Below are 103,379 nucleotides of genomic sequence, written 5' to 3'. Positions count from 1 at the left end.
CGACCAGTGGTCTGCGAGCTCCATTCAGGTGGTCCGCAGATAGTTCCCTCTAAGGTGCACGCCTGAGTGGCCACACATGAGAGAATAAAGGGCCGCGGATCTAATTAGTAGAGCTGTGCAGGCGTGGCTCTACTAATTAGGTGCCTGGACTCTGGAGAAGACACACATGTAAGGTGAGGTGGTGGCCTTGGGGGGAATAGAGGGTAGGTGGGAGGGAGCAGTGGGGTGAGAAGAGGGGGTGGGGGGAATTTGGGATGTGTGGGGTTGCAGTGACCAGAGAAAGAGGTGACTTTCCCCAACTCCAGGGCTGCGGCTGCTGTGGGGGAGACGGCCCTCCTTCCCAGCCCCAGCTCTGTGGCGGGGGAGAGACCCCCACTCCTTCCCAGCCCCAGCTTGGGGGGCTGCCGCAGCAGGGGAGAGCACATCCATCGCATTAGAAAGGTCAGACTGCTGATATTAAAATATGAGTAGTGTGCTTTTATTTGTAGAAGAAAAAAAGTTTATTATTAAGTTGTTTTTTTTTTTTTACATAGCGCTTCTGTTCAAAGTGCTTTACAATGGTTAGCTCCCGGTGCAAACAACATTTGGAAAGACCATTAAGTGAGCCGCCAAGCCCCTCAGCGATTTTCTAGTGGTCCATGGGGAAAAAAAGTTTGAGAACCACTGATCTACACTGCAGAGGCTCGTGTCCACAGTGTAGACGTGCCCCTGGCCAGTGAAGGAAGGGGGCCAGGAAAACACAGCAGCTGAAATCCAGGCTGCACTGAAGCGGAGGGGATTTTTTGCCATTGACCTGACCCCCGCCCTGCGGGCCAAGGATTTCACCAGGCATGTAGACGTGTGCTTGGGTGCAGGGAGAGGGGTTCACTTCCCTCTGGCTTGGGGGGAGTGTGAGAGGAAAAAGGAAAACCCCTTCCCCCTTAGTTGGACGGTTTTGTGGGGGAGGGGGTCCTGGCCTCTTAGCGGGTGGGGGGGGGCAGTTTCCCCTCAGTTGCGGACAGCCGGGGGGGGGGGGCGCCTTTCCCCGTTAGCTGGACCGGGGTGGGGGGAGGGGTTCCTTCCCGGTCAGCAGGGCGGTTGCCGCGGGGGAGGTTCCTTTCGCCTTACCGAGGACGGTTGCCGCGCAGGCGGCGCGCGACGCCGCTCTAGTCTGCAGGCCGGGGTGAGCGGCCGCAGGCTGCCCGGGGCCGCTCCTGCCGCACATGGAGGCCATAGAGGAGCTGGCGCTGGCGCCCTGCGCCTCCTCCCAGTACTTGCGGCCCTTCCGGCTCCGCTACCGGCAGGTGAGTCCCGGCTCCCGCGGCACGGCGGGCGGAAGCCCCGGCTATAGCCGGGCCTACGAGCGCGCCGGTGCGGTGCGCTGCCCTGCCAGGAAATGCGGCCTGGCCCGGGGCTGTATGGTGCCCTCCCGCTTCCCTGCAGCCTCCTGCGGACCTGCCCCCGTGGCCTGCCAGCCCCCTTGCTCCTAGTCCTCACCAACGCCCCCTTCGCGCTCGGCCCCTCCCAAATCTTTCCCTGCCCCTAGGGTCCCACTCCGCTCAGGCTCCCTTGCGCCCCCCTTCCTCGCCCCTGCCAGTCCTGCGGACGTCGGGCTTTGTCTCTGTGGGTTCCTTGTTCTCCCAGCTGCCTCAAATCAGGAGGAGGGGGGAAGATTGGAAAGAACCGACATCTGAATGAGGGCGACAGAACACCAGAAGAGGTGACTTTAGTTGTTCTACATCATTTCCCATAGCTGAACAAGGCACGAGTGTCCCATCATAATTTCTTCTCAGGGGGCAGGTTTGTCATGGTTAGGATTGCTTGTGGTCTTTATGTGGCAGCAGTAATATTGTCCTGAAGAGTGCAGTAGTAGTCTTATAATGCTTGTCAATTATGATCTTTTCTATGAATCCAGTCATATATACAGTACCTTTCATCCCCAAGCACTTTACATTTGCTGTGTAAACAGGAACCACTTGATCCACCTGCCACTGAAATACAGTCACCTCGGGGGTAGAATGCGGCTGTTGTTTAACAGCACACAGCAAACTACATAATAGTTTAGGACTGGAAGTGAAGGCAGATACCATAGTCGGGGATCGGTCCTGCTTTGAGCAGGGGGTTGGACTAGATGACCTCTTGAGGTCCCTTCCAACCCTGATATTCTAAGATTCATATATGATTGAAGTTGGTACTTTCATTGTAAACTGGAAATAGGCCAAAACACACCTGCCCTTGCAAAAAGTACCATTGGGTTTTGTAAAGGACTGCAAGTGGTCATGTATGCGGTGGTCAGACTCGGAACCTCGGTTTTATTTCTCATCTGAAAGACTGAATTATAGTGCCCCCTATTGCCAGTGCGTGGGCATTGGTTTGGTACTGATTAGGGCTGAAACACTACTGTCTGCAGCAACTTAATTTTCTTTGCAGGTCTCACTAAATACTAACCCATTTGGACCTTGCTTCTTGAGTAATGTCATGTCAAATCATAGTCAGTTAGTTGCAGTAATTGGAGCAAAGTTGAATGATTGTCTAGATCATCAAAAATGATGAAACTGCCATGTACAGCCAACTTTACAGCACCCATGTGGGAAGCAATGGAAGTAGTAATAGGAAATCCTTTTCCTTATAATGTCAATACAAACATGAATCTCCTTTCAGATGATCCTTGAGAATTAGAGCCCTCAGCAATACAAAGAGTACACATGATAAAATGAGATTAGTGTCTGCTAATGTAACATATTTGTGTTTTTTCCCTTCAGAATCTGTTCTGTAAATAGGTTTCTAACTGTATGAAGAGCAGTTGTTTCTCTAATTAAATGTACTGTAGTGGTCGCTCCAGTCTCAGTATTGGCCTAGTGAGGTCCATTTGTTCATTGCAATTCCATGGCTGTAGCAAATACAGGAAAACCCTGTGCGTGCAGAAATTAGCAATGCCAAGCTACTTCTCTTCATTCTGCTTCACCCTTTTTTTTGGGTTTGTTTTAGGCCTGGCCTACGCTACGGAGTTACGTCAACTGTAAGGCAGCTTATGTCGACCTAACTCTGTAAATGTCTACATTATTGTGTTGCTTCTACTGATGTAAGTTGCCCACTAGACTCACCTAATAAGTCCTAATAAGAGACATAGAATTTAGATTGATGTAGTTAGGGTGATGCAGTGTCTGTGTTATTTACATCACCTGTTGGTTGTCAGCCCCGTGTGGGCCCCAGAGCAGGCAGGACTCCAGCTGTCAGTGCCCCACAATGCCCCACACAGTTAAGTCAGTGGAAGTGGCCTGGTGAGGACATACACTACCAGGAGAGGGGGCATAGTGTGGACATGAACCACCGCAGTAATTACTGTGGTGGCTGTACGTCGACATAACTTAAGTCGACTTAATTTTGTAGTGAAGACTTGCCCTTAGACACATTCATTAAGGAAGGAAGAGGAGGTGTGTGTGGAGGAGATATATTCAACTCCTAGTCTTAAAGTGTTGGAAAAGGAAAAGCAGGAGGCGATCAAATAGACAGGGACAGAGTAGGAGGGAACATTTTGAAGTTGGGAACTTCTGCATATCCCAAATAGTGTCTTCCTGCACAAATAGAAAATATAAAGAATTCTTGTAAATAAAGTTTCTGATAATGGATTACCTTTAAATATTGATGAACTCTAGGTACCTCCAAGACATCACTAGTGATCTTTAATTCTTAAAATTCTTTAAATCTTTAAAGATTACAGTATTTGGCTGGAGATTCAATTGTAAATTCCTGAATCTTTCTGATCCTATCTTCACAACCAAAACCATCAAGTCAGACAACAGTGGTTAAACTTAATTGAGGTCTAGATGACTTGCATTACAATTTAGCCTGTAGGTATGGCCTTGTCCAGGCAGGCTGGACCACATTTAGTTTTAAACCAGTAGGGCCATAGCCATGCTCAAAAGCCATTGTTGAACTTGCTTGTTTTCATAGTGTAACCAAGGCCAAAAATATCTGATGCAGAAAGTTGCCCTGATGTATTTCAGAAATTGAGGTTTCCCTTGGGGACTATATTCCCTTCAGTATAGTACATTTATTCACTATATATTTCTTATGATTTGATTTCTTTGAAGCGAGAGAGATGTGGTCTAGTGTGCTAAGCAGAGAACCAGAATCTCTTGACTTCTAATCCTAGTTCATACACTGACTACCTGACACGGGCTTTGTTTTAGAAGCTTGTTCTGACAAGACAGCTCTCATCACTGCTTCCTACCATTTAATTTTTAGTGTATGATCTGTCAAGGAACTTTTGGAAGTGTACAGGCTAGACTAATATAAACTGCAATTTTACATTTTCTAGTATATGTGGGCAAGCCTGTGCTAGAGTGGAATGGTGAACAAGCATCTATTTGAATGATGGCAGGACATTCAAACTTATTGCCATGGGATGTCATGATGGCCAAAAGTATAACTGTGTTCAAAAAAGAACTAGATAAGTTCAAAACTTCATGGAGGATAGGTCCGTCAGTGGCTGTTAGCCAAGGTGGTCTGGGATGTAACCACATGCTCAGGATGACCCTAAATCTCTTACTACCAGAAGCTGGGAATGGAAGACATGTGAATCACTCCATAATTGCCCTGTTCTGTACACTCCACCTGAAGTTCTGGTGCGTGCCACTGTCAGAGACAGGAGATTGGGAAAGATGGACTGTGGTCTGACGCAGTATGGTAGCTCTTATGTTCTTATGACAAACCGGAAAAATTGTTCTATGGTGCCAGTTAGAATCTAATGAAGTTTTATCAAATAAGGGGACCGATTGTAACAAGAAACTTTATTTTTATATGAGCTTTACTGTTTTCAGAGCTTCAGATGGTTTAGTGTTTGGCTTTGTCATTTTGTTCTATATTGATTAACTAAGGTTTCCAGTCATTCATTCCTGAGTTAAACATATAATACATAAAAAATGAAATGGAAGTGGGAAAAATCTTTTTAATGTGTGGCCTTTTCTTTTACTTTTAAGGGAATAAAAACATTTAAAGTTATTAACATTATAAAAGTTTGGGTTTTTTTTAGAGAATGTTGTGGATCTGAATCTGTTGTGTACTGTGTAGTGAGCAGAAAATGCCCCATGTAAAAAGGGAGTTGGGTGTAATTTAACAGTGGATTTTGAACAAGGATTCCTGATTTCTAAGAGATCTGACTCTGATTTCCTCTGTGGCCTTGAGCAAGCCCCTTAGTCTCTGTGTTTCCACACTTTAAAATGCGATTTAAAATTTACCTATCTCACTGGACATGAGGATTAAGATCCAATTCTGCAAGGAACTCCATGCAGGGAAAGCAAGATTGGGGCCTCATTAATGGCCTGAGAACTTTGGAGATAAAAAAGCACTAAGTTGTTATTAATAATAATTATTATTTATTATACTGTACCAACTAATTCCACATTTAGAACTAATTTTTATATAGTAGCATGAGTGTTCCCAGCTGCCTAAAACATTTGCTGAAGCTTCATTCTGCTTTTTGGTAAACATAGAACATTCTTTTCTAGTTTGACAGTTAAAATGTTGCTGTGAAAATAATAAACAGAATTTTAGATAACCTGTTCAAACAAGTAACACTGGTCTGTTGAATCTTCAAAGACTCCAGTATTAAGAAGTGTTCATTTGTCAAAGCAATCATGTTATGGATGATGGTGTTATTTCTTTTGCAGATTTTTTCTGAATTCGTTCAACCTTTCTAGTACTCATAATATTAAATGCAAAAATAATAAGACAGCATTTTGGCTGAAATGACATCATATAGCATATTGTATGCATAAACATAAGGAACCTTGAAGTGACAGTTTTCACAAGCAGCATGAGCATACACTGTATTTTAGATGAACGGTGGTCTTGAAGTTAAGGCACGGGATTGGGACTAGAAGTGAGGGGACCTGGATCTATTCATGGCACTGCCACAGACTTCTGATGTAATGCTATTCAAATTTCAAAATTATTTTAGCGTGAGATGTGGTTGGGAGTTGCTGAAGGGAAAACATGAAGAAAATTTGGAAAGTCAGAGTAGTAGTAGAAGGGAAACATAAAGGTATTTTTGTGTGTGCTGTAATGAAGGTTTATTTTCATTCAACATACTTTGGCCACCAAGCTTGCACCTGTTCCTAGTGTGAAATAGCTTAGGGACAGTTAGAAGGTAATGGCTGGTAATGTAGAGATTGGTGAGTAGTGGTTAGCAGTGACAGAAATTTCCAGCTTTTTACGTTAAGCATAGTCTTTATCTTAATTTTAACAAATTCTTAACAGTAAATATCATCTTAAATTGGGGATCTTGCTCCTAATGGTTTCATGTATGCAACTGAATGAAACAAATTAACTGAACTCCATCGATTGTGTCTGTTTAATTGTATAATCCCAAGAGAATGGCAGGCATTTTACAGAACAGTAAGAAGATACAACCTCTACATGTAAGAGATTGCAATCTGCATACAATGGAGTACAATCATTTTTCATGTTACTTAATTACAAACAGGCAGCAGAAATCTTAAATTATAAAGATAAAAATATTAAAAATAAGTGTACTTGTGTGAGTGTAGTGAGATAACTTAATGTGAGAGTTGAGAGATTGTTGGGAACGATAGGCTGGGAAGGCAGTGAGAAACTGAGGTAGCATTGTTTGTTGTGGACATATGGGTGTGGAGTTATGAGGGCAACAGCTGATCAGAGAGCAGGAATTCACTTTGCATTCATTGAAGTCAGTAGCAAAGGTGCCAGTAATTACAATAATGCAGGTTCAAGCCTGCGATATACATTCTCTGTATACAATTTTTACAAGTATGTCTACATTTTAGAAATAAATTAAGTAAACAATGGTGTTTTGATTTAATGTCCAAAGGTCATTAGTAGCCAGAGCACAGAAACTGGCATATTGGTTATTGAGAAACAGCCATGCACTTATGTAAATCAGACTCCAAAGTTTAGAATAACTGTGAAATAACTCAAAAAGAAAAGGAGTACTTGTGGCAACTTAGAGACTAACCAATTTATTAGAGCATAAGCTTTCGTGAGCTACAGCTCACTTCCTCAGAAATAACTGCAGTTGAGTGCTAGTAAATGTATTTCACCAGTATGCTATGGTTAGCTTGGGTTATTCCACTTCACAATAATGATTGCTAAGGGCTTCTTTAAATGGGGACATGCAGAAAAATTAATCCAAATGAACTAAAGGTGTGAATTCAAAGTGGGTTTGTTAAACTGCATTAAACTCCTGTGTGTACACTCTCATTCAAAACTAAAATGATGTTAATTGGGTTTATCTTAATTCACTTCCAAATTAAGGCTGGGTCTAATCTTAAAAATTAGATCGACCTAGCTATGTCGCTCAGGGCAGTGAACAATGTTGTGCCGTTAGCACCATAGTTTCGTAGACCTAAACCCAGGTGTAGGCACAGCTAAATCAACAGAATAATTATTTTGTCAACCTAGCTATCATGTCTCCGAGAGCTGGACTGACAATAGAGAAAGGAAAAACTCCTTCTGTCAACGTAGGAAGCATCTAAAGTATGGGCATAGCTACACTGGAAACTTTCAAAGCGCTGCTGCGGGAGCGCTCGCACGGTTGCGCTTTGAAGTGCAAGTGTGGTTGCACATGAGCACTGGGAGAGAGTCCCAGCGCTCCTGGTAATCCACCTCCACGAGGGGATTAGCTCAGAGTGCTGGGAGCCTGTCCACACTAGCACTTTAAAGCACTCAAACTTGCTGCACTTGGAGGTGATTTTTCAGACCCCTGAGCCAGCAAGTTAGTGCTATAAAATGTAAGTGTAGGCAAGCCCTATGCCACACTACAAGCATTTACACACATCTACACTATAGCAGGACACCTGCAGTGCTGTAGCTGTTCCACTGTAGTGGCTGTACTGTAGATATACCGTAAATTAAACCAAATTAAGGCCACTTGAATGCTGAAAGAGAGTGCGCACATGGGTTTAATGAGGTTTAACTAATCCACTTTAAATTTACACCTTTAATTTGAATTAATTTTCCTGAGTGTCCCCATGTACACAGGCCCCAGGGTGGAAATAATCAGGTCCAGAGAAAATGAGCCACTTTACCACATCTAATGTAGATTTTTATTACAATTGCTGTGTTTAAAAAAAAAAAAAAAAACTGGTGTTTTGTATACTCCTAGTAGTATTCTCGTCACATATTTTGTACAATCTTTAATTTGTGTTTTTGTTTAAATTATTATTCTTTTTTATTTTATTTTTTTTATAAATTGAGCTAGCTCGGAGAAATGTACCTGTATATGTCTGTAATTTTTCAATTGAGATTAAAAATACATGTCTGGTTAGAGATAAGTAAAAATGGCTACCTGTTTCCCAATATAAAAAATTCTGTTATCTGAAGCAGTGTAACATGTAGAAGTATACATACAGTGTACGTTTTAATACAGATGATGAGCAGTAGTGTACAAATGTTTACAGTGGATTTGGATGTTATGAAGTTATAAAAATCTTCTCTAAGTGGGAATATTTTGTAGAATGTAAAGACAGAAAACAGATTTTAATGCTTTATATTAAATGAGTATCGCACATTGTGATTATACCTTGAAAACACAGCTTAAAGAATAAGAAATTACATATAAATGGCTAGTGATATTGAATATGCATTTTTTACATTTTGCAACTCGTATGTTTTGTAATTATTTGCTTTGAAAACACTATGTAGAAAATGATGACTTAGCATAAACAGGGACATTATATTTTTTTTATTCCACAGAATATGTAAAACAACTGTCTGACTTAAATTTGTGTGTGAATTAGTCTTTCTACATAATTTATAGCTAAATAAAGCAGCATTCCCTGATCTCCAAGAACTTAGATTTCAACATATTGTCCCTTAAACATAGACCAAGGTCTTGTTAATATAGTAATACTAAAGTTTAAACAAACTAAAGCTTACTTTTCATTAGTGGTCAACTAGTGTCACACGAAAGCCATGATCGCTGATCAAAACAACGTTAATTATCTGTTTCACATTGTGCATGCTGTGTCAAAATCCTTTAAATGTTGCATATGAAGCTGAGAGGGAACCTTAAGGCCTGTGACAGAGCAGCTGGTCTGGACATGGGCTGATGCCCCAGTTGACAGGTTGTTGGATTAGAAAGAATATCAAAGGCAATGAGTAAGATTAGGGATAAGTGAACATCTGACAGCAGTTTGCAGCAGGGGAGAACAGATGATAAACAATGGGAGCTGGGTACTTGGGTGGGGGGACCGAGAGGTGAGAAGGCCATGGGAAAAGTGTGGCAGCAATCGTTAAAGCTCCAGGTTGCTGAGCCTCATGAATAGAACAGGAAATAGGATTTGCTAGGACAGATGTGCTGAGTGGTGATGAATACATTATAGGGAAATGAGGGCAAAACTCCTAAAGGTGAGGGCTGTTCTTTCTCCAAAAATGTTAAATATAAATGTGGGAAAGATTCACCCGTCCGTAAAAAACAAAACATTCCAGTTTGTTTGAAAAATAATGCAGAAAAGGAGGGAATACAGCTGTTGATTTTGACTTTATTAAATGTTTGTTCTTCAGTGATACTTTTAACAAACTACAGCACACCTACTGGTAAACCAATAATATCACAGGTACTTATTTTGACAGCCTAAAATGAAGAAGAGATGGAAGTAGTGGCTTTTTTTAGATGATTCTTTGATGCTTTTTAATTTGTTTGCAGTACATGGTATCTACAGAACATAGTGGTGGGTTATGTTGCAGATATCTACAATTATTTCTCAGAATAACTGTGTGGCACTTCCTGGGCTTTTTGTGCCACAAAACTATGATTCTTGTTGCTACTTCTGGCTGGATCCATTTCCTCTGTTCATGATATAGCCAGTTTGGCAAAGCCAAAGGACTGGCAAATATGTTCTTTGTGTAGCTCCTAAAAAACCTGGATGCTGACTCGTGTACTTCTGCCACTTTCATTTGAGGCCTAAAAAAGTTATTGAAACTTGAAACTGAAGTAATATATTAGTTTATCAAGAAGAAGAAATGTGTGGAAATGTATGTGAGCCTTTGGTACCCAAGAGGGTATCAGTACAGCTTGTTTCCAGACTTCTAGGCAGTTGTCCCACTAAATAAAATATTTCCCCAGATTGTAGAAGGCACCACAGGCTCATTAAGCCAGGGTAGAAACTGAGAAGATGTGAGAGTGCAAGCCAACTCACCGACTGGGGAAACAACTGTGCAGTCCAGGACCCTTTCCTCATGAGCTTATGCTCAAATAAATTTGTTAGTCTCTAAGGTGCCACAAGTACTCCTTTTCTTCATGGGGAAATAATTTACTTTGTGGAATGACCCATCCACTCCCAGTCTCTATTCAAGCCTAAGTTAATTGTATCCAGTTTGCAAATTAATTCCAATTCAGCAATCTCTCATTGGAGTCTGTTTCTGAAGTTTTTTTTGTTGAAGAATTGCAACTTTTAGGTCTCAGAGTAACAGCCGTGTTAGTCTGTATTCGCAAAAAGAAAAGGCGTACTTGTGGCACCTTAGAGACTAACCAATTTATTTGAGCATGAGCTTTCGTGAGCTAAGGTGCCACAAGTACTTGCATCCGATGAAGTGAGCTGTAGCTCACGAAAGCTCATGCTCAAATAAATTGGTTAGTCTCTAAGGTGCCACAAGTACTCCTTAACTTTTAGGTCTGTAATCGAGTGAGCAAAGAGATTGAAGTGTTCTCCGACTGGTTTTTGAACGTTATAATTCTTGACGTCTGATTTGTGTCCATTTATTCTTTTACGTAGAGACTGTCCAGTTTGACCAATGTACATGGCAGAGGGGCATTGCTGGCACATGATGGCATATATCACATTGGTAGATGTGCAGGTGAACGAGCCTCTGATAGTGTGGCTGATGTGATTAGGCCCTATGATGGTGTCCCCTGAATAGATATGTGGACACAGTTGGCAAGGGGCTTTGTTGGAAGGGTAGGTTCCTGGGTTAGTGGTTCTGTTGTGTGGTGTGTGGTTGCTGGTGAGTATTTGCTTCAGGTTGGGTGGCTGTCTGTAAGCAAGGACTGGCCTGTCTCCCAAGATTTGTGAGAGCGATGGGTCGTCCTTCAGGATAGGTTGTAGATCCTTGATGATGCGTTGGAGAGGTTTTAGTTGGGGGCTGAAGGTGATGGCTAGTGGCGTTCTGTTATTTTCTTTGTTGGGGCTGTCCTGTACTAGGTGACTTCTGGGTACTCTTCTGGCTCTGTCCATCTGTTTCTTCACTTCAGCAGGTGGGTATTGTAGTTGTAAGAATGCTCGATAGAGATCTTGTAGGTGTTTGTCTCTGTCTGAGGAGTTGGAGCAAATGCGGTTGTATCATAGAGCTTGTCTGTAGACAATGGATCACGTGGTGTGGTCTGGGTGAAAGCTGGAGGCATGTAGGTAGGAATAGCGGTCAGTAGGTTTCCGGTATAGGGTGGTGTTTATGTGACCATCGTTTATTAGCACCATAGTATCCAGGAAGTGGATCTCTTGTGTGGACTGGTCCAGGCTGAGGTTGATGGTGGGATAAGATTCAATTAGCGTAATGACCGAGCCATTCCCAGTCTCTGTTCAAACCTAAGTTAATGGTATGACAGATAAAGTATGCTTTAGTATCGTTTAGTTTCAGTGCTCAACATAACCCTATTGCTACATTTGGACCAAATCGCAATCTGAAAAACTCCCAGTTTGCCTTAGGGTTCAATGTTTGTTTCTGCTGCTTAGAGATCATTTGACAGTATTGCTTCTTTGGAATACATCTATGTATTTAAAATATTATGTTGCATTTATAGAGAGCCTTTTGTCCTGAAGGTTCCCAAAATACTTAAGCAAGTCACTCAAGTTCAAGTTGTCATTTATATTTCTCTGTTAGGTAGCAGATGTGTTGTTTCGTACCCATATCTTCAATATAGGTGTAAGTTAGGAGAAGCTACTTCTTGAATCTTTCTACATTTTCAGCTTTCTCAAATGGGAAGATGAGGAGTCAGTCTCTGTTACAGAAAACAGATGAAGTTTTAGCTTTTTTTAAATTAAAAGGTAAAAGTAATAAGAAAATATGAAAACATGGATCTAGTTGCATCTGTTAACTGTGTGCTGGTTTTGTTGATAGTGGGGGAGGGCAGGAGGATGAAAGGTCTTAAGGATCTTTGTGAGAAGTGCCTGTGAGAAAGTCTTAGGGGGAAATCTAAAGATTGTTACTAAGCCTTGGCTTCCATTAGCCCCCTGCTGCTGTTCTTCATCAAGTTATTTTAATGGCTTTCAAAGCAAGTGAGTGGAAAATGGTTTCTCTGGAACTTTAAGGAGACTGAACTGCAAACTGTCATTGCTTTACAAGTAAAACACATCAAAGGTTGATGGAAGAATTGCTTGTTAAACACATTAAAGATTCTAATTAAAAAATGGAGATACAAAAGAGACATCACAGTCATCATAATTACTCAAAGGTGAAAGCTTAATGGCTTGTCATCTGCTGAGGATCCTGTGTTAAAAGTACCTCTTTCATATTTTTTGTATTCCTTTATATATTTTGGAGTTCTTTACATTTGCATGAATGAAGGACATGTATTAAAAAAAACCCGCTTAAAATGCAAAGTAAAATCTCAAATTAATATGCTTTGCATATATTCAAGGATGCCTTTGAAGATATCTGAACCTTCAAATTCTGACATCTGTGAATCTTTTAAATATCTAGCTGTTGTTTCTCTGACTCTATGTAATACAGTATATAAAAATATTTCGTATGTGTACTCTGTGAGAGATACATATGGATATTGTATATGTCAAACACAGTAAATAACCTTGTAAGTATTTTCTGTAGAACCTGCTTCTGTCCATTTTCAACCCCCTCCCCTTTAAAAAAAAATATTCTGGATGTCAGTGTTTTAGCGCTATATAGTTGATACCTTCTGAATAGAAAAAAGGGATCAGTGCATATAGAAAATAACACTTCTACTGAGAGTTTAAAAGTCTGAGCCTTCTACTTCAAAGCAAGATGCATACTGTAGTGTATAAGGCTGCTCAAGATCAATGTATACATTTAATAAACAAACATAATTTAATACAGAGGTACCTTTCTACAATATGAAACAGTGATTTGTTAAATACTTTATTAGTAAGCACAAAAAGCACCTATTCCATTATGCTATTCACTAGTCCTTTTCCATACTGCAATTGCAAAAGTCTCCTGTAAAGTTTCAGTCTAAATTCACAAGTTTTTGTAGAGTTTTAGCAAGTGAAGTGATTTTTCATTTATACACACATTCTTAATTAAGAAAACAATTCTTGTCAGTAACATAAGTGGCCATAGCAGTGAGTGGATTTTTGCACATGCTGTGGTTAAAGAAAAATAGAAATGGTATAGAAAGTCCTAATATGTTAATAGTAAAAAGTCTCTAAGGACATCAGTGTCAGACAATCTCATATTTAGAGGAGGAAATAGAAAGGTACCTTGTTCAAAATTAGATTGAGAGTTTGGTAACATTTTATCATAAGTATCTTAATAATATCTACATTACAAATTATATCACTTTATGCTTAATTCTAATACTGGATAATCATTAAGCATCACTTCTCTCCCACCCTTCCCCCATAAAGATGTGTAAATGTATTCTGAAAATCTGTGTGAAACTAATTATGGAATCCACAAATCTTCTCTGGTTGTAACTTGAACCTTTAAAACTTACTTATCCCTGGCAGGTATTTTATCATTAGGTAATGAGTACAATTAACTTGAGAAGTAATAAATAGGATGTTTTATTGAGCTTCATATTGTTTAAAAACACTACGTAGTATAACAGATATGTAATACACTAAAGTCCAAAACCTGAGGTTCTACTGTATATTTTTATATATAAAAGTCAGTGGGACCATGATTTTACTTAATCCCTTTCTGAGGGAAACTCCAAAACAGTTTAGCTAATGAATTACTTTTTCAGAAAGCAAACATAGAATTATTGCCATTGGGATCATCAGTGTCCTTAGGGGGTGACCAGAAACTACACTTAGTAACAAAGTAAGCTTTAATTCAACACTTGGAGAAAATAAAATAAATAGTATAACTTCTTAAACTGTGTTACTAACAGTGTTATTCTCAATAATTATTTTATTAGAAGTCTGTAAGATATACAGATACTTCTGCTATTAAAGGTACTTTTAGCTGATTGCAAACAAATTGAAAATCACCTTTATAAAATAAAATTGGAATGAAACTGCTGACTATAGTTCAGTTCTTTCTGATTTTTAGTATAGATCTGTGTGATTGTTTGATGGCTGCTTAAAAGCATATTGAGCTTGAAGCGACAACATTGAGCAGCAGTGTGTGTAGAAGTCTTGTTTTCCGGCAGGTCTGTCATAGTTGTTTTTTATGTATGCAGCTGCACTTAGGACTCTTTTTGCTTTTGGCATTATCACAATCATGGTATTCGTAAAATATTGTGATTAATTTAATAAGTGGACTATTGTAGACCGCTTTCAATGAAAAGAGCCTTTCAGCACTACCTTAGGAAACTCTTGATAATTCCACCAATCAAAGTTTTTCAGTTCTTCGCATGTGTATGATTTTTTTTTTTAATGGAGCATTTGCTAGAGTGTTTTGTCTGCAAGGCATATGTTTGTTTTAAAGACTTAATACACCTTGAAGCTTGATCAATAACTTGTCCGAGTTGGAGTGCTTAGATGAGTCAATGGCAGGTCCATGAGAATCTTGACATTCTCTCAAGTTGGAGCAGCAGAAAACCTATCATCATAGTTGTCAAGGTTCCTTCCCCACTCTGAACTCTAGGGTACAGATGTGGGAACCTGCATGAAAGACCCTCTAAGCTTATTCTTACCAGCTTAGGTTAAAAGCTGCCACCACCAAAGTGTTACACAAAGAACAGGGGAAGTGCCCACTTGGAGACGTCTCCCCCCTCAAAATATCCCCACCAAGCACTACACCCCCTTTCCTGGGGAAGGCTTGATAAAAATCCTCACCATTTTGCATAAGTGAACACAGACCCAAACCCTTGGATCTTAATAACAATGAAAAAGCAATCAGGTTCTTAAAAGAAGAATTTTAATTAAAGAAAAAGTAAAAGAATCACCTCTGTAAAATCAGGATGGTAAATACCTTACAGGGTAATCAGATTCAAAACATAGAGAATCCCTCTAGGCTAAACCTTAATTTACAAAAAGACACAAAAACAGGTGCATATACATTCCATTCAGTACAATTTATTTTATCAGCCATTTAAACAAAACAGAATCTAACCCATATCTAACTAGATTGTTTACTAACTCTTTACAGGAGTTCTGACCTGCATTCCTGGTCTGGTCCCGGCAAAAGCATCACACAGACAGAACCTTTGTTTTCCCCCCCTCCAGCTTTGAAAGTATCTTGTCTCCTCATTGGTCATTTTGGTCAGGTGCCAGTGAGGTTATCTTAGCTTCTTAACCCTTTACAGGTGAAGGGGCTTTTCCTCTGGCCAGGAGGAATTTAAAGATGGTTAGCCTTCCCTTTATATTTATGACAATAGTCCAAAAGAATGATCAGAATAACTGCTTACTGGATATTTATCACTGATCTTACTTACTGTTTAAAGAGTTTCTAGTGTACCAATATGCACAGCATTAATATTATAAAAGTGCTATTAATTGTCCAATGTAAACATTGTTAAATGAGAGAAAATTTAAAGATAGTCTTATCAGACCCAGCAGTTTAGGACTGGCAACAGCCTAATCAGGGAAAATGTTTCATCAGAAGAAAGGAAAAACTAGAACATTTTGTTTTTAATTTCCCTCTTTTTCACTTTATCATTGTTTAATAAAACTAGTGACCATTTTGCCAATGTGATATCTTCCCCTCTATTCTATATAGGCTCTTGTACAGCCCAGATCTCTATACTAGGTGAGTGCCTTCCAGTACTGAATTGAAGGATGTGATGAACATCTGTCTGGTGTGGTTTGTTTTCTCCCTCATCATCTCCAAGGGGAGAACTGTGTATACAGTGTGGATTTTGTTATTTTTTTTTCAAATGTACATGGTGCTATATGTGTGTTAGAGTAGGCAGGTCGAAGAAGTATGCCTTGCAGGTAGAGCTAAAAGTTAGTGATAGCCCTTAGTTCCTGGGTGAGTTTGTCCCTGTTGGTCTCCGAAGAAATCTCTTGTCCCCTTCATGGGTGAGCTTTACCCTTACAGTAAAAAGGTCCATTGTGCCTGAGAAGCAGAGATGTTGACCATGGTCTTCATTGTGGAACCATAGGCTCTTTTGTTATGCTGGGCTTAGGCCATTGAATGCCTGGAAGATAAGGACTGACACCTTGACTTTCTAGTCCCTTGGAAGCAAGTGGAGAGAGCAACGGACAGGTTTGATGAGTGTGCAGGAGCCTGTGTTGTTGAGGAGATATACAGAATGCTGCAATGTTAGCTGGAGGTTCCTAGGCCTTCACTATAAAAGGACCTGGGGTAGAATTGATTGGCTGGACTTCTCTTGAGATTCTAAAGCAGAGCAGGACGACTTCTCTACCTTCCTTGCATCATGGAGATACCTAGGTGCAGCAACTGGCTTTGTTCCCAACTTCACTGGAACTCACTAAGGGCCTACAGGAGTTTGTGTATTGCTTGATAACCTTTGCTAATCTTGTTAATACTTGTTCTTTGTTGACCAAAACCATATCTGTATTTGATGCAAGGCATATTTCATTGAGCTGCACTCCTGCATTGACTTGATTTGTGAATCTAAAAACATTTTCTCTTACAGGGCTTAAATAATAATTAGCAAACAGACACTTTATTAAATAAATTTACATATCACATGCTGATGGTTTAGCAAGTGGATTTACAAAACTGTGTGGCCTAAGAGAAATCCATACATCACAGATACTGCTTTCTAATCCAGTTTCTAATAATCCATGACTAAACAGACAGGTACCATGCTTTTCCCAGTCGAACATTCTGCTGCAGGTGATTTAGTGAAGTGATTAAATCAAGACAGAGCTTATTGGCTGCAGTAAAAAAGTAATATTGCTGTTGAAACTAGTATCCTCACTCACCTGTCTCATGACTCTTGAATGCAGGTCTATCATATTTTCAAACAGGTTACAGAACAGGGGATGGAAGGGGTTGTTTCTTTCCCTGCTGGTTACTCTTCAGCTGAGGAAGGTATAATGGGGTTTACAAACTCCATACTGAGCATAGGCAGAAGGGAAAGGAGCGTCTTTCCCCACTTACAGGCAATCAGGCTGACCACCCCCCAGCCCAGCTGCCAGAATGTCCAATCATGCAGGCATGCACCCCCACCTGGGACCAATAAGGAAAACAAGCCCAGCTATAAAGGAAGGACAGAGAGGAATGGGGATTCTATACAGCCTGGGATAGGAGAGGTGCAACAGCCCCACACTAGGCTGCCTCCAAGAAACTGATAGGGTGACAAAGGAAAACTGCAAACCCGGGGTTTTTAGGGGCTGATTGACTCATTTTAGGTTAAGTTGATGGACTGGGCTAATGGGAGATGAACAGAGGGAGACCAGTTAGGAGAAAGCTAGGACTTCTGGAGAGACTGCTCAAAAGAGCTGTTGACAAAGTGGTACCAGAAGTCGGGTTGACTTTAATGGTCCCTGCAGAAAGAAAAGCTAAAAAAAATCCAAGCAACCAACACAAAATCTCTTAACTTTTTGCTGATATATACCCGAGTGCTAGGAGGTGAATCAGCCCCTGCAATAGTTGACTGACTCACAAGCACAGCAACAACCGAGGCAACAACAACTGTTTGAACAGATGGCATTGCCCCAGCAACAGTTGTTGCAATGGATGGCAGACCTGATACCAGATACTCTTCAGGGTCCCGCCACGGGGAATGTGTCCCCTGCACTTCAGCGAACTACTCTGACCCTGATGCTCTCTTAGACGACGACAGATAATGACCTGGAGTCATTCTTGGTAACTTTTGAAAGGGTGACCATGGCCTGTCAATGGCCCCCAGTGCAGTGGGGACTCCAGCTCCTTCCATTCCTTGTTGGGGAAGCCCAAGCATCATACCGGGGACTTGAAGACACAGCAGGTCAGGACTTTGAACAGGTGAAGGCTGCCATATTGTATCAGCTAGGTCTAGATGAAGAAATCTGTCAGCGTTTCTGCTATAAGCTATACCCCCCAAAAGCTTAGCTACAGACAACTGCCCAAAGACTAAAGGACTTCTGCCAGCATTGGTTAAAGCCAGAGTTTCGAACGGGACCCCAGAAAGCAGAACACGCAGTTAGTACAGATTCTTCCACTGGTGGGCTACGACTGTGTTTGCAGACACAGACCAGTAGTCCTAGTGGACACAACCTGATTTATGGGGGACTACATGACTGCTCATAGAATCGTAGAATATCAGGGTTGGAAGGGACCTCAGGAGGTCATCTAGTCCAACCCCCTGCTCAAAAGCAGGACCAATCCCCAATTAAATCATCCCAGCCAGGGCTTTGTCAAGCCTGACGTTAAAAACTTCAAAGGAAGGAGATTCTACCACCTCCCAAGGTAACGCATTCCAGTGTTTCACCACCCTCCTAGTGAAAAAGTTTTTCCTAATATCCAACCTAAACCTCCCCCACTGCAACTTGAGACCATTACTCCTTGTCCTGTCCTCTTCTACCACTGAGAATAGTCTAGAACCATCCTCTCTGGAACCACCTCTCAGGTAGTTGAAAGCAGCTATCAAATCCCCCCTCATTCTTCTCTTCCTTAGACTAAACAATCCCAGTTCCCTCAGCCTCTCCTCATAAGTCATGTGTTCCAGACCCCTAATCATTTTTGTTGCCCTTCGCTGGACTCTTTCCAATTTATCCACATCCTTCTTGTAGTGTGGGGCCCAAAACTGGACACAGTACTCCAGATGAGGCCTCACCAATGTCTAATAGAGGGGGACGATCACATCCCTCGATCTGCTCGCTATGCCCCTACTTATACATCCCAAAATGCCATTGGCCTTCTTGGCAACAAGGGCACACTGCTGACTCATATCCAGCTTCTCATCCACTGTCACCCCTAGGTCCTTTTCCGCAGAACTGCTGCCTAGCCATTCGGTCCCTAGTCTGTAGCTGTGCATTGGGTTCTTCCATCCTAAGTGCAGCACCCTGCACTTATCCTTATTGAACCTCATCAGATTTCTTTTGGCCCAATCCTCCAATTTGTCTAGGTCCTTCTTCTGTATCCTATCCCTCCCCTCCAGTGTATCTACCACTCCTCCCAGTTTAGTATCATCCGCAAATTTGCTGAGAGTGCAATCCACACGATCCTCCAGATCATTTATGAAGATATTGAACAAAACCAGCCCCAGGACCGACCCCTGGGGCACTCCACTTGACACCGGCTGCCAACTAGACATGGAGCCATTGATCACTACCCGTTGAGCCCGACAATCTAGCCAGCTTTCTACCCACCTTATAGTGCATTCATCCAGCCCGTACTTTAACTTGCTGACAAGAATACTGTGGGAGACCGTGTCAAAAGCTTTGCTAAAGTCAAGAAACAATACATCCACTGCTTTCCCTTCATCCACAGAACCAGTAATCTCATCATAAAAGGCGATTAGATTAGTCAGGCATGACCTTCCCTTGGTCATATATCCAACCTTCCACTTCTTGTGAGCTTCTTTTTCATGTTTAAGATCCACTAGGATTTCACCGTTAGGCCAAGCTGGTCGCCTGCCATATTTACTATTCTTTCGACTCATCGGGATGGTTTGTCCCTGTAACCTCAACAGGGATTCCTTGAAATGCAGCCAGCTCTCCTGGACTCCTTTCCCCTTCATGTTAGTCCCCCAGGGGATCCTACCCATCCGTTCCCTGAGGGAGTCGAAGTCTGCTTTCCTGAAGTCCAGGGTCCGTATCCTGCTGCTTACCTTTCTTCCCTGTGTCAGGATCCTGAACTCAACCAACTCATGGTCACTGCCTCCCAGATTCCCATCCACTTTTGCTTCCCACACTAATTCTTCCCGGTTTGTGAGCAGCAGGTCAAGAACAGCTCCCCCCCAGTTGGCTCGTCTAGCACTTGCACCAGGAAATTGTCCCCTACGCTTTCCAAAAACTTCCTGGATTGTCTGTGCACTGCTGTATTGCTCTCCCAGCAGATATCAGGAAAATTAAAGTCACCCATGAGAAGCAGGGCGTGCGATCTAGTAGCTTCTGTGAATTGCCGGAAGAAAGCCTCATCCCCCTGGTCCGGTGGTCTATAGCAGACTCCCACCACTACATCACTCTTGTTGCTCACACTTCTAAACCTAATCCAGAGACACTCAGGTTTTTCTGCAGTTTCGTACCGGAGCTCTGAGCAGTCATACTGCTCCCTTACATACAGTGCTACTCCCCCACCTTTTCTGCCCTGCCTGTCCTTCCTGAACAGTTTATAACCATCCATGACAGTACTCCAGTCATGTGAGTTATCCCACCAAGTCTCTGTTATTCCAATTACGTCATAATTCCTTGACATCACCAGGACCTCCAGTTCTCCCTGTTTGTTTCCAAGGCTTTATGCATTCGTATATAAGCGCTTGAGATAACCTGTTGATCGCCCCTCATTCTCAGTATGAGGCAGGAGCCCTCCCCTCACAGACATTGCTGCCTGTGCTTCCTCCCGGTATCCCGCTTTCCCACTTACCTCAGGGCTTTGGTCTCCTTCCCCTGGTGAACCTAGTTTAAAGCCCTCCTCACTAGGTTAGCCAGCCTGCTCGCAAAGATGCTCTTCCCTCTCTTCGTAAGATGGAGCCTGTCTCTGCCCAGCACTTCTCCTTCATGGAACACCACCCCATGGTCAAAGAATCCAAAGCCTTCTCTCCGACACCATCTGCGTAGCCATTCGTTGACTTCTACTGCTCAAGCCATCCAGAGGCCCTCTGCCTCAGAAATACCTGCTCCATGCATAAGGGAGAAGGAAATAAAATTCCAAAGGTGGGGGGGTCCCATTTTGGGTAAACCCCAAGAAAACACAGACCCCTAACAGGTCGTTGGGCCTTATGGGTGACAGACGTGCCTCTCAGGGTCTGTGAGTAAGATTCCCCTGAGACAGCAAGCCTACAACTTTAAACAATCCATGTACAGCATGCCCCACACCAATGTAGGAACCTGATCGTGTATTACTCCTATCAATGGTAGAGACAGGTTTTGCAACTGTCCCTCCATGGAATGTAATTTCGGGCAGGTGTGGACAAAGAGAATAGGGCCCAGCAAAAACCCTGGGACAGTGAATGGCCCAGAAACATTGGCCCTCATAGACACAGGGTGTGACCAGATGTTTCTCAGGGAGCAGATAGGGGGAACAGTAGGGAAGCTGGCAAAGGAGGAAGTTGCCCCTAAATGCATCCATGGAGATATTCTGTGGTATCCCAGCATGATAGTAAAATTGACTACTGACAGGAGCCAAGGTCATATGAAGGTATATGTGTTTCCAGATTACCCCTACCCAGTGATATTAGCCTGAGACTGGCTGTATTTTCCAGAACTCTTACAGAAGTTTGCCTTAACACAGGAGCCTGAAGAAGGTGCTCCAAAAGAAACATTAGAGCTCCTGTTCCCTTTTAAGGACCCTAATGTATTTAAATACTGGCCTAGAAGGAAAAAGTTACCTAGAGAGAAGTGGATAGACAGGAAAGAGCAGAGAGAAGTGAGAGGCTACCCCCTCCATACACATAATGGAGACAACAGACTCTGTAGTCAATCCAGGAGATGCAGAAGATGCATCTCTGTGTGGACCCAAAGAGGCTAACGGGCTTCTAGGATTTCTGCATGGAACAAAGAAACCATGAGACTTGAGCAAGTGGCAGTGACAGACCCCGTGAAGGCATTTTGTCTTTAAGTGGGACTTGTTGTATCACGTAGACCAGGACAAGCCAATGCAGGAGAAACAGACCAATTACTAGTGCCCTAGGTATACAGTTGTGAGCTTCTACACCTAGCACACGTAATCCCATGTGTGGGACACCTTGGGAAGGATAAGATACAGTCTAGGACCCTGTCCCGATACTTTCGGCCAGGGGTCCTTAAAGAAGTTGAGAATTTCTGTGCATTGTGCCTTGAATGCCAATTAGAAGCCCCCAAAGGAGTTCCATGGGCTCCACTAGTACCTCTTCCCTTGGTGGAGACCCCCTTTGAACGAATAGGCATCAACCTTATAGGCCTCCTAGAGAAGTACCTCCAGACACCAGCATACACATGTTATTGTGGACTACACCAGCTGATATGCAGAAGCCATATCACTCCTGTCAATGAATGCCAAGACTATCACTAATGAGCAGCAGAGGGCCTTTATATGGGAAGGGATTCCCAAAGAGCCCCTGATAGATCAGAGAACAAATTTCATGTCCTGGCTGATGAGAGAGGTCTGTGGTCTACTGATAGTTAAAGTATTATGTACATCCGAGGATCATCTGCAGACACGGCTTATTGGAAAAATTTAATCAGATGCTAAAGAGAAGTCTTAGGAAATGTATTACTCTGGACTCTTTGACAGTGGGATCAATTACTCATGGCCCTATTCTTTGCCATTAGGGAACTACCCCAAGCTTCTACAGGATTTTCACCATTTGAACTGCTATATAGGTGATAGCCAAGAGGCATACTAAACCTGGTTCAGTAGATATGGGAAAACTAGGGTCCAAGAGCTGAAAACCTTGTACAATATGTCTTAAAGTTATGTGTGAGACTGGCGACTATGGGGGCTTACACTAAAGAAAACCTCAAAGAAGTACAGGAATGACAGTAACATTATAACAAAGGGGTACAAGTATGCACCTTCCAGCCAGGTGACAGAGTTCTACTGCTTTTTCCAAGCTCTGAATCAAAGCTGATGGCCCAGGCCCTTATGAGGTGGTAAAGAAGGTAGGACCATGCACTATTTAATCAGACAACTAAGGGGCACGCCCTCCCCAAATTTGCCGGGTAAGTTTGCGAAAGCCAGGGAAGGTCTCTTCATCATGCCATGTCCTGAGAAACCAGAACTGGAACCCCAAATTAACAACTGCCTGTAAGAAAGCTCAGTGCCCCTTGAGAGAACTTAAACCAGAAGCAAAAGGAACAGGCACTCCAACTGGTGGCCACTTTTACAAAGGTATTCTCAGCCCATCCTGGGGAGAGGTCCTTTTTTCACCATCACAGTAATAGGGAACCAAGTGAAATAATATGGGAAGAGCTCTGACCAATCCCCAACAAATTGATAAGGGTTGTTGAGAGCACTCAAGGCCATGTTAGAACTCGGGGACAATAGAGGAATCCCAAAGTGACTTGATGAGTACTGTTGTGCTGGTTCCAAAGCCAGATGACTCACTGCATTTCTGTATAGACTTCAGAAAGGTTAACGCTGCTTGCCCTTCAGGTTACACAAAATGGCGGCTATTTTTCAACATTTGAATGACCAGTTACTCTAACAGCATAATCAATATGCAGCGGCATACTGGAAGAACATAGTAATTTATAGAAAGGATTCCCATCTGGATAAAATAGCTGCCATTCTCCAGTCACTGAGAGAAGCCAGGTTAACAACTAACCCAGCCAGTGTGTGATAGGAAAACAGGAAGCCCGTTACATGGTCAGTGGAGGGAAAATCCACCTGTTGGTGGATAAGATTCATACCTTACAGGCACATAAAACTGTCAAAAGGCAAGTTCGGGCCATCCTAGGTCTAGCTAGCTACTATCATTGGTTCATATCACATTTTCCCATCATAGTAGCCGCAATAACCAACATAGCTAAGGGCACCACCTCAAAATAGGTCTTATGGATACCCAGATGCAAACTTCAAGAAGGAATTTGTATTGCAAATGGATGCATTGGATGTATGGCTAGGGGTGGTCCTTTCCCAAGAGGTAGGTGGAGAAGAACGCCCAATAGTGGACATCAGCCAGAAACTCTTTCCTCACGAGTTTGGTGATACTTGGTGATAGAGAAGGAATGCTTGGCCACCAAGTGGGCAATAGAAAGCTTATGGCACTGGGTCCTGGGGAATGAATCCACATTAGTTACAGATCATGCTCCCTTGTGCAGGCTGAATTTACTGGAAGAGACAAACCCGAGGATCGTGAGATGGTGCCTGTTGTGGTATCCGGAAGGCATATGATTGCAACAGCTGGCAGGAAGTTTGCATTGCAGTGCTGATTTTTCTGTCAAGAGAAGTAGCCTTTGCCAGTCAAGGCGGGGCCTCAGCCTTGAGGGGTGGATATGTAATGGGGTTTACAAGCCTCATACTGAGCAGAAGGGAAATGAGTGCCTGTAAGTAGGGAATCAGGCTGACCACCCCACAGCACAGGTGCCAGAATGGCCAATCATGGAGGCATGCATCCCCACCTGGGACCAATAAGGAACACAAGCCCAGCTATAAAGGAAGGAGAACAGTGAGAGATGGGGGTGCAAAATAGCTTGGGATAGCAGAGGCGCAACAGCTCCACACCAGGCTGCCTCCAAGAAACTGACAGGGTGACAAAGGAAAACTGCAAGCCCTGGGTTTTCAGGGGCTGATTGACTCATTTTAGGTTAAGTTGATGGACTGGGCTAATGGGAGATGAATAGATTCATAGATATTTAGGTCAGAAGGGACCATTATGATCATCTAGTCTGACGACCTGCACTACACAGGCCACAGAATTTCACCCACCACTCCTGCAAAAAACCTCTCACCTATATCTGTGCTATTGAAGTTCTCAAATCGTAGTTTAAAGACTTCAAGGAGCAGAGAATCTTCCAGCAAGTGACCCATGCCCCATGCTACAGAGGATGGCGAAAAACCTCCAGGGCCTCTTCCAACCTACCCTGGAGGAAAATTCCTTCCTGACCCTAAATATGGTGATCAGCTAAACCCTGAGCATATGGGCAAGATTCACCAGCCAGATACTACAGAAAATTCTTTCCTGGGTAACTCGGATCCCACCCCATCTAATATCCCATCATAGGCCATTGGGCCTATGTACCATGAATATTTAATTACCAAAACCATGTTATCCCATCATACCATCTCCTCCATAAACTTATCGAGTTTAATCTTAAAGCCAGATAGATCTTTTGCCCCCACTGCTTCCATTGGAAGGCTATTCCAAAACTTCACTCGTCTGATGGTTAGAAACCTTCGTCTAATTTCTAGTTTAAATTTCCTGATGACCAGTTTATATCCATTTGTTCTTGTGTCCACATTGGTACTGAGCTTAAATAATTCCTCTCCCTCTCCGGTATTTATCCCTCTGATATATTTATAGAGAACAATCATATCTCCCCTCAACCTTCTTTTGGTTAGGCTAAACAAGCCAAGCTCCTTGAGTCTCCTTTCATAAGACAAGTTTTCCATTTCTGGGATCATCCTAGTAGTCCTTCTCTGTACCTGTTCCAGTTTGAATTCATCCTTCTTAAACTTGGGAGACCAGAACTGCACACAGTATTCCAGGTGAGGTCTCACCAGGGCCTTGTATAACGGTACTAAAACCTCCTTATCCCTACTGGAAATACCTCTCCTGATGCATCCCAAGACCGCATTAGCTTTTTTCATAGCCATATCACATTGGTGGCTTATAGTCATCCTATGATCAACCAATACTCCAAGGTCCTTCTCCTCAGTTACTTCTAATTGATGCATCCCTAGCTTATAACTAAAATTCTTCTTCTTAATCCTAAATGCATGACCTTACACTTCTCACTATTAAATTTCATCCTATTACTATTACTCCAGTTTACAAGGTCATCCAGATCCTCCTGTAGGGTCTCCTGTCCTTCTCTAAATTGGCAATACCTCCCAGCTTTGTATCATTCGCAAACTTTATTAGCACACTCCCACTTTTTGTACCAAGGTCAGTAATAAAAAGATTAAATAAGATTGGTCCCAAAACCGATTCTTGAGGAACTCCACTAGTAACCTCCCTCCAGCCTGACAGTTCACCTTTCAGTAGGACCCGTTGTAGTCTCCCTTTTAACCAGTTCCTTATCCACCTTATTCACCTTTCAATTTGCCTATTGATCCCCATCTTATCCAATTTAACTAATAACTCCCCATGTGGCACGGTATGAAATGCCTTACTAAAATCTAGGTAAATTAGGTCCACTGCGTTACCTTTGTCTAAAAAATCTGTTACTTTCTCAAAGAAGGAGATCAGGTTGGTTTGGCACGATCTATCTTTTGTAAAACCATGTTGTATTTTGTCCCATTTACCATTGACTTCAATGTCCTTAACTGCCTTCTCCTTCAAAATTTTTTCCAAGACCTTGCATACTACAGATGTCAAACTAACAGGCCTATAGTTACCCGGATCACTAATTTTTCCCTTTTTTAAAAATAGGAACTATGTTAGCAATTCTCCAATCATACGGTACAACCCCTAAGTTTACAGATTCATTAAAAATTCTTGCTAATGGGCTTGCAATTTCATGTGCCCATTCCTTTAATATTCTTGGATGAAGATTATCTGGGCCCCCCGATTTAGTCCCATTAAGCTGTTTCTACCTCAAATAGGTAATGTCTACCTCCATATCCTCATTCCCATTTGTCATGCTACCATTATTCCTAAGATCCTCATTAGTCTTATTAAAGACTGAGGCAAAGTATTTGTTTAGATATTGGGCCATGCCTAGATTATCCTTGACCTCCACTCCATCCTCGGTGTTTAGCGTTCCCACTTCTTCTTTCTTTGTTTTCTTCTTATTTCTATGACTGTAGAACCTTTTACTATTGGTTTTAATAGAGGGAGACCAAAAAGAAAAGAAATACTTGTGGCACATTAGAGACTAACAAATTTATTTGAGCATAAGCTTTCGTGAGCTACAGCTTCCTTCATCGGATGCATTCAGTGGAAAATACAGTGGGGAGATGTATATACATAGAGAACTTGAAACAATGGGTGTTACCATACACACTGTAACGAGAGTGATCACTTAAGACTAGCTATTACCAGCAGGAGAGGGGGGAGGGAGGGTGGAACCTTTTGTAGTGATAATCAAAGTGGGTCATTTCCAGCAGTTGACAAGAATGTCTGAGGAACAGTCGTGGGCGGAATAAACAAGGAGAAATAGTTTTACTTTGTGTAATGACCCATCCACTCCCAGTCTCTTTTCAAGCCTAAGTTAATTGTATCCAGTTTGCAAATTAATTCCAATTCAGCAATCTCTCATTGGAGTTTGTTTCTGAAGTTTTTTTTGTTGAAGAATCGCAACCTTTAGGTCTGTAATCGAGTGAGCAAAGAGATTGAAGTGTTCTCCGACTGGTTTTTGAACGTTATAATTCTTGACATCTGATTTGTGTCCATTTATTCTTTTACGTAGAGACTGTCCAGTTTGACCAATGTACATGGCAGAGGGGCATTGCTGGCACATGATGGCATATATCACATTGGTAGATGTGCAGGTGAACGAGCCTCTGATAGTAGGGCCTAATCACATCAGCCACATTATGGTGTCCCCTGAATAGATATGTGGACACAGTTGGCAAGGGGCTTTGTTGGAAGGGTAGGTTCCTGGGTTAGTGGTTCTGTTGTGTGGTGTGTGGTTGCTGGTGAGTATTTGCTTCAGGTTGGGTGGCTGTCTGTAAGCAAGGACTGGCCTGTCTCCCAAGATTTGTGAGAGTGATGGGTCGTCCTTCAGGATAGGTTGTAGATCCTTGATGATGCATTGGAGAGGTTTTAGTTGGGGGCTGAAGGTGATGGCTAGTGGCGTTCTGTTATTTTCTTTGTTGGGGCTGTCCTGTACTAGGTGACTTCTGGGTACTCTTCTGGCTCTGTCCATCTGTTTCTTCACTTCAGCAGGTGGGTATTGTAGTTGTAAGAATGCTTGATAGAGATCTTGTAGGTGTTTGTCTCTGTCTGAGGAGTTGGAGCAAATGCGGTTGTATCGTAAAGCTTGTCTGTAGACAATGGATCGCGTGGTGTAGTCTGGGTGAAAGCTGGAGGCATGTAGGTAGGAATAGCGGTCAGTAGGTTTCCGGTATAGAATGGTGTTTATGTGACCATCGTTTATTAGCACCGTAGTGTCCAGGAAGTGGATCTCTTGTGAGGACTGGTCCAGGCTGAGGTTGATGGTAGGATGAAAATTATTGAAATCGTGGTGGAATTCCTCAAGGGTTTCTTTTCCATGGGTCCAGATGATGAAGATGTCATCAATGTAGCGCAAGTAGAGTAGGGGAATTAGGGGACGAGAGCAGGGGAAGCGTTGTTCTAAGTCAGCCATAAAAATGTTGGTATACTGTGGGGCCATGCGGGTACCCATAGCAGTGCTGCTGATTTGAAGGTATACATTGTCCCCAAATGTGAAATAGTTATGGGTGAGGACAAAGTCACAAAGTTCAGCCACCAGGTTTGCCGTGACATTATCGGGGATACTGTTCCTGACAGCTTGTAGTCCATCTTTGTGTGGAATGTTGGTGTAGAGGGCTTCTACATCCATAGTGGCCAGGATGGTGTTTTCAGGAAGCTCACCGATGGATTGTAGTTTCCTCAGGAAGTCAGTGGTGTCTTGAAGATAGCTGGGAGAGCTGGTAGCATAGGGCCGAAAGAGGGAGTCTACATAGCCGGACAATCCTGCTGTCAGGGTGCCAATGCCTGAGATGATGGGGCGTCCAGGATTTCCAGGTTTATGGATTTTGGGTAGCAGATAGAATGCCCCAGGTCGGGGTTCCAGGGGTGTGTCTGTGCGGATTTGTTTTTGTGCTTTTTCAGGAAGTTTCTTGAGCAAATGGTGTAGTTTCTTTTGGTAACCCTCAGTGGGATCAGAGGGTAATGGCTTGTAGAAAGTGGGTGTTGGAGAGCTGCCTAGCAGCTTCTTGTTCATATTCTGACCTATTCATGATGACGACAGCACCTCCTTTGTCAGCCTTTTTGATTATGATGTCAGAGTTGTTTCTGAGGCTGTGAATGGCACTGTGTTCTGCACAGCTGAGGTTATGGGGCAAGTGATGCTGCTTTTCCACAATTTCAGACCGTGCACGTCGGCAGAAGCACTCTATGTAGAAGTCCCGTCTGTTGTATCGACCTTCAGGAGGGGTCCACCCAGAATCCTTCTTTTTGTAGTCTTGGTAGGAAGGTCTCTGTGGGTTAGTATGTTGTTCAGAGGTATGTTGGAAATATTCCTTGAGTTGGAGACGTTGAAAATAGGATTCTAGGTCACCACAGAACTGTATCGTGTTCATGGGGGTGTAGGGGCAGAAGGAGAGGCACCGAGATAGGACAGATTCTTCTGCTGGGCAAAGAGTATAGTTGGATAGATTAACAATATTGCTGGGTGGGTTAAGGGAACCTCTGTTGTGGCCCCTTGTGGCATGTAGTAGTTTAGATAGTTTAGTGTCCTTTTTCTTTTGTAAAGAATCAAAGTGTGTGTTGTAAATGGCTTGTCTAGTTTTTGTAAAGTCCAGCCACGAGGAAGTTTGTGTGGAAGGTTGGTTTTTTGTGAGAGTATCCAGTTTTGAGAGCTGATTCTTAATCTTTCCCTGTTTGCTGTAGAGGATGTTGATCAGGTGGTTGCACAGTTTCTTTGAGAGTGTGTGGTACAAGCTGTCAGCATAGTCTGTATGGTATGTAGATTGTAATGGATTTTGTACCTTCAGTCCTTTTGGTATGATGTCCATCTGTTTGCATTTGGAAAGGAAGATGATGTCTGTCTGTCTATCTGTATGAGTTTTTTCATGAAGTTGATAGATTTCCACTCCATACGGCTAAATTCAGTGCCTTGCATAATGACAGGTTTCAGAGTAGCAGCCGTGTTAGTCTGTATTCGCAAAAAGAAAAGGAGTGCTTGTGGCTAACAAATTTATTTGAGCATAAGCTTTCATGAGCTACAGCTCACTTCATGAGATGCATTCAGTGGAAAATACAGTGGGGAGATTTATATACATAGAGAACATGAAACAATGGGTGTTACCATACGCACTGTAACTAGAGTGATCACTTAAGGTGAGCTACCAGCAGGAGAGCGGGGCGGAAAAAACCTTTTGTAGTGATGTGGCTCCAGTCTCTTCGGGGGCGTGGGTTTGGATCCCACCACTGCCACCAGTTGTCACGGAGTCCCTGGATACTCTGGAACTGCTCCCTACAAAGCCAGTCAGGACTGTGGTGAGGTCTCCTCTCTGGGAGCAGCTTCCACCTTCCTGGGTCTGATTTCAGAGCATTCAGCATCCTCTGCTCCTCCGTGAGCTTCCCACACCGAGTCCGCCCAGGTGGGGTCCTGGGGAAGCCAGAGGGTCCTGCCCCTCAACTCCACAGTCAGACAGGACTCTCAGCCAGCCAGTAAAACAGAGGTTTATTAGTTGGAAGGAACATGGTCTAACACAGAGCTTGTAGGTACAGAGAACAGGACCCCTCAGCCAGGTCCATTTTGGGGGACAGTGAGCCAGACAACCACATCTGCACTTCACTCCACGTCCCCAGCCAGCCCCAACTGACTCCCCCTCCAACCCCTCCTCCTCTGGGCTTTGTCCCTTTCTCGGGCCAGGAGGGCACCTGATTCCTTTGTTCTCCAACCCTTTAGCTCTCACCTTGCAGGGGGGAAGGGCCAGGCCATCAGTGGCCAGGAAACAGGGTGTTGGCCATTCTCTGCGTCCAGACCCCTGCACACACCTGCCCTGTAAGGCTGTGCAATGATCATACACTCTTATCCCACCACCTAGATACTTAAGAACTGCGTAGGGGAAACTGAGGCACCTCCACAATATTCAGAGAAAACATTAAGAACAGTCCCACTTCGTCACATCATAGGACTTCTGGAGAGACTGCTGAAAAGAGCAGTTCACAGAGAATTCAAAATGGGCAATATTTAAGAGACCGTGGCATTCATTAGCAAAATGACTATAAGAGGAATAAGAAATATTAGCAAATGGTGGTTGTTGTTGACATTTTCCTAAAGCGTTAGTGACAGCTTAAGCCATGGTTTTATTGTGTTCTCAGTGCTGTTTTCCTACTTCCATCCTCGTGTGATGCAGCCACTGCAGATCTGTAAAACTTGTATGGCACACTAAGTGGGTCTAATGATGATGAAAGGATAGTTTCTTCCCTTCTCTTGAATGAGGGTCTTGACACTGGGCAGCAAAGACTGGAATGAAAGGAGAGATTTCATTTGTGTGGTAGTAGACTTGGGACTGATCATTTTAGGGTTCATTCTCTCACTCTGCAAACTATTCTCATGTCTGCTGGTTGCCAGGTTGTTCTTAGCTACCCGCACTCAAATGCAGTGAGAACCGCCCGCAAAGCCCCCAGAAATCAATGGAAAGACTCACTGAATTAAAGCAGCTCTGGATCAGACTGAGACAAGGTCTTATCCTTCAACAACCACAGTTTCTTCTCTACCTTATACCCCTGAAGCCCCAGGAGAGTAAATGGAATAAAGTTGCCAGGGTGTAACTTGTGCAGAGCAAGAGTTTGACTGTGTGCATCATTCTGAAAAGATTACCCCTTCAGGCTTCTGTTTCAATGCGGTCTCTTTGATTTTGTTTACTTCTGTGTGGATAGTTGCTATTGTCTCTCAATCTACACTTCATCTATGGCAGGCCTAGATGTACTATGTCAGGTGTAAAATGATTTCCTCTGTCTGTCATTGGGTATCACTATTCTGAGATTCTCCAAGGACACCCTTTGTCTCTTTAGTTCTGCATCCAAAATGAGCATGCTGCCAGTGGAAACAGAAGAGACTGATAAAGGAGTTCCTGTTACAAAGAACATAAAATGAGCCTCAGAAATCCAGGAGATTTTCTTCTTTGCATGTAAAATCTTCAAAAGTCACCTACCCCTGAAAGAAAGTGAATGGGATTTAGGAGATTTTGGAAAATTGTACCCTACATCTTTATTTTTACTGTGCTCACTGGATGTGGAATATACACAGTAAGCTTCTAAAATTTCTGACTATTACAGATGACAATTTCCTAACTGAAAAAGTGGTTGTATCCAATATAGGAGAAATCCATGTAAGACCTCATCTTGACAGATAAAAAGGAACTGATCACAGAAATAAAAATTAATAGTAACCTTGGTAAAGTGATCAGGATTTGATCACGTTCATAATGTATAAACAATAAAATCCAGAGCAATAATGTATATACTTGGTACTCTAAAAGGGCCAGCTTCACAAAGCTGAAAACAATTGTTAAGTTAGCTGGGAGAAAAAATTTAATCAGAAAATATGAATGATGATTGGGAATTGTTTATGAACACTTAATTAGATGCCTAAAACAGCCAGAGTCCCACAAATTGAGGAAGAAGGCTGTATTGATTTAAAAAAAACTGCTTTAGAGGGGAAGTGAAGTTAGCTATAAAAAATAATAGCTATTACAATTGGAAGAAAGGGAAAGTTGGTAGTACTGAATATAAATCAGAAGCTAAGAATTGTAGAAAATTGATAACGAAGCAAAGGTTGACACGGAGAAGTCTGTGGCCAGCAGAGTTAAGGAAAAGAAGGAGTTTATATTAGGAATAAAAAGAATACTCTCAATTATATTTGTCCATTACTAGATGGAAGTGACAGAATTATCAATAATAATGCAGAAAAGGCAGAGGTGTTCAATAAAAATTTCTGCTATTTGGAAAAAAAATGATGTAGTAGTATCATGATACTATGGAATGGAAAGAGTGTTATCTTAGGAGACTGTTAAACAGCAGCAATTAATGTTAGACATTTCAGAATCAGTAAGTCCAAATAATTTGCATGCAAGAGTTTAAAAAGAGGTGGCTGAGGAGCTCACAGGACCATTCACATTGATTTTCAATAAGTCTTGGAACACTGGCGAAGTTCCAGAAGACTAAAAGAAAGCTAATCTGCCAATATTTTAAAGGATAAGTGGATGACCTTGGTAATTATAGGCCTATCAGTCTGACATTGATCCTGCACAAGATAATAGACTCAATAAATATTAAGGGAGGATAATATAATTAGTGCGAATCAATATAGACTGAACATCCACACAGAACACCGTAAGGACTTAACTGGAGATCGATCTGAATAGCTCTCAGTCTGTAAGATGGTTGCATCCCTTTGGGTTTTGCCTTGATTTTAGTCACTTGGATTTTTTGCCTGCTGTGATTTTGCATACACCCTCTGCTAGCTTGCTTACAAAATTGGAAGGTGATTGTTCAGCAGTTGTACTTGACAGCAGCCTTAGTTGGGATTCCTGGCTTTAGTCAATAATAAGGATGGTAAATGTCATGGGAACTTAAAGAATAAGTTAGAAGGGGTGAGTTCCTGTCTTTTGTATGCTGGTAAGTTCAACTTGTTGCACATATTTTTTGTTAGGGCTAAAAAATGTTCTACAGACAAACATTACTGACATATAAATCATATTTGAGCAATTGGCACATGAAGAGCAATAACGTAGACGAAGAACAAACTTTGGAGCATGTTAGACTTCTTACAAAAGGGTTGCAAAAAAAAGTAAGAAAATCAAGGGGGGGGGAAATTGCCAGAGAGGTGATTTTTTTGTGCTCTTGTTCTCTCTATATCAATTCATTTTCATCAAGACACCAGGAAAAATTCAAATACTCATAGTTTGTGTTCTGTGTCTTGGTTTTTGTGTTTGCCATTTCCATGAGATTTCTATAAAATAAAAAGATTTAAAGCTCCTGTTAAGGTTGAATCAGAAGTTTTCAGTTTAATTAGGGAGTTGTGACCATTGCCTGCATAATATAGTTGCAAGGACTCAAGAGGAAAACAAAGTATTGCGCAAGGTTAAATGGGAAGACACAAGTAGTTAATGAAGCCCAACAGAGATCCTTCAGAAATGGAAAGCCAAATGAAAGGAATATAAATTATTGTAGGTAAAATATGAGCTGAAAATAGATCCTGTCAAACTAACCTGATATCTTTTTTTAATGAGATTACAAGTTTGGTTGATAAAGGTAATAATGTTGATGCAATATAGTGTTGAAGTAATATACTTAGATTCCTGAAAGGTGTTTGACCTGGTACCACACAACATTTTGATTAAAAATACCCCTAGAACAAAATAAAATTAACATGGTACACGTTACATGGATTAAAAACAACCTAATTACAGGTCTCAAAATATAATTTTAAATGGGAAATCATTGATAGGTTGTGTTTCTAGTGGGGTCCTGGAGGGATCGGTTCTTTGCCCTATGCTTTTTAACTTTTTTATCAATGGCCTAAAAGAAAACAAAATAATCACTGATAAAGTTTGGAGATGACACAAAACTTGGAGTGGTAAATAATGACGAGAATAGGTTACTAATCCAGAGTAATCTGGATTGTTTGGTAAACTGGACACAAGCAAACAATATGTGTTTTAATATGACTAAATGTATACATCCAGGAACAAAGTACTTAGACCATAATTACAGAATGGGGCACTTTATCCTGGGAAGCAGTGACTGAAAAAAAAAAAATTGGGGGTCATGATGGATAATCAGCTGAACATGAGCTCCCAGTGGAATGCTGTGGCCAAAAGAGCTAATGGGATCCTTGGATGCATAAACGGGAATCTTGAGTAGGAGTAGAGATGTTATTTTACCTCTGTATTTGGCACTGGAATGACCACTTCTGGAATACTGTGTCTAGTTCTGGTGTCCATAATTCAAGAAGCATATTGATAAACTGGAGCAGGTTTAGAGACGATCCACAAGAATGATGAAGGGTTTAGAAAACATGCCTTATAGTGAGACTCAAAAGAGCTCAATCTGTTTAGCTTAATGAAGAGAAAGTTAAGAGGTGACTTGATTACACTGTGTAAGTACCTACATTGTGAACAAATATTTGATAATGGGTTTGTCAGTCTAGCAGAGAAAGCTATAACAATCCAATGACTAATTCAGACTGGAAATGAGGTGTAAATTTTTACCAGTAAGAGTAGTTAAACATTGGAACAATTTGCCAAGTATTCTCCATCACCAACAATTTTCAAAATTAAGCTTGGATGTTTTTTCTAAAACATATGGTCTAGGAATTATTTTAGGAAAGTTCTGTAGCCTATGTTATATAGGAGTTCAAACTAGATGATCGCTGTGGTCCCTTCTGGCCCTGAAATTGATGAACCTTTCAAAAAAACAAAACAAAAAAACCCCACCCCAGAACAGATTCAGTACTCTGCCTTCTTTCTGTATAGCAGGAAGGGGTTAAAGGTTTGCTTTTAATGTGAGAGTTCCTGGTTATCATTTCTGCTCACCCAGATAGGTTACAGGCAATCTTAATGAAGATTGAGCACAAAACTCCAAATGTCTGTTTTAAAAGCATTTATCTCAGCCCTTTTAGTCCCTGATCTTGCAAACACTTAAGCACATGCTTAACTTTATGCATGTGCGTTGTCCTGTTGAACTGAATGAAATTAAGCTTTTGCTTAACAACTTTCATAAACGGGCCCACCGAGTGTGAGAGTTGAGGTTAATGTTAAGGCTAACATTTAACATGTAATGCGACTGACTTTACATTAACTGAACAGTCTTAATTTTTGAAAATTCCTAGTTTTTGGTGTGGTTTTTTTGTTTGTCTGGAGCTTATGATCTTGCAAACTGAAATTGAAATTATTCTAGACTGTGTTTAATTTCTTGTTTATTGTCAAGAAAAAAGGTATAAGATGGGGGAGAGGGAGGTGCTGAAGGCAATAGCTGTAGTAAGTCCCTTGCTCTGCAGCCTTTCAGCAGTAGAGCTTGTAAGTTCTTCAGCAAGTACACATGTAATTATCTGTGCCACACATATGCAATAGATTTGTATTTTAGTGTGCCTCTGTAAATTTACAGATACACTGTTCAAAGCCACATGCTCAGTGCATAGATTTCAAAGGGTTATCTCTTAAATCATTTTTTTTATTTCAAACTATGCAAAGACATTTGTTCCTCATGAGTACTGTGTCCAGACCAAGTTTCAAACTTCAGCTGTTTTGATTTAGGTTTTTCTAAAATGTGTGGTCAGAAATTTTTAAACCAAGTGTATTTTCCCCTTCATCCTTGCCTTCCATTTTGCCCATTTTTTGGGGGTGGGGTGTAAATCAGTATGGAAAACATCAGCACCAAAAATAAATGTATAGGAAAGTTATGAGACACTGAAAATGGGGTACAATCTATTTGCAGCCAAGCTCTAAATGCTAGGAAATTAGTCAAAATGCTATGAAGTTTAATATTCAATTTAAATTCTGTCCTATATATTAAATATCATTACAGTTTTCTAAAGCAAACTGTGTAACTTTGCAATTGGTGACTTGCTGGAATTTATCAGAAGTTAACATGGTGCCAGAAGAGCCACGTCTGAATCACAGGTTATAACCTTGATTTATATGCTGAGCTGATGGTGTAAAATGATGTTAGTGAAAAAAGTCATAAGTTTGACCTGCAAATATATCATGTTTCTTAGTGCAAGCACCACATCCCGACTCCTAATATTGATTTCAATATGCTTGGAAATTAAGTATGTTTTGTATGTAACGAGCAGTTGATTTTAATTACAATGTTATATTGCAAATGTGACTGAATTTAGCATATATTTAAATATAAGAAAAAAAACCCTGGTCAATTCTCACGTTTGTATTTCATTCAAATTTAATTGATAGCAATAGTAGGCATATGCAAAACTAAACTTCAGCCACTACATTATTGGAAAGGTACACAATTTATCTTCTGTGTGTATCTGAAAAGCAAACTTCCCATGGATTATAAGGGAAGCTTTACTTACACATCAAAAATCTTAGTTGTACTGGCAGTTGATAGGTATGAAATAATGAAGTGGCTTGGCCCAGCTATTGCATTAATAGTTGAATAAACGAATGTGTGTTCTCAACTGTTTGTTTTACCTCCTAAAGTGTGAAAAAATGCACCTTTGAACAGTAAACTCTACTACTGTAACCATCTGGCTGCAGTTTCATTATGAACTCCCACTAAACTCTCGCTTTGAAGAGAAAAATTGATATGGGTTGTAAAAAATGATAGTCTCTGACCTTAGGTTGTGTGTTTTTCTGTGCTCCTCTGATGAGGTCTCTACTGATGTATACTATGACTTCTTTAAGAAGTAACTTAGCTGGCTAATGGCTTCAAACTAATGTGAGATACAGAATCACATCCACGCATCAGATTAGGTCTGATCTAGCAATGAGCAGAGCACCCTTAGTTCTTGTTCAAGTTACTTACAAACAAAATAGGTGCTGCACAGATCACAACAGTGTTAGTTTGCCCAAAACTGCAGTACCAATGAGTCTCAACTACACTGGTGGGACCACCTGTAGGGATACTTCAGCCTCCAAGATCTATTCCATCCCTGGTCTCGGTCATTATAATTGTCAATAAGTGCCAGCTGTAGCAGAAGTTTTTGTGATTTGGATGTGAACTAGGCTCCTTTCATGTAGACTGCTGAATTACCATCAGTTAATTGGTTAAACCTCTAGGTTACTCATCTGCATTCGCTTTATATTTTACAGCTTAAGTTGTTTAAATATTGCATTTGGGGATTGATACCATTAGGGGAGGATCTATAAATGGAGATTCCCTATGTCCTCCTAATAAGGAGGAGAGGATGGAAGATGATAAAATGCAGGTAGGATCTGATGAGAAACAGTCAAAAGAAAAAAAAAGTCCCATTCAATTACATCATGTAATGGCAGACAGCTAAAAAGTGACAAGTTTTTAAAGTGCTTATATACCAGTGCTAGAAGTCTAAATAATAAAGATGGGCAAACTAGAGTGCTTCATATTAAATGAGGATATTGATATAATAGCATCACAGAAACTTGGTGGAATGAGGATAATAACTGGGTACAAAATACATCGGAAGGATAGAACAGGACGAGGGGTGGAGGGAGTGGTACTATATGTGAAAGGAAGTGTAGAATCAAATGAAGAAAAAATCTTAAATGAACCAAACTGTACCATAGAATCTCTATGTACAGTAATTCCATGCTTGAATAGCAGTGGGGATGTTACAGACCACCTGACCAGGATGGTGGTAGTGACTGTGAAACACTCAGGGAGATTAGAGAGGCTATTAAAATAAAAAACTCAATAATAATGGGGGATTTCAAATATCTCCATACTGACTGGATACATATCACCTCAGGAAGGGATGCAGAGAGAAAGTTTCTTGACACCTTAAATGACTGCTTCTTGGAGCAGCTAGTTCTGGAACCCACAAAAGGAGAGGCACAAAAGTGGAGCACAGGATCAGGTCAAAGAGGTGAATATAGCTGGACCGCTTGGTAACAGTGACCATAGTATAACTAAATTAAACATCCCTGTGGCAGGGAAAATACCACAGCGGCCCAACACTGTAGCATTTAATTTCAGAAAGGGGAACTACACAAAACTGAGGAGGTTAGTTAAACAGAAATTAAAAGGTACAGCACCCAAAAGTAAAATCCCTGCAAGCTGCATGGAAACTTTTTAAAGACCATAACAGAGGCTCAACTTAAATGTAACCCCAAATTAAAAAACGTAGTAAGAGAACCAAAAAAGAGCCACTGTGGCTAAACAACAAAGTAAAAGAAGCAATGAGAGGAAAAAAGGCATCCTTTAAAAAGTGGAAGTTAAATCCTAATGAGGAAAATAGAAAGGAGCATAATTTTTATTTTTTTTAAGTACATCAGTAGCAGGAAGCCTGCTAAACAACCAGTGGGGCCAGTGGACAATCAAGATGCTAAACGAACGCTCAAGGATGGTAAGGCCATTGCGGAGAAACTAAATGAATTCTTTGCATTGGTCTTCATGGCGGAGGATGTAAGGGAGATTCCCAAACCTGAGCCGTTCTTTTTAGGTGACAGATCTGAGGAACTGTCCCAGATTGAGGTGTCATTAGAGGAGGTTTTGGAACAAATTGATGAACTAAAGAGTAATAAGACACCAGGACCAGATGTTATTCACCAAGAGTTCTGAAGGAACTCAGATGTGAAGTTGCAGAACTACTAACTGTAGTCTATAACCTATCATTTAAATCAGCTTCTGTACCAAATGACTGGAAGATAGCTAATGTGATGCCAATTCTTAAAAAGGGCTCCAGAGGTGATCCGGGCAATTACAGGCTGGTAAGCCTGACTACAGTACTGGGCAAACTGATTGAAACTATAGTAAAGAACAATATTGTCAGACATATAGATGAACATAATGTGATGGGGGAAGAGTCAACATAATTTTTGTAAAGGGAAATCATGCCTCACCAATCTACTAGAATTCTTTGAGGGGGTCAACAAGCATGTGGACAAGGGGATCCAGTGGATATAGTATACTTAGATTTTCAGAAAGCCTTTGACAAGGTCCCTCACCAAAGGCTCCTAAGCAAAGTAAGCTGTCATGGGATAAGAAGGAATGTCCTCTCATAGATGGGTAACTGGAAAAAAGATAAGAAACAAAGGGTAAGAATAAATGGTCAGTTCTCAGAATGGAGAGAGGTAAATAGTGGTGTCCGCCAGGGTCTGTACAGGGACCAGTACAGTTCAACATATTCATAAATGATCTAGAAAAAGGGGTAAGCAGTGAGGTGGTGAAATTTGCAGATGACACAAAATTACTCAAGATAGTTAAGTCCAAAGCAGAATGTGAAGAGTTACAAAGGGATCTCACAAAATTGGGTGACTGGGCAACACAATGACAGGTGAAATTCAGTGTTGATAACTGAAAAGTAATGCACACTGGAAAACATAATCCCAACTATTCATCTAAAATGATGGGATCTAAATTAGCTGTTACCACTCAAAGAGATCTTGGAGTCACTGTGGATAGTTCTCTGAAAACATCCACTTAATGTGCAGCGGCAGTCAAAAAAAGCTAACAGAATTTTAGGAATCTTTAAGAAAGGAATAGATAATAAGACAGAAAATATCATATTGCCTCTATATAAATCCATGGTAAGCCCACATCTTGAATACTGCCTGCAGATGTGGTCGTCCCATCTCAAAAAAGATATATTGGACTTGGAAAAGGTTCAGAAAAGGGCAACAAAAATGATTAGGGGTATGGAATGGCTGCTGCATGAAGAGAGATTAATAAGACTGACTTTTCAGCTTGGAAAAGAGATGACTAAGGGGGGATATGATAGAGGTCTGAAAAGGAAGTGTTATTTACTCCTTCTCATAACACAAGAACTAGGGGCCACCAAATTAAATTAATAGGCAGCAGGTTTAAAACAAACAAAAGGAAGTATTTTTTTCATACAACACACAACCTGTGGAACTCCTTGCCAGAGGATGTTGTGAAGGCCAAGACTATAACAGGGTTCAAAAAAGAACTAGATAAATTCATGGAGGAGGTCCATCAATGGCTATTAGCCAATATGGGCAGTGATGGTGTCCCTAGCTTCTGTTTGCCAGAAGCTGGGAATGGGTGACAGGATGTATCGTTTGATGATTACCTGTTCTGTTCATTCTCTCTGGGGCACCTGGCATTGGCCACTGTTGGAAGACAGAATGCTGGGCTAAATGGACCTTTGGTCTGACACAGTATGGCCATTCTTATGTTCTTAATTATAAGAGATCATTTCAAGTGGTTTCTCAGTTCCACCATTCTGGCATTCTTGCTTTTCTGTATGGAATTTGCATTCAAAACACATTTTTCTGTTGTTAGTAGTATGTTTTGTTTTGTTGTTTTTTTTTAAGTAATGGTTCTCAATACTTCATTAACGGAATTAGAGAAACTTTGGAAATCCCCTTTCCTCTGACTGTTGTAGTACATACTAAAAACAAAAAATACTTTGTTGCGCCATAATTCTGAGAAACAAATTCCTGATTCTTCCTAATAAGTTTGTTTTTAGAAACTTGTTAGTAGGAAATAGTTCCTTGATATCACTACTTAATTCTACAAACTGCTTTTGAAGATGAGGCTTAATTCACCCCAGCATATGCAGTGTGATGCAAATAGGTAAGTGAGTGGAGACACTGAATGGTGCAGGTCTCTTGGCAACTCTGATTAAAGCTGTTTCTGGTCAGAGGTTTCCTGTCACTCTGAAGTCTTTTCAGATAGGTCAAGAGTACTGTACTTGTTTAATATAAGATCCGTCAAAAAACTAGCATATTAATATGTCATGTATGGTTTTCCCAAGGATAAAAAGGAGAAACTTAGATCAGACATACTGTAGCAAGTTTTAAATATGTAAAATTGGTTATGGAAGAGGGTAAACAATATATCTGGTTATTGAATTGTTCTTTCAGATTTAGCATGGTCTATAAGAACATTACTAACTTAATTGATTTTCTTGTTTAATTATGGGACTGATAATTCTGTAACAGTTTCCTAGTTCTGATGCACATCTTCAAAAGGAAACAAAAGAAGATGAGGAGTGAGATCCTCACTTGGTCTGAATTGACATAGCTTCATTGACTTCTATGGAGCTACACTGATTTATGCTATCTGAGAATCCATCCTGAGGTTTTGAAGTGAAGAGACTCCTACTATACAAAATATGTTTAAACGCAGTGAAGGGCTATCACACTTCATATCACAAATTAAATGCTTAAAAGTAAGCAAAGACAAAGTTAGATTATACATCAATACTCCATAACACAGAATTATTTGTTCAGCTAAAGAGTAAAGAGATTTGGGATTATCCCAGCTCTCTGTGCATATTCCTGTGCTGAACAGTATTTATGAAAGACCAGAACTCCTTGGAACCTATTACTGTCAGCTCTTTATAATCTATAAACATATGGTACAAAGTGTACATTTTAAGGAAAAAATAAGTTTGAATCCTAAAAATATTTTACTGTTGTGATTAATCTATTAACATAGGAAAGAAAGTGGTGTATAATTTTGTTATACAGAAACCCATTGTGACATACCAGGGTTCAATCCAGACTAATGAGCAGCTCTGTCTCCCTTGCCTGGCAATCTTGGGTGCCTTAGAATGTCTTGCTGAAATAGCTCCCACCTGGGCCACTCATAGACAGCATTCAAGCCTGTGTGTGTGTGTAACTGCAGTTTGCAAGCCTGCCACACTTAGGTTACACTCTGGCGCTCACCGGTCTCAGTTATACTGCAGGATGACCCCAATGCACCCCCAGTCCCAGATTTTCCCCACAGAAATGTATGTCCTGAACTGCCCCGCACTGTCCTGGATAGTACAAAATATTTTAAGTTAATTCTTAAGGGAATAATATGGTAGTTGATTGTCTGAATAACTATTTGAGACAATGATTTAAACACACTGAATTAGATAATCATAGACATTTAAGACTGGAAGGCACCTCAATAGGTCATCTAGTCCAATCCCTTGCACTCAAGGCAGGTCTATGTAATAACTAGACCATTCCTGACCGGTGTTTGTTTAACCTTCAATGATAGAGATTCCACGACTTCTGTAGGCCAGTGGTTTTCACCTTTTTTTCATTTGTGGACCCCTAAAAATTTTCAAATGGAGGTGCAGACCGCTTTGTTCTATGGTAACAACAACCTTTCATGGATCCCTTAGAAAATAACAGAACGCCATTAGCCGTCACCTTCAGCCCCCAATTAAAACCCCTCCAATGCATTATTAAGGATCTACAACCTATCCTAAAGGATGACCCAACACTCTCACAAATCTTGGGAGACAGGCCAGTCCTTGCCTACAGACAGCCCCGCAACCTGAAGCAAATACTCACCAACAACCACATACCACACAACAGAACCACTAACCCAGGAACTTATCCTTGCAACAAAGCCCGTTGCCAATTGTGCCCACATATCTATTCAGGGGACACCATCACAGGGCCTAATAACATCAGCCACACTATCAGAGGCTCATATACCTGCACATCCACCAATGTGATCTATGCCATCATGTGCCAGCAATGCCCCTCTGCCATGTACATTGGTCAAACTGGACAGTCCCTACGTAAAAGAATAAATGGACACAAATCAGATGTCAAGAATTATAACATTCATAAACCAGTCTGAGTGACCAGAGAGATTGAAGTGTTCTCCATCACAGACATGAAGGTCGCTATCTTAAAACAAAAAAACTTCAAATCCAGACTCCAGCGAGAAACTGCTGAATTGGAATTCATTTGCAAATTGGATACTATTAATTTAGGCTTAAATAGAGACTGGGAGTGGCTATTTCCTCTTGTTTTTTCCTACCCCCCCCCCCCAGATGTTCTGGTTTAATTTGGATTTAAACTTGGAGAGTGGTCAGTTTTGAAGGGGTTTTACCAGCAGGAGAGTGAGTTTGTGTGTGTGTATGGGGGTGATGTGAGAAAACCTGGATTTGTGCTGGAAATGGCCCACCTTAATTATGCACATTGTAGGGAGAATGGTCACTTTGGATGAGCTATTACCAGCAGGATAGTGAGTTTGTGTGTGTGGTTTTTGGGAGGGGGGTGAGGGGGTGAGAGAACCTGGATTTGTGCAGGAAATGGCCGAACTTTATTATCATGCACATTGTGTAAAGAGTTGTCACTTTGGATGGGCTATCACCAGCAGGAGAGTGAATTTGTGGAGGGGGGGGGGTGGAGGGTGAGAAAACCTGGATTTGTGCTGGAAATGGCCCACCTGATGATCACTTTAGATAAGCTATTACCAGCAGGACAGTGGGGTGGGAGGAGGTATTTTTTCATATTCTCTGTGTATATATAAAGTCTGCTACAGTTTCCACGGCATGCATCCGATGAAGTGAGCTGTAGCTCACGAAAGCTCATGCTCAAATAAATTGGTTAGTCTCTAAGGTGCCACAAGTACTCCTTTTCCCTTAGACACAGTCCACTACCCCCACAGGTTGAAAACCAGTGCCCTGGATATACCACATCTATTACTTCCTCTCATCCACAAGGCTTGTTACTCTATCAAAGAAAACTATTATGTTGTTTTGACAGGGTTTGTTCTTGATAAATCCATGTTGACTGTTACTTATCACCTTTTAGTTGCTTGCTTGATTATTTGCTTCATTATCTTTCTGGGTACTGAAGTTAAGATGACTGGTCTGTAATTACGCAGGTTGTCCTTATTATCGCTTTTCTAGATTGGCGCTATATTTGCTCTCTTCCAGTCCTCTGGAATCTCTCTTGTCTTCCATGAGTTTTCAAAGATAATCACTAAGATATCTTCTCAGTCTGTTCCTTGAGTGTTCTAGGATGTATTTCATCAGGCCCTGCCTACTTGAAGACATCTAACTTGTCTACAAAAAAAAGAGGAGTACTTGTGGCACCTTAGAGACTAACAAATTTATTTGAGCATTAGTCTCTAAGGTGCCACAAGTACTCCTTTTCTTTTTGTGGATACAGACTAACACGGCTGCTACTCTGAAACCTAGCTTGTCTAAGTAATTTTTAACTTGTTCTTTTCCTATTTTAGACTCAGATCCCACTTTGTTTTCACCAGTGTTCACTGTGTTAGATATCTGATTGCTACTAACCTTTTTGGTGAAAGTGGAAACAAGAGGCGTTTAGCACTTCTGCCATTTCCACATTTTCTGTTCTCTTCCCCTCTCTCCCCAATTAAGTAATGAGCCTATCCTGTCCTTGGTCTTCCTCTTGCTTCTAGTATATTTAGAATCATAGAATATCAGGGTTGGAAGGGACCCCAGAAGGTCATCTAGTCCAACCCCCTGCTCGAAGCAGGACCAATTCCCAGTTAAATCATCCCAGCCAGAGCTTTGTCAAGCTTGACCTTAAAAACCTCTAAGGAAGGAGATTCTACCACCTCCCTAGGTAACGCATTCCAGTGTTTCACCACCCTCTTAATGAAAAAGTTTTTCCTAATATCCAATCTAAACCTCTCCCACTGCAACTTGAGACCATTACTCCTCGTTCTGTCATCTGCTACCATTGAGAACAGTTTAGAGCCATCCTCTTTGGAACCCCCTTTCAGGTAGTTGAAAGCAGCTATCAAATCCCCCCTCATTCTTCTCTTCTGCAGGCTAAACAATCCCAGCTCCCTCAGCCTCTCCTCATAACTCATGTGTTCCAGTCCCCTAATCATTTTTGTTGCCCTTCGCTGGACTCTCTCCAATTTATCCACATCCTTCTTGAAGTGTGGGGCCCAAAACTGGACACAGTACTCCAGATGAGGCCTCACCAATGTCGAATAGAGGAGAACGATCACGTCCCTCGATCTGCTCGCTATGCCCCTACTTATACATCCCAAAATGCCATTGGCCTTCTTGGCAACAAGGGCACACTGCTGACTCATATCCAGCTTCTCATCCACTGTCACCCCTAGGTCCTTTTCCGCAGAACTGCTGCCTAGCCATTCGGTCCCTAGTCTGTAGCTGTGCATTGGGTTCTTCCGTCCTAAGTGCAGGACCCTGCACTTATCCTTATTGAACCTCATCAGATTTCTTTTGGCCCAATCCTCCAATTTGTCTAGGTCCTTCTGTATCCTATCCCTCCCCTCCAGCGTATCTACCACTCCTCCCAGTTTAGTATCATCTGCAAATTTGCTGAGTGTGCAATCCACACCATCCTCCAGATCATTTATGAAGATATTGAACAAAACCGGCCCCAGGACCGACCCTTGGGGTACTCCACTTGATACCAGCTGCCAACTAGACATGGAGCCATTGATCACTACCCGTTGAGCCCGACAATCTAGCCAGCTTTCTACCCACCTTATAGTCCATTCATCCAGCCCATACTTCCTTAACTTGCTGACAAGAATACTGTGGGAGACCGTGTCAAAAGCTTTGCTAAAGTCAAGAAACAATACATCCACTGCTTTCCCTTCATCCACAGAACCAGTAATCTCATCATAAAAGGCGATTAGATTAGTCAGGCATGACCTTCCCTTGGTGAATCCATGCTGGCTGTTCCTGATCACTTTCCTCTCATGCAAGTGCTTCAGGATTGATTCTTTGAGGACCTGCTCCATATTTGTAGAATGTTTTCTTGTTACCCTTATGTCTCTAACTACTTTAATCTCATTTTGTGACTTGGCCTTTATAATTTTGTCCCTAAATACTTGTGGTGTTTGTTTATATTCAACCTTTGTAATTTGACCTCGTTTCACTTTTTGTAGGACTTTTTTTTTTTTTTCCTTTTTAGGTTAAGATCACTGAAGATCTCCTGTTTAAGCCAGGGTGGTCTCTTGCCATACATTGTCTTTGTCTTTCCTATGCAGTGACATAGTTTGTTCTTGTGTCCTTGATCATGTCTCTTTGAAAAACTGTCAACTCTCTCTAACTATTTTTCCCTTTAGACTTGCTTCCCATGGGATCTTACCTACCAACTCCTTGAGTTTGCTAACTCTGTTTTCTTGAAATCCATTATCTTTATTGTGCTGTTTTTCCACCTACCATTCCTTAGAATCATGTACTCTATTATTTCATGATCACTTTTACCCAAGTTGCCTTCCGCTTTCAAATTCTCAACTAGTTCCTTCCGGTTTGTCAAAATCAAATACACATCCGCCTCTCCCCTAGTAGCTTTCTCCACCTTCTGAAATAAAAAAATGTCTCCAGTGCATTCCAAGAATTTATTGGATAATCTGTGCCCTCTTGTATTATTTTCCCAACAGATATCTGGGTAGTTGAAGTCCCACATTACCACCAAGACCTGTGCTTTATATGATATTGTTAGTTGTTTAAAAAGCCTCATCCATCTCTTCTTCCTGGTTAGGTGGTCTATAGTAGACCCTACCATGACCTCACACTTGTTTTTTACCCCTTTTGTCCTTATCAGAGACTTTCAACAAATCTGTCTCCTATTTCCATTTCAACCTTAGTGCGAGTGTATACAACTTTGTAAACAAGGCAACGCCTCTTCCATTTTTTGCCTGCCTGTCCTTCCTGAGCAAGCTGTATCCTTCTATACCCATATTCCAGTCATGTGTATTATTCTACCAACTCTCTGTGATGCCAACTGTCATAGTTGTGTTTATTCACTGGTACTTCTAGTTCTTCCTGTTTATTCCCCATGTGTCTTGCATTAGTATACAAACATCTAAGATATTGATTTGATTTCCCCTCTGACACAACAGTTTATTAATTACAACTTTATTAACTACAAAGAAAGAGATTTTAATTGAGTATAAGTAATGAGGCATAGAAATCAGAGATGGCTTCAAGAAAAATAAAGATGAGATGTTTACTAATACCAAACTTAAACTATATGAGATTCAATCAAAGTTTCTCCCCACATGCTTTCAAGCAGTCTTACTGACCAAACCCTGTAGGTCAAGATCCCACCCCCAGAGTCCAACAAATGCTTCCTTTGTCTCTGCAGGTGCAGTGAATGCAATGGGCAAAGAGAGGTGTCTTGGGATGTTTGTCCGTCCTTTTTATATTTTCAGTCTGTGTGGAAAGATGTTCCCTGTTGGCTTTTTCTCACCTGTTTGAGCTTTCTTTGTTTCTCTTCCTGCATGATGACTCTGTGTACTGCTTAAATGCAAATTAAACAGAGCATATATTCCTTTGTTCAGAACTGACCTGTTTGCCAAGCTCTGTTTGTGCAGGGCTGTGGGGTTTGGAACATGTGTTAACATGATAGAGGGAAATCTTACAAGTTCACATGCAGTGTTGTCATGCATTTTATCAGGACTGTAGTGACCAGCAAATTGTGAGTTTTCAAATCATACCTTACAAGACATGCCTTGTATAAAAGATTACTACAATAGTGTGCAAGGTGTGAATTCTGCTACACCCATACAAGTCCAGGCTTGCTGTGTCATTCTTTCAGTATATAATTTGTTGATTTATACAGATTTCACAACAGCATGTGTAGTTGAATAATGGAGGCTTGGATAAACGGGATTCTATTGTATATGGTTTTATTTTTTTCACAAAATGTAAAAGCTAAAGATTCTCTATAAAATGCAATTCCCACGTTTTTCTGTGGCAAATGGATTTCTAGGCTCCCTGGTGATTAAGTTCTGCAGGAACTAACTGGCCCTGTTCCTGTGGATTTTGGCTTTCTTTGAGACTGGCCACACAAGCATAGTCACTCATCTGCTCTGCCACTGGCTCCTACCGCAAGGAGGTCAATGTGGTGCAAGTTTAGAGTGTCCAAATGCAAAAAGCCCAGACTCTGAACACCACACTTTAGTGTAGATAACTTTATGGAAAGAGATTAGCTCTCTAGAGCAGTGGTTCTCAAACTAGGGCCGCCGCTTATTCAGGGAAAGCCCCTGTGGGCCAGGCCGGTTTGTTTACCTGCCGCGTCCACAGGTTCGGCCGATCGCGACTCCCACTGGCTGCTGTTCGCCGCTCTAGGCCAATGGGGACTGTAGGAAGCGGTGCGGGCTGAGGGATGTGCTGGCCGCCCTTCCTGCAGCTTCCATTGGTCTGGGGTAGTGAACTGCAGCCAGTGAGAGCCACGATTGGCCGAACCCATGAACGCGCAGGTAAACAAACCGGCCCAGCCTGCCAGGGGCTTTCCCTGAACAAGCAGCGGCCCTAGTTTGAGAACTACTGCTCTGGAGCAAACTGCTTGCATTTGGAAATAAACTGCAAGAAAAAGTGCTCAGATATGTACAATTTGAGAAGTAAGACTCCAAATCTTAATGGAACATTGAGAACAGAATAAGGCAAAATTTAACCATTTACATGTAACAAAGCTCTAAAACTCTAGAAGGTGGATTACCGGGGATTAAACAGGGTTTGGCACCACTGACTTTGTCTTGAGACTGTTATTTGGCAATTCATTCTCTTATCTGATTTAATTTAGAGTCTCACTTTTATTGTAGGAAAGATTACCATAATTTCCTTGCACTATGGACATTACCTTCCTGTATGTTTTTTATAACCCTGCAAAGAGAATAAGTGGATCAGTGAGAACACAATTTATGATAACTTCATAAAGACTAAGTGGCTTACAGAAATATGGAATGTTTCATCTCTAGATCACTTGGTTGAATCCAGTCCAGATTGGTAGAGACCAAAAGGCCACTACTGGTTCTGTCATAAGAAGCTCACTACTCACAATTTGTCCATATAGGCAATCTGTACCAGAATATATTTGCCTTCCCGCCTCCACTCCCTCTGTTTATACCCACTTGGGTCTGCCTTCTAACTGGATTGTAAAGTCATTGGGGCGGGAATTGTTCCCACTATATTTGTTTAGTGCCTGGATCTTTGGGTCTGTAGATGTTACTGTAATGCAAACAATAGATAATAATTGCCATTGGAAGATTTCTCTGTGGTTTATGTGAAATTAATTTAGCAGTTTATTTTGGGTGTATGTCCACAACACAGAAAATCCCACCATCATAAGCAGCGCTATCTGTAACCCTGATTGTCCAGCCTCTTTAAAGAGGCCAAGGTTTGAATAGGCATGGAGTATGAAACCTTCTTGTTGATGTTGGGGCAGACTGGTAGGAGGGTACATTCTGTGGACGTTTTCTGTTAATCTGTGCAAGTAGCAGCTTCCGGTGACTAAACACAGGTTTAATAGACAAGTGCCTTCAATCCAATAGCTTTCCTGATTGTTAAATACCATAAGTATATCCAATAAAATAGAAGCCCCAAGTAATTACCCAGAGTTTGGCTAAATGTGGTTGAAACAAAATTGTATAACTGTTTGTCCAAAACACATTATGTCAAGTTTTGCTCTTCTTCAAACCAGTGGAAATTTAAAATAACTCTTGATTTCAGTGGTAGTGTACTTGATTTCCACCAAAGCAAATGAGAGAGGAATTTAGTGTCTCATCGCTAAATATTTAGGGTTTATAATATAGTAGATTATAGACACTAATAATATTTAGCAATTATATGGCATATAACATATTTAAAATGCTGCCTTTAATTATTCCTGTTTTGTACATACTGCTATAAATTTATACATAAAGTTGTAACTTCCAAAAAGACTAAGACATTTAAACTTTAAATTCCAATTTTACTTTCTTACTATATATTTGCTTATGTGGAAGTTGCTGGGTTTACAACCTTAAAGACTGAATCTCTTTCTTTACACACACACACACACACACACACTACAGGATAGCATAAGCTGCATCAGTGCAAGCTTCCCCATATGGCCCAGCAATTGTACTGCAAGACTGATCTCTTGGTTACATGGCTCAGTCAATCCTTGAAGCCTGTACTAGGACTGCCAACTAATGGCAGTTTTGAACATGATTTTGTGATGTGGGTACTTGTCTAGTGGAAACCACCAAACTCATGTCACATAGGCCACCAAATACCTTTTGGATATGACCAACCTGTACTGGTTTTCTGGCCCCTCCATCTTTGACTCAACCCACTGTGTGATATGTTTACTCATTCCATATTTTACATATTTTCATATTCACTGCAAGTCTGGGCGCACAATGTTAAGTTAAGGACAGCAGTAGCTGCCTATCCCTGTTCTAGTGCAGGTGTCACTAGAAGTTACATTGTAAAATGAACAGTGTTTATCAGCTGAGATATCAGGGAGGGATAGAAAAGAAATCTGCATACAATAATTTAAATTAAAGATCTAGAGAATTATTTTGAACAAAACGTTTTAAAAGTGTATTTTACCCAGTATGTAGCAAAGCAGGCAAGCAACAGGGCTAACACACAAGCCTCCAATGAGCACCCACCTTCTTCGCTCCCCAACAAAAGTGACCTGCTGTGTTCAATAAGGAGGGTCTAAGGCTTGTAGTTAACTGCAACTGGTGCAGTTTTTTGCAAGTTTGGTTTAGAATGTCCTTGTTAACGTGCTAGAAGAAAATGCTGCTCTAACATGACCCATGCTGGTTGTATCCCAAGTGTTCCTAAATGTTTCAGGCTACAAAAAATAAAAAAAAATACAGTGCAGCACAACTTTTGGGGTAGATGCTATTGATATAATAGGCCACATTTTGCTTTCTATTACACTGATCTTCAATGCCATTAATTTCAGTGGCATTGCCCAGGGATAGCAGCAGAATTTGGCTCTATGTATGAACTTTTCTTTTGTAGCATGGTGGTGTGGTAGAGAGAGCAGGAAGAACTAAATCTGTGTACTTATAAAATTTTATTACCTGGACACATTTTTATCATTAAAGGCAAAGTTCTTCATGGAGTGCTTGCTCATGTCCATTCCACGTTAGGTGTGCGTGCGCTGCATGCACAGTTGCTGGAGATTTTTCCCTCAGTGGTATGCATCGGGCTGGCTAGAGCGCCCTCTGGTGCCATGCACTCCTGCGCTGGTATAAGGGGCCTGGCCAGCTCCACACCATCTCCGTGTCTTTTTACCGACCATGACAGTCACTGGAAGAGCTCCTCTTGCTTCAACAAACTCTTACTAAGTGGTCTTAGTTTAGTCCTTTTTGCTGATTTCCCTATCCCAGTTCTTTATTTTCTCCGTTTGGACTGTTGTAGATTACGTGTATATAGTTAGTTGGCACTTCTCGCCCTACTGGAGTTTCGTCTGCTCCTGGTGCTGGGCATGCCCCGGGTTTCAAGCCCTGTGCCACCTGCAGCAAGTCCATGTCTGTGAGTGACCTGCACTCAGTTCTCTGAAGGGCCTGAGGGAGAGTCGTATCAGGAACCGCTGCCTGATCTGTCAAGACTTCAAGACCCGTATCAAGGACGGGGAGGCCAGGTTGAAGTCCCTCTTAATGGAGGTGGTGCTCCATACCTCTTGGCGTCAAGCTGGTCCAACCTGGCACCCAGTCGAGAGCTGCTGGGAGAAACTCTCGGCATCATTCTCCTTCACCAATGCCGAAGAAGAAACATAAGAAGCAGCTGGCCTTGAGGGAATATTCCCCAACTCTGAAGAGAGCCAAGCACAGGGAGCACAGTGGAGTCCAACCTGAATCTGGCTACTCGTCTGCCCCCACTCCCAGGGCGGCACCATCAACTCCGCCTCGTAGGCAGGACCATTGAATTCTGTCCTGGACCATTCTTCGGCACTGGAGGGTCAAAGCAGCACCAACAGGATTGCGGTACTGTCTACACCAGAGGCATTCATTGAGACCAGGGACTTGCTGGCAACCCTGACGCCACTCGCTCTCTTCGCAGATCTGATCTCACAAGATCACAGCTGATTGTTCCATCTGAACCGCAAGGCCCTTAACCTCAGCATGTGGAAGCTCTATGGTTAAACTCAGCGGAGCGGGCCCATTCAGAGTAAGTCCGCCAGGTATTGCTAGATAGTAGGAAACCATCTACTAGAGCCACTTACCTCGCCAAGTGGAAGCGTTTCTCTGTGTGGCCTCAATGAGGCCCCTCACCTCCTAGGTCACCTATCCAGTCCCATGCCAGAGTATCTGCTTCATCTGAAACAGAAGGGCCTAGCTATTTCATTGATTAAGTTACACCTAATGGCCATTCCCACCTTTCTCCTCTGGTAGATTGTAGGTTGTTTTTTTTGTTTTTTTTCCAAGGGCTTGGAGAGACTCTACCTGCATATTCATGAACCTGTTCCATTATGGGATCTAAATCTGGTCCTGTTAAGACTCACAGGCTCTCCCTTTGAGCTGCTGGCGTCGTGCCCCTTGTCATCAGGGCTGGATTAACTCTCCTGTGGGCCTGGGGCTATTAGATTTTGTGCGGCCCCTGTATACAAGTCTTTTTCTTGGGAGGGAGTTTGGTGCAGGAGGGGGCTGGGGATTGGGGTGTAGGAGGGGGTGTGGGGTCTGGGAGGCAGCTGCTTCTGTGCTAGCAGCCTGCCTGGGTGCCCTGCTGCACTGCAACACTTTTAGCGGTCTGGAGTTGGAGATTGCTGCCTGTGATTTATTTTTGCACCCCCAGGCCTCCTTGAGCTGGGGCTCTGGGCTACAGGAAGGTCACCTTCCTGGTAGCGATTACCTCAGCCAGGAGGCTCCACATAGCTCTTTGTGATAGTAGCAGATAGGATGAAAAGCCTGTCAATTTCGGCCCAAAGAATTTCATCCTGGATCACTTCCTGCATTTGCACATGCTATGAGCAGGCAGGTGCCACACCTCCTTCTGTCTTGACTACCCACTTGAGGAGAGCTCAAGATTCCTCAGTGGCATTTCTGGCCCAGGTCCCTATCCAGGATATTTGTAGGGCAGTGACTTGATCATTGGTGCATACTCTTTCATCTCACTAGCAGGCTAGAGATGATGCCAGGTATGAGCGCATGGCACCAGAGAATGCTAGAGTCGTCCCCATGATACCACTGACAGAAAAATCTCTGGCGACAGTGCACGCAGCACACGTACTCCTAACGTGGAATGGACATAAGCAACACATCTCAGAAGGGTTGGTAACCATTCTTTCTCGTGTACTGTGCTGGGTTGCCTGGGAATTTAAGCAAGGATAATTGTATATATGTGGTTAAATTCCCAGTGCTATGAATATTTCTTTTCGGTTTATATATGTTTCTAGAGCCTGCATGAGACTAGCATGAGAGTTGGGAGAAAGGAAATGGATGAAGGTTCAGGTGAAAATAGGGAACAGGGAAGGGCCTGATTCAAAGCCTGCTTGAATTCAGTGGAAAGGTTTCCATAGACTTCACCGGACTTTGTCTCGGGGCCTTAGTTCCTCAAATTCTCCTTTCCAAATGCATAAGCTGAGAAACCAAGATTGTATGGTTAAGTGGAAGCTTGCCAAAAGCAAGTGTGGTTTCTGCCTTAGTCTTGGAATGGATTTTTACCATTACTCTTCTCCTCTGTTCACACCTGTCCATAGACACCAACTTCTGTTGGTGCCGGTGGATGCTCGACCCGCCTCTGCCTCGGCCCCCCCGACTCTGCCCCTGCTGTGCCCCCATTGCACCCCCTTGCCCCAATTCTGCCTCCTCCCTGCCCCATTGGACTGCTTCCCCAAATCCCCGCCCCGGCCCCGCCTCTTCCCCGCCTTCTACCCTGAGCGAGCCACATTCCCACTCCTTCCCCCTCCCTCCCGGAGTTTGTTACACCGCGAAACAGCTGTTTCACGGCAGCAAGCACTAGGAGCTAGGGGGAGAAGCAGGGACACGGTGTGCTTAGGGGAGGAGGTGGAGGTGAGGTGAGGCGGGGGTGTGGGGAAGGGAGCTTGGCTGCTGGTGCATGCAGAGCACCCACCAATTTTTCCCCGTGGGTGCTCCAGTCCTGGAGCACCCACGAACCTGTCCCTTCATCCTCCTGGAAATGAGGAAAATTTTATTTCTTCCTCTGGGTAACTTTTATTTTATATTATTTTTTAAGAAAACAAACTATACCTTTAGTTAGGGAGGCATCATTTATTTTGTTTGTGATTTCCAAAGGAGACTAATGGAGATTGGCAGTCAAAATGCTGAAATCCCTCTCAAAATCCCAGCCTATATCTTTTGTGACATGAAGTCTGAGGCCATAAGTTTCATTACATACTTAAAAGGATTTAAATAACCTCTTAATTTCAGTTATTTCTTTTTGTAAACTATAAAAGGACTAATATTTTGATTTTTTCCCCCCTATGAAAGGGATTTAAAAAAGTAAAAGACTGACCCAAATTTGTGCTCTGGTTTTTGAACTTGTGACGATTTTATTTATAATGGGTTTTTATTAAATAATTGTTTTCACACTGCTAAAGTTCTCATTCAGACTTGCCTTTCCAGGAAAAAACAGACTATTTAGTTTCTCCCTATGTAAATAATCTCTCTTTCAAGTAATATGAGACTGAAATTGTCTCGCATACTAGCTTTCCTGAAATACAACTCTTGACTTAAACATACCATGTGCACGAGTGCAGTATTGCACCACAATAGAGCCTGATCACTAAATACAGAAAGGGGATATGGTTACTTTGTGCTTAGAGATTTATCAATTCACATAATATATATTATCCTAGGATGTTGTTTGACTGCCAGAGCTGCCACTTGGAAACAGGTAAAGGCTAACATAACATACAGTATATCTTTTTCGGTGTAAGACATGTTTACCAGCCACTGCTGGAAGACAGGGTACTGGGCTAGATGGACCATTGGTCTGAGCCAGTATGGCCGTTCTTATGTTCCTGTTCTAACAATAATTGTTTAAATATATTTCAGATTTAAGGTACTCCTCTTTTTCATAGCATCTGAGTTTAAACCTTGCACAAATCTGTAATAACTAATATATACCATTGAGAGATATTTTGATCAGTCTTTGATAAGCTTTGTAAATGGCACTATTTTATAAATGTGTGTATATGTTTTAATAAAATGAAGTGTGATATATTTTTAATTTCATGGAAAGATTATTCTGTTGGAATGACAATGAACATAGTTATCAGTGCTTCAGTTCTCCCAAACTCCACAGCAGCCGTGGTAGCAGAACACCATCAAAGGCAGGAATGGGTTATTTGCACACACAAAGAGAAGCAAGAATAAAGTGACCTATTTCATCAGTGCAACTTAAACTACAGTCTGTGTAGCACATAGCTTGTTTAGGATGACTTCTATATGTATAAAACTATGCACCATTTTATGTTGTGAATATATATCTTGTGTTAAACAGAGGAAAGAACTCAATAAAATGATACTACTTACTGCTGGACAAAGCTGGTTAGATTTTAATGTACTGTAAAGTACATAGAGCAGTATAGGAACCATTGGTAACTGTTTACATGCTATTAATAATTAGCAGCCTTTATGCTAGTCTGTTAGCAGAGAGCCAGGCATTTGGCACAATAGAAACTCAGCTCTATACAGTTGACTTCAAATTACATTAGACTTGGACAATAGGAGTGAATGGTGCTCATTTGAGTTTTTGCCACTGTAAACAGTGGAATGTTGGAATGTTTCATTTGTTTATTGATTTATTTATTTGGACAGGTGCAGGTTGGATATATAAAATGGATTATTATTCAGATATAACCACAAGATACACTTACAGCATTATCCAATCAATGCATGATGATGAACAGCACCTTGAAGGACCCAATGCAAATTAGTTTAACCCTTTTATGGGTGTGACACTGTACATTAAAAAGTCAGTAATAATAATGAAACCTTTCAATGTATTTACCATCTAGATAATGAACTGTATGTGGGCAAATGCTAGTCATTTTCACAGAAAACATGGACTTCCTATCCTGATAACTTTAAACAGAAAATAAGAGACTCCGAAATAAAGGAGTTATGTACAGCTCATAGGCCAGATCCCATTATTGTAAATGGGGGCATATGTGATCAGAGGGGATTCAGATTTGGTGCATCTGTGTTGGGGGCACAGGAGAGCATGATACCAGCTCCATAGTATAATTTTCCTCAGCTCTGTGGAAACCCTTCTATAAGTGTTTCATGGCAGTCAGGTTCTGTAATTTGCAAAGCACAGGAGGCCAAGAGGACTGCTGCACCCTCAAAGCATAATCTCAACAATCCCACAGGGATTAATTGCCTACATTTAAATTAATGCTTCATAAACTTTAATTCAGGCTCTGTTCTCCCTCTCCATAATCTGAATATCCACCTTCCTCAAAGAGATTCCTGGGGTGAGCAAAAATAGTGTGGGGCATAAATGAAGGCATGACGGTTCCATTTAAGGTATACTGCTCTCCCATTAAAGTAGTGGACCAAGGAGGCACCAGTGGGGTGTGTCCTGTGCCAGGACACCCTGCTCTGGCTCTGACTCAGCCAGCACCGTTGACTCTGGCTTCAGAGGGACATCTATAGAGTCCGATTGTAGTGGACTCCCACGTGTGGTAGTGTTGGGAGGATACCTCTGAGGCGGCATGGGACCTCATAGCGATGACAGCGCAGTCCCCCACACTGACAATGGCACTGGTGCAGCAAAGAGGCACTGTGCCCTCTGGGGCAAGCCGATGATGATGAGGCACCACTCGCCCTCACCACGGCACCGCTCTGCACTGTCAGAGTCCTCGTTGGACTTGGAGGTGGAGTTGCATGCCTCTAGGTGAAGCCATCACTGCTCTCAGCACTGCTCGAGACAAGAGGAAGGGCAGCAGCTACCCATGATGTCCTGGTCTCCACAGTGTCAAGCACCGGCTCAGTTGCCCTTTTGGACCCTGTGGGCCTTCCAACAAGCCCAAGGGCCGGGGTCTAAATCCTTGTTGGTGGCTTTGGAGCCACGGGTCCCTCCTTCATTGACAACCTGGGAACCTCCGCAAGGGCAGGAGATGGGCATGCAGGCTGACACCACTGCGGAACCTGGCAACGGGGCCAGTACCAAGAAGGGTGCAGGCCCGGAAATCAGCAGCACTCCTGGCACAGCATTTCGGCACAAGGGGATCCCTGCAAACCAGAGGGTCAGGAAGACCCAGTGCCCCCACGGGCATCTTCCTCATCCTCCCCGGATGAAGTGGTGATGGGCATTTCCACCACACTGCCTGCCATGGACAACAGGGCATACCAAGACTTGCTCAGGAGGGTGGCTTAGGTAGACGAGGTGTCAGAGACCGACTGACCCTATGGTTGACATTCGGTCCCTGAAGGTACTTTGAGGGTGGCTTTGCCCCTCATTAAGACTATACATTAAACCACTAAGGTGTTGTAGCAAAAACCCTCCTCTCTTCCCCCCCTCCCATAGCAAAAGGGGTGGAGAGGAAATATTTTGTGCCCTCCAAAGAGTATGAGTATCTGTTTACTCATCCTCAACCCGGTACTCTGGTGGTAGAGGCTGCCAACCAGCAGGAAAGGCAGGGACAACTGGGGCTGACTCCTAAATCCAAGGAGGTGAAGAAGCTGGATTTCTTCAGTAGGAAGGTGTATTCTACCGGGGGTCTCCAGCTTCACATTGCCAACCAGCAGGCAGTCCTTAGCTGCTTTAGCTATAATTCCTGGAACATGCTGTCCAAATTTCAGGAACTGCTTCCGGTGGACTCCCATTTGGAGTTTGTGGCTGTCCTGGAGGAGGGCAAGGTCGTCATGAGGACCTCCTTGCAGACCTCCATTGACTTGATGGACTTAGCAAGCCATATGATAGTAACTGCGATAGCCAGGAGATGGAGCTCATGGCTTCGAGTGTCAGGACTCCCACACAAAGTCCAATAGACTATTCAGGACTTGCCTTTTGACTGTTTAGGACTCTTCTTGGAGCAAACGGACACTAAGCTCCACAGCCTGAAAGACTCGGGGCAACCTTGAAGTCCTTGGGGCTTCATATGTCACCCCACCAAAGAAAGCCATTTAAGCTGCAACGCTTCTACTCAGCTCCTCGTAGACAGGACTATAGCAGGAGTAATAGATGGAGGCCCTCTCAGTACTCCACTAACCCAGGGCCAAGGTGCAGCAAAGCAGCCCTCAGCCTCTAAACCGAACTTTTAAAGGTGTGCCTGTGGGTGACGCACCAGTTCAGATCCCGAATCACCTCAGACCAATGGGTCTTGAGCACAGTAGAGTTGGGATATTCTCTCCAATTCTGTTCCCTCCTCTTCCCTCTTCAGGGATCCTTCTGAAGAGCAACTTCTAGTGCAGGAGGTGCAAATACTTCTACAACTCAGCGCAGTAGAAGAGGTCCCTCTGGAATTCAGGGGCAGGGAGTTCTACTCACGGTATTTCCTAATCCCAAAGGCCAAGTGTGGGCTCAGGCCTATTTTAGACTTGCGAAACCTAAACAGATTCATGAAGAAGTTTAAGTTCCTCATGGGCTTCCTGGCTTCCATTATTCCCTCCCTGGATCCAGAGACTGGTACGCCCCTCGACTTGAAGGATGAAGACTTTCATGTGTCCAGAATTCCGTCCCACAGATAGTTCCTCTGTTTCATGGTCAAAAACACCCACTGTCAGGTCACAGTTCTCCCCTTTGGCCTCTCAGTGGCCCCCTTGGATGTTCACCAAGTGTGTGGCAGTCATGGCAGCCTTCCTGCGGAAGTGATAAGTGCAAGTATTTCCATACCTAGATGACTGGCTAATCAGGCCCAAGTGGAGGTCCATGTGAGCCAGCTGCGGATGACATTCCACAGGCTTGTCCTCATTCTGAAGGTGGCAAAGTCAACCATAACTCCCACTCAGAGGATAGAGTTCATCAGAGCTCTCCTAGACTCAGGTCAGTCCAGGGCATTCCTCCCGAAATCTCGCTTCCTCGCCATGGGCGCCATCATAGAGGATCTCAGAAGATTCCCCCGTAATATGGCACGAAATTGCCTGAAACTGCTCAGCCATATGGCTGCTTGCACGTATGTGGTACAGCATGCCAGGCTGCCGCTCCATCCCCTTCAGGCTTGGCTAACCTTGGTATACAGGCCGAACCAAGACCACCTAGACAAATTGGTCTCACTCACTCCTCCAGTCCTCGAGTCCCTCCGGTGGTAGTTTGATCTGCAAGCAGTATGTGCAGGAGTACCCTTCTCCAGGCCTCAACCATCGCTGTCCCTAGTCGCAGATGAGTTGGCGATGGAATTGGGAGGGCGGGGGCGCGCAGCCAGTCAATCTCCTGCGGCCAGAGAAAAGGAACACTCTTTCTTACCCCACTGACCCCAGCCAGGAACTGACCTTCTCAGCCCCTCCAGCTCCTTTTAGCTGAGCCTGCTGGGCTCTGATTGGCTGCTTCCACAAGGCCTCTATAGGAAGGCCTGGAGGACCCACCTTCTTTGCTCCTTCCTGGGGTGGGATGTAGTAGGACCACAGGTTCTCCAGCAGGGGGCCACACCCCATCACAGTATCTTTTAGATATCCAAGTCCTCAACAGGTCTACCTCTTGCATGTCCAATTAAAGAAAGGTGGTTACCAAAAGAGGTGATTCCTTCAGGTGGCTCCCAATTTATCATGTAAACCCAAAATGTGATTTAAGGGAATAAATCTGTAGGCCACATTTCAGCTGATGCAAATTGGAATAGTTCTATTCGACTTCAATGGAGCTTTGCTGATTTACACCATCTGAGAATTTGTATTTAAGGTGATGGAAAAGGGCTTATTCTTGTGTTGAGTTCATCTGAAGTGTCTTAATAGATATACCATAGACTATACAATGTGAAATTTATATGTCTAAAACAAGTGTCAACATATCTATTAAATCTGTGGGGGAAATTATTACAGTTTAGGGGGTCAAATTCAGCTGTGATGTTGGAAGCACAAGTCTATTGAATTTGGTCCAAGATTATCTTGGAAGTAAACAAGTGAATGGTAGGTAGCACAGTAGATTATCAGTTTTAATAGATTTTATTCTGTTGCAAATATTTTTAGCTGTTATGTGCATGCTTTTGCCATCTATCAATCCGGATGAAACTATTCAGTAGCATATTCTTGTAAGTGAACATCGTTCTGCTGGAAACTAGAGCCTAGATTGTCAAACATTGGGTGCCTAAAGCCAGTCTCCTTAAGGTACTTAAGTACTCCTGGGTACTTAAATCAGAATAGACTGAAGTCACTGGGAGATATGGGTTCTTAGTACTTCTGAAAATCAGGCATCTTTGATTTAGGTGCCTACATATAGAGTTAGGTACCTATTTTAGGCACATGTTTGCAACATATTTGCCTTTGCTCTTACAAAGTGGTAGGTAAGCATTTAGTCCCTTCCTCAGCCCTTTCCAGTTTCTAGTTGAAAATTAAATAGTTGTACCTGCAACACTACTGTTTGTGGTCAAAAATCAATAAATATATTCCAGATACAGCCAGCTTTGCCAAAGAAGGAAGTTGCTGCTGTTAAAATGATGTTTGACTTCAGGTAGCCAATTTTCATTGGGAACTAATTGTATTGATGAGGTTTTTTTGTTTTTTTTTCTAGAATGGCACTAAGAAGTTTTGGGACTTTATGAGGACACATGACAGGTAAACCTGAACAAATGAGCTCATGTCTATTTTCTTTTATCTATGTGTCATATTTCATTCAATATTATCTTCAACAGTCCCAATCCCAGTGTACCAGATCCCCTTTTTTTCCTCATTTAGATCCCTTCTAAAGGCCCACTCCTCCTGTGATGCTTGCAAATACTAACCACCTTCAGTCAAATGCCCTCTCAGACCCACAGTTTAAGACAATAGATTTTTTTAAACTTCTTTTATTCTCTAACACCTTATCTACACAATAGGGTAATGCACTATATGGGGGTGTGAATTCTGAAGCACACTTTTGGTCCATGTAGACCCTGCTGGTGCTCACTAAAGGTCCCTAGTGTGCTTTAACGTTATGCTGTTTGAAAATATGCTATGTGCATTATTTGGTTTACATGTGATGTAAGAAATTCTATTTTAAGTCTGATCAAGTCCTATTATTACAGTAGCCTAATTAATCTAGCAATGATGTATCAGGCAAGGCCTACCTCAAGTGACCGTGAAAAGAAAAGATTACAACGTCATAAAAATTCCCTAATCCTGCCACCCAGTTCACATCACAGTGATAACAAATAGAGAATACATTCAGCAGACCCAGTTCATGAGCTGTCCATTGCTTAAACATTCATTGAGTAATTTCCAACAAGTTCGTAAAATTCAGGTCTGATATTTGAAAAATTCATGAATAAAAAATAAGGGTAAAATTAGACTAATGAATTGTTCTTTATAAATAGCTTTCCCAGCTCTTTTTAAAGTAATAAATGTTTTACTGAACTGACCTTAATGGAAGTCAAATGGGAAGCTGCTTTGATGATGTGAGATCATCAGGTAAAACAATTGCTTTCAGGAAATTGTCCAGTGTTAGACTCAGTTGGACCCTTCTAGTAAATGGCGTCATATGTAGCTACTTGAGAGATGAATGAAGTGGTAGCAGCAACCAGGCAGGCCTTTGCATATATAAATTTTTATCAAAATGGAGGATACAAAGGTACGAGTTACAGAAAGAATATTGAAAATCAGACATATCTGGATCCATCAAAAAAAAAGTGTTTGCAATACTTGAGGATGAGGATAAAAGGGGTTGATATTTAAATATTACAGTTCACACTGACTGATGGAATCTGTCTAGAGGACAAACAGATTTCTGTCTGTACTTACTTATGGGGATGTGTGTAGATTTATGATCATAGATACAAAAGTTTGGACTGATAATTGATTGTTGGACATGTAATACTTGCCCTCTGGTTCCAGACAAACTAGTCCCGCTTCAGGTCATAGTGTTGTTGATTTTTTTTTCTGGAAGGCAATTGCTTCTTGTCTGATTATTTTTTTAATGTAAATCTTAGATTGTGCATACTAACAAAATGATAAACAGCTGGATGGGGATAAATACTACAGGACCAGAGTGTTAGTCTGTATCCGCAAAAAGAACAGGAGTACTTGTGGCACCTTAGAGACTAACAAATTTATTTGAGCATAAGCTTTCGAGGATAAGCTGGATAAGTGGATTAGTCCATGAAAGCTTATGTTCAAATACATTTGTTAGTCTCTAAGGTGCCACAAGTGCTCCTGTTCTTTTTACTATAGGACCAGTTTTCCATGAACTTCTTGAGAATAATATTTTTAAAGGACTTTTTGTGAACATTTTTTAAATAGTTGGTAACATGACTGCATAAAAGGGCTACAGCCACATGTCACGCCAGTCATCTCTGGTCACGTAACATTTGTTAGCTTAACATGTACAACAGCTGCCATCCTAACTTCTTAGTGATTACTGTGTTAAACTGTAGAATGCATAATGTTAGTTTCACAAACAATTTAAATTCAACCTCTGTCATTTCACAGGAACAACAAAAGCTTCCTTTATTTGTAAGATTTCAGTTTTCTTACATAAGCCCTATCCATGAATATGAGACCAATTATGGTCAAATAGATCATAGTCATAAACGGGTTCAAAATGCTGTAAATTGACTGAAAACTTTTATTTTACCTTATTTTAGTAGAACAGTTTGTGGATGTTTGTGCTGGTTGTATGGCTAAGCTTTTCTTTATAGTTGGAGATTTGTTGCTAATGTGTAATTGTTTGGTTGTCTCTGTTTTTGTGGCACAAAATAAATGTGCTCTATTTTGTTGTAAATTGTGTGCGAGGGAGGGAATGTTCTTTTTTATCATGTCACTAATATTGTGAAAAGTGCTTTTTTAATTAGTGTATAATATTCTAAAATTGAATAAAAACACCAAAAAAACAGATTGTAACTAAACCGATAATTGTATATTTGTAGTAAGGGTTCCCTTTGCTAGTCTCTGTACATTTAGATTTGAACTCTAATGTCTCAGACTGTACCAAGCTGTTTTGCAGATGCTCAGAGAAGGAATAAAACTGTAAAAAGGGGGAGGGGAGAGAATAGTTATAAACTATAGGAAGTCCTTTTTAAATAAGCTCAAAATGTTATAACAGTGTCTTTGTAATGTTACTAAAATAGCACTGCCTACAGATCTTTGTAGTTAGAGGACATCCTGAGGTTTTTTGTAAGACTCATTATTGTTAATGAAGGACATTTTCAAAACTAGGGGTGAAATCCTGGCCCCATTGACATTAATGGCAAAACTCCTATTAACTATTGTGGGGTCAGGATTTCACCGAAAGAGTGTAAAATTAGGCTCCCAAATCAATATGTATCAGAGTAGCAGCCGTGTTAGTCTGTATTCGCAAAAAGAAAAGGAGTACTAGTGGCACCTTAGAGACTAACCAATTTATTTGAGCATAAGCTTTCGTGAGCTGCTCAAATAAATTGGTTAGTCTCTAAGATGCCACTAGTACTCCTTTTCTTTTTGCAAATCAATATGTAGGCCTCTAAAAATGACCCTGTTTCAGGGAAGCAACATTGCTCAGGAAGGATGTTTAGACAAGTGCTTAGGTGCTCTCTAAAATTGGGGCCTGATTTTCTAAAGTGCTAGAAACTTATTTCTTTGCATCAGAGTCAGTGGGACCTGTTGGGTGCTCGGCACTTTTAAATGTTAGTCCACTTATTGAGACTATTGCTTTGCATAGTGGGGCTCTAGTCCCTAGTGTCTCTAGGCACTACTATAACATAAATAAAGCAAATTGGAACTAAATATAAAAGGAAATTGTTCTGTTTATATTGTGGATGAACCCAAAGGCTCCATTCAGAATGAGGGCCTCATTCTAGTAGGCATTGTACAAATACATAGGCAGATGTCATTCCATCCCTGTTGAGCAAAGCACTTAAGTATGTGCTTAAAGCGAAGTTCCTTGCTGAGTAGAGCTGGACTTAAGCGTGTGCTTAAATGTTTTGCTCAGGTGGGGCCCCAGAGAACTTCACAGGGTTCTGCTGAAATTAGGATAAGCATGAGTTTAATGTGCATCAAATATACATATGTACAAGTATTTAAATGTATTTATTCAGTATTTCGGTTTCTTACTGACAACTTTTAAAGGAAACCTAACAACTTGAAAGCCACCTTTCTATCTGAAAATATTGTAATCTACTATTGCTCTGATCCTACAGTGAGATCTGCTAGTGCAAACCCCTGTGGAGTTACCTTGAAGGTAACAGGGCTTTGTGAAGCGGCGGGGTCAATGTTAGCAGATCTCATTGCGAGATTGAGTCCTATAATTTAGAAATAACACCCAAGTGTACAGTGACTGAAAGAAGTTAGGTTAAAAAAATCCTTTAATTTTTTTCAGTTGTTTTTATTTAACATTTATATTGTGGTAGTGCCCAGGGGGCTCAACTATATCTGGGACTCATTGCGGTAGGCCCAGTACATACAGTAAATGACAATTCCTGTCCAGTTAATCTAAACTTTGTGCATTTGACAGCACATAGTTCATAGTCATTTCATTTTTCCTCTGTGTTGTCTGTCTGTTAGTTTCTTTTCTAGAAAAATGTTTGTAAGCATCAACAGGAGAACAATGGGGAAAACATATATACAGGGGTTTTTTTAATGGGATTTTTTGTTTATATTTCAGGATACTCTTTAATGGGGGCTGTATCAGAAAGAATTGCTTTTTTAAAATATCAGGATTGCTTATAGATCTAGCATTACTTATAGATCTTTGTAGTTAGCAGTCATCCCAGGGTTTTTTGTAAGGCTCATTATTGTTAATGAACGACAAGATTTTCAAAAGTAGGAGTGAAATTCTGGCCTCGTTGACGTAAATGGGGTCAGCTTTTCACCCAAAGTGTGTAAAATTAGGCTCCCAAATCCATAAATTGTCTTGAAAGTGTCCCTCTTACAAAAGTGTAATGGCTTTCTCACAAACAGCTAAAATACAAATACAAACAGCTAAAATAATACGAATTAATAATTGATGCCTGTAAAAATAAACTGAAGTAATAAAACTAGATCGGTGTTTCCATTTAGATCATCCCTCACCCTAATTTTGCTATATTTAGTACACTAAGAGTTTGAAATGTAATACTTTAGTTTTGTGTTCATCAACTTTGTAGAACAATATACCTAGTTCATTTCAGGTTTCAATGACTTCTCTGAAACTGATCCAAGATTTTTTTAAAAAGACAGAATTTAAGAATTTATAAAGGTCAATATGCAGTGATAAAAGTAGGAATAAGAAATAATGTAGTGTATGAGACGTAGAATTGGAACATAAGGATACAGTGCAGTGGTTGACAAGTAAGAGAATAGCTTTCAGGTTATGATGTGAATTGGTATAAAGCAAAGGTGATGGAAGTTTATCAGTTTAAACAGATGGGAAAAATCAACATAAAGCACACTTCATGTAAAAGAAAAACTTTGAAGTCACTGTAACGTTAGCCACTGGAGTCTGTGGATATTGCCACGTAACTGGGTTATAGTCTTTTGTAACCCTGAACAATGTCATGTGACTAGAGACAGGCAATATAGACCATTCTCTTACCAGTACTCTTGTGGCTCCTACCTAAATCCTAAACACAAGTCAAATGTCACTGATTAATGGCTCATTAGTCGTCCCTGTATTAAATATATGTTTTTGTTGGAAAATCTTATGAAGTCATTCCTGAACATTTTAAGAGAGGGGGAAAAATATCACCTTCTTTTAGAATTCAGTAGGGGATAAATTCACTTTATGATTACAGCAGCTAAAGGATAGAGACTTTTTATTAAATATATCAAGTAAGATAGTGATTACTTTTGTAAAGACTGCTGAAAAATACAGTTTTCCTGAAGGGCTTGCAGGGAAGGATTTGCCAGGTCTGTAGGAAGTCCAAGAAATCAGCATTATACTCAATAGTCTCCTGCAGATTCCACAGAAATAGTCTGCACTTCTCAACTGCTATTATGTATGGAGAAAAAGGTTCTTGAAACATACTCTTAAAGCTATTCTAGATGGGAAGATAAAAAATAGATATGTACTCAGTTCACTACAACATGCTTTAAATTTAACTCAGTGAAGGGGGTCTGACCTGGCCCCTTTGCATCACCAAGCCCTGCAGTGGCCTTGAGCAATGCAGAGAGAACCTGCCAGAAGAACAGCTTCGCTAGGAGATTTCTGCACCCATTTTGTGCCATGAGGGTAGACCAGATTACAGGTCATTAGAACTACACAAGTGCCATGGAGGAATTGTGGTCACTTTTTCCAGCCCATTGGCTGCAGCAAGCAGCTGTGGAGACTGCATTGCAGCCATATACTCTGAGCACATTATGGGAGCAAATTACCGTCCCTCTGCCTATTCCCTGTGCTAGATCACTGGTGCTGTGTGTGAATGAAGTTAGTTTCATCCCGTGTGTATTTCCTATGTTATGTACAAATGTATTATGATATATTGTGAAATTTCACTTGTCTTTCTTTTTATATAAGAATTAATGTATTTTAACATGAAAACTAATATGATACATCACAGTTATATGTTTTTGCTGGCTGACATGCTGCTGTGTGCCATGTCATACTGCTATACCACAAATCATATTTTTCTCTCTAATTTAATGCCTTCAGTTTTGCCAGACTATAACTAGAGGCATTTTCTTTATCCTGTTTCAAGTGATGGTACAGAAGGTGGTGCATATTTCAGCTCAGATAATTATATTATTTGTTTGCCTGTGATCTTCTCAAATAACATGTACTTAGGGCCTGATTTTCAGCTGAGGCTTGGTAGGGCTTCTGTTTATGTGCCTGCAGTTTTACAGGACAGTTGCTATGCTTTGGCTAGCACCTGATTACATCCTCAGATCCGGCTAGGTCACTGTAATGAGGTAAAATTGCACCCACAATTGTTTCATTAATTTTGTTGTTGACTGTATATATATGTTTTCCTTTATTATGTGGGAATTGGGTGGTAGTGAGCATCCGCTTACATTTAAAAAATTCTACTGAAAATCATTCTTAGATGGACTGATTTAAAAAATTGTGTATAACTTGGTGCTTAACAAGTAGGTACTGTAGTTAAAATCTATATTTCAAAAGTATATGTTGATGGAATTGTTAACGCATCTTAAATAATTGCTACAATTCATTCGCCCACCAGCCTGGTGATTAACCAAACATATGCTTCCTACTTTACGGTATCATGAGCAACTTCCTGCTACAGTTAGATTTAAAGTGAGACAAATCTTTCTTTTCATTTTTTCCAAAGTAATGTTTGTTTTCTTAAATGTGCTTGTCTCATTTTTTATACAGAGTTTACTTAATATTAACTACATTTAAACGATGTTCGAAAATAGCTTGGAAGTGTCATCAGAATACATTAGTCTTTTAGACCTCTCTAATTATCTTTTGCCAAATCCACTTTATTTGTGATTAGTATGAAAGGCTGAATGTTTTTGTCAAGAGCTTATAGCTTTGCTTTTGTGATAGGCTGCATTTTAAGCAGCTGTTTGGATTGGTGTCGGCCTTTGAAAAATGTAAAAATGCTTTGAAGGAAGATTTAAATGAACCAATAAAGATTATGCAAGCACACACGCATTCAATCTCAAGGCTTTCTGTATTACAGTTAAAGTTCTGGGAAACTAAAGGAGTTGCATCGAAGGATAAATCAAAGGCTGTAGCTTTATTAAAGTTTTCTGAAAATTTAAAGACTGTTTTTTCTCTGGCTTAAACTTCTAGGTGCCTGATAAAAGAAAGAAGATACCACTTCAGATATCCCATTATAAATTTCAGGGGCAATTCCAAATCATATTCTGAAGAAATGAAGGGTTAATTTGAGTTGAGAAGTAACCTAGGGTCTGCATGCAATTGCCTGCTCTTTTGTGTTCACAAAGAAAATATTTTTTGGATAGATTGTTCTAGATGAACTGAGCTTCTTTGAAGTCTATACCCCGAAAAGTACTTAAGAATGTGACAGGTTTTGGATTGTGTTGAACCTCAATAGAAATTCTAATTTCATTTTTAAAGAAATAGTTTTACAATTGCACGTATACACATTTCTTAGCTGAACGGTAAAATGATGCAGTTTCTCTTCATTTCCCTCTCTCTGACTGTAGCTTACTTCTCAAAGCTACTTTATTTCTTACTAAATTTAAAGATGGACTCAATAGGAAGAACAACATGGAGAATTTGGGCTCCACTTCGGATATGGGGGTGAGCAAAGAAAGCCAAAGTCTTGAAACTTTAAGAAAAAACAAGATCATGCTTTAAAACTGAAATATTTGAAGCAAAACTAAAATGTTTCATTTCCCCTTCGTTTTTATTTCTTATCTGTTTTATTGGTGCTGGTATGTTGGTTCCCTTTCAAGCCGACCTAGGCAAAAACATTTTACATGTGTTTTTTTTGTATCCAGAAGTGCTTCACCAGGATCACGTCTATAAAAGGTCATTTCTACAAAGATCTGTGTGGTTGCATGCTGTGCCTGGCTTTTTTCTGTGTACTATATCAAGAAGATTCTTAACACTGGATATCACTTGAGAATTGAGATTCTGATTGATTCCATTCTTTGCCCTATTTATTCCTGCATGTCATCTCGGTATTTCTTTCCTAGGCATTTTCAGTTCTGACAATTTTTTGTTCTCTTCTCAGACCGATGCCAACTGAGTGCCCACACAATGCTCCATAATATTCAAAGTAATATATTCTGCCTAATGCCCTTACCAGGTGCTTCAGAATATTATTTGCAAGTGGCCTGCAAGAATCATATTCATTATCAATTCAAAAGTCTACTGGATTCTTAACCTTTTAGTAAAACAGTCATGAGTGTCTGAGGAAGAAAACTAGTAAGTGGTTGCTTTAAATGTTTTTGTACTGGGGGAGCTTGGATCATTCCGTGTTGATCCGATTATCCTAGATGTCTATGGGATGTGCTTATTGAGGTGCCTTGATAATGATTAGAGTTACGGAAAGGTCAGTTTCTTTGCCCTTATTATCTCATCAACTACTTAATATAGTATTAGTGTAAGCTCCTATAGAAACCTGGTCTCCAGCTTCTGGGAATCCTGTTTCAGTCTCATGAAGACATGAGCCATCACTGACCCTGCTACTTTTAGCTGCTGTTATTATTTACTATATATTTGTGCACATTTGCATTTAAAGTTCCCTTTGATGTGATACCTAGGGGCCATTAAAGGCCTTTCTTCCATTAAGAGGTTTTTCAAGTTTTTGTTTCCAATTTATGAAAAGCAATTAGTAAATGCTAGCAATTGCTTATGGATGAACTGTAACCCAAGTAATCAAGATAGCAGATTACGAAGCAAATTACTATATGGTGAAATTGTGCCCATACCAAAAAACATACTGACAATCCTGAAAAAAATATGCTCATGGATTTGAGTTTTGCACTTGAAAAAATCATACTCCAGCGGAATGGACTAAGCAGACTTTGTATTCCTCTTAGTGTCGGACAAGTAGATCTTTACCTTTTTTTTTTTTTTTTTTTTTTTTTTTTTATAGCCCTTTGGAGATGCGACTTCTAGGAATGTCTCATAAAATGTGTCAACTTCCACAATTACAAGGAATTTAGAGTTAGGCCAGATTTTTTGTTAAGGTAGTAACTCAAAAAGTTTTCTTGCCCAATAATACAATTATAAAATTTATAGCTGAAGTTCTTGGACAATAAAAGGTGCATTTAGAGTGAACATCCTTCCTATTAAAAAGAGTCTTAAATTTGGGAGTATCTTTTTTTTTTTTTTTTTTAAAGAGTTATACTAAGGGACTGGGACTTTAGATTCCTGTGTTCTGGTTCCAGCTCTGTATGGCCACGGGTAAGTAACTTAAGTTCAATTTACCCATTTTTTAAAATAAGAAGCAAAATACCTGCCTGTCTCAGATGATGTGAAATGTAAAATGTTACTCCTGGGGGAATTGTGCGCCACTGTGCATGTGCAGAATTTATGTCCCTGCATATTTCTTTGCTTCTTGCAGAAAAATGACTTTCTGACGGGGAAACCACAAGAATGGTCATGTGACCCTTCCCAGTAGTATGTTTCAGGTGATCAGGGCAGCCAGCAGAGAGATAAATCACTTTGGGGCAGAGGGCGGGACTGGGGAAGACCCAGCTGGGAGCTCCTACCCTGCACTGGGTTCAGCTGCTAGTCCCGGCTTGGCTGGGGAGGATGGGACTTCCTCTTCTCCTGCATGGCATCCGGGGCTGGGTCAGACCCACCCCCAGATTTCTCCCCTAGCTGCAGGAAGCTCTGCAAACTACACACACACTTCCTACACACACACACACACACACACACACTCTCACACACACACACACACACACACACTTCCTACACACACACACACACACACACACACACACACTTCCTACACCCATTGCTCCTCAGCTGCAGGGGGAGGCATCCATGTATAGGGAGCTGCTCCCCAATTCACCCAACCCCAGTGCATCCAGACCCACTCATGCCCAGACCATCCCACCAACTCTCACCCCTCTGTACTCAGAACCTCCCCGATGAGCCCAACTCCCCTGCACCTGGAGCACCCTGACAAGCCATCTACACCCCCACCCCACTGAGCCCCAACCAGCTGCACCTGGATCCCCACCCCACTGAGCCCCACTCCTGCAGCATCTGGACCCCCCACTGAGCCCCACATACCTGCTTACCCAGGTCTATCGCCCCTCCAGACACCCCCCTCCCGCTGAACCGAAACCACTTTCACCTGGACTCCCCTGCAGAGACCCATTACCGTTGCACCCAACCCCCCCCCAACAAGCCTCCGTGCATCCAGATTCCCCGGCACCCAGATCCCCCACTGAGTCACCTGCTCCCAGATTGCCCTACACAAAACCCTCTCAACCCTGGAGCCCCCTCTCTAAGCCCCTCCACACTTGGCTCCTGCCTTGCTGAACCTGCCTACCCACACCTGGTGCACCTGGCACAGAGGGGCAGGGCCGTGGGGTGTTTCTTGGGCAGACTCGGTCTTTGTGCTATGTCAGGGTTTGGTGCAGCCTCACAGCTGTGTCCGTGTCCCAGGGCAGAGCTGGACAGTGATCTCCCACCTTTGTGCAACCAGTGGCCTATGCTCCCCAATGGCATGTTGGAGTCTCCAAATTTATTTAACAAATAAAATTTGCAGAATTTTAAAATATTGTGCGCAGAATTTTTAATTTTTTGGCACAGAATGCCCTCAGGAGTATTAAATGGTTGACTCTAATGAGCTTTGAGATTCTTGGCTGAATGGTGCTGTATAAATGTCATTACTGGCCTGTCAATACTGGTCTCTCTCTGAACAAATGCCATATTAAACACTGAGTCCAAGTCGACAGCATCATTTATTTTAAGTCCAGTCCCCTGTGCTGAGGCAGGATCAAATGAACCTAGATCATAATAAAGCCACCACCAATTTTTCATATATTTATGGAAAAATAAACCAGTGGCCCAGACCATCCCAGGGAACCCTGCACACAGGGGGAACCTTGTTTGGGCATAACTCATCTGTCCCACGTGGAACAGATGATTTTCTGCCTGCACAGCTTTGCTTCTTGGGAACCACAGGGGAAATGGACACTTGGCATGAGCAGCTGAAGGGGGCATGCGATCTCCCACCAACTCTGCAGTCATCACTTGTACTAGCTTATGATACCTTTTCTGCCACTCCTTTCTGCTAAGTTTAGTCCTTAGGGCAGCTGCAGTCACAGTTACTGTGAAGAATCCTAACCCTCTTTCAGATCCAAGGTGATCTGTGTGGCTTGGTATCTCATTCTGAGGGGAAGCAAACATTAGCCTGCTCCTGGACTGATCCTGGGAGCATTTTGAGGAGTTTTCTTTTCCTGTAGTCTCCTTCCACAGGGTGAGCGAGGGCAGTATATTAGTCATATGTTCACTCTGTAGCTTGTTTTGAAATAAGAGACCAGTTCTGGAGCTACCGTCTTACACCTGGAATGAGTTTTCCTTGGGAATGACCATTAAATTTTCCAGGAAAGAAACAACAAAAATAAATCCTATGCATCTTTTAGCCATGTGTGCACACCAAATCTATTGTTAGACTAGGATCTTTGTTGTCAATATTGGATTAAATTCTGTGCAGACCTCGTACATTCCAAAGAAGGTCTACAGTTTTCCTGTTCTTGTGGGTCTGTGTCATTGCTCTCATAACATAAAACTTGGGCTGGGTTAATTTTTTATGTATTATGCTGCCAACCATTAATCACAAGGTTTGCTGTGTACATTTCCATTTTTACTTTTTATCATTTTAAAGTCTATATTGTATATAGACTACTTTAAACCAAGGTTAACTGTAATGCTCTTTTAGGAAATTGCTATGAAACATCAAACATGCATATAAATGTGTTACAGTATTTGGCCAATCAAAGACTTTACAATTCTGGCTTTACAACACATTAGGCCCATTCCACAGCATACATATACCATCCAAAAAAATTTTCAGAGTAATTTTTTAAAATAAATTCTCTCTCTCTCTTATATGATAATATATGCATGCTTAAGGATTTTTTGTACCCTTAGAGGGCCAGATTCTCCATCTGAATCCACACACATGGCTGCTGTACCCACATGGAGTCCCATTGAATTCAGTGGGGGCTCTTTGTGGGCTCAGGGATCTACCCATGAAAATCCAGTTGGATGATCTGGCCTCCACTTAGTGGATTTTTCAAATACCTGATCCCCTGATTTTAGCAGCATGGAGTTTCACAAGTAAAAAGGTACAAGCCTCATCATAAGCTGTGAAAGTATATTTCATGGTCTCAAGGATGAGGTTTGATGAATTAAAAAAAAAATCATACCAAATTGCACTCTTATTGTAGCAAATGCATCTCAGAGAGATTTAAATCTTAACCTATTAGGTTGTGACTCTCAATCTGTGTAAGGAAACATTAGAATTCATCTGCCGTAATTTTAAAAAAGCTATAAATGTTAAACATTGTGTTCAGAATTTTGTCAGTCTCTGAGAAAATTAAAAGTAATGAAGAAAAATGTTCTACAAATCTGTGGCATCTCTGTGCCTTTTCGTCTCAAGATGGTGTGAGAGACTGACAATTGTAATAACTTGGTACTACTCAATTCCAGTTTAATTTGATCTTGTTCCTTAATTTTGACAGATTGTTTCCAAGTTTCCCATCTGTTCCATAGATATCTCAGATGACTGAATCTTAGGAAAATGTCTAATAGCTGATCCTTCTAAGTAGATGCAAGTTATTTAATGTGATATCTTCCTCTCCAGATGCTAAGGAGGCCCAACCAAAGTAAAGGTTAGACCTGCATTAGGGGTGTAAGAAAGGCTATACAACCTCAGAAGCTAGTCTATCCTTCAAAGGGTCTCCACTATCCCGTCTAACTTTACGCTGTTGATTCAGCTTCTCAGGTGACTTATACTGTTTTGTAGCCACAATATAAAAGAAGGGAAGTTGTGACATGCCCCAGGGTGCAGTCTGGACTATGGAACCACTGTGCTCCCTTTAACTCTCCAGCCCAGGCTGTCTCCTACACTACTATGCTAGTGAACAGCAAACCCTACAGGCTCTGTTCACTCAGCCATCAGCATGCAGAGGCACGCCCAGCAAAGCACATGAATCCTCTCCCCAGCCACTCATGAACTGCATACAGGAGACACCAGCAAATTCCCGCCAGCCCCAGCCTTAGCCTTGCACCAGAAATGTGCCTTCTACGCTGCTCAAGACTTTCTTGAGCAATGAAAGCTCATTAATTAGTTTGTTGTTCTGCCTTCAGTGTAGGTGAGGGAAGAGAGGTGAAGTGGTGATGTCATTGTCTCTTATTTTATACTTTCTTCCAGGTGCTGGAAACATCCTTGCTGTGTCATGGTGGTTAGGCAGCCCCATGGTGTATGTGCTCAAGCAACTGTCTTTCATGTGAATTGTAAATCTCTTGTTTACAATTCCCGTGCTGGTGAAGGCCCGGTGATGGCTGCTTAACACCTGGCTGGATGTTGGTCACTCCTTTGTTGCTACTGAAGAGCTAGTCTGTGGGCATTTCCCAGTCTTACAATGTGTTTCAGTAACAAACATATAGTAAAATTTCATGACTTCATATACAGTGATACATTTGCACCAAACAGTGATGTTCAACAGATTATAACTTTCCAAATGATACCTCATAAGACATACTTTGTACAAAACATATCGTAACACATACATAATCATATAATAGTGGTGAATATTGGGGTTTAGGGTGCTATTTGAGGTACAGTACATCACAGAAGTTCAATAGAGCAACAAACAAAAAATTACTCTTATAGGGACAGAATAGTATCCAGAAAAAAAGAAAGAGAAATTAAACATAGTCAAAGAACAATGCTGTGGAAGATCACATAATATACCGCAGTCCAGCAAACTGAAATATTTTACGGCTTCAGACTTAAATTCAGTCCTTCTCTCTTTACACAATATTTGGCTGATAGCCTAATATTCAACCAGAGAGAGAATCTCTATCTGTAAACAGAAAAAAAATATCCAGCCCTGCACAATAGCCCAAAAAAGCTGTGTCCCTCAGTTTAAATTACCCTGCAAATGACATCTGGGGCAGGAGCCATCAGTATCCAACAGAGGTCTCTGTGTATCGCCTCAGCTGAGCCAAGCGCAGGTTTCTAGTGGGAGCAGCAGCACTCACTGCGGGTAGTCCCTCTTTATAGCCTACCATCAACTTTCTCCAGTGACAACTGAACATTTCTACTTACGTCCTGTAAGTGTGCGTTTACATTATGGTTGCACTATAGGCGCTTGCATGTTTCAGGTGGGTTTGCACAGTTACAGACTTCAAGAGCAGTGAAAAAGGTGCATTTTGCCCAGATTTGGACTTCTTGACTGGGAGTATAAGGCGATTTTTTTTTCTTTGTTGCACAACATTGTAGATTTGGAGGTGCGCATTAGTTGCTGGAGTTACGTTATCTTTCCAAATGGGATTAAAATCAGTGTGGGTGCGGAGTTGTTTTTGCCCTCTTATGTCCTTGCACAGGGGTCAGCCAAATTCCAGCACCTAGTGCCCCAATATGTACATTAGGGTCTAGTTTAAAATAGATTTCTATATAGATAACTTACTCCTGGTATAGAAATGCTCTGAATAATGATTTTGACATTAGATAGAATTTTAAAATACTGCTAAAGTTTCATAAAGATTTTGTATCTTAGTTGTCCCTTCAGTTATTTATATTCGTAATAGTTTAAAAAAAAAAAACCTAGTAGCAACTGTTTGTTAGTAAATCCATAGTAAAAATCTATAGACATCATCATTATATTTCAAATATTGTTGAATACTTCTGCAAATATTCCATCATTAACTTAACCCACTGGATTGAAGAACTGTATGATTCATTGAATAATAAATGATCTTTCCAGTGATATGTACCTGCACCTAGGCATTGCAGATGAAGGGCTGACACCATGATGATGAGAGTGGTATAAACTTGCTTTTGTGAGTTTTAAAGGGACACCAATTAGCAATCACAGTTTCATCTGAAAATGTTAACTTGTTGTGTGTTACAAATAAAACCCAAGATTACTACAATGGAAAGAAATTAGAGACAGAAAAATAATTCTCTACTTTTTCGGTACTCTGTGAAGTATCAGTTTGTTTCCCCAGTATGGTGAGTTAGTCAGTTATATGTGAGTCTTTCGTATAGAAACCGGAGAAAAATCTTTAAAAAAATTTGTGAAACCACAAAAAACTGGTAGTAGCTGAAACTATTTATGACTTGATTTTGCAAATAGATAGACTTTTTAGTCCATGACTTCAATGGGGCTCCTTCTGAGTGCTAGGGTGCACACATGAAGATTTGATTCCAGGTTTATAGCTTATATGTGTCCCTGATATCAGAAATAACTTGATTTTGGAAGCTCTTCCTGCTGTTACAATTAATAACTGTGTTCTTAGTCTTTTTTTTTTTCTGCAAAGTGACTTAAGAGTGGATAAAGTCACCCGTGTTTTGGGGCCTGATTCTAAATCCACTGAAATCAATGGATTTTGTATCAGGCCCTTGTTGCATTGAACTGTTAATGAACATCATACATGTCTATATAGTCAAAAATAAAAGTCATGGGATGTAAGGTTAATAATACTGCATTAATCCATACTGGTTTATTCAGAGTGCATTGATTTGTTTTTTTCCCCCTCTTCCTTAGTGTCTCAATCCTGATATTTAATTCCTCTCGGCAATGCTTTGTTATGGTGAAGCAGTTCCGCCCAGGTAATCCTCTTCTTTAGCTTTACTTTTGCTCTCAAGTGAAGCAAGCTATTAAGGGTTTAGCAGTTAAAAGTTGGGGGGTGTACAGATAGTTGTGATAAAATCTTTGTTCCATATTCTATTCCTTTGTACTATAGCCCACTCTATTCTCTAGATCAGCATTCCACAGAATAGGAATTGCCTTACTAGATGAAACCAGTGATCCAGATAGTCCATTAGTCTGTCTTTGGCTTTAGCTACTGCTATGCTTCAGGGGAATTTCCAAACAGCCCTGTAGTGAGCAATTATGGAATAAGCTGCTCCTTTAGGAAGTTTCTTCTTGACCTATGGTAATTAGCAGATGGCTTATGCCCTGAATCATTTAGTGTTATGTTCCTTATTTAAAAAAAAAAATCTTATCTAATGTGAGGCAGTATATGCTTGGGAATTTAAAACAGACCTCAAAATTAGGGGCTATTGATACACTGTGCACAAATATATTTTTGCTTTATTGTATTCTGCAATGTAATAGGTAGACTATTGGCTCTCTTACTTGTAAGAGGGGTTGATACCTTAAGAAAGAATCTATCTAAATTAATTTTAATGTTTTTGTGTCGATTGTTATAACTTCTGACAGTTATTTATTTTTTGGAGGTTAAAAATAAGATGTATTTTTCCTCAGCATGTTGGTTTTAACCAAAAAAAAAGAGAGAGAGAGAATCTAAAAGATATTTCTCTCTCTTTTTATCTCTGTTGCTAAGAGACTGTTTCAAGACCATTCTGGTAGATGTCACTGGAAACTTTCTGGTGCAGTGTCTTACCATTCGCACTTGCCTATAGTGATTGACAGGCAGTTCAGTGGAAAGCAATAATATTGTAACTTGTAGCTCATGTTTTCATTCAGCACTCTGTTGCCTATTGTAAGGAATAGGATTTATTTATATGCTTATTTAAAATCCTTATGTCTTTTATTTGCAACCAAATAGAAACTGCTAGTGTGGCTAATACTCTCTTTGAGGCATTCTTAGGCGGCTCTAACTGCAAATATCTTTCATGATGCCTTTTTTTTAACAACTTTACGAAATTCACTCTTGTGCAGAGGGCACAAGGCTCAGTGCACACATTAGCCTTTTAGTACTATGCAAGACAGAGCTGGGCACATTTTGTCTTTGAATCAGGTCTAATGCATAATAAAGTTAATTGTTTTTGCAAATAAAATACTGTAATATATAGTGTAATAAAATAGATTATTTTCAGGATGACTTTCTCATGACAAGAGAAACACATTAAGCTGCTAGATAATATGAAATTAGGTTGGTCCATAAGCAAAGGGAATAGAGAAAATTGACTAAATGTAATACTCTAAGTGTTCTGGCCAAGTGGATACCTCCAATGTGCCATCTCCATGGAAATCTCAGATTCTGCTGGCTCTAGAAGGCCTAGTCTTCCAAAAAGCCTTCTGTTTTGGTGTTCTGTTCACAGAGATCAGAGAGGGCCCTGACTGAGCTCAGAATGACTGGCCTTCTCTGCAAATGGGCAGTCAAAGTTTCCAGTGCAGCTACTGCTCATACCCACTCCCACCAGAGTATTTGTGATAGGGTTAGCTTTCCATTGCCTGGGGATGATCTGCCATACTGTCTGTAAAAATGCATAAATTAAGTGATGGTTCTCTCTCTGTGTCCTATTTGCTCCCCTGTCAGAATCCCAACAGAAAGAGGATAGGGGAAGGGAACATTTCTATGGATATTTGAGTATTTGGATGATAAGCAGCAGTTTAAATCACTAGGTGTATCTACTACAAGTGTGACTGTTGTATACCTGTGTCTGCCCCTCCTCAGACAGACAAGAGGTTAGGACTAATTAACTCTTCTGCTAAAATGAAAATCTAAAAGAATATTGCAGTAGTTTCCACTTTAGTCCCTTACAGATGCCCCATTGAGAGACTCTAGATATCATTAATTTGATAGTCAACGGACCACATCTTTCCAAATACGATTAAACAGTATGTAACTGGAGAAGACTTGGGTTAGTAACACTAAACATACACCATGGGATTTTCAAGTTAACGTATAACAGCCTTTAATTGGATTGTACGTATTTGCTGTTCCAGTGACTCAAAATACATTGCACACAAGGCTTGTCACCAGCCAGGTTTTACCTCAGAGGGCTCCCAAAACAATTGGTGAAAACAAAAAGAAATCAAAAGTTTAAACAGCAAACCAGTTCCCTCCCTGAGCTGCTAAATTCCAGAAGCCTCTCCAAATCTGTACTACTGACTCCCCATTCTTTTTCCTTGGAGCGCAAGCAAAGCTTTTGTTTCAGTTACTTGAACGGGCTTGTTTTGGGTAACAATATCACCTGGTTTGACTAAGGCAGTTCAACTCTCTTCCCTGTGCCACAGCTGCACAGGAAAGAACTCGCATAGTTAGGACTTTCCACTATGAGAATCCACAGATTTTGCCTACATGCTGGATCATTAGTCAAGATTCATGATTAGGGCCCTACCAAATTCACTGCCATGAAAAACGCATCACGGACCTGCGAAATTTGTTAGAGTAATTCTGAGCTGAACTGCGGTTGTGTGTATTGGAGGTATTTAGCTGCCTTGTCTGAAGTCAAGACTGGTGGAATCTGACCTCAATAACCACATCATGGCATTTTCCCAATTAAAGAAAGAAACGTTTTGGATATTTTCCCATATTAACCATCTGAGACAAACTCAGATTTTGGATGTTAGAGCAAACACATTAAAAATTCTCCCGGATTTGCTCAGTAAGATCCAACAAATAATGCCAGATCCTCAGCTTCGGTAAATTGTCATACTTCTCGGTGCTATGGCAATTTACACCAGTTAAGGATGTGTCTTCAGGATCTCCTTGACTTAAACCAAGTACCCTCAGTAGTGGGCTACTTCTTTGGGAGTAATATTCCTTTATAACCAACGATAAAAAGGGACAATGAAACACTGGACAAAGTTCAGTTGCTAACATTAAATTTGTCCATTAAATTTGTACTCTCTTATGTAACAGAGTTTTAATATTTGGAATGAGACTTAAACAATAAATATGCACTTTTTTTTCTACATGAAACCCATGTTACACTTATATAGTATATTTTAAACGTTATTAAGGTATAACTGTCACAGATTATTAGATAAAACAGCAGTTTTCATGCTGGGCATCTTGTAACATGTTTTTCATATATTAGTATCAGATTTGTTAATAAAATAAAGGGGGTGAAAATGGGAAACTTTGCAAAGAAGAGACAAACGGAGCTACATCTGTAAAAGAAAGTTTGAATGGCTCTATATTTTTGGTAGTGCTTCTCTGTGTTTTAGGACCCAATCCTGCAGACTTTACTTAGGAAAAATGTCCACTGAGATCAGTGAGAGTTTTGACTAAAGACTGTAGAATCTGGCCCTTAGTATTTCCTTTAGGAGTCTATTACAGTGACAGCTGTTTCTAGATTAATGCAAAAGGTCCTTTGCAAATTCCACTCAAGAATCTGTGCAAGGAACTATATGTTCAAAAGAGGATTTTTCAAACAAACATACATGCTTTTCATAACCCTGTTCAAATAACAGCTGAGTTGACAGGCTGAAAGATTCATCATTGTGCACATGGTACAGAATGTACAGACCAACTTCCCAGCAGAGATAAATGCATAGATTAAAATAAACCCTGATATGTACATTGGCCAACAAATGGAAGCTGTTTTGAACAATAGATTTTTAGGTTCAACCAGCTGCGCTTAGTTTTGGTAGCATGTATGAGACTTCCATATCAATATAAGCAGAACTAATATTCAAAGGACCATTTCACAGAAATGAAATAGAAAACAAAAATTCCACTGCTGTTTTAATTTTTCTCAATTTTACTAAAAATCAACTATTGATTGCCCCATCAGTAGTAAATGCTTCACAATTAAGCACTTGTGTACCTTTATGATATATTGTGGAAACAGATTTTCCAAGGTGTGAAATATTGCATGCTCCAGTCGCTTTTGTGGGTAGTTATTGTGGCCTGTCACTTTGGTATGCAAATCATAGAATTTATCCACACAAAACCCATCGTTGGTGTGTAAAAGTAATAATGTGCAAAAGTTGTGTGTGAATGTGATTTTTGCACACACACCAATGCAGGCACCTTTTAGAATGTAGCCCTACATGATTTATTGTGTCTATTAGTTGGATTTGTTTTAAATTGCATGGTGAAATTCCCTGTGAGTAAGGGGTCTTTTTATGCCACTTGAAATGATATGGTAAGAGTAGATTTTTCCAAGCACAGTTGTTTTTTCTTTTGCATTTTTTTAAAGCTGTTTACATGTGTGAAATGGAACGGCACCGGCCTCAAGACTTTCAAAGTAAAGACCAGGATAGCTGGTGTCCTCTATTGGATCCCTTACCAGCTACAGAAGGCGTGACCTATGAACTCTGCGCTGGCATAGTAGACAAGCCAGGACTTTCTTTGGAGGAAATTGCATGCAACGAAGTCTTAGAAGAATGTGGTTATGACGTTCCCATTACAAACCTGAAGAAAATCACTTCGTTCAGGTAAATAGCAGCCAAGTTGATGCTTTGTATTTAACCTTTTTCAAATGACAATTGTTAGAATTGCCTAGGGGTAAATTAATTTCCTTGCCAAAGCAATGAGCTGGGAGAAACAGCCATCCACGATTGCTTAAGGGTGTAAACGCCAAGAAGAGGAGGAATAATTTAGGGAGATATAAAGGGCAATAGACCTGAGATTAATGAGATGAAATTCAAACTGAGGAAAATTGGGCTAGTAAAAACTATTAGAGTGGGGAATAGAAAACCCCAAGGGAATTGGTGGAAAACCCATTGCTTGGGGCTCTTAAACATTGAGTGGTTGAAGTGCTAGAAAGTGTATTGTAAGAAACAATCCTATACTCACAGGATGATAGGCTAGCTGACCTATTAGATCTTTTCCATCTCTGATTTCCATTGTTCTAATTAAAAACTGAGCCGCACAACATGGGCTTTGAGCCTACATTGATGGGACCGCAGCATCAGGGTTTGTGCCACTGGATTTGTTCGCAGGATCAGGGCCATAACTGAAGCTTATATGAAATATGTATTAGGATACATTTTATATCACTTTATTGCTGACGCTGTTATGAACGTTTTTAATTTCAGTGTAAAATATTTCAATAAATTACATCAGAAATAAGAGGAGAATAATATTTGTGCTGTTTGGAATTAAAGAAATGTCAAGAATTAAATAATTTCAGAAGAAAATGTTTTCACAGCCTTATTGCCATTATATCTCCTTACCAGGCTGTAGCATTGTTAAAGACATCTGTTACCATTATCCAAAATACATGTACAAATTAACAGAGAATGGCTGCAGGTTTTTTTACTTCATTTTTACTTGACAGCTCTATTGAACTAGACCCTGTCATTGGTTTTTAATTTGGGAATTGAATACAAATCCACAGCTGTCAATCCTGGCAAATGTTATTTCCTGCTGGATTAACAAGCAACGCTTCTGATGGAGGAGGGTGTGAGGGGTGAATCATAGGAGTTGTCTCTTGCAACTCCTTGAAACTAGATTAGTGGTTTGTTCTACTGAAAGAAACCGTGCTTTCTAGAATTAATAACAAAAGCTGTTCATAGTATTTTGTATTTTGTGTGACATTGATGTGCTGTACCGACACAGATACCTAAAAAAAATCTTTCAAAAAATAAGTTGTGACCCTATTTCCATTGTAAACCCTCCATTTTTAGGGTTTATGACTCAATAGTAAGAATTCCCATTGAGCTGAAACAACATACATTCTCAGTTAACAAATGTCTTTTCATTTTACAGAATATTTTTTTAGTTGAGTTACACAGGTTTTACTTGCAGTGTGACTCCCAGATAAAATACACTTAGTGTGGTGATTTAATTTTTAAGGCCCCTGTCCTGCATTGTGGTCCCTATGGGCACAGCAGTTAGCCTGTGCAAAGGTCTATCGAATGGGGCTCCAGGCAGATGGAGTGATTCACTTTTTTAAATCAAAATGCAGGATTGTGGCTCTAAAATGATATTTTTCTGGCATTTATTTTTCACCTTGGAATAGGGTGTTGGTGGTTTGTTTCAATTAAAAACTAATGTATTTAGGTCACCTGTTGTTGGATTTTTTATAACGCTGCACTGCCACATGGGAGACAGAATTGATTCCAAATCCTGTGTTCCTGCTCCCTTAGAAGGAATATGTTCAGCTCCTGTTAGGGAGAAGGGCTTTTGCATCATTTGTGTCTGGGTCCTGTTCACTCTTCCTCAGCTTGCAGTGTGGTGGTCCAACATGGGCCTTGAGTATTGGCTGTAAAGGCAGAATATGAGAACTGGTCCCCTCTGTCAGGGACATTGAGTACCTCCGGAGGAAGTGGGGAGAACACTAAACATACCAATATCAATGTCTGAAAAAATAGTGTTCTTTAGATTGTTGAAATGCATTCTAGATAGTATCTTTATCAACCCTCTAATAGCCAATATAAAATGCTGACATAAGACATTATAATGGCTAGTATGTGTTCGTTCAGTGATTTCTGGATTAACATATAGTACATTAATCAGATCCATTATTATAGTATATCATCGCAGTGATCTATATAACAATTTTTCCATTAAGTATTTATTGACCCAATATTGCAGGTCAGTATTGTGCAGAGTTCTTCACATTGTACAGCCTTGCATTTTCAGTCCCCACTGCTTTGTTCCTGGAAGGATCTCAACAGACTTGCACTTGTGAAATCAGTTTGATGTGAACTAAGAGGAAGGTGTCTGGACATATAGTAAACAGTAGCATGTCAGTGCTCATTCTGAATTTCCTTCTTGTGGAAGTTTGAATTTAAGCAGTGAACAGTAATCTAATCTAGTTTTTATTTGTTTTCATAAGTGAAGCCACTATTTTAGTACAATAAAATTAGGAACATTTTAAAGTTATGACTAGAAAAGTAACTATGCAATCAGTACACCTTCTTGCCCAACAGTATGACAGCTATTGTGGGTGAGACTGCAGCTTGCCCTATGGGCCTACATAGGCAGTCAGAGGTTATAAAGTTTTAAGATCAATCCCCTGCCTGGGCTTCCCACACTTGCGCAGGTGGGAGGGGAGTAGGAGGGTGGGGGGTGGGGTTGTGAGCAGAGCTTTTACTCTGCCCCTCCTGATATGCTGACCATCACAGCTGATACAGAACAGAGGAGAAAGTAATCTGCTGTTGTTATAGTCCAGGAGCATGAGTGTAACAGGAAGTGAATTATGGCTCTTAGAGACAAAATGTATTGTCTGGTTTGCTCTGCTCTGGGGGCTTTGGAGTTATGTATCATCTCTTACTCAGGGCAGCTTGCATAGTCAGTCTAGCTTTATGCTATCTGTATTATAGTTGGGGCTGGTAGCCGCACCTATTACTAAGACTGCCTGACAGTTCCCATTATAAAGATTCTGTTTTTGGTTGCTTATAATTTTGCCAAAATTTAAGCATTTGGGCTGAAATTTTATATGCTGAGTGTCTGCATCAGGCTGATTTTTTTTTTCCAGCCAAAATGGTTCAACCATTTCTGAGAACCAGGCTAGTGAAACAATTTTGCTTTGACTATGTTCAAAAACATTCTGGTGCCCTCTTCTTTGAGAAACTTTAGCACCCCGATGCTTTGGAGCACTAGAATGCAGTCCCCTCCAGAGCCTTGAACGAAACCCATGATGTCTGAGTTTCACCATTCCTATGCATTCCTATGAAACCCACTCGCAAAGTGTCTCATCCCACTCATTTACTAATTTTTGGGTGCTTGGCTTTGCAATTTAAAAATGGTGTTTTAACATGGTGGTGTTTTTGTGTATCATTATTTATAGCTCCATCATTGTGCTAGGTACTTTAGAGGCGTGTAAGAGAATAAGACCTGTATTCCATTGGATGCAGAAAAAATTATGATGATAATCTTATAAAAGAAATAAGTTTTTCTGTGTCCTATGAGTGACCAGGTCTTTTGTGTTTTCCCTTTTATTAGATGGTGACAAGTTTCCTCCCAGTCCCCACGTGGGTGGCTATGGTTTCAAATTTGAACTTGTATGAAGTTCACCTGTGAACTAGCTTTTTAGGCTGCAACACCCTCAGTGCCATGCTCAAGCCTTGTTTTATTGCACTACTGAAGAAAAAATAATGGAATTTTTCTTCCTGATTGCAAGGTATCTATTAAGTTCTACCACTCCCAGGAGTTTTAAAATTTTCAAAGTCTTCCAAGAATATTTGTAGAGTGCTTTTTAGATTTTAATAATTCAGCAGAACAAGATACAAATTACTGGTTGTTCTTCTTTGAGTGCTTGCTCATGTCCATTCCATCGTAGGTGTGCGTACACACCGCATGCACAGTCACTGGAGATTTTTCCCTCCGTGGTATCCGTCAGGCTGTCTCTAGCATCCTATATTGCTGCATGCTCATGTGCTGGTATAAGGGGCCCGACTGGCCCCACACCCTCTCAGTTCCTTCTTCCAGCCCGTGATGGTCACTGGAACATCTTCTCTTGCTTTGGCAAGGCGTTCATCAGTGGTTCTTATTATTCCCTCCTTTCTTTCTTTTCAAGTTTTCTTGTCTTCTGTTTATTTCTTTTAGTAGTTGTGTAAATAGTTGGACCCTCACATTTGTTTAGAGGGCATCCTCTGCCCTGAGGCCTGGCATGCCCCTGGTCTCCGGGCTCCAAAGCCAGTGCCTCCTGCGGCAAGTCCATGCCAGTGAGTGACCAACACTCCAGCTGTCTGAAGTGTCTGGAGGAAGCTCATATGTGAGAGCATTGCCAGATCTGCCACCAGTTCAAGCCTTGAACAGTGAAGGACAGTGAGGCTAGGCTAAGGTCCATCCTGATGGAATCCGCAGTCAGACCATCGTCGGAGCCAAGCCAGTCAGACTCTGCACCGAGTACCTTAGCATTGGTGCGGAGTGCTCCTCCAGCAGCACGGGTCTCTTGGCACCATTCCCCTTCACCGGTGCTGAGGAAGAAGTACAAAAAGCAGCAGTTCAAGAGGGAACTGAGGAAGGACAAGCATGGGGAGTGAAGCAGGGTGAGACCTGTGTCAGGCCACTTCTCTGCCTCTGCCCCAAAAGTGTCAACACTGACCTGCTCACAGGTGCCGTTAATCTGGTGCAGGACCAACTGCTGACACCGGGGGGACAGTGTGGCACCAGTGGGATCATGGTGCCGTCCACCCCAGAGGCATTTGCCACAGCCAGGGATCTGATGGCACTCCTGGTACTACTGACCACGGCAGGGCGAGATCCCAGAGTGGTGAGGATGGCAAGCAGAAGGGAGCATGTTGCCCTGAGATCCTATCCAGCACCGCGTCCTCTGGAGGGAAACCGACCCTGATGATGTCAGCAAAGGCTTCCCCATTCTGGCACCATTCCCTGGACCCTCGACACCAGCCAGTGGAATTAAGGGGTACTACCTCCCTGTGGTCATAGAATCATAGAATATCAGGGTTGGAAGGGACCTCAGGAGGTCATCTAGTCCAACCCCCTGCTCAAAGCAGGACCGATCCCCAGTTAAATCATCCCAGCCAGGGCTTTGTTAAGCCTGACCTTGAAAATCTCTAAGGAAGGAGATTCCACCACCTCCCTAGGTAACCCATTCCAGTGCTTCACCACCCTCCTAGTGAAAAAGTTTTTCCAACATCCAACCTAAACCTCCCCCACTGCAACTTTAGACCATTACTCCTTGTTCTGTCATCTGCTACCACTGAGAACAGTCTAGACCCATCCTCTTTGGAACCCCCCTTCAGGTAGTTGAAAGCAGCTATCAAATCCCCACTCATTATTCTCTTCCGTAGACTAAACATCCCCAGTTCCCTCAGCCTCTCCTCATAAGTCATGTGCTCCAGCCCCCTAATCATTTTTGTTGCCCTCCACTGGACTCTTTCCTATTTTTCCACATCCTTCTTGTAGTGTGGGGCCCAAAACTGGACACAGTACTCCAGATGAGGCCTCACCAATGTTGAATAGACGGGAATGATCACGTCCCTAAATCTGCTGGCAATGCCCCTACTTATACAGTCCAAAATGCCGTTAGCCTTCTTGGCAACAAGGGCACACTGTTGACTCATATCCAGCTTCTCGTCCACTGTAATCCCCAGGTCCTTTTAGGCAGAACTGCTGCCTAGCCATTCAGTCCCTAGTCTGTAGCTGTGCATTGGGTTCTTCCGTCCTAAGTGCAGGACTCTGCACTTGTCCTTGTTGAATCTCATTAGATTTCTTTTGGCCCAATCCTCTAATTTGTTGAGGTCCCTCTGTATCCTATCCCTACCCTCCAGCGTATCTACCACTCCTCCCAGTTTAGTGTCATCTGCAAACTTGCTGAGAGTGCAGTCCACGCCATCCTCCAGATCATTAATGATCCCCAGGTCCCCACAACCTGACTTGTCATCGGAGTCTGAGATGGAGTCATGCATCCAGCCATGGGCCTGATACCGATACCCATAAGAACATAAAAATGGCCATACTGGGTCAGACCAAAGATCCATGTAGCCTAGTATCCAGTCTTCCAATAGTGGCCAATGCCAGGTGCTTCAGGCCTACATTCTGTCACATCCTGGTGTGGGTACCCCTCCAGGCGTTTGGCCCAGTGGGCTGTAGCCTATGCAGGTCCAGTGGCCTTTTCAGAATCTGTGGGGTTTTCCCACGGTACTGGGACCAACTTCCAGCCATTCATACTCGATGGTGTCTGAGAGAGAGGCCCCTCCACCACACCATCCAACACCTGACCCTGACTCTAGTACTCAACCCAGTACCAATACTCAGGACTTGAGGCTATGTGATGTGGGCGGTGCAGAAGAAGAGGAGGAAGACCCCCTTGTGCAGGCCTCCTCCTCCTGAGATGAAGCTATGTGGGGGTTGAGGAGCTCGGTGACTTTAGCGCTCATCAGGAGCTATGGAAAAGGGTGGCATCTAACCTAGGGCTGGAAGTTAAGGTGCTTAAAGAATCCTCTCACAGCCTGATCAACATCTTGGCTGCAGCAGCCCTGTCAAAGGTGGGCCTACCCCTCAATTAGGCTGTTATGTGTCCAGGCAGATCCCTATGTCAGATGCCATCCTCTCTGCCCCTCACTTCAAAAAGACCAGAGAAAAAGTATTTTGTCCCACCAAAGGGTATGAGTACCTATATTCCCATCCCCCTCCCAGGTCCCTTGTGGTCTCAGTGGCCAATGAAAGAGACAGGCAAGGGCTGCAGGACATGACCCTCAAAGCGAAGGACTCAAAGAAGCTGGATCTATTTGGTAGAAAGAGTTATTCTACTGGTGGGTTGCAGCTCTGCATCTCCAACCAGCAGGCCTTGCTTGGGAGGTATGATTATAATGTCTGGGACTCTCTGTCAAAATTCAAGAACTCACTGGCGCAGGAGTCCAGACAGGAATTCTCCGCTCTGGTGGAGGAAGGGAAGACTATAGGCAGGGCTTTTCTCTAGGTTGCTCTGGATGCAACTGATATAGTTGCTAGAATAATGGTGTTGGTGGTAGTCATGCAAAGGTGCTGTTGGCTCCAATCTGCAGGACTACCACCGGAGGTTCAGCAGTCCATTCAGGACTTTCTGTTTAAGGGAACTTCCCTCTTCTCCAAACAGATGGAAGCAAACCTCCATCACCTGAAGGATTCTAACGCCACCCTCAAGTCCCTGGGCCTCTGTGCCCTGATTCCTTGAGGAAGCACTTCAGACCTCAACAACCAGTCTGCTTCTCAGCTCTGCCACCACGCCAAGACCTGTTTAAGAAACAAAGCAGGGGTTATAAGTGCAGGCAATCTCCCTCTTCTGCCTCAGCCTCTCTACTGGGTCTGCACAGATATCCGGGCAGCCCCAAGCAGAACTTTTGAAGGGGTGCCCAAGAGCACTATATCGGTTCCCATACCGGATCCTGATCCCCTTTTTGTTTTCAGACTGACTCTCCTACTTCAGCCAGTATTGTCCCTCATCACCTCAGACCATTGGGTGCTGAGTACAGTGGAGGAAGGTTACATCTTTCAGTTTTCTTCACCCACCCTCCCCCTCATCCCCATCCCTCTTCAGGGACCCTTCTTATGAGCAACTTCTAGTCCAGGAGGTGCAAGCCCCCCTTTGGATAGGGGCTGTGAAGGAGGTGCATCAGAACTTGAGAGGGAAAGGGTTTTAATCCCGCTGTTTCCTAATCCTGAAGGCCAAAGGGATCTCTGACGCCTCTTGCATCTTGCATTGCCTCACAGTTATCTCAAGAAGCTGACGTTCCACATGGTCTCCCTGGCTTCCATTATTCCCTGCCTGGATCCAGGGTACAGATGTGCCTCCCTCGACTTGAAAGAGGCCTATTTCCACATCTCCATTTTCTGGGGCCACAGAAGGTTCCTCAGGTTCCTAGTGAAGCAGGCACACTCCCAATTCACTGTCCTCCCCTTCGGCCTGTCAGCAAAATGCATGGCAGTGGTGGTGGCCTTCCTCAGAAGGCGCCGGGTGTGAGTCTACCCTTATCTCCATGACTGGCTGATCAAGGGCTGGTCCAAGCCTAGGTGAGAGCCAGCATTGGTCTGTTACAAGCTACCTTCTGAGGCCTGGGCCTATTAATAAGTGAGCAGAAGTCAACTCTTATCCCTGTCCAGAGGATAGATTTTTATCAGTGTGGTGCTTTATCACACCTGGGCCAGAGCCTTCCTCCCATTAGCTTGCTTCCAGACAGTGTTGGCTCTGATAGATCAAGTGAAGACCCACCCCATTACAACAGCCTGTTTCTGCCTCAAACTTTTAGGTCATATGGTGGCATGCACTTACATGGTGCAGCATGCGAGATTGGGCCTCAGATCCTTTCAAGCTTGGCTGGCCTCGGTGTACTCAGTGAACCGTCACCATTTTTCACTCCCCAATCTGACAGAATGTAAGCCAGTTGGTGGGATCAGACATTCCATGTATCACTCCCCAGACAGCAGTAGTCCTAATCTCGGATGCATCCAATCTAGGTTGGGGAGTTTACCTGGAGCACCTCAGGACTCAAGGCTGTGGTCCCAGGAGGAGTTCTCCTTGCATATAAACATCAGAGAGCTCAGAGCGGTCCACCTAGCATGCCAGGTGTTTCTACCCTAGATTGTAGGCAAGGTTGTGCGAGTACTTATGGACAATATGGTAGCCATGTTTTACATCAACAGGCAGGGAGGAGCACACACATCCATCCTGCGTCAAGAGGTCATTGGCTTGTGGGATTGCTGCACAAAGCACCCCATCTACCTTGAAGCTTCTCATCTTCCGGGAGCCTGGAACATTTTGGCAGATCATCTCAGCAGATCTTTCTCTTCTCACCATGAGTGGTCCCTTCATAATATAACAAGGTCCATCTTCCAGAGGTGGGGGTGTCCCTTTGTAGACCGCAGAACAGGAAATCTCAGCAGTTTTGCTCACTCCGCGGTTGCAGCCTGGGCTCACTGAACAGATGCCTTCCTACTCCCACAGGCAAAGTACCTGTTGTACACGTTTCCCCCCAATTCCTCTTATGCACAAGGTCCTACTGAAAGTCAAGCAAGACAAAGCAAAGATTATTCTTATAGCCCCTGCATGGCTGAATCAACACTGATTCGGCCTGTTATTGGACCTATTAGTAGCGATCCTGTTGCCACTCCCTCCCCTCCCGGACCTGATCTTGCAAGATCATGGCTGATTGCTCCACCTGAACCTCAAGGCCCTCCACCTGACTGTGTGGAAGCTCCATGATTAAATCTGGCAGAGCTGGCTTTTTCAGAACAAGTCTGCCAGGTCTTGCTAGGTAGTAGGAAACCTACTAGAGCTACTTAAGTTCCCAAGTGGAAGTGTTTCTCTGGAAGGTCATCCCAAAAAGGCCTCTCACCAACACAGTCACCTCTCTAGTATGTGCTGGACTACTTACTCCATCTGAAACAATAGGGCCTAGTCATTTCATCGATCAAGGTGCACCTAGTGGCAATTTCAGCCTTCTACCCTCTGATGGATGGTAGGTCAGTCTTTTCACACTAAATGTCCATTTGTTTCCTCAAGGACTTAGAGAGACTTTACCCTCAAATTTATGAACCCATTCCCCCATGGGACCTCAGCTGGTCCTGTCAAGGCTCACGGGCCCTCCTTTTGACCTGCTGGCATCATGCCCTCTGAAAGGTCACCTTTCTGGTAGCGATTACCTCGGCCTGGAGGGTCTCAGAAGTTTGGGCCCTTACATCAGAATCCCCATATATAATGTTCTTTAAGGACCAGGTACAAGTTTGCTCCCACCCCACGTTCCTCCCAAATGTGAACATTTACAGTAAATAGAAGAACAGGAGTACTTGTGGCACCTTAGAGACTAACCAATTTATTAGCGTATAAGCTTTCGTGGGCTACTCTGAAACCAGTAAATAGAAGGAGTAAAGGAAAGAACATAGCCCTTATCCTATGGAGCTAGTATTGTGCATTATAGTATTTTCAAAGGCATTATTCCTTCTACATAGTAACCTATGCATACAATCCATTTTTACCTTATTGCATTGTGATGAATAGCTGTGGTACAATAAAATGTATTATGATTAGAAGGATCACCTGCTAGTGCACCTGTTTGTGGACGGTACTGTGTAATATAATTTTGTGTTAATTGCGTCTATTCTTTTTCTTTCCTGCACCTGCTGCTTATAACATTAGAACTGTATAAAGGTCTTAAGACATTACAGTGGAAACTGCACAAAGTTTATCTGAGTAGATTTGGAATGCAGTAGAAAGGCCACTGAGATACTGTATTTACTTGTAAACATGACGGTATGTATTCTCTACATACCAGATTCTGCATCCAAATAAAAGTTGCATTTTATAAATAGATACGTTCCACGTAGAGAACTTCACCTTAATTATGTACATTTAAAGTACAAAGAAGTCAATGTGTGCCAGCTTTAAATGTGAACATGTAGCACTTTGAATGATTGTAAAATTAAAATGAATCACTGTTTAAGAAAGTAGTAGTTCGGCTTTTATATACTGCATACCAGATTTATGAATGAAATTGTATACAGAATCTCATCGTTGCTAACAAAGCCAGTTTACATTTATTGTGCAGTGCTGCAAATTCCTCAACAGGGAAAGTTTAAAATTATGACTAAATTATAATGATTAGATGATTAGCAAGTGAAAGAAGTATGGGCTGGATGAATGGACTATAAGGTGGATAGAAAGCTGGCTAGATTGTCGGGCTCAACGGGTAATGATCAATGGCTCCATGTCTAGTTGGCAGCCAGTATCAAGTGGAGAGCCCCAAGGGTCGGTCCTGGGGCCGGTTTTGTTCAATATCTTCATAAATGATCTGGAGGATGGTGTGGATTGCACCCTCAGCAAATATGCAGATGACACTAAACTGGGAGGAGTGGTAGATACGCTGGAGGGTAGGGATAGGATACAGAGGGACCTCAACAAATTAGAGGATTGGGCCAAAAGAAATCTGATGAGGTTCAACAAGGACAAGTGCAGAGTCCTGCACTTAGGACGGAAGAATCCAATGCACCGCTACAGACTCGGTACCGAATGGCTCGGCAGCAGTTCTGCAGAAAAGGACCTAGGGGTGACAGTGGACGAGAAGCTGGATATGAGTCGACAGTGTGCCCTTATTGCCAAGAAGGCCAATGGCATTTTGGGATGTATAAGTAGGGGCATTGCCAGCAGATTGAGGGACGTGATCATTCCCCTCTATTCAACACTGGTGAGGCCTCATCTGGAGTACTGTGTCCAGTTTTGGGCCCCATACTACAAGAAGGATGTGGAAAAATTGGAAAGAGTCCAGTGGAGGGCAACAAAAATGATTAGGGGACTGGAACACATGACTTATGAGGAGAGATTGAGGGAACTGGGGATGTTTAGTCTACGGAAGAGAATAATGAGTGGGGATTTGATAGCTGCTTTCAACTACCTGAAGGGGGGTTCCAAAGAGGATGGCTCTAGATTGTTCTCAGTGGTAGCAGATGACAGAACAAGGAGTAATGGTCTCAAGTTGCAGTGGGGGAGATTTAGGTTGGATATTAGGAAAAAATTTTTCACTAGGAGGGTGATGAAACACTGGAATGCGTTACCTAGCGGGGGGGTGGAATCTCCTTCCTTAGACGTTTTTAAGGTCAGGCTTGACAAAGCCCTGGCTGGGATGATTTAACTGGGGATCGGTCCTGCTTTGAGCAGGGGGTTGGACTAGATGACCTCCTGAGGTCCCTTCCAACCCTGATATTCTATGATGCTATGATTTATATGTTGCATTAAAATACGTTAATGCAATAAGTTTGCATATGCCTAAAAGTCAGGAAATGTGAAAGTTAACTGTGAACATACATCTTGAATTCTGACCCCATATATATATGTATCATGATAAGCTGTTCAGAGCAGAGACTTACTCTTACTATGTGTGCGTACAGCACCTAGAGCAACTGGGCCCAATCTTAGTTGCAGTCTCCAAGCACGATGTTAAAAAATTTTTTAAAGGTGATCACATACTATTTCCCTAGTTATAGAGTATAATAAAATATAACACTTATTTAATATAGGCTTAATTATTTAAAAAAACAAAAGTCACAAAATGAAAAGTCCCATTTCTCAGAGAAACACTGACAGCTCCAATACACATCATGTATATTTTATGGAATTACTTAACAACCTAAATATTCAGGACTCAGTTGTGGCTTTGCCACAAGCCTTAAGCAAGGGGCGGCATGACATTGCACTGTTCCAAGAGAAGACTAGATTTGCAATATGCCTACTGTGTTCGCTGTTGCTCTGAGAGGGAAGTATGTGTAACACTCTCTAGCTATGGCCTCACACATTCCCTACCCTCGCAGCGCACTCATGCCCATGTGTGGGGAGAATGAACTGGATTTGCAGAAGCTTCCTCTCCCGCTGTGCTGTTCCCTATAGTATGGGTAACCCACAGATGGGTATAAGAGGGTGCCTTGCGTACCTTTATTCACCTGCAGGCTGTAGAGGCCAGGCCATTATTTGACCCAAGTATGCTAATGTTCACACTTAAAATGCAGGTTTGGAATAGAAAATACAACATTTTTGCCATGTGCCAAGGTAACATTACTGTGAAAATCACAACTTTTTTAATTTCCTGACTTGAAAGTGTTTGCATTCAGAACTTTAATGTTACCACAAGTAACATAGGTTTCTGTATTTTAATTTTCTCTGAAACAAAACAGGAAAAATTTGGGGCTAGTGGACTTGAAGATCTTACAAGCTCTTTGTCTGGAAATTATTGGGTTTTATGTAATTTAGGGGTATGGAATAGCTCCCATATGAGGAGAGATTAATAAAACACTGGGATTTTTCGGCTTGGAAAGGAGACAACTAAGGGGGGAATATGATAGAGATCTATTAAAATCATGACTGGTGTGGAGGAAGTAAATAAGGAAGTGTTATTTACTCCTCATAACACAAGAACTAGGGGTCACCAAATGAAATTAATAGGCAGCAGGTTTAAAACAAAAAAAAGGAAGTATTTCTTCACACAATGCACAATCTGTGAAACTCTTCTGCAGAGACTGCTGTGAAGGCCAAGGCTAACACGGTTCAAAAAAGAACTAGATACATTCATGGATACATCATCAATGGCTGTTGGGCAGGGATGGTGTCAATAGCCTCTGTTTGCCAGAAGCTTGGAATGGACGACAGGGCATGGATCACTTGATGATTACTTATTCTGTTCATTCCCTTTGAAGCACCTGGCATTGGCTACTGTCAGGAGATAGGATACTGGCCTAGGTGGACCTTTGGTCTGACCCAGAATGGCCACTTTTATGTTCTTATGTGCTTTTCAAGTACTAGTGACTTGATGACCAACAGAGCTTGTAAGCTCCATAACATTCAGTTGCAATGATTATAAACTCTACAGGAGAAATTCATCCCTCATCAAAAGTGGATGCAGCTCCCATTGACATCCAAGAGCTCCACCCACTTATGTCTTTGCTGAATTTGTCCCATAGTGATACATGAGTGGGATTTTCAAAGGATCATAAGGGATTTAGGCACCCAAATCCCACTGAAGTTCACTGAGTGCTGGATGCCTACTTCACTTTGGCTCCTTTGACAAGTATAGATGAAACTATTAGATGTCAACATGCTAATAAGAAGCATAGACAAGATGTGGCTGAAATATAGCCAAAATTACATTTCTAAGATCTGCTGGCATGATTGGCTCTAGCATCTGGTGATTGCTGTTTCTTCTCAGAACTGGGAAGTTTATGAAAGCATTGTGGATAAGTTTTCCTTGATTTCCAGGAGAGGTGGTAGAATTAGTGAAAAATAACCCAGAAAGTGTCTCCATGCAGAGTAGAAATAGAACAAGTGGAAAGTGACATATTGCATAGTAAGATTTAAAAACTCAAGAAAATGACAGCTCTAACTAACGCTACGTTTACACTTATGGTCACATGTAGAGGTCAGACACTGAATACCCAGCTAGCACACGTATAAATAGCAGTGTAGACAGTGAGACGTGGTCTAGGTGAGTACAGGCTCTGCATGCCTGAACCTCCAAGGTATATACCCTACACGGCTCTACATGCCTAAGCAACACCTCCCACATCTACACCGTTATTTTTAGCAGTGCAGTGTCTCGCTGCCACCCTGCTGCTGGAGCCTTTCCCCGTCCTCTCCCCTAGTGAAAGGCTCTGGCAGGGGGGAGGCAGCCAGGAAAGGCTCCAGCAGCAGGACACACGGCAGCGATAAATGTAGCTACAGCCTGCCTTTCACTACAGCACGTAGCTCCTGTACCCCATATGCCACTGTAAGTGTAGACACAACCTAAAAGGAATGTATGAAAACCTGAAAGTTCCTTTTCAGCCACCTCTTTATCCAGAGCTGTTCACTTACTTAGATGGTTAAGAAAGAGCCCGTGAAGGGTTGCTTGGATTTCCCAGGGTTCTTGTGAACTGATATACACAACCTATGTACATAGTGTCATTACTACATACAAGCATCCACACTGGTTGTCCAAAAAAAAGGATTATATCTGTGTACATAGAGCTCATTTTAAGGGACTGCATTCTTTTTAGTCCTAGTCTCTTCAATTCTACACACATTTGGTGTCATATCACTTTTATTGTAAAAAATTATTAAGATTGGAATAAAGAATTATGAAATTGATGTTACAGACTAATTTACACCAAAAGAACAAATCCTGCAGCATTATAAGTTTCCTGCATTCATAATTTTTGTATCCCCCTCACTTTGCACTTGTCTCACATTGTACAGCATGTTAGTGCTTGGCAAGTTAAGATATATGCTTGTGTGTGTCAGTAATAAATACAGCTTTTATCTCTGTTCTTAGGAGGCTCACTGTGTGATTGTGAGGAAAGCAATTTTTTTTATTTGAAATTATAGGAAAAGGCTAAGAAGAAAACAATGTGTAGACAGTATATAGAGCAGGAAGGTGGCAGAGGTCACTGAAATAAAAATATCAAAGAGAATAAAGGCACACCAAAATTATTGGAATATTTTGTATAGGAAGTGCAAACAACCATGCAAGCGGATAAAAGGAAAGTGTTTAATGACTGAAGTTTGATATTACTAGAAACCTAAAGAAGTCTTTCCTTATTTACTGGAACCTCTCCCCAAAGAAACAAAAAAACAAACAACTGCTGAAGGTCACATCCCTGAGACTAATATACATTTTCAAAGGGGAATGTTAAAATGCTTTATGACTTCATCAGAGCAGAAGAGGCAGTTAAAACTGCTTCAAAATAACAGGCCCATGTGAGTTGCATTTAGGAATTCTGTAGGAAATAGCAAGGCAAATAAAACATTTTTGGTGGTGATTTTTTGATAGTTCTCTAAGGAAGGGGAGAGTACAAGAGGATGCAAGACAGGTTGGAAATATTGTAAAAGATGGCAGTGGTCAATATTCAGGAATATCTGTTTTAGTAAAGGGCAATCGGCATACATCCATGAGAAGATGATGACACTTAACTGAAGCAGAAGATAAAAAAGCCAAATCATCTAGATCAGTCGTCCCCAAACTATCGGGCACTCCCCCCTTAGAGGGGCAGAGAGGAACATTCGAGGGGCAGGACCCAGGCCAGCCCCCGCTGGGGGATGGAGAGGAAGCGCCGCCCAGCCCAGGTCTGGCCCCAGCCTCAGCTCCACTCCAGCCACAGCCTCAGCTCCACTCCTCCCCCTGCTCCACCCCTAGTCCAGTTTTGCCCTCATTCCCTCTCTGCCTCTAGGTCAGCTCTGCTTTTAGCCCAAGCTCCTCTGCTGAGCCAACTGTATGCAGTGATGGGAGCAGGGGGAGGGGAAGAAGATGTGGACAGATTCTATTACTGGTAAGGGAGGGCGCGGCAAGAAAAGTTTGGGCACCACTGATCTAGACAAAAAGTAGCAAGTGGGAAAATACTGGAAATAGATCCTTTTTGTGCAGCAAAATATATTGCTTTCTCTTTTGATCTCTTCCTGAAGTAGATGATGTTTTTTGGAAACCAAAGTGAGACAGATCTATAGTTTAACAATGAAAGCATTAGGCATAACCTAGTCAATTTGTTATACAGTAGATAATGTAATGTTATACTAAGTGTGCAAAGTTATCCAATTTAAGATTGAGACGTGCTGTTGAATTAGAATATAAATAGATTTACAAATATAAAGTCTTAGAGAGAGGAGTAAAATAAACTGCAGTGAAAAGCATTTATCAGACCCTTTGTTCTTGTATATAGCTTATTTGGAGGCAGATATTTATTTTAAAACTAATAGCTCAACATGCAATTTAAGGTTGTCTTAAAACGGAATGGAGAGAATACAAATAAAAGAACAAACAAAATGAACCTGTGGCCATATCCTACCACAATTTTTTTTATCCCAAACGTTCCACTGATTTCAGTGGCAAGTTCTATGCATAGTTAGATGGCAAGATATGACCCAAACTGCATGCAATTCCAGGTACTATAGAATAGGAAAGATATGAGATCCAGGCCAAACATCATTTAAAAACATTTTAAGTTTAAGAATAACAGCCAGTCTTGATATGTTGAGTAAGGAATCCATCCGATGAAGTGAGCTGTAGCTCACGAAAGCTCATGCTCAAATAAATTTGTTAGTCTCTAAGGTGCCACAAGTCCTCCTTTTTCTTTTTGCAAATACAGACTAACACGGCTGCTAACACTCTGAAACATATAAGTAATAATATCCTGAAGTGAAACCAATAAGCTATTTGAGATCCTGAGGCAAGAAACTGAATCTCTCATGATGCTGTGACTCAGGAAACAATTTTCTTTTATGCTAAAGAAAAGATACATGGTGGGAGAACTCAGTGATTTCCACAGCTGCAGCTGTTTCAAAAGTAAAAGGTCATGGATAGCATAGGAAGAGATTACCTTGTAAATAATTAAGGCAGAGAGTTTGTATGGAAGGGTCTTTTACATAAGGGTTATATGTTTTTAAACTTGCTGGATTGCAGACTGATCCTTTGCATAATATCAAACTGACTAGGTTACATCTAATGTTTTAATTGTCTAACTACAGATCTGCACCAATTTGGTTTCTTGAAAAAGGTCATGAACTTCAGAAACAGGTTAAAAGGGAAGGGGATATGTTTTAATACTCAAAACTGTTTTTCCCACTTGTTATTTTTTGGGTGAAATATAATATGATACAAATTGCTAGAACTGGTCCTAAAAAGAATGTGTGTAAATCAAGTTGAGGTGAGAGCAAATCAAGATCAGAAGGTGAGAGAGCAACCAGCAATATTTTATTATTTATTTATTCATTTATTATTAAACCCCTATGTAGTTCTGTAATTTACCATGGCACATACAGAGATTAGCATGCGGGCTAAATAAATCCAACATTTATTTTAATTTCTTTAGGTTTCTACTTAAAAATACCAAATCCCAGGCTCTATGTGCTTTTGTAATTTTTAAAAACACAATTTCTCAAAAAAAATCGATGAAGAACAAATCCTACCCTATATAAAGAACAGCAAGAAAAAAGAATATCCCCACCTCTTATAGACTGTGAAAAACAGAGTGCCCCTCATACAAACAACACACAGATCACAAATAGAAAGGGATAGGAAAATGAGGGCCAAGAATTAAAATAAATGTTATATAAAAACAATGTAATATTCCATGGCAAATAAGTCTTTTAAGTTACAATTTTGTTAGACTGAGGTAGGATTGGGAAAAGTTGATAGCACTCAGGGTGGAGCTCAGTGGTGGAAAGCAAGCCAAGGCATAGTTTGACTTCTGTATTTGGGGAGACCGCTCCAGTCAGGCCAATGGGGCTGCGCATGGCGGGTGCAAATTCCATGCTTGCCCGAGGCTTGTTGTTGGGGGTGGGGGGGCAACAACCCTCTTACTTTCCCTCCCAAAGCTACACCTATGAAACAAGGTGAATAAACTGGGGCCAGCATGTTTACAGAACAACTTGGACTCCTCCTAGGATTTAAAGGACTTTCCTGTGATGGATTCTGAAATAACCCTGTTTGTTCTTAATCAGTGATTCATCTCCTGTGTTCCTTTTTAGTACCATGCATTATTGCTTATTAGTACCAAGAAAATATATAGAAGTGTGTTGTCGTCATTACAGCAGAAAGCACACTGATAGCATATTAGCATAAAAAATGACATTCCAACTTTAGAAAACCGGGTACTGGTAGCAACTTTGTGAAAAATGGGTCTACCTTACTTTATAATGAGATTAGAATGATTAAACCAGCATGGTGGGCTCAGTGTGTAAATCCTGCTGCTTTCAAAGACTGCGTTTCTATTGTGTCTTCTGCCAGTTGGATCGTCACTTGCAACTGAGATGAGTGGCAGCATGCCTGATGGGGTTATTCTTCCGAGCAGCTTCCCATTAGAGAAGGGGAAAGGATGCAAAGGGCAGGGGGGAGTCCAGAGAAGGCATTTGATCTTGTGCCAGTGGTGCATCAAGTCTGTGAATCATTGTCAGTGCTGGATAGCGTTTTTATTGACAAGCCTGCAGTGATAGCCACCATAATAGGATACAAACGCTGAGGACAGTGGCTGCAAAAACCAGGTCATTAGAGACAGTAATTCAGTTTTACTGAGAAAGCAGGTCACATCCTTCAGCAAGAGGGAGGAGAGAAAATGGGAAGCCCCTTAGCCTGTTCTCTTGCTGCCTCCCACTAGGTCACATTATCTTTGGCCAAGGAATGTATCAGAAGAATAGTACAATCACAGAGAAAGCAGAGAATAGATAGAATACATACATAGCACCCTTCATCCTAGTCTCTCGTAAGCTCTTCACAAAGATAAGTAAGTTTCATTGTCCACTTCGTACAGATTCAGAAACTGAGGCACAGAAGTGCCTTGGCCAAGGTCACGCAGTACATCAGTGGGAGAGTTAGGAAGAGAATGCAGCTTGCTGACTCCCAATTCTGTTTTCAGAAAGAAAAAAGATTGTGGCTATTGATATAGCAACAAACTGACTAATTAATATTCGTTGTCCAGCCAAAATAAATAGATTTGTTTGAGAAGATTGAAAGAATACAGCCTGGCTTGAATTCCTGCTGGGGATCTGATTTACCTTGGATTAACTGGGAGATTTAGTTATCTAGAGATTGAGTAAAAAGGGTTTATATGCTATAAGATTTTTATTTTATTAGAAACTATATATATTGAATAAATAATTTTTAATCTACTACAAATCTTTGAATCCTATGTACAGTAATATTGAGACTAATTCTTCAGCATTCATGGCCTGATCTAGAGTTTAGTGGGTTTTGGATCAGCCCCCAATATGCCTTAAAAGTAATTTGTTAAAACAGGAAATGCAGAAGTTGCAATTGCAATGTGACTATTTTCCTGGAAGGACCAAGTGAGTGGATTATGTACTTATCTCTTATTTTTAAAAAATCTAAATGAAATAGTTCTTAAGAAATAGAGGATTAACAAATAAGAAGTATAACACACAGCAAGTGGTCTAGCTGAAGAAAGACTGCATAATCTAAGATATCCTAAAGTAAATCCATGATAACAAATTTAGCTGAGAGGCTGAATTACTTCAGATGCATTCATTCTTAGGGTGGTCCATCTGGGTCAAGGCAAAAGGGTTAGGCGGGGTAGAGAAAAGAATCTCACGCTGCCACTCCATTCTTGCACCTATCCAGGATGTGAATAGAGGTCTCCAGCTGTGAATAGACCTAATCTTCTTAAGCAACAGAAATCTAAAATTTCTTATAAAAATAAGCAAACAAATGTAACATTCAGATACCCTGGGGAGCTTCATCCTATTGTTTGCAGGTTTCTATAGATCAGGGCCCATACCAACTCCCACTGAAGTAAATTGAAGAATCTTCCATTTGTTAGATCAATTATTCCATCTCCTTTCAAAATAAACATTTGGTGCAGCCACAGAATGTAGTTGTAGATATATCTGTGCTAAAATGGAACTGAACTCAATTTTAGTTAACTGACAATTTTAGTTGACTTTTTATGAATAAAAAGAGATTCTAATTGTCATTTTGAATACTTAAAATTCATTAATAATTAATTATTTTTATTTTGGTATTGCTCAGGGGCACTAATTGAGGACCAGGGACCCAGTTTCATAGGTACAAAATAACATTTTTCTTAAATAAATGTGAAGTTTTTCCTCTTCTATTTTTTTTCCAGGTCCGGAGTTGGTGTGACTGGTTCTAAGCAAACCTTATTTTATGCAGAGGTAACAGATCAGATGAAAACTGGAGAAGGTGGAGGCCAGCCTGAAGAGGGAGAGCTGATTGAAGTTGTAGAAGTACCTTTACAAGACTCCATGAAATTTGCTTTTGATGAGCATTTCCCTAAGACAATGGGCGTTATCTTCAGCTTCATGTGGTTCCAAAGCAATGTTGCCCTGGGGCCGCTGAAAAAATAAAATGAGCACCATGATTTTCTAACTTGACAAATGACTTCCTCTTTGTTCTATGGATCACTGATATGGGTAGGGAAGCAGGAGGGGGAGTTGCATACAAAAAAACTGATCATAGACTCTCTAGATTTTAAAATTAAAATGTAGCGTGAAATCCTGGCCCCCCCCATGAAATCCATCGCAAAACTCCCGTTGACTTCAGTGGGGCTGGGATTTGACCCTAAGTGTCTCAGGGTCAAATTTATTGGTTAATGTGATTGCTCAGGAAACTGGAACTTGCATATTAAGGACTTTTCTAAAGAGCCTATTACATGAAAATGGAAAAAGAAAAGTCAACAAACGAAAGACTATAAAGCATCTAGAGTGGCCATGAATCCAGAGGCTATACGTTTTATGCAAATTAATAGTTTCTGCATGAAAGTAAAGATACTGTAAACCATCTTAGCAAGCAGCTGTTCATTGTATCCACCTGAAAGTGAACGTGTTTACTAAAGTTTTCTCTCAATTTTAATAAATGTTGAATAATACCCGTTCTCTTTTCCCACTATTATGGAGTCCAACTCCTCTGGAATTGTATATTGGCAAAGGAACCGAGCGATGGCTGTGCCTGCTCCACCCTTCCCTCAGGTGAGGGGCATGAGGGCATCTAAAGGGAAGGTACAGTGGACGCTGCTGGCCAAAAGAATCCAGTCTTGCGCACATGAGGCATATTTGTACACCAACCAATACTGACAAATAAGTTTGATCAGATAACTCAGTCACTTTGGTGATGGTTGCACGGCAAGTCTTAGGCTTAACATACACTTATAGTAATTGGACTTGTTACTGAATATATATGGTGCATCAAATTGTTGAGAGAGTTGTTTTTCATAACTAAAGCTTTCACCTACTTTAATAAACTAGCTATAAAATTCTTCCATTACGTTTGCATGTCCCCATTGTAGGGACAAATTCAAAATTATAAAGTTTTCTTCGTGATTGTCCACATAGATTCCATTTTTGGTGCACATGTGCTATATACATGGGAGATTGGGTTATTGTGGCCAGCAGTATTTGTTGGGGCTGCCTTTGCACCCTAGATGCCCTCATCGCCCCTTCACCTGAGGGCATAAAGGGCGGAGGGGATGGGCCATCCCTCAGTTCCTTCTGGCCACCCGTGGCAGCAAGACCTTTTGAGTGGCCATTACCCCAGCTCAAAAGATAGGGGTGATTCAGGCCCTCACCTTGGGTCCCCTTACGTAGTGTTTCATAAGGACACAGTCACTCTCAGACCTCATTCCAAGTGCACGCTCAAAGTTGTTTCAGAATTCCATCTGAATCAATTTGTTCATCCCCCAATATTCTTCCCGACACCTCACTCAACCTCAGGGAAACTACACTTGATATAGAACCAGCAATGTCTTTTTACATTTTGCCCTTTGCAGAGAGAATTTTGGGGCAAATAGATTATCTAAGTGGGTCTCCAACTGCATAACATGCTATGGATCTAGCCAAGTTAGATCCATATAGCCATATTAGAGCTCATTCCACTATAAAGAAGGTCTCTATTTCTGAACTCTCTATGGCAGCTATGTGCAGCTCACTCCATGCCATCACAAGACACTGCTCTTTGGCAGAGGCTTCCAGATTGGATGTCATGTAGTCATTGTTTAAGTAGGACTCCTACTACTCACCTCCAAACAAACCCAACAACGGCTTATTCCCCACTAAGAGTGGAATCCATGTGGACAATCACTCGAAGAAGAAAGAACAGTTAGTTACCCCACAGCAACTGATTCTTTAAGATGTCCATGTGGATTTCATGACCCGTCCTCTCTTCTTTTATGGAGTCCGACTCCTCTGGAATTGTATATTGGCAAAGGAACTGAGCGATGGTTGGGCCTGCTCCACCTTTCCCTCAGGTGAGGGGCATGAGGGCATCTAAAGGGCAGGTACAGTGGACGCTGCTGGCCAAAAGAATCCAGTTTTGCGCACAGGCATATGTGTACGCCAAGAATGGAATCCATTTGGACAACACATCTCAAAGAACCACAGTTACCGTAAGTAATGTGCTTTCTGATATAAAAATGTCACCTCCCCAAAATTACTCTCTTTTGATAGTGATGAAAGGGTTATTTGAATCGTGAAAAGAGGAATAATGTAGACCTCCGTGTTGCTTTCCGGCACAGGCATCCTTTTGTGATGATGCATTAGTTATGTCTTTAAACCCCACACCTGATTTTTAGGTTGGTTTTAAAGAAGCTGTAAATGCCTAGACCTGTATCTGAAAATGCCTCTTTTTTCTTCTGATAGGGTCTAATCCAAAACACACTGAAGTCAAAAGCTTTCAGTGGGCTTCAAATCAGGCTCCTAATCCACTTCTAAGATCACTTTGTTCTGCTTCATTTCTGTCACTTATCTCACTTCCAACATGCTATGCCCTTTCTCACAGTTGATTATATGTATTAAAAATTATCCATTTGAATTGTCTATAAATAGTGCTTCCTCACGAGAAATTTTTCTTTTCCATCGTTTGGGCCAGATTCTCTGATGGTATAAATTGGTGGTGGTCCAATGACTTCAGTGGTTACACTAGGAGAAATTTGGCTCTTTCCCTTTCAGCTCCAGATCTGTTTTCACTTGTTCGGTAATCTATGTAATTTTGAGCCTAAACCTGATAGGTGCTTCGTGTCCTCAACTCACCCTGACTTGGCATTGTGGCAGAACTACAGGGTTTGGCTACACAAACATTT

At 41.5% G+C, this 103,379-nt stretch overlaps 1 protein-coding gene across 3 annotated transcripts; it reads left to right on the top strand.

Moving 5' to 3' along the window:
• The first annotated feature begins 729 nt into the window (after positions 1-729).
• Positions 730-100,684, top strand: NUDT14 (nudix hydrolase 14). 3 transcript variants are annotated; one of them, XM_073349845.1, is made up of 5 exons: positions 730-828; positions 60,237-60,280; positions 75,773-75,837; positions 80,128-80,365; positions 100,413-100,684. In XM_073349845.1, the coding sequence occupies exons 2-5, from the start codon at positions 60,264-60,266 to the stop codon at positions 100,651-100,653; spliced, it is 561 nt and encodes a 186-aa protein (XP_073205946.1). In that variant the 5' UTR covers positions 730-828; positions 60,237-60,263; the 3' UTR covers positions 100,654-100,684. The 3 variants fall into 3 exon arrangements, with proteins under 3 accessions (XP_073205946.1, XP_073205944.1, XP_073205945.1); XM_073349843.2 differs by lacking the exon at positions 730-828 and adding an exon at positions 1,070-1,283; XM_073349844.2 differs by lacking the exon at positions 730-828 and adding an exon at positions 66,772-66,845 and having other exon boundaries at positions 60,258-60,280.
• Positions 100,685-103,379: the final 2,695 nt, after the last annotated feature.

This window comes from Lepidochelys kempii, chromosome 6, assembly GCF_965140285.1.
Source record: "Lepidochelys kempii isolate rLepKem1 chromosome 6, rLepKem1.hap1, whole genome shotgun sequence".
NCBI lineage: Eukaryota > Metazoa > Chordata > Testudines > Cheloniidae > Lepidochelys > Lepidochelys kempii.
Note: the sequence above shows the minus strand (reverse complement) of the source record. Positions and strands in the feature narration are given on the sequence as shown.

Bases quoted from the DNA above. Each gene is read 5' to 3' on its own strand.
- NUDT14 (XM_073349843.2), top strand. From the start codon at position 1,203: ATGGAGGCCATAGAGGAGCTGGCGCTGGCGCCCTGCGCCTCCTCCCAG. The intron at 1,284-60,236 runs GTGAGTCCCGGC...TTTTTTTTCTAG, and splicing joins TCCGGCTCCGCTACCGGCAG to AATGGCACTAAGAAGTTTTG. The intron at 80,366-100,412 runs GTAAATAGCAGC...TTTTTTTTCCAG, and splicing joins AAGAAAATCACTTCGTTCAG to GTCCGGAGTTGGTGTGACTG.